Source organism: Pelobates fuscus, chromosome 13 (assembly GCF_036172605.1).
Source record: "Pelobates fuscus isolate aPelFus1 chromosome 13, aPelFus1.pri, whole genome shotgun sequence".
Taxonomy (NCBI): domain Eukaryota; kingdom Metazoa; phylum Chordata; class Amphibia; order Anura; family Pelobatidae; genus Pelobates; species Pelobates fuscus.
The window spans coordinates 22,584,224-22,704,043 of NC_086329.1; the positions used below are offsets into that span (position 1 = coordinate 22,584,224).

A 119,820-nucleotide genomic window follows, 5' to 3' on the forward strand; every position below is an offset into this window, starting at 1 on the left:
GCATGTAGTTATAGATATCACCGACAGAGGGCACTGCAGCACCACTTTCAACCATGCCATTCTTGAGGTCTAAGACTTGGCTCATAAGAGACCTTTCTGGCCTCCTGAGACAGCAGTGGGGTGGGAGGTGATGTTTGTGTGGAAAAAAAAAAAAAAAAAGCAACTTGAGTTTTTAAGTAGCACTTGAATTGCTGCAATGAATTCTGAAGTACCTGCAGTGATAACCAGGCAGAGGAGACACTCTTCGCTTGCAAAGCATACAGGAGCATCAGGGGTGGTAAAATAGGCCAGGGTCCACATTCCCCAATCTACAGTCTGAGCAAAGCAACAGAAGGAAAGTTTCACATCCCCACAGCCTGTCTGGATACACTGGAGAGGGACCTGCGGGAAATGCTGGAAACAGTAAGTGATCGATCAACATCCATAGAGTGAATTTCTTTTTTACAGTTTGTGTTTTAGAAGTTCAGAAATAATAGCTTTAATTTAAATAATGGGAATTTAATTTAAGAACAGAAGAGATACAGTTCTTACAAAATTAACAATATAATATAATTATATATACAGTTCCAGCATAAGCTAAGTTGTGTTGTGTACATAGGAGTTTTCTAGAGTTAGAACAGTCCGTAAGACATACAGATAAGGACATTTCAAGTTTATAGTTAATAAAAGTGTAAAATCTCAATTTTAGGCAAGATATAAATATATTTACGTGGCCATGAATGTTTTCTTCTGCAGACTGCATACATAACTACTAAATATTTTCTGGAGTTCTACAGGGCTTCTGGTTATCGGATTAATTTGGCTTGAACTCTGCAATAAAATTGGCAAGTGGAAATCCATGCCAACTTCAAATGAAGCCTGTAGCGCTGCTTAGACTTGGCACGGAACCCTGCAGTTATTACGTTTATTCTATACTTAATATTAAAGAAAATAGCTCTGCATAAACCGAAGATAGAACTCTGCAGAAACTTCTCATAGAACCCTACAGCTCTCTATACACCAACCACTGGAGCCAACAGTTCTCCGTCCACTGAACTCTGTAAATGGATTCTGCAGTTCTCAAAACAATAAACCTTGTCCTATTCCATAAACGTTACACTGAGATGAAGTGTACTTAATTAACTAAACTTTTCAAGATCTCATGCACACTAATATATAGCCTCTGCATTTATCAATGTTGATCTCAAATGGTTCAAATCACAGTATAATCGATGTAGTTTACCGAGAATAACACAAAATTGTAATGAAATGAAAACTGAATTTTAAAATGTAGGCAAAAGGTGTTGATTTGGCAAAAATTCTCAAAACACATTTATGTTCATAGCTGTGATATCTTTCTGTACATTTTGCAATTTGTGTTTGGTTCACTACTGCTCAGTGTTTAATGAATACAAACTTAATGTGATCACGATGGGAAAATTGCAAAACTGTTTGTTTTTTTATGTTTTAGGGCTTTTTGTTACTTCCAAGTCCTCGATTTAATTTTGTTGTAATAGTGCAGTCATAAGAGAAACCATCATTATAATTTATTTATTTAGATTTTCTGTAATGTTAAATGTTATAGTTTGCTTATTTAGCGCAATAAATGGATGATTTAGTCTGTATATGTTTCTTGTTTTATCATTGACTGTTCTAATCATAAAACAGCCGCATTTTAAATAATACCATAAACAAGCAGATTTCAAGTTCAATGCTGACCAATAAATAAATTAATACCATAAAAAATACACACTAAACTTAATCTGTTAACACAATAAAAATCTGGATTTTTTTTAGTTAATATAAACTAAGTCTAACATTTTAGTAGTTAATTTGTGAAAAATAGAGGCTGAAAAAATGTTTTGTTGAAGCTGTGTTGTCACAAGGAAGGCATAAAAATACTAAGTATTTTTACAGTCTAATCAGTCAAATATAAGTTGCTAATTTCAAATACACTCAATGGGTTGTACTGAACTGCATTTTGAGTGTAGTTCCCCATCACCTCTATGGAGAGCTTCCTAATGTGAATTGTAATTACCAACACTCAAATCCAGGTTTGGTGAAATTATATGAGTTTCCAGTTTTAATAGCTGCATTCTGTGGAAAGACAGTTAGTGATAACCATTAGTATACAGTGTCATACTCCCAAACCAGGGGGATCCTACACTGTAATCAAAAGGTTTGCCTGTACATTGGGTCTGTATTCAGCTGCACGTACATATGTAAACCAGCTGTAAACCATGTAAATTATAACTTAAGAAGGAAATTTATCAAATATTGAAACATAGAATGTGACGGCAGATAGGAACCATTCGGCCCATTTTTGCCCAATTTTCTAAATACTTTCATTAGTCCCTGGCCTCATCTTAAATCCAGGATAGCCTTATGCCTCATGGCAAAAACAGCTGCTGTTCTGGGGCAAATAACTATAAAAAGGTCCAATCACTAAGGAAACCAATAGAATGTATCTGAACATTTAGCAGTTTGCACCAATGATTACTGCTCCGAAGAACTTGGAATCTATATTGTGTTGGACAACTCATTATCAAATATTTTTTTGTGATTTACAGGAGCTCTGTAAACTTAGTTGTCTTAACCAGTAATACTTGGTGGCCAGTGCATCACCCTTTGATGATCCAGTCCATTTGTACGTCCATCCAAGACATGTGAAGCTGGCGTTACTCTCTTTCTGCCTGCAATGCCCGTAGAGATGCCCTGGTGGTGCTGGTTCCTCTTTTCCTTGCTGCTTTTTCCACCAATCTCTGCAACCTCATGCCCCAATGGCTGTGAATGCACAGACGACATGAGCTACAAGATCACATGTACAGATCTGCAAGTTTTGCCGGAGCTCCCCCCCAACACCGAAACTCTGTGAGTAATCCCCAGAAATAGTGTCATATCAACCTTGCTCTCTTATTCCACAGTATTTAGCAAGACGTATTAATTACTGGTTATCACTGCTGCATGTATACGTTTATAACACAGAAATATAAGATGGATTGTCATTAATTAGGTTGCATTATCTAACAGAGGATGATCCACATTCACAATGCCAGTGTTTGTGTTTTTGCCCCAAAAAATAATGAATTTTGCAGAATAGTTAAATGAATTGCAAATATTTTTTCAAAAAGTCCAAGCCGGAAAGAGAGATCAGTTGGGACGTTTTTTCCATCTTGACCATTTTGGCAAAAAATGTAGCATTTATTTATAAATTCACCACAATGCACTGTTTAAAGAATAAACCCTATTGCTGAAGAGTGATGTGCGATACCGACCTGTTTGGCTGCAGTAGGGTTAATTACTGCTATAATTTTTTTTTGGCTAGATGGAGACATATCCTAACTAGAGCCACAGAGGTTGCATAGTTCTGTAACTCTTAGAAAAGATTTGTCTCAGAAACTGCTTTTATCCATGTTAACTGCTGCTCATTAACCCACCTGCCGGCTGACAGCTCACACCCAGGTTTTAAAGGAAATGTGTGGTTTCAATGAGAAATATCTCTGCAGTCAGGAGGGTGGGTATTGTTGTTTTTTTTTTTTTGTGCTATAAGGTATGTTAGGTGAGTTTGCTTTCCATACGAATTACCATTTAACAGGGCACAGGACTACTTTTCAGCCGTAACCTGCATGGTTAATTTACAGTAATATGCTATCTCAGGTATTACTCCTCTGGTAGACTAACACAACGGTGACTGGTCACAACAGGCTTAATTCATGTCAATTGGAAAACCACGGGGATTGTAGATGTTACAATTATGAGAATAACAAAGGTGGCCATCCAAACGAACCCCAGTATCCTCGTTCCTTCTCCAACTTTAATTTTCTTCATAACATCGTATAACGACTTTCACAGCCGTATAACTTACATCACTGTCCCCATTACTACGTTGATTGGCACTTCTCATAGCTGTATACTACATATAACTGTCCTCATCATTCCATACACTGATACTTCTCATAACTGTAAACCTCATATAAATGTCCTCATTATTTCATACAATAATACTTCTCATCAATGTCCCCATCACTGTGTACAATGGCATCTTCTTCTACTCCTCACTAACAGCACAACATGGTGTCTATCAAAGGTTTGTATGTCATGGCTCCTTTTGATTGACATAGCTACATTCCTCCTTCTGACATTTCCCCACCTAAAATGGTACCTTGTCACAGCTATTTGCCTCCTGTCACGGTTCCCATGACTGCTTTTTATGGTACCTTTCGCAGCTATTTAACTCCTGTCAGTTACTTGTGTATCTTACCTACTATTTGTATTATTATTTTGGCAACATCAAAAACAAGAATGGTTAGAGAAGGGGTGCATGTAACATAACTTTTAGTAGCAGTGCAATAAACATCGAAATATACCAGCTCGAAGTAACTTGTGAAACACTTACCAAGTTATTCACTAGAATGAGAATTCAGAGTGAATTTCAAATCTAAAGGATTAGTCCAACCACCATAACCACTAGAGCCCAGTGCAGTGGTTATGATGGTAGAAGTATCCTGGTGCCATTCCCAGGTAATGGGGCAAACTATTTTACTGCTCAGGAGCCAAATATTTTATAGAACTAACAGCAGTGGGGTTAAACTCTGTATGCGCAGCGTTTCATAGCAAAAAGCTTTACATACAGACTCCAGGCACCATGACCATTTTAAATCACTTAGGTCATGGTGCTTGAAGTTAACCTTTTATAGTCAAAATAAGCAAACTGGAAAGATTCTGAGCTATGATTTACATGTGACTGCTCTAGTCTTAAATCTGAAATTCACTTTGAATTATTTCTTTAGTAAATAACAGTTTATACCTTTATAAAGTAAGAATTGTGCCAAAATATATCTTGGATATAACTCTAACAATCAGGAAGGATCTATAGAATAAACTGTAGGGCTAAACATTTGTCCTACAGGTCTCTTTTGAAACGTAATAACCAAACCCATCTAGCATCGAATGAAAGGAAGGAGTATTCACATTGTGGTCCCATCAATCCGAGGAAAACCTATGTTTATCAGATTGATAATCCATAATTTTTTCATAAACTCTAGTTTGTGCTATAGGATCACGTAAAGTATAAAAATATGATCTCGATAAATAAATGAATGAAGTAAGCATATGGTATATGATTTTTGTTTGGTGGAGAATTGCAGGCAAACAGAAATCAAAGGTGATAGCATGCGATAAACAGTATATGGTAAGGTAACTGCAGTCATTTCTTTGTTTTATTAAGGCTTTTATTAAGTTTGAACAGTGTAGCCTCTTATTTTTCGTTTTGCAAAAAGTGTAGATTTCAATCAAAATTGAAACTTTAATTAATTAATCTGGTTACACCCTGTAGCGGGCCTGCTAGCAACCGGGCTGGTTGTCCCTGCTCAGCCATGTCCTTCCCTAAAAGTAAGTCAGTTAGAATACAGAGAGACCCATTTCCCACCCAGTAACCGGACGACACACAGTCCTGGAGGTACTACAACAACAACAACTTTATTGGTCACACTCAGCTATATTTTTCCCCATCACACAGAAAGACAATGTCCCCTCCCAGGGGTCGTATAACGGATCCGGAATCCCAGTCCCTTTGTCCTCAGTTCCCTCCACTTAGTGTCCCCTCCCAGGGTTCTCCTGTCGGAAACGGAACTCCAATCCCTTTGTCCGATGTTCCCACCACCCATCCTTAGGGTTCCCGCCTCCGAGGACAGGGGCCTTTATCCCATGAGCCTCTGTACCTGGGAGCCCCAGCGCGGTAAAGCTCCTCCTGGACTTCCAGTTACAGACAGCCGGCTAAACCACCATTGTCCCCCAAGAGTGTCCCCACCAATCTCAGGGACCCCCAGAACGGTAACCGCCACGAACAGCCTCCGTTCGCAGGGTACCTGGGTGTAACCAGACAAGGGAAGCGTCTCCTTTCGGGACACAAATGCTTCCCCTGGTTGCCGCCCATCTATACCAACGGCAGCCACATAGGGGAGCACTCTTTAATTACTTCCCTTGCAGTTTCATACTTATGTTGCAAGTTGTCATCATTCTAATTGATTGTTGCGATCATTCCAAGGGGCACTGGGGAGGACCTCGTTCAGGAACAGAATGAGGTGGGCAGCAATTCGCTAAAGCCACATTCTAAATGAGTTGTAGGGGTGGTCCCCATTCGGGAGGTGAATGCATTCCCTTCGTGTAGAACATTCATAAGAAAAATACACCAAATATAATATAGCAATTCACGAACAGGCAGAGGTCCCGCCACACACCCCATTGGCTTTCAAGCAGGCAACAGGTTATGTTACTTCCTGGTTTCATTAGCTCAATGCAGCTGACCTCAAGAGGTAGCAATTGCCCAGAGCACCTGACTAACAATATATGTCTTGGTGTTACGCTACTAGGGGTGATTTGGTTTGGAACTCAACTGCAGCTTGTAATCTCCCTAATTACAATAGTGAAGAAATGGAGAATCCTTAAGTATCAATACTGTAGCTTTAAGAAAAGAGAGAATCACTAGTAACTTGATTCAACCGAAGTTTTAATAAGTGTTAAACCTTTATGAATTGCATTTAGGCAATAATCCAATAAGAAGAAGTGCAAGTAATCAACCACAAAGTTCATTATTAAGTATTTCTTCAGAGATGCATTAAGTAACATTAGTTCATGAGAATAATCTTCAATAGGAACAATAATCAAGTAGCTAAGAATATTTGCAAAGCAAGAACAGTTCATAGTGAATAAGCATGATGGGAGTTGTCCTTCATGAGATTAGTAACTTGAAGCACTGAATGTAATTGCAAAGCAAGAAACAGTTCATAGTGAATAAGCATGATGGGAGTTGTCCTTCATGAGATTAGTAACTTGAAGCACTGAATGTAATTGCAAAGCAAGAAACAGTTCATAGTGAATAAGCATGATGGGAGTTGTCCTTCATGAGATTAGTAACTTGTAGCAATGAAGATTTGAGTAAGCAAGCATTAGTTCATTAATACATGATATTGCAGACAAATAGCCGAAAGATATACTTAAGGTTAATATGGGTAGTCCTCCAATAGTCCAAAGATATGGTCCACTTGTAAAGTAGCAAAGTATCCGTTCTCCAGTAATCCTTTATGGCATGCAGCAATCCTTGCATTTGCTCAAAGGCTGGAACGGCTTGTCTGAGCTTGTGGAGAGGCAAGTCCGGTGGAAGTAGATCCCAATAGCTGAGCCTGTGGAGCCCGCGGTCTCGCGGAGGCAGCTCACACAATCAATCACCAAACACCCTCCCTCTGGCCCAGTCTCCCTAAATACCGTCAGAGCTGTGTCAGAGGGGGGCGGGTCCGGCTCCTCACAGCTGAGTGCCGAACCCGGAAGTGTTACTCCATGACAGGACGCCTGTCAGGATCGGGTCAGGGATCCAACACGCAGAGTACAAAGAGTAGCAGATACGTATACCGGTCCTTAGAATGGCCGGACTTAACGTATAACTACGATAGAATGGTCAGAGACAAGCCGAGGTCAAGGGAACGAGAAGACAGGTAAGCGAGAGACAAGCCGGGTCAAGGATAACAGAAAGACAGGAGAGTAAATACCAAAGCCGGGTCGGAACCAAAAGACAAGAGAATAACAAAGCACTGTGTGACTAGGCGGACTAGAACCACGACAGGGCAATGAGTAAATGAGATAGCCACTGTTAAGTATGCTGGTTAGGGAGAGAAGACACGCCTCCGGCGAGTCCTGATTCGTCTCCACTGATTTGAGTGACAGGATGTTCCGGGTTGGCGTCATGACGTCGGCCTCTGAGCCTCCTGCTATAAAAGGAAGTGGATCCCTCGCGGCCGGCGTTAGCAAGACCGGGTGAACCGCGAGGAACCGAGGAGACATGCCGTCCGGACGGATAAACTTCTAAGTCTCTACCTCTCTTAGAGGTAGAGGCTTCAGGTACCCTGACAACGCCCCACCTAAGGAGCACTCTCCGGGTGCTATTACCTCGGTTTATGAGGGTACCTCCTGTGAAAGGCAGTAATCAACTTTGATGCATGTATGTCAGAGGAATTCTCCCATGTGTTATTTTCTTCTCCATAACCCTTCCATTTAATAAGGTATTGTAAGTTACCTCTATGAAGTCTGGAGTCAAGAAATTTCTCTATTTCATATTCCAATTCTCCTTGTACTTCAATTGGGTCAGGCTTCCACAATTGTTCCCTATGGAAGGGATCTGGGAGAAAAGACTTTAGGAGTGAAACATGAAAAACAGGATGCAATTTAAGTGATGGGGGAAGTTTAAATTTTACAGCATTTTCATTAACAATGGATTAAATTTGAAAAGGTCCAAGAAAAAGAGGACTTAGTTTCTTAGAAGGACGGTTAGTAGAAATATTTTTTGAAGATAGCCAAACAGTGTCACCAAATTTTATATTTAGGAGGAGCTCGCCTTTTAATATCATAATTCTTTTTATATAACGACATAGAACTTTCGAGGTTTTTCTTAAATTGCTTGAACAATGAAGACATTTCCATATTTTGAGAAGAAACCATTGGATTAGAAGTTGTCTTGGGAACTTCAGGGAATAAGGAGGGATGGAATCCATAATTTGAAAAGAATGGCGTCATTTTGGTGCTTGTATGTATGGAATTATTATAGGCAAATTCAGCCATGGGTAACCAATTACTCCAGTCATCTTGTAAATACGTACAATAACAACGAAGGTATTGTTCCAGACATTGATTGACTCGTTCTGTTTGGCCATTTGTTTGCGGATGGTATGCTGAAGAAAGTTTACGTTGGATTTGAAGTGAAGAACACATTTCCTTCCAAAAACGTGAAGTAAATTGAGAACCTCTGTCTGAGAATATTTCTTCAGGAAATCCATGTAATTTGATTATATTGTCAATGAAAACTTTGGAAAGTTCAGAGGATAAGGGTAACTTTGTCAAAGGAATGATATATGACATTTTTGTGAAACGGTCTACGACAACAAGCATGGTGGTGTATTTCTGAGAAGGAGGGAGTTCCACCATAAAGTCCATGGAAATAGACTGCCAAGGTCTTTCAGGTACTGGCAATCCAGTCAATAATCCATAAGGAAGATGACGTTCCACTTTGTACCTTTGACATACTGGACAAGACTTAGCATAGGATTTAATGGCTTTGTCTTGACGAGGCCACCAATATTGTCTAGTAGAGAGTTCAGGTGTCTTTTTTATTCCAGGATGTCCAGCAAGGGGAGAATTATGAATTCATTTTAAGAGGTTCTTTCGGAGTTTTGGAGGAATGTAAATTCTATTTTTGAAATAAAAGATTCCATCTTTTTTGAACAATTTAGGAGTAGAAGGTAGTTCAAGTTCCTTGTAAGATAATTGTTTCAGTTCATCCAATATAGTAGTTGTAAGTCCAATAATTTTATCGTTCGATAATATTGAAAAGGTTTTCTTTTCTGAAGCAGGATTAAATGGAATTCTGGAAAGAACATCAGCTTTTTTGTTACGTGATCCAGGTCTTAATTGTTCTTGACTTAAATGAAGTGTAGGAATCTGTGGGAGACAATTATCCTTACAATATTCTGAGTCAAAGGTGAGAGAGAAGGGAGTCCAACGAATGAAGGGGTTATGAGTTTGTAACCAGTTGATTCCTAAGATGATTAGAAAAAGAGGAGATTTTATTATATCAAAAACAAGAAATTCTGAATGGTTATTATTGACAATTGTCCTGATAGGAATTGTTTCATTTTTTATAGGACCAGAGGGAATTAAAGATCCATCAATAACTCTGATGGAGACAAAAGATGCTTTTTTCATAAAAGGAATTTTATTGGTTTGCAACAAACGAAGAATCTATGAATATCCCTGTAGCTCCAGAATCAATAACAGCTTCAGTCTTGATTCTTTCTTTGTCCCATTGTAAAATTAAAGGTACAGCAAACTGATGAGAACAGGAAGAGGGAAGAGTTTTCAGAATTGAGGTATTAATTTTAAGCCTTCCTTCCTTAGCGCATTTTAGAAAAGGACATTCTTGTAAAAGATGTTCCTTAGAAGCACAGTACATACAGAGATTTACATTTCTTCTTCTTGTTTTTTCTTCAATAGATAAAGGTCCCCTGAAACCCAACTTCCATAGCTTCACTTGGTTGCAAGGGTTTATTAGACATGCGTAAAGGTGGATTGGGTTTTTTCCAAAATGAATTAGAGAGAGCCTTTTCAGCTTTTCGTTCTCTGATTCTTCTATCTATACTGATAGAGAGTTGAATTAATGTATCAAGCGTTGGGGAAAGAATGGTTCTAGATAATTAATCTTTAATTGTTTCAGACAATCTTAAACTGAACTGATTACGTAGAGCTATCTCATTCCATTGAGTTTCTGAAGCCCATCTTTTAAATTCAGCTATATAATCCTCCACAGGACGATTTCTTTGTTGTAATAATCTAATAGTAATTTCAGCAGTAGTTTGTTTATTAGGGTCCTCATATAGTAGTGACATTGCTTCAACAAAATTATCCAAAGAATCCAAAATAGGATCTTCATTTTCCATAAATATATGCGCCCAGGACATGGGTTCACCCCTTAAATAGGAAATCATTGAACAGACTTTAATCCTGTCTGTGGGGTACGCCCTAGGTTTAAGAGTAAACAACAATTTGCATGAATTCAAAAATTCTCTATATTTAGAGCGATCTCCATAAAATTTTTCAGGATTGCAGACAGCAGGGTCACTTGAAGAATGTGTAACTTTATTTTGCATTTCTCTGATATAAGAAAGAAGTCTCTCATTAGCAATTTGCAAATCCTGCATGCCTTGTGTGAGTATTTCAACTCTATGGGTTAATGAGGTAATTTGGGAATTCACTTCTGCTGGTTCCATTTTTTAGGCTTGGTGATTCTGTTACGCTACTAGGGGTGATTTGGTTTGGAACTCAACTGCAGTTTGTAATCTCCCTAATTACAATAGTGAAGAAATGGAGAATCCTTAAGTTTCAATACTGTAGCTTTAAGAAAAGAGAAAATCACTGGTAACTTGATTCAACCAAAGTTTTAATACGTGTTAAACTTAAACGAATTGCATTTAGGCAATAATCTAATAAGAAGAAGTGCAAGTAATCAACAACACAAAGTTCATTATTAAGTATTTCTTCAGAGATGCATTAAGTAACATTAGTTCATGAGAATAATCTTCAATAGGAACAATAATCAAGTAGCTAAGAATATTTGCAAAGCAAGAACAGTTCATAGTGAATAAGCATGATGGGAGTTGTCCTTCATGAGATTAGTAACTTAAAGCACTGAATGTAATTGCAAAGCAAGAAACAGTTCGTAGTGAATAAGCATGATGGGAGTTATCCTTCATGAGATTAGTAACTTGAAGCAATGAAGGTTTGAGTAAGCAAGCATTAGTCCATTAATAAATGATATTGCAGACAATTAGCTGAAAGATATACTTAAGGTTAATATGGGTAGTCCTCCAATAGTTCAGAGATATGGTCCACTTGTAAAGTAGCAAAGTATCCGTTCTCCTGTAATCCTTTATGGCATGTAGCAATCCTTGCATTTGCTCAAAGGCTGGGACGGCTTGTCTGAGCTTGTGAAGAGGTAAGTCTGGTGGAAGTAGCTCTCAGTAGCTGAGCCTGTGGAGCCCGCGGTCTCGCGGAGGCAGCTCACACATTAGCAGGGGCGGACTGACCCGCGCGGAACAGGAGTTTCTGTTTCCTGTACCCGGCCGGACTGACAGGAAGGTGCACGAGTGTGCACCTTCCTATCACTCCGGCCGGGCACCGCGGACCGAAGAGCAGCTCGGCCACGCTACAGGGGAGGGGGTAAGAACAAAGAGGGAGGGGGGGGTAAGAACAAAGAGGGGGGGGTAAGAACAAAGAGGGAGGGGAGGGGGGTAAGAACAAAGAGGGAGGGGGTAAGAACAAAGAGGGAGGGGGTGTAAGAAGAAAGAGGGGGTTAAGAAGAAAGAGGGGGTAAGAAGAGAAAGGGAGGGGGGTAAGAAGAGAAAGGGAGTGGGGTAAGAAGAGAAAGGGAGGGGGTAAGAAGAGAAAGGGAGGGGGGTAAGAAGAGAAAGGAAAGGGGGGGTAAGAAGAGGGGAGAGTAAGAAGAGGGGGTAAGAAGAGGGGGGAGGGGAGTAAGAAGAGGGGGGAGTAAGAAGAGGGAGGAGTAAGAAGAGGTGGGAGTAAGAAGGGGGAGTAAGAAGAGGGGGAGGGGGGAGTAAGAAGAGGGGGAGAGTAAGAAGGGGGGTAAGAAGAGAGTGATGGGGGAGTAAGAAGAGGGGGGAGTAAGAAGGGGGGTAAGAAGAGGGGGAGGGGGTAAGAAGAGGGGGAGGGGGGGTAAGAGGAGGGCAATTGCCCCCTCCCCTGTCCGCAGGCACCGTGCGGGCAGCCGGCAGGGGAGGGAGGAAGAGAGGACCCGGGAGCTCAGCCTTCAGCTCCTCTGGGTCCTTCTTGCGCGAGCACAGATCGTTGCCGCGGTTACCACGGCAACGTTACGGCTCTTGCGAGAGTAAACTCTAGCCCTGGAGCTACGGGCTAGAGTTCACTCTCAACACTGTGACCACCAACACTGCCCCCACACACCATACACATTCACACACTGCCCCCCATACACCCACACACACCATACACATTTACACACATTGCCTCACACACACACACATACACTGCCCACCCATACACACACAGCCCCCCATACTAACATTGCCACACACATACACAGCCCCCTCATACACACATTGCCCCACACACCCTACACATTCACACACTACACCCCCTCACACACACAACCTTTCACACACACTGCACCCCTTACACATTGCACCACTGCTCCTATACCCTACTACAGCCTCATATCCCAGCAGACCCCAGATAAGTTGTCAAACTGTTCTTAAACGGTTTGACTACTTACTCTGAAAGGGGGGCCCGGCCCTCCTGGCACCATAACGACTACACAGAGCAGTAGTGGTTATTGTGCATGGATTATTTCTTTAAATAATCAACAAGTGCCCCAGTAGCCAGCAAGCCAGCCAGCCCACAGGCTGGCCAGTAGCCAGCCAGCCAGCCCACAGGCCACCAGTTAGGCTTACAGCCAGCAAGCCCACAGCCTGCCAACCGCAGCCAGCAAGCCACAGCCTGCCAGCCAGCAAGTCACAGCCAGCAAGCCACAGCCTGCCAGCCACAGCCAGCAAGCCAACAGCCTGCCAGCCGCAGCCAGCAAGCCCACAGCCTGCCGGCAGTAGCCAGCAAGCCCACAGCCTGCCAGCAAGCCCACAGCCTGCCAGCCGCAGCCAGTAAGCCCACAGCCTTCCAGCAAGCCCACAGACTGCCACCCAGCAACAGTAATTAAGGTAAGAGGAGCCAACTTGGCCTAGGTATCAGCGAGCTATGTTGTGTTGCTATATTGTGAATAGGAACCAGAGTGTTGGAGAGACCCCCCCTCCAGGCCCCTTTAGACTCTATTGTAGTCTCTAATGGGACCTGGAGGAAATTATTTCTAACACACTCTCTAAAGGACACTGAGATAGCCTCTGCTAGAATGCTCCCCCCCTCCATGGCCCATTAGCCCTCAATTGTAGTCTCTACTGTGGCCTGGAGGCGACTGTTTCCATCAGGGACACTGAGATGGCCTCTGTTAGAAAGACCCCCTTCCAAGCCTATTAGACTCCATTGTAGTCTCTTATAGGGCCTGGAGGGGATTCTTTCTAACACACTCTCTAAAGGACACTGAGATAGCCTCTGCTATAAAGACCCCCCTCCATGGCCCATTAGCCCTCAATTGTAGTCTCTACTGGGGCCTCGAAGGGATTATTGCACTTTTGTTCCTTGTGTCTAAAGATTGTGTAGGGTGTGGCTGGAGGCGGGACATGGGTGGCGCTTGCTGCGGAGTATGGGTGGGGCCTGTAAGGGGGCCCTTGATTTATTTTGCCCGGGGGCCCTGAGGGTTCTCAGTCCGCCCCTGCACATTAGCTCACACAATCAATCACCAAGCACCCTCTCTCTGTCCCAGTCTCCCTAAATACCGTCAGGGCCGTGTCAGAGGGGGGCGGGATCCGGCTCCTCACCGCTGTGTGCCGAACCCGGAAGTGTTACTCCATGACAATTGGAAAGACTGTGATTGAACAGCCACAGAAAGTCTGGGCAGGGTTAGAAGGGGGAACCTTGTAAAGGCAGCAGACAAGAGAACTGCAGGTTTTACAAGCCGATTTTAGATATACTCTAATGAAAATTAAATGCATGCAAGCTTTCATTGGGGTTTTATCTACTAAACATTAATTTTTAAAAAATATTTTGTATTTGGGCAGTGTGGTGTCCCTTTAATGTAGTTGTTTGGGGAGTGTAGTCAGTCCCTGCAGGCTTTTTGCGATAAACACTGCAACACACTGCATGGAGACATCAAATGATCCCCATATTGATTCAATGCATCTATATGAGGAGATGCTGATTAGCCTGAGTGGTGTTTGACTCTACACCCCCACCCCCCCTCTCCCTCCCCCAGCCTCCTTGGCCGAGATCATCAGAATTGATGCTCTAAGCCAAAGCATTGTGATTGGCTGAGATCGTCACTTCTGATGATGTCAGCCAAGGTGATGGAGCAGGGTGGTGAAGCCAAACGCCACCCCAAATGGACGCCGGCCAATCAGCATCGGTAAAACCAGCGTCAGTGGACCTGAGCAGTGCTGGAAATAAGGTACGTTTATACTGTATTTAAGGGAGGTGGATTAGTGCTAATTGTGTTTTTAACACTATAAGGCCAGGAATACACGTTTGTGTTCCTTTAATAAATATGTGTTTCTGAGATCCGAAAAATATATTTAAATATAGATATTTACACAGATGTATTTACGCCCATCGTGAATCAGGTAGGGTTATTCACTAAACTGTGAATTGCTGAGAATTGGAATTCAAAGTTAATTTCAAAATTTAGGGCCACAATAGACTAAAACTAAATCGAAAAATTTTCCAGGTCGATTCTGTTTTCAGTTAGTCTATTTGGAATTTTGAATTCACTTTAAATATCCAGCAATTCTCAATTTAGTGGATAACGCTGTGTGAGTTTTCCTCTTGGATCCATGTCAGACGTTCTTACCTTCTTCCATTTGCAGCTGTCAGTCAGCATAGAGCGAGGAGGAAAAACAGAAAACTATCTATCACCTATCTGTTTAATTTTGGCATTTTTTTTTACACAATTTATTAAATGTATTATTTTTTTTTTCATCTGTTGCTTTCTTTTGCCAATGCAACGGATCGCATTGAATTTTTCCACTACTTTCAATCTGCGCGTCTTCTGAAATGGAAATTTCTGCGAAAATGTTCGGTATTTACTATGGAGATATCGTCACTTTTTAGATCGCTATAATAAATACAATTCAAATGACAGAAAGTAACCACTACTTTTATAGTTATGAAAAAAGACTAAAGTCCATCAAATTCAACCTGTTGATTCGAAAGAAGGCAAAAAAAAAAAAAACAATTGTTGCAATTTCCAATTAAGCCACACAAGGGTGAAAAATAAATCCTTCCTGACTCCATAATGGCAAACAGATTTCTCCTTGGATCAACAATGTAACTATGCCAACACAATTCAAATAATCATAGAATTTAACCGTCCAGAACACTTTGATAAATATCCCAGAATGTTGCTGATTCTTATTCTCCACTGCCATTGCAATGTGTATTCTGACTGTGCCTGCACTTAGCAGGACGGTGACATAGATAGCTACATCTTTAATATAAATTTAAAAGAAAAGCACAAGTTCTAATTGATTTTCAATGTTGTATTCAGTGGTGCAATTTCATAGAACTGACGGTTCCCATATCCCAGTCACGTACCTCTTACTACTCTAGCCCCCGTCTCATGACATACTACCCGTCATAGTTGTTGACGTCACACTACACCTTGTTTTATCTCCTGCAGTCCTGTTACGATAGGGGTCACAACCTAGCACCTTCTGTCACTGCCTCCTCACTCCGTAACATGTTTACTGTCACAGTCATGTGCATCCTGTCTCTGTCTACATCCCTCTTAGATGGCTTCATACATTCTGTCATTGTCGCACTCACTTCCTAACATGTCACCTTGTCACCTGTAACAGGTAGGTCCATCCTGACACCATACTCTTTCATAATGTTGAACCTGTCGCAGCCATGTCCTTTCTGTCAATGCCCCTTCCCTGACTTGGTTCCTGTTAGAGCTATGCATGATTTTCTTGGCACTTAGTTGTGGGTTTTGCGAACTGAAACAATTCCAGTGTTTGTGCTACTGGAGATCTAGCTGGCAACTCTCTGCTTTTCAGAGACTTGGATGAGGTTAACAGCTGGAAGATCTGTTCTGTTGGATTCTATGAATCCAGAAGGGACAGTGCAGGAATGTGTAGTTATTGTATGATCTCACATTGCTTCTTCGGGCCTCACAAGATGCTACAGTCTCTCTTCTCCCTGTACAGGAGTCTACTTCTTCTTTCCCTCTTCGTTGTTACCACTCTTCCCATTCCTCTTCTTCTCAGGAGCATCCCGTCTCCTTTACAGGTGTAGTCTGTTTCCCCATAGGTTCTGTACAGGTGACTATGCCCACACTCTGCCCCTTGCCGGACTCTTTTTCTGTCCAGCCTGGCTCTGGCAGGCTGCCCATTCTGCTCTCTCTGTATAGTAGACTACCTCCTCCTGTCAAGGCACATGTCTTTTTTGCCTTTATACAGGAGGTATTCCTTTTTACCCTCCTAAGGGCAGGATTCACCCCTTTAATTTCTCTGATTACTCAAGCCTGTTTTCCACGACCCTCAGGGGGTCCCCAAAACGCTTTATTGGCAGGACAAGATAAATATATACAGTATTATGCTCTGTATTATGGTACATTGGGGATGTGCCTCTCAGGCAGGTTTCTACCTGTCAAACTCTCTCTGCAGAATAAACTTTTTTCAAACCCCCTGTCTTTGCACTTATCCCCATCACCCCTCATCATTTTGTGCAGGAGTTTCTCCCCATCTCTATGCAGGGTTCTCTACAAGACCCTTTTAGCACCAAGAAATGTCCTTCTCTCCACTCTGTGTGCAGGAATCCCACTCGTCCTCTCTTTGTGCAGGAGATGCCCTTATTTAGGATCTCCCTCTCCCACTCTTTTGTATGCATGAGTCTTGTTTTTCCCAGTTTCTCCAGTATTTCCCAGTCTGCATATATCTCTGCCTCCCATTTTGCAGGGGGGAGGGGATTTACATCTTGAATGCACTTGGTAAGGAGTGTAACTGTTTGTTGTAAATGATGGGATAACCCTAATAGAATACAACTCTTAGCAAATATACATAAATAATGAATAAGTAAAAACTAATTTGCCTAAAAAATTATATTTGTGGGGGGCGGGGCCTGAAGCTCATGTCGACTGGACATGTGTTGGGTAAGCTCCAAGCATGTTCCTCAATTTAAGCCGATCATCCGTCCTGCACAGCACTGAGCGAGCACAGAGATATCTTGCAGCCCCATTCCCCACTGGCTCCCAGCACTTATCAGAGGTTACCTATGCTGCTGTACTTACGTGAAATCTGACTGCAAGATGGCGGTTGCGCCTTCACCACAGAATCACAAGCTCCCACAGTCTGAGAGAACAACTCATGACTGGGCTGCACAATACCTGAGGCGCTTGAAGAGGATCTTTGAGAACTTCTGGGTGTCTTTGGAGGAAAGCCACTTGTACCTCAGGAAGGTTAATGGAGGAGTGAGAGCAGGGAGGGGAGAGGGCCTACCTCGGGCAAAAAACCTTCACCAGAAAAAGTTCCTGCTACTACTAGCCCACCTGGGTCAACGGCCAACAGGAGTGAGACCCCAGTGCATCATCCACATATACAGAAGGTTACCCGCACTCAACGGCCCTACAACACCTGGGTCTTCTGTTATCCCCCTATGGGGAAGGACTTGGACTTTGAGAGCCCCAAAATCTGTGGTTTACTGATGCGTGCCGGGGTAATGGCTGGAGAGTCGCCCTAACCCGTACCTCCGATATGGCTACCTCCAACGACCTTCACATGCCTACCACAGTGAGCTTGACATGTCAGGGAAGTGGCCAAAACTTCACTTTTCCCACTTGGGCAATTTGCCAGTTCTTCTGTGGGGTCCCCTCTGGTGGTTGCCATTCTGACCCTCTAACTTAATTTATCAAATCATTGTTACATGTTAAACCAAGCTAGTTTTCCTTACTTTTGTTTATATATTCTTAGACCATCATATTGTTTTCAGCCTAATATAACATGATGCAGCTGTGATAGTGGGGATCCAGTGGCTACTATACTATGTTTTCCATGTGCCTACTTATGCCTTGCTAACTACGTACCTAGCTTTTGTTTATTAAGTGGACACATCCATTTAGCTTGAGTTCCAATATTATAACATCAATGAAAAATGTGCAGCATTACCAAATGCCATGCTATGTTGTTGATATGTGTATACATGCTGTTGTGGCATTATATGTGTGTTTGTCAATCCTTTGCACAATCAAAATAAATAATTATTTAAAAAAAATAAAAAATTATATTTGTATTTGTACCAACAACACATAGTACAGTGTATGCACTAGAAATAAATACAAATTAGGGGAATCTGTATGGAAGTAACTCATATTGTACATCACGGCAGTGCAGAATATGTTAGGGTCTTGAAAATAAGAATTAGAACATCATATCGAAGTAAAATCTCAATATAGAAACAAGTTAACCTGTGTCTTATAGACAGGGCCGCCATCAGAAATTGTGGGGCCCCTAACACAGCTCAAGGTCTGGGCCCCCGGGTGCCCGCCTCCAAGCCCCGCCTCCAAATCATGCCCACAGGAATACACACACACAGACACAAAAGGACACAGACACACACAGAAAGATACACACATACTAACAGACACTATAGATGTCACGAACATCAAATTTTCCGTTCGCGAATTTCCGCAAATGTTCGCGAACGGGCGAACCGGGCGAACCGCCATAGACTTCAATAGGCAGGCGAATTTTAAACCCACAGGGACTCTTTCTGGCCACAATAGTGATGGAAAGCTTCCGAATTAATCTAAAATGGATGCTGTCCCGGAGGTGGGAGGGTCTGGGAGGGAGGGTCTGCTGCTGATTGGCTGGAATGTGTCTGCTGACTGTGAGGTACAGGGTCAAAGTTTACTCAATGATGACGAATAAGTGGCGGACCGAACATCGCATATGTTCGCCCGCCGTGGCGAACGCGAACAAGCTATGTTCGCCCGGGAACTATTCGCCAGCGAACAGACACAAATACTGAAACAGACATACACACATATAGACACATACACAAGCATAAGGAGATGGAGATACAGAAACACACACACACACATACTGACATACAGACACACACACTGACGTACATACAGACGAACACACATACAGACAAACAGACATACATACTGACATACATACATACATAATGGCATATATACACATACATACAGACACACACACACACACACACACACAGATAGATATATACATACACAGATACATACAGACATACTGACATACACACACACAGACATACATGCATACTGACACACATACTGATAGATATATACATACATACATACTGACATACACACACACACACACACACACACACACAGAGAGACATACATAGATATCAGTCTCAGGGTACAGCCTAAGTGTACGCATGGGACCAGTGGTCTGTTTGCTACTGGTAAGAACTAATTAAAGAAACACTATAGCGTCAGGAATTCGAATATGTATTCCCAATGCTATAGTGCTTTAGTCATAGGAAAGCTAGTGCGCATGCATAGGCAATAGCCGTGCTGCACCATTCAGATGGTCTCTATGAGAACGGCATCGGTTTCAGCTGCTGGGTAAAACAGGGGTCACATGGCACCCAGATTACTTTATTGAGATGAAGTGGTCTGAGTGCCTATAGTGTTCCTTTAATCCCTTAAAATGGACACTTCAAGCGCCATAACCACTACAGCTTACTGAAGAGCTGGGTAGATATTCAGTTGGCTTTACAAAAACCTAGCACCAAAAACACACCCCATTTACCTGTGACATATTTGTCATTTAAGGGATTAAATTACCTGCAGCATTCCTACATGATCTCAGTTAGCTACTTGTTTCTGTATAGTAATTGTGAGAAAGGCCTCTTGAAATAAAGCTTCTCATACCAGTGCACGTCGGTGTTTACGTAGCAGTAGTGAGCCAAGCACATGGTGAAAACACTATAGAGCATCTACAATTGTGATACTATGAGTCGTGCTATGTTCCAGATGGATGGGTTTGTTGGGGTGCAGAGTAAAATGACCGTTTGTCTACATGTCATTTTATCCACTGGTTAAGCATAAACATTTATCATTTTTAAGCTTTTAAGTACATTTCAGAGTGCATTCAGAGAGTTCAACACAATAATATAAGGGGAAGACAGTAATAAAGCATTTTAAAGTTAAAATGAAAGCGTGACCCAACAAAAAAAAGCTTTACACTAACTAATACAGCTAAAATGAACAAAAATGTTGACTATATTTGTAGGAGTCCATGTATATGCTGGGATGTATTATATTCTAATCAGTTCTAAAAGGTGGGTAAGATTGACTATTTAAATATACAAACAATATAGCCCCTCTTGGACGAGTAATTGTTTCTACTGCTTTAGATAGTTTTCTAATCTTTTAGTAAGCTTGTATCAGGGCTCTCCGGTTCCTGTATGTCCCACTTGTCATTTTGCAACTACTCGATTGTTAGTCCACCTATTGCACAGAGCCACAGAATAAATAAAAATAATAATCTTAGGGCACATGCTTCAGGATTAGTGAATTATAAGGCAGTACCATTTCTTTTCCAATAGATGGCAGTAGACTGTTGGTGCTTTGCAGTAAAATATTGCCACTTTTCCACCTTACCAGTAGCCTGGGGGTAATTTAAAACCATAAAACATTATAATTTCAGACAGATTAGTAGATTTTGTATACTGCAAACCCATGAATTTAGGGTAGCAACAGTAAGCACAAAAACTGTTTTAATTTCCTATTCTACCCATGTGTTTTTTTTTTGTTTTTTTTTTGGTGTGTTATTGTTTCCAATAAGCAGCAAGCAGGTATCTCTGCCTGATATATCGCTCTGTCTAATGGAGTTTATAATTCCTCTGGGAGAATTTGGTCATGACTCAAATTATATATTTTAGAAGTAAGCTTTAACTAATCAAACTATTTCCTCCACGGGTTTCTATTATTTTGAATGTGAGGAAATAACTGTGGCTGGGGCCCTTGCCCAGTCGGAGAAGGTGCTGTTTAAACTTGGGGGTGTTTATTTGAGTCTGTCAGAGCTCCCCTGATTTCCCTGCACGGCTGGCTGATCTCTGCTCCTCTGCAGGCCTCAATCCTGAATAAGAGCATTGTCCGATACAAGAGCAGACTTCCCTTCTCTGAACGATGGGTCAGGAAGCATCTTTGTGTGCAGACATATGGTATAGCTTTCCTCACGTTTTTCCACATTGCTTCCTGTAAATCTTTTTGTTATTAAGTTACCTTTTTTATTTTCTAAATTGCCATTTCTAACAATTTCTTCTTCTTCTGTACTATCAATATCCTTACTTTTTTCGTCATCTGATGAGTGGGACAATCATCATGAAAAGGGAATGTACATGTCAAAGGAACGTACACCAAGTGTTTTTCTTTTTGTACTCAGTCATAATGGATCTATTTCTCAAAAAAAACTAAATGAATTAAATCTTTAAATAAGCTTTGTTTTATTTAGAGGGAAAACAAACTTTAAAATTGTGACAAAATATATTATATTTGTTAAAGTCGGGGGCGGAGCCGGGCTTACAAGCGGAGCAGACGTGCCAAGCCTGAGCTCCACAGAGTTTATCTGTTTTAGGGGTGATATCTCCCCATAAACAACAAGCGACTTACATGAAAAGGCATTCTCTGAGCTGGGGGACAAATACTGACCACGCCGACCTTCAAATCAAGTTCATACCCCACCGGAGACTGGGGCTCTCAGTTGCGGACTACTAGGCAGGGGAGACGCGGCCGATCTCCTCGCTCCTCAGACCCCGGAGCAGCTCTGCGGCACTCGCACTCCTACCCCCCCCCCCCATGACCAGCGGGGGATATCCTGGTCACCTCTAGACGTCCAGGTACTGACTACCGTACAGGCAGAGGGCCCCACACGGCAAACGGCCAAAGCACGGTCCACACCACACACCCAAGATGGCGTCTGCTCCACCATCAGACAAGCACAACCAACATGCGCCCCAGAGGCCATGCAGCATCGGCACAGAACTCACCCTAAGGCGCCTGGATGCAATCTTCCAAAACTTCTGTCGGAGGCTCAGGGAACGCACCCAAGCTACTGTGGCAGAGCAGCAGAGGGTTGCAGACAGCGGCAAACCGCCAAAAAAGAAAGCACCTCCTTCGGGCGATACCGCTACACAAGCTCCAAACCCTAGAGGCTCCTACACCAAGCGCCCATCGTTGCCGCGACTAACCACTCACCGACGACGGCGAAGCACAGCCAGACGCATTGCTAACCCCACAGGCAGGGCAGTCCGGATCCCGAAGCAGGCCCTGATCCCAGCACAAGGGGCACCAGCGATCGCACGGACCGGGGAAGATAAGCACAGCCTGACTCGCAGCACTAAGGCTCACTGGGACTCCCCAGAGGTCGCCCTGCTCTTACAGACACCCCTTCCAGCTATCAGACCTCTGCCCAAGCGGGGTACCGGCTGACACGGCTACACCATCAACGCACCAGCCCTCCTCAACGAGATGCAGGCAGGTCGGACGACTGGCGCACAAGCCCTACATACTCACACTACGGGACTCTCTCCGGCAGAAAACATTGATCTGACTTTACCTAGTACGCACCCCTAAAATGTATTTGTGCAGCATTTTATTATGTGTAAATTGTTTAGCACTCACAATATTCTTCCCACACTCGCACTGTGCATTGCAGTACGCATAGGCCATGATCCTAATTAGCCTGCTGCCTGCCTGGCAACTTACATGTTCAACTCTTACGTCTGTTCCTTCCCCTTCTTGCTTTATGTGCATAATCTGTGATGCCCAGACTAGTTTAAACACTGTTAAATTTCTTAACGTGCAACACAACTCTCACAACCTGAAAGTTTAAGCTACCAATATTTGCCTTGTAAAGTTACAGAATGTTCTACCTAGCTTGACTCCTCTTGTTTTCAAAAAAACAAATGTGCTGATAATGATTGCCATGATTATTGATAACCTTGTTTTATTCCTTCAGCCTGTATTTGCTGTTGTGGCAATATAAGCTTGTTTTGTTATTCTAAGCACAATAAAAATAAAGAATTTAAAAAAAAATATTTGTTAAAGTCATAACCATTTGTTTGAAATGGATTTTTTTTGTTGTTGTAAAGGTCGAGCATACATATATCCTAACATGTCAGATTATGGCCGCCTACACAGTGGCTTATGGAGGCAATATAAGATAGGACTTCGATATGTTGATCAGTAACTTTGGTGGGCATCTAAAGGAATTTGAAAACATGCATTAGAATGGAGCATAAACAAGAGTCATGCGTAGATCGTTTTTCCAAGAACAGAGGTAAAAACATAATTTGTGACATCTACGTGCGTGCATGCCAATGATTAAGGTAACCGTCCCTTGCAGGGGAGGCAAAGCTGAGATATTAGCAAACAGTAGCTCTAGCAAACATAATGTAATATTAGATATAACGAACCATGTCTGTAACGTGTAGCAAAGTATAATCAGTAGGTATTTCTCAATGGAAAATCCTGACAGTATTATTTTAAGCTAACCTGTCATCCTGTCATCATCTCCCTTAACTCCCCTCCCATCTCCAGGGTAACTCTTCACATACCAAGGTCTCATAGGGGGCATGTTTAGGGGTCAGTAAAATTAAGCCATATCTTGAGTTAGGCAATAAAAGTGCTAGGACGGTGAAAAAGAGAGGGAAGCCAAAAAATAAAATGGGGTGAGTGTGTGTGTGTGTGTGTGTGTGTGTGTGTGTGGGTGGGAGGGGGGGGTGGGGGGGGGGAGAGGTATAGAAGGAAAGGAAGGGGAGTGTGGATGACTAACGCCCGGTCCACCATGCCCCAGGGATCCCGTCCCAGGGTCATCCTTTCTTGTCCTGGTTGGCTCCAGCACAAGGGTTTTAGGTTGTGGCCAGAAGAACTTAATGTCTCCAGAAGTCAAGTGACATCTCAGAGTATACTTATCCCTTGTGGCCTTCAGATCCTCTAATTTTCTCGTGTCTTCTACCTCGTCTGCCCAGTGCCTGGGTGGGGGTGTGCATGGGGATCAGAACATGGGGATCACCATTTTTGCCCCATCAAGTAGTCTGTGCACCGCTGATCTCTTATATCCAGGTGTCGGCATTGTGGTATGGTTCAGAATGAAGGTTGCTGGCTCCATCTGTGGTTGTTCATCTGTCAAGTCACCAATCACTCTTCTGACCATTTCCCAAAACGGTGCTATCAAGGTGCATTCCTACCAGATATGGGCAAATGTCCCTACTGCCGTTCCACAGTGCCAGCATTGATTCGTTCTGACGGGTCCCTGGAGGTTCGTTGGTGACAGGTACCATTGGTTGAATACTTTTGTAGGAGCTTTCCAGCAGACGTGCTGATGCTAGTGTCTTTTGTATGTGAGCAAACATTTTGTCCCACTCAGCTTCGGTGAAAGATTGTCCGAAGTCTTCCTGCCACTGTCTGATGATTGGTGGTGCCAGCAGCTATCTTCCTGTGGTCTGCATATTATAGACCAATGATATTCCCCTAGAAGTCATCACAGCTTGTGTGCATAAGACCTTAAAGCCTGAGTCATAACCATTTGTACAGAAGATACAGTGGTTCATAATCTTTAATAAAAATAGGTGAAATATGTTAGTAAACACCTATCCTATGCTTCACTTTTTCCAGTGCCACTGTAATTCACCACATTTGGAGTGATAATATGAAGTTAAAGAGAAACTATAGGCACCCAGATTACTTAATTTCAATTAAGTGGTTTGGTTGCCTTTCTCCTGCCATTGTACCCCTTTGAAGATAAACACTGCATTTTTGGAGAAACCACAGGTTTTCTTTTTATCTCCCAGGGATAATAATCCCACCTCAGTGGTTGTCTCTCATGCAGACAATAAATGGGGTCCTGATTAGTAATAGTAACCAAGTAAAAACAGGCTATTTGATGTTCAATGTCCTTACGCTTTGCATGAGGATGTCCAACGTCATCTATATGCAATGCAGGCAGCTTTAATATGAGTGTGCCTGCATTGAAAACTAGAACTGCAGAAGAATCTACTATATTTATGGTGTCAAGGGGAGACCTGGGGGGCTTGATGGTGGTTTTAATAATATAGGGTCAGGAATGTTTGTGTTCCTGACCCTAAGGTGTTCCTTTAAGAGTTTAAAAAGGAAAGAAGTCACTTTCATTTAAAGGGAAAGAAAAAATATCCTATAGTGTTCCTTTAACACAAATTGGTGGGGTTTATAAGTCTGAATGGTGGACTACATCTAAGCTCTTCCTTAAAAAAGTCCAGATGACAAAACCTGTCGGGCACATATGGACCCTCCATAGCTCTCTATTTGGGACATCCTTATCTAGAACTCACTCCTTTATTACCCCTTGGGATCCAGAACCTTGGTGCATTCGGGAGCTGACTCAGAACATCTTGGAGTCCCTTTGTGGCAGGTCTTTTGACCTATTGATGTACCTTTCTGGCCACCGTTAGTGGCGGACCACTTGTGAGTGCATTAATCACCTTATCTTTTATCTTTGTATCTAACAGCTGCTTTAAGTATATCATTAAGTATACATAGTTTCCATTATGTGTGTTACGTAAAGGATAAAAAACTGCTACCACCACCAAAATCCATGCTGTGTACTCCAAAATGTTGCCCTTATTTTAGACTGAAATGCGTTATTCAAAGTAGGAATTTGAGGGTTTTTTTTTTTTTTTAGTGGGCGGGGTGTGGGGACGTGAAAAACACTAGGGAATAAAATATTTGTGTTCCTAATGCTATAGTGTTCCTTTAAAGGGATACACTGCAATGATTTTAAGTGGCCATGCAGAGCTGGATTTTACATGTCAAGTGCATTTAGACACAGTATTGTAAGGCCCCCTGCTTCCCAGCGATTCAAGTGACTATAATGGATTAACTGGACACTGCAGGCATAAAAACATCAACAACAACAAAAAAACATATATTGGTATTAGATAACTATATAGCTCTGTCACAGGCTGTGACTTTTTTTTTATTTTTTTAACTACCCCCCTCACGTTATGAACCCTCACTGTCCAGGCAACGTGTTCTTTTTCAACAGGTCCCCCTTTTTTGACCTATATATTTCTGATTTTCGCCTCCATTTGGGTCTTTATTCCACTTGCAGCTATCTTCTAATGCAAAAGGGTAATAAGCGCTCTCTTCTCAAGGGTGAGCAGCAGTTCACCAACAAGGTGATCCCTCTACCTTGTGATAAATGGACAGATAAAATAGAAAGGTGAACAGCGCTAAAGATCAGAAATTGTACATACGTTTAGTAGAAATACTGGCCAGCGGAGTAACTTTAAAAAAAGGAGAAACAAAGATACAAATAATGGTACAGTATGTATGAACGATATAATTCCACAAGAACAAAGGTGTTATATTCACACTCACACTTTGAGGAGCTATATCAGCTCGGTGTTAAGAGCTTGGACGGAATAATCCCCGTCTATGGATTTCTTGAGGTTCCAGATCGTTGGTGAGTTTATAGGTGTAAGTATTCGTTATATGAAAAACAAGAGTAAAATACGCCACATGGTCTAGTACGTAAATATAAAATATTGTAGTAAGAGTAGATGATCCTACTTACATATACTAGAGCAACGACCTGCTCTAGTTTGGAGAATTTCAGGTGGAATAATCCCCACCTCGGGATATAGTGGACCCAGGTATAGCAGCAAAGCAGTATTAAATAGGAAGGAGGACAAAAAAAAATGACTGTATGGTTTAAAAATTATATATACTTTAATACAATAAGTAAAAAGTGAATAATATACTATAAAACCAGTCCTGTATAAAAGTCCAAAATTCTTCCTCACTTGACGCGTTTCGCCGAAGCTTTCTCAAAAGTGAAAACATTTCTTCTAATGTCTGGCAGATATTTTGGGTCTCTCCCTTTGTCTGCTCTTCATTGCTGTTTGCGCGTACTTAGTCCACAATGCACATCGATTAGTCACAGGGTGAGACGAGCATGCTCAGAGTCTCGATGTTTGACACCAAGGGATGTGAAGGACAGGTGAGCATTATGAAATAAGTGAACTTGACAAAGGAAGTGGAGATTGCCTTGGGAAGACAGCCACAAGAGGTGTGTTTAGCTCTGCATTCAAAACACAAAAAAAAACTTACCCATTAAACAGCAATGTTTTCAATTGCAGGCCTAAAACTCCTGGGGCACTACAGCCAGACCAATTTATTGACTTAATACGCACGCATTTGCTGCCTCCTGATTGTTTGACCTTTAGTGGTCTGCATCAAAATTGCTGTTAATAAATATTGCCCTTAATGTTACACAAGCTTTAACCTTATTATTCTGGAGTTATTTGGGGCTGTGTTTTTTTTCCGTTCTTTAATGGTTATACGCTGTGTTTTGTGGAGTAGTATCCCTATGTTTCCACACAGATTGGCTGCGTCTATGTAATTTTTACCTGGATGCAATGCTTTGTTTTCATAGCTGGAATACTGGCAGAGGGAAGAAAAAAAAAAAAAAAAAAAAAAGATATTTTTTTTTTCTTGTTACAAATGCATTTTTTGCTTGTCTTGCAATAACAGCACAATTTTAAAGACATTGGCAGGCATCTGAAACTGCTGCTCATTTTGCACTGGTTATTTTCCAGAGTAGCGTGTGTTGGAAATGATAATTTGATATTTAACCGTTATGTCTCTGCAAATGTTCAATGAATTTACTTTGACTCCTCTAAAAGACCTAATTCTTCTATGCCATATCAAGCTGTGTGGATTCGCCATTAAAGCATGTCTATTTTAATATAAATATATATTTAAATTCCTCTTTGACATTGTGTCTCTTGGTTTTTCTTGGCATATCAGATTAGTAGGTTGTTGCTGCCTCTGCCCTGTTTCACATTCCTTTCCTCTTTTGGTTTTTCCTTCCTTCCCTCACTGTGAGGACCCCGTCCCCTACAGAATTTGCCTGTGCTTGTTTCGGCACGCACAACCGCCATTTCTTTACACCTTTTTTTTTTTTTTTCTTCCCTTCTGTCTGGCATCATGTCTGATGCCGCGGCCACCGTTTTGACAAAGGACAATAGTAGTAGCCGCGGTTGTGCCTGATGCATGCCCACCATTTTGGACATGGGCAAACTTTCCCACTTCTTTTCGGTCCTCTCATTGTTTGTTTCAACAAGGGATTGTCAGGAATACAGATGGACCCAACACGCAGAGTGTAGTAATAGAATATATAATGTATACCGGACCTTAGAGTGGCCAGGATAACGTATACAAGGACAGAGAGTAGTCAGGGACAAGCAATGTCAGGGAAGTCACAAATCAGGAATAGTGAAAAAACACAATAGCCAAGTCAAAAGAGAATAGAAGATAGAATAGTCAATCAAAGCCAAAGTCAGAGCTAGGAATACACAACAACAATAATGCACTATTGGGAACAAACATGAACCACAACAGGGTAATGACTTATTCCCAAAGGGGCTTTTTGTATTGTGGTGATGTATCTACTATCACTCTTGCACGATGGGTGAAATGGAACATCTGGTGGGATTTATACTACTGTATTCAGGCTGCATTCAATGAGAGGTGCCATTGCTTTCAAAGCTTTTTCTAGAAGACCCCCTGAAGGCTGTGGATTGGTCTCAGGAATCCATATTCAGGGAGCTTTACTTAAGATTTTAAGTCTTTGGTTATTTACATGTGCAGAGGACTAACCGCCAAAGGAGGCAACTGACAATCAGACCCTTCTGCTGCCTCCTGAGCAAAAAGGACATGAACTCTGAGTCTCAGAGTCCGTTGTCTAAAGGTGTTAACCCCTTTTCAAATTCTGGGGCTGGAGAGGAGCACCATCCCAGTAGCGCTGCGCTGCTGCCCCCAAAGCACCCCTGGCAAAGTGCGGAGCTTACCAAACCAGAGAATAGGCTAATACTAGCTTAAGACTTACCACCTCATTTATAAGTCCCCCTCATGTTACAGGACGCTAGCCTGCCTTTAAAAGTTGCTGTACGACTGGTTCATTTCTTTCATAATTATATATTGCACAATGCTTAGCTCCAGTGATTTTTCTCATCTTCTGTGTGCATAACATGTTTTATGTGATGGGCTATAATTACTAAAGCCTGGAACTTGTCCCTGTTATAACCCTCTCAGTTGTTCTCACATTCTAAGATATGTCTAGGTGACTCTGTGGTTAATACTTCTTGTATTTTTCAAAATCCATCTCTCCTTCTATGTTTTACAACTTATACTTTGGTTTGGTTGAGTTGGACCATGTACCGGCTAACATTTATCTAACAAAAAGAGATGACTATCTACCAGTACTTAGTGTAGCATGGACCGATTGTCTTTAATGCATAGTATGCAGATGTTAAATTATAAGGTTAAAATGTGCTTGTAGCGATACTACCCCTGCTATTTTGTTGTCATAGTCTGAATAAACTTTATACTTATATCTTAATGAAATATGCTAGCGAGCAACTCAAGTAGACATGTGAGCACTAAGCTCCGGGAGAAATTCCGCTAAAAAAGCACAGAACAGGCAGATTAGGAAGCCCCACTTACCTCCTACATCTGTCCGAACATAATGGGACGCAAATCAAAAAAACTACGAAGTGAGACGACGCCGACTTCTTAAAATATCGGCGATTTGTTCAGGGTAACGCTGCAGCCGCGGCCTGTCAAGATGGCGCCCACACGGGAAGCCTCTGACTTCTCCTCAGATGACAGTGAGGGTGAGTCCGCCGAGGCACCAGCAAATGGAGGGAGCATCAGGACGGAGAGTACTCCACCTCCTGAACAGATGCCGGCGAACAAAGCAGATATCATTAACCTGTTCAAGGAGCTTAGAGCCCAATCAGCAGCTGATGTTGCCTTAATCAGGGAAGATTTGGGCGCCATGACAGCCTGCATACAGGCCATAGAGGTAAATGGAGCGGCTACAGCAGATAAAATTGAGGCCCTGCAGAGGGAAATTACCCAACTAAAGCAGGCAAGCACTACTTTGGAAAACAAAGTGGTGGCACTGGAAGATTCTAAACGCCAGCGAAACCTCAAGATTGGGGGGATACCAGAGGAAGTGCAAGATCCTACAGTACCTATGCAGATTAGTGGCCTCCCTTCTTTTACCAGCTAAAGCAAAATCTATTTTGCTGGAGTTGCATTTCCAAGTACCTAAGCCTTCAAGAGCCCCAGCTGAGGTCCCACGGGACTTACGTATTCATTTTCAATCGCTCCGGGGCAAGATGCTGGTCCAAGAAGCAGCCCGTGAAGCAAACACCTACGAGTTCCAGGGCTCTGATCTATCCTTCTATAACAACCTCTAAAGCAACTGTAACTTAGTGACACTCCATGAAAGAAGTAACTCGGCTCCTGAGGGCCAAGGGTATACAGTATTGCTAGGGACCCGGGTGAAGAATTTCTGTCAGTCAGGAAGGCAAAAGAGTGCACATCGTACAAGCAAGTGACTCTGAGACGTTTTTTCAGGCTTTGGGCATATCTCAGGAGGGCACTACAAGCAATACCTCTGCAGCACCGACACCAGGGACTACATCCAGGCTCTGGGACGTTAAAAAAATTCAACCATTCTTCCCAAGAGCGAGCCGTGTTGCAGGCTCACCTAAGCCGACAACCAGAACTTTGCAAGAGCTCAGACGTCTCGCAAGTGCATTATGAATAGGAATGCATGTTGTAGGCTTCTGTTTCTTATGCTATCGTTTTACGTTATCGCTTTATGATTGTTCCCATTTCTACTATTCCTTTAAAGCTGGCCCATCAGCCAATATATTACTAACATATATCATTGGAAATGTATCTCCCAATTTGCTCACACCCACCTAAAAAATTTTTTCCAACAAGCAAATGCACATTTTTCCTACTACCATTATGCAACCATACGCTAATAATTATTTGTATGATATTACAGAATATATGCTCTACCTAAGCGTTTATATTCACCTGTTCTATGTCGTAGTGTATGCAAATGTTGTATTTAAAATGTAGCTAAATGAATCGAGATGACAAATGTTTACATTGCTATGCTACAATTAAAAAAATTATAAATAAATAAAATCATTTTTTTAAATGGTTCAGTTCTCATGGATATTACACAATTGCAAACACAATACGAGGGGATGGAGGGGTTGGAGTAGACAGGAGAGACTCCAAAGGTAAATTTGACCAAACTTTTATTGTAATAACAGAAATGAAAAACAGAATAAAAACTTTTAACAGATTGGACTGTCACATATTATTACAGCACTTTACCAATATATATCAAATTTTCATAAAGATTCTCTTGTATGCTTGCATGTTTACGGAGTCCCTTTTTTAGAGATGTTAGTGCAGAATTCCTTCCAATGTGAAAACAGTCCGGTTTTAATGCGTTTCGCTGGGCGACCAGCTTTTTCAATGTTACTTAGTATCTTTCAAAATTGCCTTGAAACTTAAGACTGCCTGATTGGTTACAGCAGTTATTCTCATTCATTTCGATTTTCCTACCAACTGTCTATTTATCAAAAGTAGAAATGTGTTTGTTTTATGTCTGATTATTATTTTACATTTAGTTCGACTAGAGAATGTTTTTCAACAGATTCATAAGCGCACTTTTATTGAGGTAATACAAATATTTTTTCCTGAGGCTTGGTTATCTATGAGTATATTCTATATGGGAAGACCTGTTATTGACTAGGGATGTACATTAAATCAGATTGTAGTTTTGGAGACTTTCTGACCCCAAGATGCAACTAATTTACGCAATTCTGTGATCCTTGGACATATTTTTGTAACTCGAACCATCTTTTTCTTATATATAGACACACGTATTCTTCCAAGTTGATGCATAACATTTCCAGTTGACTGGAACTTCGTTACTATTGCCCTGATGGTCGAAATGGCAATTTTCAATTCAATTTTGCTTTTGCTATTTTTTGATAGCCACTTCCTATTTTGTGAACCTGAACAACCTTTTGTGCCAAATCACTATATCCCTTGGTCTTACCTATTGTGACAAATGACGAAGGGAATTTGGCCTATGTGTTACCTCATATTTATTACACTGGGAAACAGGAAGTCATGGTTGAGCAATTTCCTGTTCCTAGTCACCCAGGTGTAATAAAAATTGAACATATCAATGGGAAAATACTTTAAATATATTTTTCTCATATGAATTCAAAAGGGTGTCAATAATTGTGCCACACATATATTTAACAAAATATGTTTTTTGGGGGGGGATAAACCTGTGTTGTGTTTGCAATTATTTGATATCCGTGAGAGCAAAACAAAACACAAAAAGGTTAAACAATAAAGACAATTTGTCACAGACTCCTTCGCTTTCATTTACCAAAGGTGTCAATACTAGTGGAGGGTACTGTATGTATAGGTTTATGGCACTGAAAAAGACATTACCGTGCACCCAGACACACACTCCCAGACACAAATTAACACACACAAACACAGATATACCTCTCAGATGTGGATACACCATCCCAAAGATACAAATTGCCAGACAGACACACACAAGGATACTCATTGCCAGATACACACACAGACACACACAGGGATATACAAGGCATGACAAATAGACACAGATATAAATACACAATGCCAGAAATACAGACACACATACATATACACACAAACCAACAGACACATAAGAATTTAAGTTTAATTTGTTAATAGCAACTCTTCTCTTTGTCTAATTTTTGTCAGGAACATGACTTTCCTAGTATCCATAGGGCTGGGCCAGCAGGGCAGGAGACAAATGAAGGCAGTCTGTGCAGCTCGGTAAGTGGCCTGAGTCATCATAGATCCACAGCATGCCCAAAGTTCCAACTATACACTCCTAATTGCACTCCGTTCTAATACAGCTATTTTATTAGCTTGGCTATTCTAGTCCACAATTTGCTCGTCAATTCCGGCTTAGTGGATAAGTCTGCATTATAACTATCTCAACATGTGACACTTGAGAAATATATAATAAGCAATACTTAAATAGATATAGAAATACTCCAGATCTCCAGAATGCTCTCCCAATTTCATATAAATCAGGAAAAGCATGAGAAACAAAAGCCAGAGAAATATAGTGCATTCCGTAGGGAGACGACCAATTAAAAGAAGGAAATAAAAAAAAGATTGAAAGCAAAGCTAATGCTAGTGTATATTACTTCCATATACACCAGCTGTACACACAGCTGCTTTGTGAAACATGGAGAATCTCTTGGTCTTTGTAAATCACAGACGCTCAGGATACAGCAAGGGAAACGTGACGTAGTTATACTAAAAACCTACTTACCTTTGGCATTCCATCTGACTATGCTCACTCCCTCAATGTTTCTGTGCATGTGTGCGTGATTCTTGCCCAGCCAGACAGGTGTCTTTTGGAAGATTATTTAAACTCAATTCAGTGCGCCCATTCGTGATTCCTTAAATGCACTCTAAGGGTCAGTGATATGTCTTTTATCCCTCTCTGTCAGGGTAGGACTTGTAGGCTTCCGGACCCTTCACTATGGTCACTATGGCTCTCTTCAGGTATGATTTGACGTTACCGACAGACGTCAGATTCCCCATGATCTTTGTTTGAGGAAATTCTTGCAAGAATGTTAAATGGACACACTAAGCAAAGCTTGGCCAGATTCCTCATTAGGCATAGGAAGCATTGCCGACACATGCCTGTTCTCTAGACAGGGATAGGCAACCTTCGGCACTGCAGATGGTTTGGACTACACCTCCCATGATGCTTTGCCAGCATTATAGCTGTAAGAGCATTGTGGGAGATGTAGTCCACAACATCTGCAGTGCCAAAGGTTGCCTACCCCTGCTCTAGGGGATGCCTGTTTTCAGCACTACTAATGTGCTTTCTTGGAGCTTATGCAGTTTGGTGAAAGAAGATAAAAGTACCAGGACCCTTGGCCAGCACCCTCTGTAGTCCAATCAGCCCCACAAGCTCGATAGCAGAGATGCTGGGACAGTTATACAGGATGTTAATCGCAGTGCTGTCCCAGCTCCTTTGGAGTCTGGGTGTGAAATGCTGGGCAGGAGTAAATGGGGGTGGAAGGGGACATTTTCCATCAGCCCACTAACCGCCTCTCACACAGAAAAATGCTTTGCAGGAAAAGTAGGGATAATACTGAGTGATGCACACTGTATCACAGCTCCTGCAGTGCTATTATCAGTAGTTTGCAAATAACCATTCAAACTCCAATTGCCTGTACCATTTATCCCCCGCCCCTTTTTCCCTAACTCTAAATGTAACTTCTTCCAAAACCTAAACATTTTTTTTCCTTAGTCCCAAATTTAAAGGGACAATATAGGCACCCATACCACTTCATCTGATTGAAGAGGTCTGGGTGCAGGGGGCAGGAAGCAGCTTTGTATGCCTAACACTATAGATTTCCTCTGAGCACTCAAAGCATAAACGCACCATGCATCTCATTACTACATTTAACTCCATTCTAACCCTAAACCTAATAACCATAAATTCCCTTTATTCAACAACTATAACCTCTCTCAAGCTTTAAATCTTTTCCAAACAAACCACCCTATATAATCTAACTATGATATTAACCCCTATATAACCCCCTCCCCCACCATTTACACTAACCACTCCTAACATTATTTGTAACCCTGTATGCATTTACGTAGCTGCATACACTCACTATACTCCCATATTCAAACACAATACATTACGATACATTACAAGCCTTTTATTTGTTGGTGAAGGCTGGATTTAGGATTCTGTATCTACAGGCACTTGAAATATAAATTGTTAAGTAAAAGAATAAAGTAAACTAGACAAATACGCATGCAATTAAATTAAACTAGGGTTGGGGGGAGAGGGGAAAGGGGACTTGGGAGGGGAATTTTTAGGGAAATCAATAAGATATTGTGAAATACTGATGATGACAAGATTACCATGGCCCGAAATGGAAAAGCACTAGCAATCTGTACAGGTCAGGTACATGTCTGAAATGAAAAGAAAAAAGAAAAAAAAAAGAAATATAAATTGTGCCCTGGCTGTTGCTGCCAGTCTATGGACATCACCACTTTCGGAAGTGATATGAAAAATCATGTCTGTCTTCAGCACCCACTTCAAACCGTCTATTCTCCAGGCAAATTTATAATGTGGAATTCACTACCAGCTTTTATTTTCCATTCTTCACAACTAAAAGGAAATAGGCTGATTATCCTTATTCTACAAAGATGTGCAAATGTGTAACACCCTAACAGAAGGCCTTAGACGAGTTGGCAGAACGGTTGGCTCTCTCTTACCCCCGACTCTATTCTTGCGTAAACTTATGCTCCGTCGTCAATTTGAATAAGTAATTGGAAATACCTGCCTTATAAAATCTACAACTGAAACGCAACTGCAATTATCCCTCATTTATAATTGTATCACATATGTCATATTTTAACTTTGTCATGTTGTAATAGGACCTATTTCAAAATGCATATGAAAAAAGAGACATCTTAATGTAATCTTCCTGGAAATACATGGAGAATTATTCAATAAACCAGGAATTGTGGAGAAATGACAAGGGAATTGGGAATATTAGGTTAAATCAGCTGAGCTGGAGTAAAAGCTGACTTGGAGATTGTTTATAAAATGTGTAGTTCCCCTAGTCATATGTCCACAATTCCAGGTTGTTAAATAGCAATAAAATAAGGGGGGCAGAGCCTGACAGAGCCTGACAAATTGTGCAAAATGTCTACTCTCTTTACTCTGCATTATTATGACAGCGCTCGTTCTGGTTGTTGTGGCAAGACGACCTTTTGTATACCTGATTGGGCACCAAAAATAAAGATTTAAAAAAAACAAACAAAAAAAACCTTAATAAATAAAATAATACATATAATACAGTATCATCTAGTGTTACTTTTACCAAGAGACTCAATGTATATCTAGTGATGTCGCGAACATAAAATCTTCTGTTCGCGAATGGCGAACGCGAACTTCCGCAAATGTTCGCGAACAGGCGAACCCGGCAAACCGCCATAGACTTCAATAGGCAGGCGAATTTTAAAACCCACAGGGACTCTTTCTGGCCACAATAGTGATGGAAAAGTTGTTTCAAGGGGACTAACACCTGGACTGTGGCATGCCGGAGGGGGATCCATGGCAAAACTCCCATGGAAAATTACATAGTTGATGCAGAGTCTGGTTTTAATCCATAAGGGGCATAAATCACCTAACATTCCTAAATTGTTTGGAATAACGTGCTTTAAAACATCAGGTATGATGTTGTATCGATCCGGTAGTGTAAGGGTTACGCCCGCTTCACAGTGACAGACCAAACTCCCCGTTTAACGAAAACAACCGCAAACAGTCCATTTGCACAACCGCAAACTCCCCATTTGCACAAGGTTGGATACCAAGCTAGCCATGTCCCGTTCCTTGTCCTCACTGATGTCATTGAAGGTCACCCAGCCACGTACAACACCAAGGGTCCCCGAAACGTGACAACAAGCCCCTTGTATTTTTTTTTATTTTTTTTTTAAATGTACACTACTGTTACACCAGATATGAGTTGCACTGGTGTGACACTGTGCCCTGGCAAGCCCTGAAATGCACATGTCTGAAGGAAACTGACTACTATTATTTCACAGTCAAATTTCTAGGTTTTTTTTTTTAAATGTACACTACTGTTACACCAGTGATTGGCCCACTTCATACCTACGCCCCCAAAACGTTCGTGTGTGGGGGTGCTGGAATGACGTGGGCCAATGGGAGCCTGAATCAACTTTTGGCTCCCACTGCCCCTTTAAGAGCGAGCTCGTGACTCGAGCCGTGCTCCTAGTGCCAGGCGGGCCACGTGACCGATCACTGCGGTCAGTGCACGTGGCTAAGTCAGAAGAGGAGATCAAGCCGCATGTGGCTCGTGTGGAGGCAGGAGTGATCCAGCCACGCGCGGCTCAAGCTTAGGAGCCAGGTCGGTCCCAGGATAAGGTAAATACAGCCACAACCACTTATCCCAATCACACAACTTTCCTAACGTCCTATCCCATTAAAAGCATATTACCGCGTATTTAATAAAACAGATAGACCCCCTACTTCATCCAGGTTACCGATCGATGGTTCGATATTCTGAGCCCTCTCTGATTTACTGTACACGACTATTCGATATTCCCACAAATTTTATATAGCATTTTATGTTTGTTTGAGACCACCTTTAAAATATTGGATATCGCTAAAAATCATGATCACTATATACTTTCTCTACAAACCTCTAAAACGAACCAAACTACTCATCCATCCGCTATACCACTTTATCCCACCTAGAACTAGTGCCCAGTTAAAATACTTGACTCTTACTTACCCACACTCAGTCATGCCACACACATTTCACCACTACTCTCACTGAATCCCTCTGACTACGGCTAAATTCATCTTCTACATCAGAACACTACTCCTATGATTGGGTTGTATCCATGTCTCGGGTCTTTCATTTAGAATAGGGGCAGCTTCGGTCTCCTTCAACACTGACACTCCAGTGCATATTATTAAAAGATTGGGACGATGGAAATCCTCAGTCTACAACCGATATATTCCTCATCCCGAGAAAGAAATGAGGAAAGCTTTTAAAAGTTTGGCTTTGTACATTTGATGCAATAAGTGTGTTTTTCTTTAATACCTTTTCACACTCTTTGCATGAACCCGATTTACATATATTACTAATATGTTTCTGAACATATATATTATATTATTCACTCACTCACTCTGGGCCGGACTAAGACATCATGCTGCCTAGGTCCAACGATAAATGACTATGGAGGATAATGTATAATAAACACAGGTTACTGGCTATGGAGGGGATAATGTATAATAAACACAGGTTACTGGCTATGGGAGGGATAATGTATAATAAACACAGGTTACTGGCTATGGGAGGATAATGTATAATAAACACAGGTTACTGGCTATGGGGGAGATAATGTATAATAAGCACAGGTTACTGGCTATGGGGGATAATGTATAATAAACACAGGTTACTGGCTATGGGAGGGATAATGTATAATAAACACAGGTTACTGGCTATGGGGGGATAATGTATAATAAACACAGGTTACTGGTTGTGGGGGGATAATGTATAATAAACACGGGTTACTGGCTATGGGAGGGAAAATGTATAATAAACACAGGTTACTGGCTATGGGGGAGGATAATGTATAATAAACACAGGTTACTGGCTATGGGGGGATAATGTATAATAAACACAGGTTACTGGCTATGGGGGGATAATGTATAATAAACACAGGTTACTGGTTGTGGGGGGATAATGTATAATAAACACGGGTTACTGGCTATGGGAGGGATAATGTATAATAAACACAGGTTACTGGCTATGGGGGAGGATAATGTATAATAAACACAGGTTACTGGCTATGGGAGGATAATGTATAATAAACACAGGTTACTGGCTATGGGGGATAATGTATAATAAACACAGGTTACTGGCTATGGGGGATAATGTATAATAAACACAGGTTACTGGCTATGGGGGGATAATGTATAATAAACACAGGTTACTGGCTATGGAGAATAATGTATAATAAACACAAACACACACAAAAAAAAAATAATGCAGCTTCAGAATTAATCTAAATTGTATGCTGTCTAGGAGGTGGGAGGGTCTGGGAGGGAGGGTCTGCTGCTGATTGGCTGGAATGTGTCTGCTGACTGTGAGGTACAGGGTCAAAGTTTACTCAATGATGACAAATAGGGGGCGGACCGAACATCGCATAGTGATGTTCGGGACATCACTATGTATATCCCATACAGAGAAGTACTGGCATTAATACCACAGAGTGGCACAACCACAGAGGTCCTCCTACCATACAGATGAGACCGTCCAGTCCTCCTCCCAGGGTGTTGCTAGTTGGTGTAGCATTCTTACAGATCCCAGTTGCTTCCCGAAATCACATGCCGATAGCTCCGCCTCCTCGGCTGAAATGACTGATGCAAGGGTGTGTCATTTTTGCGTCACAAGGTCAATTCTAGCTAAGCCGTGCTATATTTAAGCTATTTAAACGCATTTTAGCTTTTAATCAGTGCCCTGTCATGGTTACCAAAAACTGGTAACGAAAGAGTGCATGTTTTTGTTTTTCTATTTGGCATTTTTGACTATTCTTAATTCTGGTATCCTTGACATATTGGCCTGTCTACTCATTTCTGTATCCCTGACCTTGGCTTGTTACTAATCATTTTATGTTTATGTTAAGTCTGACCACTCTAAGGCCCGGTAATACATATGGCTTGTTTCTAATCATTTTATATTTATGTTAAGTCCGACCACTCTAAGGCCCGGTAATACATATATTACAACTGAATTTACCATACATATAGTTTTACTTAGTGTTAATTTTGGCGGAAAATGTTGTTTTAGTTATAGTCTTTTGACTAAAAAGCTATTTTAATATTAGTCGTGTTTTAGTAATCTGAATTGTTTTAGGTTTAGTCGACTAATGAGTCCTACTTAAAGCCTCTGTTTAATTTAAATTTTTAGTTGAAAAAATTAACACTGGTTTTACTAAGACACTGTATGTTGCGTCATTGTATATTCTGACATCCACCAATTTCTGATCTTCGTTGGATCATGGACTGTAGCAGGTAAGACTGTTACCGAGCAGATCAAACATTGTCTTACATTTTATGTGCATGTGCGTTATGGCCAAGGCCTAGTATTTTAAATACAAAATGAATTAATTAATACAATGTTTTTGTTCCATGCTGATATTTTCAGACCCAATATCATATGCCATCTTCCGAGTCTTTGATTAATAACTTCTGAGTTACGCCCACACCTCTGAACACATTTATGTCTGATCCCATCCTGTTTAAATTCTGGAATCTGTGTAATATTTTACAGTAATAATATCAAAGAATGATTATTCATTTAATGGCGACTTTGCTATAATAATATATTACAGCTGTCTGGTGCTAAATGAAGATGGCTGCTGACTGCGTTTATTTGTATATATCATAAGGTTGAAGCTACAAACATCAAAAGACATGGCACACAGACACTACTGTAATTATGTCTCTCATGTTGGGGTTATGTTTCTTTTTAATGCTTAATGGGCTACACAGGTGCTGTCATTTTGCATACAGCCAGACCCCATTCTTCGTTTACACCAATACCTCTCCTATTTACTTTAGCTGAACTGGGATATATGTGTTCACGCAGTTGGAATTTCCTTGCTGTGTTTACTCAGATTCTCAGCTTTCTTTTTTTCGTAAAACTAAAAAGCTAAGGTTTGTGTAATTGTCATAATTAGATGCTGTTCTGTCTGTCTTTGATGTGCTCATCCATAGCCCTGTTTGGCCTTCTATACATATAGCACATTGAATTCAACAATAATACGGAACTCCTGTATATCAGACCCTGTAACCACATCTGCTAACAAAGGGTGGTGATGGTTGAGAGTCTGTTCACCATGCAGGATGGTGTATGATGCCTTAGGTGTCCGTGTGCAATACGGAGTGTAGACTACAGAGTAGTCTATAGACTACTCTGAACGACTCGGGCGGTCAGCAGAGTTGGTCAGAGTAGTCTATAAGAATGCACGAGGCAGCGTATAATGGTACGTGATGACTTAGTAGGCCTTGTGTCCTCTAAAATTGCATTTGTTGCCAAGGAGGCTGTGTGCCATGTAGAAGGGTACACAATGGCTAAGTTTCATATATAATGGTATATGATGGCTGAGGAAGCTATATGTCAAAAAGAACGCTATATGATGCCTTAGGGGGCTGTGTGTCTTATAAAATGGAACATGGTGGTTGAGGAGGATGTAGCCCATATATAATGGTATATTGTGGCTGAAAAGGTTTTGTGTTGTTTAGTATGGTATATTACGGTTAAAAGGGGCTGTGTGTCTATGTTATATGGTATACGACGGTTGAGGGGTTGTTTGCTATATAGAATGGTATACAATGGCTGAGAGGCCTGTGTGCCATGTAGACTGAGGAGTTTTTATTATATAGAATGATACATTTTGTTTATGTGTGATGTAGAAAATCTTGTAATATCAGAGAAAGCAATGTTATACATAGAAAGAGTTGTGATAAGTGTGTGTGGTAAAAAAAAACCCTACTAAGAATGTTGTAGAATATGAGGGCAAAATGCATTCACGATGGAACTTGAGATCTAGGTTAAGATACGTGAGGCTCAGAGCAGCCACTACAAGTATCTCAGTTTTTAATACTGTATTTTATGGATTGTGACCAAACAGTAAGCTATCACTGTAAAATGTAAAAAATGGTCAGCATACTTCATAATTGATACAAATTAAATTATGGCGCACACATATAAAAATACACTTATAATCTTATAAGGCTACTTAATTCACCTATATAAGAAGACAAAAAAATGGGGTTTCAGTTCCACCATATGGCCATATTGTGTTTTTCTTAGCATACTTCATAATGGCATTATCCCAGCAGTCGGTTTAACCTTCAATAAGAGAAGGATTAAGACCCTGCCGGTGTTCTTGCTCTAAGTAAAGCTGATGTTTTGGCTTTCATCCTTGTGTGCCGGGACCATTGTTTATTTTCTATATCTGGAAAAGAGACCTGGCCATCCTCAGGTCCGGAGCACCCTGGAAAGCTGGAGAGTGCTGTATCTATTAACTTTGTTCAACAGAACCTTGGACAGGATACTACTTTGACCCCCTTCATCCTTCACATAAGAATATTGGTTGGCCAAGTAAATTCATGGTTATGGGTCTAACTTCTGGGACCTAGGCTGCCACCCAAAGTAGCCTTATTGCTAATACTGCACTGATATCTGGAAAAGAGACCTGGCCATCCTCAGGTCCGGAGCACCCTGGAAGCCTGGAGAGTGCTGTATCTATTAACTTTGTTCAACAGAACCTTGGACAGGATACTACTTTGACCCCCTTCATCCTTCACATAAGAATATTGGTTGGCCAAGTAAATTCATGGTTATGGGTCTAACTTCTGGGACCTAGGCTGCCACCCAAAGTAGCCTTATTGCTAATACTGCACTGACTTCATTATTAAAGGACCACTATAGGCACCCAGACCACTTAAGCTTAATGAAGTGGTCTGGGTGTCTGGTCCATCTAGGATTAACCCCTTTTCAGAGAAACTGCTATGTTTACCTATGGGTTAATACAGCCTCTAGTGGCTGTTTCATTGACAGCCGCAAGAGGCGCTTCCGCGCTTCTCACTGTGATTTTCACAGTGAGAAGACGCCAGCGTCCATAGGAAAGCATTGAGAATGCTTTCCTATGAGACTGGCTGAATGCGAGCGCAGAAGAGGAAGGAGATTCCCCAGCACCGAGGGAGCCCGGCGCTGGAGAAAGGTAAGGGATTATCCCCTTCCTCCCACTTCAGCGCCACGGGAGTGGGTCCCTGAGGGTAGGGGCACCCTCAGGGCACTATAGTGCCAGGAAAACCAGTATGTTTTCCTGGCACTATAGTGGTCCTTTAAGGGAAATACAGGTTACATGAAAAAAACATTTGAACTAGGATAGACTTGGCGATAAGTCATGTGAGTCAAATAAAAAATATAGGAGCACAGGGAGCAATATAATGGGTGATCAGTTTGGAGCATGAGCACAGATTCTACATAACTCTATGAGATATCTTTAAGCATTTAAGTTTTGTTTGTCATTGAGAAATTTAAATATACCGGTAGTAGATCTGTTATTTTACTTGATCTGTGTCTTTGCAGAAAGCTGGTGGAGACGTACATCACGAATATACCCCCAGGGGCTTTTGCCAACCTGCCTAACATATCCAGAATGTAAGTTACATTGTGCAATGGTTCTGCGTTCTAATTTTACATAGAGTACCATAATCAAAGAATGTGTATAAAGCACTTATATGGCTGCCTTCATCTTGCTAAAGTACCAATGTTACCGCTCTAATCAATCTGACTCATTAAGCTTATAATAGACATACAATTTGTACATCACAGTGATAAAACCAAAGTGCCCATCAAGACATTAATTATGTCCCTCGTTTGAACGTGAACAAACATCATTGCTCAAATATTTTTATCTTTACATTTTAAAGAGATAGAATTCTAGAACTAAGGTTCAGAAACAATTCAGAACATGTTGGCCAGTGGGAGCAGGACAAAGTCATACCTGCTGTGTAGGTTATGGCGCGCAACAAAGAATCCTAGTCTATTACACAGGTCAGAGGTCTGGTATCCAGCAGGCACATAAAGTAGGAATCGGGGGAAAGGAGTGCAGAAAGCGGATCAAGAGGAATGCCTCCTACTGGCTGGACTCACAGGGACATAATAATTTCCTAGCATCATCTGGCTCTTACTGTGGGGTAGTATAGGGAGTACCTAAGCACACTGATTCAACTATTTTTAGAGTTGAACGACAGTCACTACGGAACTCTGAGTGGGTATGTGTTCTTTCAGAGTGTGCCAGTAATCTGTGCTGTGAGATTTTTCCAAACATTTCCGCTGGATGTCGTGAAGCACTGCTGGTGATAGAATTGAATGTATAGTTACCGGTAATATTCTAACTGCACAGTTGGACATTAAAGCTTATGTATTTATAAGGAAGCAATCTTGATTTAAAAAGATATGAATGTTTTAAACCTAAACACAGTTGTAAAGATATAACTTGTAAAATAAAATGCTTCGTTCCCCCTTAGGCATTCAAAATAAGCTGAGCAGACAGTGATATAATCATAATGGCTTAATTAACGTAAACGATTATGAATGGCAATAGAAAGTATAGGATTTTAATAAGTCTCTAACTTGTCTTTTTCTTCTCCAGATCTATATCACTAGACACTGAGCTGCAGAGACTCGAAGCAGGCTCTTTCAGTGGACTTAGCAGCATCATCCAAATGTAAGTAGCATCATTTTCCCTACTGAAATGGTAGGCCTATATCTTTATGGCATACTAATGATTTGCTTGTGCATTGGGTATATAGTTTTATTGGTTTGAATATAGTTACACAGTAATATAGGCTGTAATAAAAGTAAATCTATATTACTGCAGTTCATCCAAAAGAATTTAAGTGATTTTAAGTTCCAATTTTGCCACAAAAAGGAAAATAAAAACCTCCTTGAGTCTAAAATGCCAGCCATGTATCTCCTTGGATCAACAAGTTGTTACTCAAAATACTAAATATTATATTCTTGAGTAATCAGATTTAAAGGTGTGAAAAAAGCTTCCAGCCCTTGTTTAAAAAGAATCTGGGGGGCGGGGCCTGATCCTCAAGCTGGCCAGACGTGCTTTCTATCAGCTCCGGCCAGCACAAGGCCTAAATGGACTAAAACTAAACAAAAAGCGAGCAAAGCGAGCAAAACTAGCATGAAAACAAGCACAGACGATACCTTCGACAAGCACAACAAAACCTGAAAGTTTTACCCTCCTGAAAACTGGCCTTCCGGGACCGCGGGTCCGTTGGCTGGGAGAGGCGGCCGATCTCCCGCCTAGGACTGCATATCCCGCAGTGCACCAACCGAAGCCCCGTTACCCCCCCCCTTTGGACCGGTGGGGGAGATCCCGGTCCCCACTGGGAATACCGATCACGCTACTGCGACCACATCTATCCCTCATGAGCCTGAGACCACGTGGCGGGATAAAGATGGCCGACACGCCGTCTGACCCAGTGAGCCAAGACAACCCCGAGAGCTCAGACTGGGCCAAAAACTTTGCAGACAGATTCGAAAAACTGTGCCAGGAATTCTGGACACGCATAGCAAGCCGCTCATGCACTCCCACCTCACCCGTCCAAACCCAGGGACAACCACAGAAGACTGCTGCCTCCACTCGACTCAAGCCTACAAAGTCCACATTACCCGGCGGTACCTCAACGCCAAAATCGGGCAGGCGGAGGAAGAGAAAGCGGACAGCACACCGCACACAGAAACGCCACAATGACGGCAGCCTTCACACACCTGGACCTCAATCCAACCGGGGACAAACCCCAAGGGACAGCCCACATCCTTGGAATACAGGGACTCAGCGTGCAAAGCAGGATACAGGCAGCAGACCCGGAGACCAAGTCTGGGTAGCAGGCCATGACCGGACCAGAGGGCAAGGTACACTGGGCTGTGCTGAAGCCAGGGACAGGTGGGACACCGTTATGTGGGACTTGAGCAACAAAATTCTGCCGGGTCCACCGCAGTGCCAGAAGGGCATAGGATAAGACGTGCAAAACCTCGAGCCTGTGCCTGGAGATCCCTCTCTCCTTCCTTCAACGGGCCCTTGACCTTACCTGAGGCATATGTTTGCATACATCTGCTCTCTGCATAACAGCACTCCAGTTAGCACCAGTGATAATGTCTCTCCTGTTTCATATACTTACCTAACTATTACTATGTTTGAAAGATCATGCCTCTAGATAGCATGTTTAGCTTGTATGTTTTATATAAAGACAGGCATAATAACACGAAGATAAAGCCTAGAGTTAACATGAATCCTGTCAGTTTTACTGCACTACACCGGCTGATCTGTTAGAACCGCTGAAATATTCTTCATACCCAAACGCAGTCTTACTAGATATGTAGGGCAAGCCACAGCTATTTTACTAAACATGAGCCGTTTAACCCAATGCCCCTACGACTTGTTCAGCAACTGTTATACTTAACCTGCCATATTATGTATACTTATGCAGAGTAGTTTAACCAACTATTAATCTATATAAAAATTGTGCAGTAGATTCCACATGCCAACCAACTGTTAAATGTCTGTTTGTATGCTTGTCAAAGCTGTTGGGGCATGACGAGCCCACTTGTTATATTTTCATGCACGCTAAAAATAAAGAAAAAAAAAAAAAAAAAAAGAATCTGAAAATATTGGGAGGAAAAAATCTAAAAAAAAAAAAAAAAAAAAAAATAGAATCTAGTAAAATATTGTGCTTTCTGTAGATTTGTTGGCACTTCCAAAATATATGATTGATTATTAAGTGTATAGACTGGGAAAGGAACACATCTGCACCATATGTAATAGGTACTCTGGTCCAGCCCCTCATCTGTATCCTACTGGATCTCATTAAAATTGCCTAATTGTTTACCATTAAACAGGCAGTGGTCCTCAAGATAAAATGCCCTGAGACTCCTGAAGGGCTCTTCTATGGAGAATGTAAGCATTGTGTATTCACAAACCCATGCATTGCAAACAAATGCCCATTCAATATCCACATGGAAACGCAACAAAGTGACAACATGCTTATATGCTGATGTTATGCGGTAGTAGTAGACTCAATGGGTCTTATACCTAATTATTGTAATAAATAAACAGGGTAAAGCGGTTCCATTGACAATCCATTGACAATTCCCAGTCCCAGTCGGAATGGGATTTACTTAATTGTTAGAACTCAAACAATGTCTTGGCCTTTTAAGATTTGGTTCTGAATTAATGAATGCAAAAAACGAAAACAAAAATGTGCATTTTAACCCCTTAGTGACCAGGCCGTTTTTCAAAATTCTTGCAGTTAGGACCAAGGATCTTTTTACATTTCTGTGGTGTTTGTGTTTAGCAGTAAATTTCCTCTTACTCATTTACTGTACCCACACATATTAAATACTGTTTTTCTCGCCATTAAATGGTCTTTCTAAAGATATCATTATTTTCATCATATCATATAATTTACTATTAAAAAAATTAAAAAATATGATGACATTTTTTTTTTAAATATACTTTTTCGAACTTTGACCCCCAAAATCTGCTACGCATCTACAACTGCCAAAAAACACCCGTGCTAAATAGTTTCTACATTTTGTCCTGAGTTTAGAAATGTCCAATGTTAGCATTTTCTTAGCTTTTTTTGGAAAGTTATAGGGCTATAAGCACAAGTAGCACTTTGCTATTTCCAAACCAATTTTGTTTCAAAATTAACGCAAGTTACATGGTAACACTGATATCTGTCAGGAATCCCCGAATAACACTTCACATGTATATATTTTTTAAAAGAAGAAAACCTAAGGTATTAAACTTGGGGTATTTTGAATCTTTTCATGCAGCCATTTTACCACCAATCTATGCCAAATAAAAAAATAAAATAATAATTGGTTGTTTTTTTTGAGACACAAAGCAATTTAAGAATAAATGCAGTGAGAACTTTAAGGGTTACTGCCAAAGAACACCCCAATATGTGTTCAGCATCATCTCCTGAGTACAGGGATACCACCCATGTATAGGTGTGTCGGGTTCTCTGGAGGCTAGAACACCTTATTTGGAGGGTGCGCATTCCAGTTTTCCAACTTGGAATTTTCACAGTCATCATGCACCCATGTCCCATTTGGGACATATTTGAAGCCAGACAATATAATTTACCACCATCGAACCATATATTTTTGAAAAGTAGACACCCTAGGGTATTTCAAATGTTGGTATTTTAACACTTTCCATGCACTAATTCTATTACCAGTCTCTGTCAAACATTTGGGTAGTCATTTTTTTGTGTTAGTTTTCACACAAATTCTACTTTAGGCATGGATTACCAGCTCCTATTAGGTGTTACTGCCAAAGAACACCCCAATATGTGTTCAGCAACATCTCCTGAGTACAGCTATACCACCCATGTATAGGTGTAGGGTTCTCTGGGGGCTAAAAGACCTTATTTGGAGGGTGCGCGTTCCAGTTTTCCAACTTGGAATTTTCACAGTTAGTCATCATGCACCCATGTCCCATTTGGGACATTTTTGAAGCCGGACAATATCATTTACCCCCATCAAGACATATATTTTTGAAAAGAAGACACCCTAGGGTATTTCAAATGGTGGTATTTTAACACTTTCCATGCACTAATTCTACCACCAGCCTTTGTCAAACTTTTGGATAGTCCTTTTTTTTGTGTTATTTTTCTCTCACATTGTACTTTAGGCATGGATTTTTAGTTCTGTTTATGTGTTACTGACAAAGAAACCCCCAATATGTGTTCAGCAACATCTCCCAAGTACAACAGTGCCCCCACTGTACAGGTTTTATGGGCTTTTGCAAACTTACAGGGGTCAAATGTAGGGCTTTTCCATGTTTGCACATTGAAATTTGCCAGATTGGTTTGCTGGGCCTATGTTGCCTTTAAGACCATATAGCAGCCCAGGAATTATTATTATTATTATGATATTTATAGAACGCCGTCAAATTTTGCAGCGCTTTACAATGGGTGGACGAACAGACATGTAGTTGTAACCAGACAAGTTGGACACACAGGAACAGAGGGGTTAGGGCCCTGCTCAATGAGCTTACATGCAAAAAATGACACAAAAAGGTAAGGATAGTATTAGACTAGTGACAGTTGCAGAAGAGGAATCAGTCGGGAGCTATTAACAGTATAATTGATATGCTTTTATGAAGAAGTGGGTTTTTAACGAAGGAAGGTGGAGACTGGGTGAGCATCTAACGGAGGAGGGAAGCGAGTTCCACAGGTACGGTGCAGCCCTCGAGAAATCTTGAAGGCGAGCATCAGAGGTGGGAGTACAGACGGAAGATAGACGTAAGTCTTCAGAAGATCGTAAAGGCCTAGACGGGACATACTTGTGTATAAGGGAGGATATATAGGTGGGAGCAGCATTATGTAAAGATATGAAAGCAAAATTAACCCTATCATGGCATACCATTTGTAAGAGTAGACAACCCAGGGTATTCAAAATGGGGTATGTCCATTCTTTTGAAGTAGCCACTTAGTCAGAAACGCTGGCCAAAGTTAGCATTTTTCTTAGTTTTTTGCATTTTTTTACACTAAAACTGCACTTTTACTGGTGATTTCATCGTCGGAATACGTTTTACTGATTTAGAACACTCATATTTGTGATCAACAAAGTCTTCCGAGTATAACAATACCCCCCATGTACAGGTTGTATGGTGTTTTGGAAAGTTACGGGGGCCAATATAGGGCTTGCCCGATTTAGTTTGCCAGATTTGTTTGCTGGACCTTTTGTTGCCTTTTGAGACCATATGGTAGCCCAGGAATGTGAAATAACCCCATCATGGCATACCATTTTCAAATGTAGACAACCCAGGGTATGCCAAATGGGGTATTTCCAGTCTTTTGTTGTAGCCACTTAGTCACAAACACTGGCCAAAGTTAGTGGTTTTATTGGTTTTTGTATAAATGTTTTGGTTTTTAAAAAAAGTTTATATATATATATATATATATATATATATATATAAAATGTGCGCGTGTATATATTATACATATATATATACACACACAAACATACACATATATATACACACACAAACATACACATATATAGATATACACACACATAATACCTGTCTGTGTGTGTGTGTGTGTGTATATATACACGCGCAAGTATTATGTATATATATATATATATATATATATATATATAGATATAGAGAGAGAGAGAGAGAGAGAGAGAGAGAGAGAGAGAGAGAGAGAGAGAGAGAGAGAGAGAGAGAGAGAGAGAGAGAGAGAGAGAGAGAGAGAGAGAGAGAGAGAGAGAGAGAGAGAGAGAGAGAGAGAGAGAGAGAGAGAGAGAGAGAGAGAGAGAATTCAAAAGATGGTCCGCAATCCAGGCTCCGTTTAAAAAATAACTTTTATTCTTACATCAATGTAAAAGATTCTGTGCCATGTGACCTTTTGGCACATAATCTTTTACTTTGATGTAAGAATAAAAGTTATTTTTTAAACGGAACCTGGAGTGCGGACCATCTTTTGAATTCTCTGGATATCTGTGACCTGGATCCAGCACCCAGCATGTAAGCTATACACACCTTTGAAGGATGTAGTGCAAGGAACTTTGAGATATATATATATCTATCAATTCAGGCAGTGCCCCTGCTGGCAGTACTGTGGACACCTCTGGGGGCCATGTGACTGCTCTTTTAGAGCGATCACATGGCCCCTGGGGGTCCTAAATTGGAGAGGGGGGACTCTCTGGGCTCAGTCCAGAGAGTTCCCCCAAAGAAGAAGACCGATCGCCGGTGGGGGAACGCGACGATCGGCAAGTACATGGGGAAGGGAGGTTAAAGGGTTAATTTAAAAAAATTAAAAATAATTTATATTCTTATTTTTACAACTATTACTGAGTACCTCTACCCCTAGATGCACTCGGTAACGGTAAGAGCATCTGAAACCTGCGGATGGCTTCAGATGCTCTCCCTACACTGCCGGGGCCACGTGCGGCAAACCCGGAAGTGATCGGGACACTGGCTTGGCTGGGAGACATGGGGACACTGAGACACTTGGGGACATTGTGTCCCTAGTGTTTCAGTGTCCCCATGTGTGTCTGTTTCCCCAAGTGTCTGTGTCCCCATGTCTTCCAGCATCCCCTAGTGTCTCAGTGTCCCCATGTGTGTCTGTGTTCCCATGTGTGTCTGTGTCCCCGTGACTCCAAGTGTCTCAGCGTCCCCAGGGGTCTCCCTGTGTCCCCATGTCTCACAGTGTCCCCTAGTGTCTCAGTGTCCCCATGTCTCCCTGCAGCCTTTACCCCATCCCTCAATTCGCTGAGCTGTAGGCTGTCTCTGCAGGCTGGGAGCAGCGTCTGGACTCTCTGTGCTGTGTAGCTGGTCCCCCGCGGGTCAGTGAGGAGAGTGATTCAGGTATATGCTGTAACTTCCTATCCCTGCATCTCTCTACACACACAGCGAACCCTACTGGCTGGTGTAATCTCTGTTTATACCGAGAAAAAATACCGGCATTTGTATTGCAGGTATTACTGCAATATCGTCACCGGCCAGGCAGCCTCAAATAAATACAGGGCCGAGGGCAACCCTAAGAGTAGTGTGTAAAAAAAAAAAATTTTTTAATTTTTTAAATCAATGGGCCTATTCCATGGGCCTGCAGCTCCATCAGAACTTCTGTTAATCCAGCCCTGTATATTTGTATGGTGCTATCATATCCCCTCTGAACTGACCCTGTATATATTTGTAAAGTGCTATCATATCTCCTCTGAACTGACCCTGTATATATATATATGCATAGCTGTCAGGTCCACTGCTCGCGGCGACCTTGCTTACCTCCATTGGCGGATCCAGGGGGGGGCAACGGGGCAATTGCCCCCCCCGAGATTCTCCCCTGCCGGCTAGTGCAGGGCTGACATTGCCCAAGTGCCAGCCCTGCATTGTGCCTGCAGACCGGGAGGGAGATCAGTGATCAGTGATCTCCCTCCCCGGTCCGCAGGCACATTACTGACAGCCGACCGGCAGGGGAGGGAGAGAGGACCCGGGAGCTGTTACCAGCAGCTCCTCCGGGTCCTCCTCTCGCGAGATTTGGAGCGTTGCCGTGGTAACCGCGGCAACGCTCCAAATCTCGCGAGAGTGAACTCTAGCCCTGGAGCGCGGGCTAGAGTTCACTGGAACCACTGGACCACCAGGGATTCCCCACTGGGACCACCAGGGATCCAGAAATGTCCCCCCTCCTCCTCAATAAAGGTAAGAAGGGAGGGGGGACATAATATATTTTATTAAATACATTTATTTTTTTATTTTTTTTATTAAAAAGCCTCCCTTCCCTCCTCCCCTCCCCCATACACACTGCCCCCATACACACTGCCCCCATACACACACTGACCCCATACACACTGCCCCACATACACTGCCCCCATACACACTGCCCCCATACACACTGCCCAACATACACTGCCCCCATACACACACTGACCCCATACACACACTGACCCCATACACACACTACACACACTGACCCCATACACACACTGACCCCATACACACACTACACACACTGTCCCCATACACACACTACACACACTGTCCCCATATACACACTGTCCCCATATACACACACTGTCCCCATATAAACACTGACCCCATACACACACTACACACACTGACCCCATACACACACTACACACACTGACCCCATACACACACTGACCCCATACACACACCATACACACACTACACACACTGACCCCATACACACACTGACCCCATACACACACTACACACACTGACCCCATACATACACACACTGACCCCATACACACAAACACTGCCCCCATACACACAAACACTGCCCCCATACACACAAACACTGCCCCATACACACAAACACTGCCCCCATACACACACTGTCCCCATACACACACTGTCCCCATACACACACTGTCCCCATACACACACTGTCCCTATATACACACTGTCCCCATATACACACTGTCTCCATACACACTACACACACTGACCCCATACACACACTACACACATTGACCCCATACACACACTACACACACTGACCCCACACACACTGCCCCCATACATACACACACTGCCCCCATACACACAAACACTGCCCCCATACACACAAACACTGCCCCCATACACACAAACACTGCCCCCATACACACAAACACTGCCCCCATATACACACTGTCCCCATACACACACTGTCCCCATACACACACTGCCCCACACACACACTGCCCCACAAACACACTTCCCCCTTACACACACTGACCCACAAACACTGCCCCACATACAAACACTACACACACTGACCCCATACACACACTGCCCCCACAAACACTGCCTCCATACACACACTGCCCCACAAACACTGTCCCCATACAACACTGTCCCACAAACACTGCCCCATACACATACTGCCCCGCACACACTGCACACCTATACACACACAGTGCCCTACACACCCTGCTGCCCCCCCATACACACATTGCCCCAAACACACACACACGACCCCCCCTTACACACAGTGCCCCCCATACACACACTGCCCCACACAAACATACAGTGCCCCCCCATACACACACTGCCCCACACAGACATACAGTGCCCCCATACACACACACTGCCACCCTTACGCACTCACACTCACTTCACCGCTCACACACTTCACCCCTAACACACACCACTTCTCCTATGCCCTATATCCCAGCAGACCCCAGGTAAGTTGTCAAACTGTTCTTAAACGGTATGACTACTTACTCCGGGGTGGGATCCTGGCACTACTGGCACCATAACTACTACACTGAGCTGTAGTGGTTATTGTGCTAGGATTATTTTTTTTAAATAATCTACAAGTGCCCCTCCCGAGATCAGGCTCTGGATCCGCCACTGCTTACCTCATCACAGCGGCGTCATCTGGTCCCTGTCTCCAGACCGGCAGTGTGTCTGACGCTGCATGCTCTAGAGCAACTTCCTTATATGTGTGCTGCACACAGTCATGTGACCCGGCACACAGTGATGACCTCAAAGACCACAAGGGAGGGAAGAAACTTCTCCCACGTGTTGTGGTTAACACTAATTGGAGGTTAGCCAATCAGACACACCCTGTGTGTACATAAGCTAACCTCTCCCTTGCCTCAGTGCCCTGTTGTGGTCTTTGGTTTACCATTGAGTGTTACACTTGTTATTTGGATTTCCTGGTTACTGATATTTGGCTTTGTCTCTCGTTATTCCGTCTCTCTGTTTCCCTTGACCTCGGCTCGTGTTTTGACTATACTATATTTTTGCATAACCCGACCATTCTAAGCATCTTGCAATTCTCTCTGCTCTGTCCGGTCTGCGTGTAAGGGTTCCCTAGTGAACGTTACAATAGTGCTACCATATCCCCTCTGGAGACAGCAGTGAATATACAGTACACAACTTATTGTGGTTCATAATAAAATATGATATGCTTGTCCTTACCAATATGACCCCCTAACATAATGTGGGCATCACTTTTTGGCTCCCAAACCAGGAGTTGGGAATCACTTGCCTTGAGCCACGTATCTATTATTATGGAGCTGTTTTATTGGCATTCCAAATACCTTATAGCTGCCCCAAAACCTTCACAATTTTAACTGCTAATGGCTGCAAAATAAGTATTTCCAACAGTGAGCTCCTTCATCTTTTCTTCAAATATATGTCCATTTATTGCTGAATATTGACATATCTTATTACTGGAACCGGCAAATCAGCTGTACTCCACAGGTCCCTGCGGATGGTAAAACTGGTCATTACTGATTAAATAGCTAACGTCTTAGTGTCTCCTGTCACAACAGCATACAGTAACATATCTGTAGATATCTTAGTTAGTAAACAAGCTGTATAAAGGACCAGCTTTCAGCAAACTCTCTCTGTGTGCTGCCTATTGAGGCCAGGCCAATAAACACAATCAATGTAAGTCCTAAACTCTGGGACATGTTAAATTCTTCTAAAGGAGAGAAGTCTAATTATTCACGAATCTTCCACTCACATTAAGTGCCTTAATGCTCCATGATTACAGTGACCTCCTTTACCTTTCCATGCATGTGGGTGAGTGGGTAAAGAAGAGAGGTGTATAGTGATCATTAGGCATTTCAGGGCTGTTATAATGAGAGCATACCTCCCAAGTGTCCCTATTTATGAGGGCCAGTCACTATTTTGGGCCCAAATCACCCTGTCCCTCTCTTCTATCCGAATGTCCCTTTTGTCTGGGAGCTCCATATTGAAAAAGTGTCTCGGTGTATCAGAGCTCCACTGCAATAATACTAACAATAACGTGTCTTTAAACCAGGGCATGACAAATTTGCTTTCAATCAAGAAGCCAGCTAAAATAATTGGGAGAAAGGTTCTTTTCAGCGTCAAAAATAAAATTCTTAAGGGGACCCTACAGTCACCAGAAACACTACAGCTTAATTTAGAAACTCTGGTATCTATAACCTGTCCCTGTAGGTTTTTCAATGCAAGCTCTGCTTTTTCAGAGAAAAGCCATTGTTTACCTTGCTGCCTAGTAACACCTCTAGTGGCAGTCACTAAAGTGTCTCCTATCTCAGTGCTGCACAATATGAAGCACCTACATTCAGTGTGGAGGCTGAACGTTCTCCATAGAGATGCATTGTTTTAATGCTTCACTATGAGGAGATATTGAATGGTAATTAATAATCTCAGTTATGGAGGTGGGCCAGCTGTGGTGAGACTGGCACGGCGTTGGAAAACAGTTGAGTAAAAACACTATTGCAATCAGAGGGGGGCTGGTGACCTAAACATACACATTCACTGACAGACACCTGGACTGACACAGACAGACGGACACACACAGACAGACAGTGGGCTGCCGCTGGTCAAGACTCCTCTCCTCCACCTGTCTGGATATCACATGCTGCTCACTCAGGTAGGAAGTGAAGGGATCTGCAATTACTTCCTCCCGGCGCTGAAATCACGCAGGGGAACGATTGTGCAGACGGTAGAGTCTGTGAAATGTGGGCGGGCGCAATTGTGAAATGTGGGCGGGCGGTCGGGTCTGAGAAATGTGGGCGGGCGGTCAGGTCTGAGAAATGGGGGAGGGTGGTCGGGTCTGAGAAATGGGGGCGGTTGGGTCTGAGAAATGGGAGTGGGTGGTCGGTCGGGCCTGAGAAATGGGAAATGGCTGTGCGGCCTCAGCGCTGGGAGAAAGTAATTACAGTTGACTTCCTCCCAGTACACCGGCGCACAGAGCGCTACATGGGGATTGAGATAGGAGGAGGGAACGGGCTGACCAATCCCAGGCGCCAGGGCAAAATTCTTAGTCGCCATGTCGACCTGGCGCCTGGGATTATACCACAAAAGGAGAACTGATATACGAGTGCATTAGTCTAATAGGTTCTGGCCGAGGTGCTTGTCCATTACATATTTTGCATCATAGAAGAAATGGACCTTGTGAACACAGTACCTGCAGAAAGGGACCTATGTAAACATGTCCCATCTTACAAAATGTATCAGGGGTGCTGATTTCAGATATATTCCACTTCCGAATGATTTCAGGTTCTCATCTTGTGACCCACACAGCCAAGAATTAATGGTAGAAAACAGACTGGGTGGCTACCAACAGGTCTTCCAGCGCAATGTTTCTCAACTCTCTGCTAACTAATCACCTTTAAAAACCATCTGTTCCAAGACAGGCGCACCACATATCAACCTTTAAATCACAAGGACCCCAAATATCATCTGCTATTAAATGTTATTCCCAAAACTTTACTGATCCCCCGGCCACATTTGCAAGTATCCGTTTGGACACACTTACCAGATGTTGAGAAAAAAAAATTGCAGAACAGAGCACTAATTTTGGGGACAGTCATGGTAAAATGGGTCACTGGAGCCACCGAATTCTTCTCAAACTAACTTTTCTTGTCATTTGCATATTCTGGTGTTTGTGAGAACTGAAAACAGAAAATGAGTTGTATATTTGTGTTTTCTTTGCCTTAAATAGCTGATGCTGGACTAAATCTCACTAACGTGGCGTGAAGTGAATAAATATTTTACTGCAGGTTACTTTCACCTGATGTTGCACTGGTGTTCTTGTCTTTTAATCCCTTCATTGATCAAGCAATTTGCTAAGAAATGTGTTGCTAAGTCCATTGGCAGAACACTGCTACACATTTACTCTAATTGCCAGAATGTGTTATTCTAACGAGCTGCACTGTGAAAACTTTGTGTAAGGATAGAATATAAAAATAAATATGTGGCTGAGGGGTTATGTTTAACAGGCACTAACCTGGCGGCTCGTGGGGCAATTAAAGAAACCCAAGATCCGCTAACACATCTCAACTTCCATCCTGGATCACCTTACGGAAAATCTTCTGTATAATAACAGCTGAGTAGGCCGGACGCCTGTTCCTTGTAATCCGTGCAAACACTCGTCTGTGAGCTCCCAGAATTATCAAGTAAAATCTGCTGGTGTCGGCAGGTCTATAAATGGCGCTGTAACAAACAGCCATTAGTCATGAAAAAAACTTAACAATAAGACGCACAGATCTTGCAGTGGCAGTATATATCCTCTCTATAATATCCACTACAGCTCATAAACATAGACTCCGTGACTTCGCCTATTGGTCCAGATAATCCCTTCTTATAATTTCCTGTTGCGCCATTTAATCTCCATATAACTCCTCCAATTATTCCTTATAACTCAATTTACTAATCCACATAACTCCTAGTTAGTGTAACATCACTTACTCCATATAAAAAAAAAACCTCTACAACTCCATCTATTACACACAGTCAATATATCCTCTCTATATATCGCTGCATATTGCTACACATAATTCATCTTATTGCTCCATACAATCCTAGTACAACTACTTTAAATACTGTATATAACACCTCGAATTGCTTCATATACCGTAACCCCCTTATATTATAATAGATCAAATCGCTCTTGTAATATATAGTGTGTTCTTAGTCCATACCAATGGCTTTTTTTTTTTTTAATACCAGCACCTCTGACAAAATTAAAGATGATATAGTTGAACATGGGGTTTCTTCATATTGGAGTGCAAAGTGACAGCATATAGAATATAGACTCAAGAGTCTAAATACAATATTGGGAGCCTGTTTATTCTCAAGCCATTTTTTATTGCATTGTTTTGTGTTCCGCCCTCAATTTTCATTCAACAACCAGAATTATCTGTCCAGCTTGAGAAGGGGTCAGCCAGCATCGGAATTTTAGTTACGCCCAATGACATCATCTGATCGGGGATTAATGCAGATATTCTTGATCTATAAACACATATGGACTGGGTTATGAATATTGTCAGCACAACGCCCCAAGTTAACCCCTTTAACCTCAAACGGCACAAGATTAGTTTGTTTGGGTATGACACTGTGCAGATTCCTCTCGTTATGCCATTCAGCTAAAACAGTCCAGGGATAATTTAATAAACCAGAAATGCTAATATATGCTAAAAAAAAAAAAAGGACTCAAAGCCTTGAAGCTTTATAATTCACGCATTTCTATATCTGTTTTTGATCCGAGAGAAGGCAAAAAGAGCAACTATTTGTGTGAATTAATCTCAAGTTGTGACACACAAGAGAAAATAAATTCCTTATTGACCTCAAACTAGACGTAGATCGTCAAGATCCTGTCATCCTTTTTTGTTTTTAGTAGTTATAACACAGTGTTGGTTTCTTTATCAATCAATAGTAATAAATATGCTTTGCTATATAAAATTCTAATATATCCTCCCCCCTAAAAAAATGCACGCCCGATATGAGTATTAGCCAATTACTGACTGCTAGGAGAAATTATAGGTGCACGGTGCCAAAAAGGAAAAACAGTCAGAGAGATTTTCAAGTTAGAATAATTTGGCCCCAAATTTACAATTCTCTTGTAAATTCTCAACAATTCCCATTTTAGTGAGTAAACAACTTTATCACTTATTTTCAAAACACAGACAACATGTTTGAAATACAGAAAAGCTTTATGTCGGGTGGCGGGGCCTGACTGCAATGGTGACTGGACGTGTTTTCTCAGAGCTCTTCCAGTCTCCAACTAATTTGTCCAGTCGCCAGCACTTTTAACTCTTGAAACTCGAGCAACTTAAACTGCCTGTGCACCCTGGATTGAATGACCAGCCTGGGGTTGACTCTGGAGTCGTCTGTGGTGGCCCAACAAAAAAACCTCATCGCCAGTACGCCAGGCCTGGCGGGTGTTGGGAAAGGGAGATGCGGCCGATCTCCCGGGCTAACACGCGCTGACCCGCATCAAAAATGAAGGGCCAGCTCCGTTACCGTCCCTCCCCAAATCCCCCCATGGACCGGCGGGGGTGATCCCAGTCCCCAAAATAGGGGCCTCCCATCTTCACAGAAGACAGGTGGTGCTACCACGATTTCACTGTCCTCTCAAGCCGACACATCACAAATGGCAGAGACCGCATGTTCCAAGCCATTACTGTGTGACCCAACACACAAAACTATATTAACACAAACAACATATACCGGACTTTAGAATGGCCAGAATAAGCCCAGGTCGGGGATATAGAATGAAACAATACGAATAAACTAGCCAAGGGTCAGGATACTAGAAGTAGGGATAGTAAAAAACAATAGCCAAAGTCAAAAACCAGAAAATATACCAAGAACGAGCTCTCTGACAACCAACAAGTGGAAACCACGACCTGGCTCTTAGAAAAGGCATTACATGGTTTAAATATGCCTCTCAGTGCTGTGATTGGTAAGTACATGGCCTTTGACCCCAAAACGTGCGTTGATAACGTGATGTCTCACGCACGCCGGCGCCATCTTTAATGTGGGCAGTGCGCCCTTTAACAGTAAGAACGGGACCGCAGCAGCCGTCGTCCCTTAGAACGCAGCACCAGCCAGGACCCGTCTTCTGGGAGGATCAAGAGGCACTCCTCCGCAATCCAGGTAAGTAAAGTGTTCCCTTATCGGCCGTGCCGATCAGGGACTTACTTTTATCTGAAGTATTGGCGCGGCCGCACTGATCAGCCGCGACCCCGTCAATATACAGACCCCCCTGCGTCGTGACACTTCCAGCCCGCTGCATAGTGCCACCGCGTGGGAGCGCGTTACCAAGAGAAGGCATAGGCTGAGAAACACACGAGACTCTGTTTGATCTCCCCTTTGGGCTAATCTAGTTTGCTTATGGAGAAATGCAGCATGAATATATATATATATATATATAAGTTTTTTGCTTTTATGAGCATATATTATATTACAGTTTTTCTGTGTAGTGCTCCGGAATCCTCCATCTCTGTCTCTGAGGGCCCTCTGTGGTGGAACCATTGTTAATAACTAAGCACGTTATCTCCTGTTTATTTCAATAACTCCTTGCTATACCACACTGCCTTGATTAACCATACTGTAAGTTGCACGCTCAGATGTTTTTAATGCTTTTCTCTGTCTGCAGTACTACAGTAGTCTGCCTACCATTAATAATGCTCTGTCAACGACCTTTTCAAGCATAGATATATATGAGCTAACGCATACTTATCAAGCAGTCCATGTAAAGTAACCTAATGTTCCTATCCTGCTTCCTACCCTTTTGACGCTCAGTTACTTTACCAACACTCCTCTAACGAGTATATTATCCACCACGTCTTGCATGTCTAGATTGTCTTTAACTTCTGTGTCCTACGACTTGACGTGCACGCAGAAACTGTCTCTTACTACACCTTAAAAGTGTGTCTGTACTCTAATGCGATATATGTGAAATACTGTGATATTATTTATTTATTTATTATTGCCATTTATATAGCGCCAACAGATTCCGTAGCGCTTTACAATATTATGAGAGGGGGATTTAACTATAAATAGGACAATTACAAATAAACTTACAGGAACAATAGGTTGAAGAGGACCCTGCTCAAACGAGCTTACATTCTATAGGAGGTGGGGTGTAAAACACATTAGGACAGGAATTTACAATCAAATAAGGTGGGCTGCCCTTTAGGAGAGGGCAAGAGACAGGTATGTGAGGTAAGGGTTAGTCTTGGAGGCCATAAGCTTTCCTAAAGAGATGGGTTTTAAGGCACTTCTTAAAAGATGCAAGACTAGGGGAGAGTCTGATGGCGGTAGGCAGGCTATTCCACAGGAAGGGAGCCGCCCGTGAGAAGTCCTGCAAGCGCGAGTTGGCCGTACGAGTGCGGACAACGGACAGCAGGTGGTCATGGGCAGAACGGAGAGACCGAGAAGGGACATACCTATGGATCTGTGAGGAGATATAAGAGGGGCTAGAGTTGTTCAGTGCTTTATAGGTGTGAGTTAGTACCTTGAATTGACTCCTATAGCATACAGGAAGCCAATGTAAGGACTGGCAGAGGGGTGAGGTGTGAGAGAAACGACTAGAGAGGAAAATCAATCTAGCAGCAGCATTCATTACGGACTGTAAGGGTGCAGTACGGCTATTGGGAAGACCAATCAAGAGAGGGTTACAATAATCCATGCGGGAAATTACTAGAGCATGGACAAGCTCCTTGGTAGTATCTGGTGCAAGAAAGGGGCGGATGCGGGCTATGTTTTTAAGATGGAATCTACAGGATTTGGCAACATGCTGGATGTGAGGCTCAAAGGTGAGACCAGAGTCAAGTATGACGCCAAGACAGCGCGCATGCAAGGATGGACTAATGTTGGTACCACAAACTTGGAGGGAGAGCGAAAGATGAGGATCAGTATTAGGAGGAGGAAAGACAAGGAGCTCAGTTTTGGAGATATTGAGTTTCAGAAAGCGGGAGGACATCCAGTCAGAGATGGAAGAAAGGCAAGCATTGACACGTTGCAGGACGGCAGGGGAGAGGTCCGGGGAGGAGAGATATAGCTGGGTGTCATCAGCGTACAGGTGGTAGTGAAATCCAAAAGAGGTAATAAGTTTGCCAAGAGAGGCAGTATAAAGAGAAAATAGAAGGGGACCAAGGACGGAGCCTTGGGGAACGCCAACTGAGACAGGGCAAGGGGAGGAGGTATCATTAGAAAAGGAGACACTGAATGAGCGTTGGGAGAGATAAGAGGAAAACCATGAGAGGACAGAGTCACAGAGACCAAGTGATTGAAGAGTTTGAAGAAGGAGAGCATGATCAACGGTGTCAAAGGCCGCTGAGAGGTCAAGAAGAATTAGTATGGAGTAGTGGCCTTTGGATTTAGCTGCGATTAGGTCGTTAGTAACTTTGATAAGGGCAGTCTCTGTAGAGTGGAGAGGGCGGAAGCCAGATTGAAGGGGGTCAAGGCTTATTGCGCTTAAATATGCTGTTGTGGCATTGTAAGATGTTTTGTTACCTTTATAAAGAATAAAGAATTTTAAAAAATTAAAAAAGAAAAGCTTTATGTCGGAAAATAAAAATGATGTGCAGCAGAATGTAAAGCGTAAATAGGAAAATAAAACATACAAAATGCTTAGGCAAAGATAGAAAACGAAAGACCATATTTAAATGGTGAGTGTAATTAAAACCAAGACAATTGTGATTTAACCCCTTAAGGACCAAACTTCTGGAACAAAAGGGAATCATGACATGTCACACATGTCATGTGTCCTTAAGGGGTTAAAGGGACACTTCAGGCACCATAACAACTTCATAAAACTATAGCTGTTTTGGTGCCAGGAGGTCCCTGGCGCTGGCTCACCATAAGAGATTTAACCATTTTCGAATGGTTTAGCCCCAAAGTCTGTGTTCCAGCGCTGAATCTCCCTTTCTTTCTGTCCTTGTATTTTCTCAAAATCAGGAAACTGGAAGGCTCTTGCAGAATCGGGCAATGGGCAGCCAGTTTTATGAATGGGGAGTCACTGATTGGCTGGGAGCATGGCTGGGAGCATCAACTAACCACAAGCCTTCTGGTTTCGCAATTTTGAAAAAACATAATGACAGAGAGGCAGGGATATCCAGACTTTGGGGTTAAACGGTTTACATTGAATAGCCTGCAGGGACATTCAGTAGACACCAGAACCACTACATAAAGCTGTAGTGTTTCTGGTAACTATAGTGTCCCTTCAACATCTGATTGAAAGTGAAACCATTTTGTTTTCATGCAGGCTGTGTCAGTCACAGGCAGGGGAGCTGTGGCTAGGGATGCACAGACAAAAACAAAAATTATTTAACTCCTAAATGGCTGAGAATTGACTAGTGCGACTAAAGGGGCATGATCTATACACCAAAACTGCTTCATTAAGTTGTTTTGATGCGTAAAGTGTCCCTTTAAGGTATAAAAGAATTCATGATTATGGTTAATGAAACATGTTTCTATGCCAGATCCATGTTTTGATAATATAGCAGGACTGAACACTAGAACATTAGCTGAGAACAAGTTTGTTGCACAGAATTTGGTGAAGCATGTAAGATTCTCCTGTATTGTGAATTTGATTGGTTAGTACATACAGCAGACAGCTCATTTGTCTGTAGTTTTGATTTTAGTACTCTTCTTTTTACATTCATTTAAGAGTCGAATTGTTTTATCTGTGTTTTTATTGACTGTTTTTTTTTAAACAGAGAAATCCGAAATGTAATGAATCTAAACTATATAGATCCTGATGCCTTTCAAGACCTTCCGTTACTGAAATACCTGTGAGTATAACAGCAAAATATGCATTAAAAATATGACTGGCTATCTAACTCCATATATTTTGTCCCACTCCAACCAAGCAAGATTTCACTGAGCCCTCATGTGAGGCAAGGTGAACAGTTAAAGGGACACTATAGTCACCAGAACAACTACAGCTATGTATTTGTTCTGGTGGGTATAATCATTCCCGTCTGGCTAATGCCAGAAGGGAATGTTTCTGGCAAAAAGCCACTCTTTAGGTGGTTCCTAGAGGTGCTTCCTGGGGCAGTGCTCCTCAGACCTGACCCTATAGTGTTCCTTTAAAGTAGAGCTACCATCCTCAAAATGTGTGTGTAAAAAAAGTAATCTTGTTGGTATTTTTTAGATTTAATTTATACATTATGATACAAATAGTCATGTCTAAAGTACAGGATATATTTAAATAAAGATTACTTCCTTTGCCTCCAAGATGGGAACCAAAATGGACAAGTTTAAGGAACACTATAGTGTCTGGGACACAAACATGTATTCCTGACTCTAGAGTGTCCCAGACCACTTCTGCCAATTGGAGTGGTCTGGGTGCCAACTCCATCACCCTTAACCATGCAAGTGTAATTATTGCAGTTTTTATAAACTGCAATAATTACCTTGCAGGGTTAAGTCCTCCTCTAGTGGTTGTCCATCAGACAGCCACTAGTGGGACTTCTGGGTTCTTAAAACATGAAAGGTGTTTTAAACTACGCTTGGCGTCATGCACGAGGACCTCCAGCGTCGCCAGAATCCCTATAGTAAAACATTGTATAATGCTTTCCTATGGGGAGGTCTATTGCGCGCACGCCGCCATTGCCGCGCATGTGCATTAGGCCTCCCCCGCAAGCTGACATTGGCAGGGGGAGCATGGGCGGAGCCTGACCCAGTGCCGAGGGACATCAGCGCTGTATTTAGGTAAGTCACTGAAGGGGTTTTAACCCCTTCAGCAACATGGGAACATGGCGGGGAGAGGGGCACTGCAGGATTCTGCAGTACCAGTAAAAACGGGTTAGTTTTCCTGGCACCGGAGAGTCCCTTTAACCTGTTGTACAGGTCCCTGGTCCGCCTCCCTGTTAGAGCAGCGAAAAGGTGAAGAAAAATCCCATGCTCGCCACAACTGTCCTCACTTCTGTGGCTGAGATGATTAATCTTGATGATTACAGCCAATCCAATGCTTTCCCATAGGAAAGCAATGGGAGGCTATTGGGCATGCGCTGCAAAATGCTGCACTGCACCAATCAGCATCTCCCCATAGAGATGCATTGAATAAATGCATTTCTATGGGAAGGTTCAGCTCCTTCATGCAGAGCGTGGACATGCTGAATGCCAGTGCGGCACACTGTGCAAAACTGACACAGAAAGCATCAAGCTGTAGTTGTTCTGGTGACTATAATGTCCCTTTAACAAAACCCCAGAAAAACAATTTGTTCCATAGGAAAGTGTATGTTTTATAGACACAATGCCAAATAGAATGAACTGAACAATGTGATAACTGATACATTTTCTAACGAGACTGACTTACTGCTTGCATTGGCAATAGGACCTTAGCCATGCTAGTTCTTTATTTTATAAATACAGAAGTCGACAACGGCATATGTGTTGCAACCAGTAACGTTTAAATTAACATCTCAAACAATTCCAATAATTGAAAAATAGAAAGTACGGGCTACAGGCTGCATTTAGTACCTGGACGTTTGTACAAAGAGGGCTTTGTATTAACTATAGTGATATCACTTTGTAATATTTATGACTGTTCCATCTGACAGGAAATCCTTCTCTTATTCTCATTCCTTCAGAGGGATTTTAAACACCGGACTCGCCATTTTTCCAGATTTAACCAAGATTCACTCTGCTGATATGAATGTATTTGTGTGAGTAATATAAGCTTTTATGAATGGAAGCGGAAAGCAAGTCAATGTATAAAACATCACTGGATTTATCAAACACCGCTAGTGAGTTTTGGCAGCTCAAAGAGTGTGACTCGTACCAATGGTAGAAAAATTGCGGTAGGAAGTGTTTCAAATTAACCCATGGGTGTTTATTTATTGAACGGGGGATTGTGGAGACAAAGAAATAGCAAATTGTATACAAAAAAAAAAAGGATTATAGAATTTTTATAGAACAATTCCTAATATATACAGGATCGTCAAATAAATGCATCTACAAAAAATATCTGAAATATACATTTTTAATACGTACAAAATAAACTGGAATATATATATTGAAATAAAAGGTATTTTTTTTTTTTTCTCGTGTATGACCCTATACAGACATATTTATGCAACAAACAGATACAGAGGACACAATAGGATTATGCTTTGTGTTGATTTATCACAAATGTGTGCTGCCTGTTTTAGGATTAAGTAAACATGAAGTTCATTTACTAAATGGTAAAAAGTTGACAATCTACTTCAACAATTTTGCTATTTGTCCTACATTTAGCAAGTTGGATGCCAACTCAGTAATGCTTGATGTTTAGTGAGCAAATCCTATGTTTAATTTGCTGTCACCAGCTCACAACTAAATGTCATTCTCTATTTGCAGGGAAATTGCTGATAACCCTTACATTAGTACAGTGCCGGCTAATGCGTTTCTTGGACTGGGCCAAGGCTTCCTCACCCTGTGAGTACAAACGGGGCTCTTCCTGAAATTGCAATTTAGAACAATGTAACTTGTATTCCCATATATTTCGATAACACACATGTCTAGCCCCATCCAAACCTCTCCATCTACTGAAGCCATATCTTCTCTAAAGTCACATTCCCTCAATTCAGATTCCTAGCCGTTCTCCAACTGCACTCCTCCAAATAATTTTCTCTGACCATATTTCTCCAACTTAGATCATACTACAAACATAATACACCTTCGACTCAGCCTCATACCTCCAAAGCATCTTGCCACATTCACATTCTACAAATAATAACCTCCAAGACTATTTCAATCCCTAAAAATACAAAAAACAGAACCAAAGGAAAAAAAAAAACACTGTTCAGGTTAATTAACAAGGTTGTCTCATGTAACAGTTGTGCAAGAAAGGGGAGATGTGATATCCTATTCCCACCCTTCCCTCCATAAGCCTGATTACACCATAAGTACAACAAGGGAACCAGACTATGTAACTGAAATCTGTAGAACGAATGGAGATGAGCACTTATGGAACCTATACTGTACATCAACAAGTGAGGCAAAATGCCATCTGTGATCCGTCGGCCCCCATAGGGTAGATATATGTTGTCTCCTACTTTGTTGTGTAAATGAAAACCAGTATTTCTCTATGATTTTTTTATTTTTATTTTAAAGCAAACTCTACAACAATGGTTTCACCCAGCTGAAGGGATACACATTCAATGGAACCAAACTCGATGAAATGTAAGTAACAGAGCCAGTGTGAGAAAAAAATACACATTGCAGGTGAATGAGAAAAACTACAGAGTGTGCGTGAATGAGAGCAATTACGTAAAATAAGTAACCAGAATCAACCAAGTAAGTTAGATTAACTATATTTCTTCTATATGAAAATATAAGAACTCTGAGAATGGACAAACTCAGTAGCTTTCCCTTTGGTAAACCCCGCTCAGGTCTCAAAAATAGTTTTTGCTCGCTTGTGCCATTCCAGAGAGAACCAGGTCCAAGGCATATCAGACTAATCCCACCCTTAAGGGCAGTATAGAACCGAAATGTCACCAATTTCTCTCTGCACGTGAGATACAACAACCCCGGACGATCGTTTTGGACTTCTTTGAGCCTCGTCATACCCCTCTAGGTACAGTGAGCACGGAATCCACATCTGGATTACCCTTTTGAATTTGGAGCGAACCAAGTTAATGCATTGCAACAAAAACAGGGAAAATTAGACCTCTGAGAACAAACAAAAGCTTAGAGGAACTCAGTAGTGTGCCCTTCGGTAAACCCCTGCTCGAGTCTCAAATCTCACTTAGCATAATATCTAAGCTATATTCAACTTCTTAATCCATGCATATCTTTGCATTTATACGCCATTCACTAATATTTTTATTATATTCCACATCGCACTCACCTTTGTATCTCTGTTAAATTCCACACCATATTCACCCTTATGTTTCTACTATATTCCACAACTCATGCAACCTCGAATACTCGCACATTCCACAACTGTCTCCTCTCCATATTTCTATATATTGCTATATTCCATCCTTTACCTGATCGCATATCTCTTGTATATTCCACAAATCACTCCCCATCATATTTCTGAATTCCAGACCTCATTTACCCTCATTTCTGTACTGCAAGGTCTGGTAGTGGATTAGATTACCAACGTTGTGCGGTAAAGCGTTAATGGAGAGATTATCTATTTGATGGTTTTGGGACAGTTACGGTTTGCCTTCGTGTTTCTCTCACCTCGCCCTGTGAGTATAAGATATCACTTTTCCAACTCGAGTCTGTAGCTAATACCTATGTTAAACCTTCCTGCACGTTGCTCAACTTTAAACAAACAGCTACTGACTTCACTCTTTGGAAAATTCCTGAGCAAGTGCAGACAACAAGGAGTTACATAGACAGACAACTAGAGATATCAAAATTTACAGCAAATGACACATACAGAGACAGACAAAGGCAAAGAGGACATACGAAGAGGCAGCGCATCCAGAGACAGACAGAACATATAGTCAGTACATACAAACACATGGGGCTAGGGTTGGCACCTTTCTTAGAAAAAAATACTGGCCAAGCTAATTTGCATGATTAATTATGTATGCATGCCATCACAGGACATAAATAACAAGGAATGACATAAGAAAATGTTCTGTAAAATCACAAAAAAAACTACTTACAGTTTGATTCTGATGTATAGAGGGGTTGCTTTGCAGTTTAGAGAGAAGCCTCTGATTGGAGCATTCCCCAGTACAAAATGAAAGTCTTCACCTGGGTAAGAGGGGGTGGCTTTCAAAGGCTACAGACAGCAGAAAAACAATACAAGCATGTTTTTTTGTTTGTGAAGCTATATCTACTAAATATCTGTGTCTCTCCATGTCCAAACTCAAATCTGTCTCTTCTCCTGTTACCCTCATTTGTGTCTCCATGTCCACCTCAGTGACTACCTGTTTCCCAGTGTCTCATGTCTCACAGAGTCTAATGTCTCAGTGTCCCATGTATCTCAATGTCCCATGTCTCACAGAGTCCCATGTGTCATAATGTCCCATGTCTCATAGAGTCCCATGTCTCACAATGTCCCATGTCTCTAAGTTTCCCATGTCTAACAGTGTCTCACAGAGACCCATATGTCAGTGTCCCATGTCTCAGTATCCCTTGTCTCTCAATGTCCCATGTTTCTCAATGTCCCATGTCTCTCAATGTCCCATGTCTCATGGTGTCTCTCAGTGTTCCATGTCCCATGTCTCACAGTGTCTCACAGAGTCCCGTGTCTCACAGAGTCCACGTCTCTCAATGTCCTATGTCTTGCAGTGTCCCAAATTGTCTCAATGTCACATGTCTCACAGAGTCTCACAGCGTCTCTCAATGTCCCATGTCTCACAGTGTCTCAGAGTCCCATGTCTCAGTGTCTCAATATCCCATGTCTCACAGTGTCTCAATGTCCCATATCTCACAGTGTCTCTCAGTGTTCCATGTCTCACAGTGTCTCAATATCCCATGTCTCATAGAGTCTCAATGTCCCATGTTGTACAGTGTCTCAATGTCCCATGTCTCTCAGTGTCTCTCAATGTCCTCCTCCCTCCACCCATGTCTCTCAGTGTCTCTCAGAGTTCCATGTCTCTCAGTGTCTCTTAGTGTCCTCCCCCATGTCTCTCAGTGTCTCAGTGTCTCTCAGAGTCCCATGTCTCTCAGTGTCTCTCAGTGTCCTCACCCGCCCATGTCTCTCAGTGTCTCTCAGTGTCCTCCCCCCATGTCTCTCAGTGTCCGTGTCTCTCAGAGTCCCATGTCTCTCAGTGTCCTCCCCCATGTCTCTCAGTGTCTCTCAGAGTCCCATATCTCTCAGTGTCTCTCAGTGTCCTCCCCCATGTTTCTTAGTGTCTCTCAGTGTCCCCTCCCATGTCTCTCAGTGTCTCTGTGTCCCCCACCGTGTCTCTCAGAGTCCCATGTCTATCAGTGTCCTCCCCCCACCCCCATGTCTCTCAGTGTCTCTCAGAGTCCCATGTCTCTCAGTGTCTTCCCCCCATGTCTCTCAGAGTCCCACGTCTCTCAGTGTCCTCCCCCCATGTCTCTCAGTGTCTCAGTGTCTCTCAGAGTCCAATGTCTCTCAGTGTCTCTCAGAGTCCCATGTCTCTCAGTGTCTCTCAGAGTCCCATGTCTCTCAGTGTCATGCCTTAATTCTGGTATCCTCTTACTTCCGGGTTCCACGGAGCTTAGCCACACCCCCTTATGACACGGTCTCCTTACTTAATGCGACCGCACCAGCTGATAGACGCTGGATTATTGAACTACGTACCGCACTCACGAACCGGCTACAAACTTGTCTGTGAAAGCCATCGGTTACCGGACCGGACGACTACTCACGTCCCCTTCACCTCTCCTCATCCTCGACGAAAGCCTGAACTCTCTACACACATATCATTGGATATAAACCGCCTCTGAGGAGAACTAGGGAACCTGTTTTCTCTTTACCGGAAGCTAAGTAACATTAACCTCTGTGATAAGAGTTACATATCTAAAGCCTTTATTGCCTGTTACCAAAGTCTCATTATCAAACAACCCAGCTACAGCTATCTTCAACCTATCCACTATTCGAGTTTAGCTGCACCTGTCTTGCTTCAGATAAATGCTAATGCAACAAACTATTGTAATTGCTTATCACCTAACTTGTTAACTCAACAAACAGACTCTAAATGATTCAGAACCTGCTAATTGCAACCGTTTATTATTTAAAGCTACAGTGCCTGTAATTCTGGACTTAAGCAACCGTTTATTATTTAAAGCTACAGTGCCTGTAATTCTGGACTTAAGCAACCGTTTATTATTTAAAGCTACAGTGCCTGTAATTCTGGACTTAAAGTCACAATATCTTCTAATTGTTCTAATAAATATTCAAGCTCTAAGAAATCTGCAGTTGTGTTCCTTCATAACAAATGTTAAACGTGACAGAATAATCCAGCCCTTGTAATGGGTCCAGCAGATTTCGATTCTACGATAACTACGCTGAATCAACGAGTCGATACACTAGCTCAAGGTGTGCAAGACCTGCAAGTTACTAATGAAAGAATTCTCACTTATGTCAGAGACTTACAAACTCATACTCCTCATACTGTTCTGCACTCAGCTAGCGATCCTGCTGTATGTAACCCTGAAAAGTTCTCTGGAGATCGTTCTAAATATAGGGAGTTCCTTAATTCTTGCAAATTATTAATTGCTTTAAAACCTAGATCTTATCCTACAGAAAGAACTAAAGTTTGTTCGGTTATCTCCTTTCTAAGAGGTGAACCTATGTCATGGGCCCATTCCTTTTTGGAAAGCGATGACCCCATCTTAGACTCACTGGATGAATTTTTTGAAGCCATGTCTCTTCTCTATGAAGATCCTAACAAACAAGCTACAGCTGATTTAACAATCAGAACCCTACAGCAAAAACATAGACCCGTTGAAGATTACATTGCTGAATTTAAAAGATGGGCAATTGAAACGCAATGGAATGACATCACATTGCGCAACCAGTTTCGAATTGGCTTATCTGAAGCTGTAAAAGATGAACTATCCAGAACAGAACTCCCTACTACTTTGAACGCTCTGATTCACCTATCAATCAGCATTGACAGAAGACTTAGAGAAAGAAAGGCCGAAAAAGCCCTCTCAAGTTCAAAAGAAAGAAAACCTTTCACTCCTTCAAAGACTCCTGAAAAAACATCCTTACCAAGCGAACCTATGGAAATAGGGGTAATAAGAAGTCCTCTCACTCCTGAAGAGAAGAACCGAAGACGTCTATTAAACCTCTGCATGTATTGTGCCTCTCAAGATCACTTGGTCCCTGATTGTCCCTTGTTGAAACGGACAAAGGGCGGTAGGCAAGCCTATGCCTCTACTATCCTAAGTGCACTCCCCTCTACACCAACCACTCAATTCACTCCTATAATTCTCATACTACAGTGGGATAAGGAAAGAATTATGACTGAGGCCATCATTGATTCTGGTGCAAATGGGGTGTTCATCGATTCAACCTTTGTAACAAAGAATAAAATTCCTTGTGTTCGTAAAAGCACTTCTGTTCCTGTTAGAGTGATTGACGGCTCCTTCATCTCCTCGGGACCGATTCTTCATGAAACCATCCCTCTAAAAGTAACCACCAATCATATTCATACTGAATATCTAATATTTGATGTTATTCCATCACCCCTTTATCCCGTTATAATAGGGATCAACTGGTTAAGGAACCACAACCCTCAAATTTCTTGGTCTCCCTTCTCTCTCACCTTTAACTCCAATTATTGTAAGGAAACATGCTTACAACAAATTTCAATCTTTCAGATCTTCAAAGAACCAACTATACCTTCTTGTTATTCAGACTTTTCAGACGTATTCAGTAAAAAGGAAGCTGAAACGCTCCCACCTCATCGTTCCTACGATTGTCCTATAGACCTCATACCTGGTGCCCCAGTACCTTTCGGGCACATCTACCCTCTCTCTGAGTCTGAATTACAAATTCTCAAAGAATACCTGGATGAAAACCTACGGAAAGGGTTCATTAGACCCTCCAGTTCACCTGCTGCCTCAAGTATGTTTTTTGTGAGAAATAAGGACCAGACTATACGTCCCATCATTGATTACAGAGCTTTAAATAAAATAACAGTTAAAAATCGTTATCCTCTTCCCCTGATCAATGAACTGGTTGAACGATTAAAAACTGCTACCATCTACACTAAGCTTGACCTTCGCGGGGCATATAACCTCATCAGAATAAAGGCTAACGATGAATGGAAAACTGCTTTCCGAACAAGATATGGCCTCTACGAGTATCTGGAGATGCCTTTTGGCCTCTGCAACGCCCCTGCAACTTTTCAACATTTTATAAATGACATCTTTAGAGATCTATTAGACGTCTGTGTTATCATTTATTTAGATGACATTCTCATATACTCCAACACTCCTGACGAACACAGAAAACATGTCAGATGGGTGTTATCCAGACTCAGAACTCACAAACTATTCGCTAAACCCGAAAAATTTATTTTTCACGTCAATGAAATAACCTTTTTAGGTTACGTTATTTCCCCTCATTCAATAAGCATGGATAATTCAAAAATCGATTGTATCATCAATTGGCCTGTTCCCTCTACAGTAAAAGAATTGCAGCGGTTTCTAGGGTTCGCCAACTTCTACAGAAAATTTATTAAAAACTACTCGGAGGTAGCTCATCCACTCAATCAACTTAACAGTAAAAAACATTCCTTCAATTGGAACGAGAAGGCTCAAACTGCCTTCGATGAATTAAAGAGAAAGTTTACAACAGCTCCTGTTCTTCAACTTCCAAACCCCTCATATCTTTATGTCCTTGAAACGGATGCTTTGGAAACTGCAATTGGAGCTGTCCTCTCTCAACATAAAACTCCTCAAGAACCTCTTCATCCAGTCGCCTTCTTCTCACGCTCATTATCTCCTGTCGAAAAGAATTATCCTATAGGGGAAAAATAATTATTAAGTATCAAAGTAGCTTTAGAAACTTGGAGACACCTTCTTGAGGGTGCTCAAACCCCTTTAATTGTGTATACTGACCATAAAAACCTTGAATATCTTCACTCCAACAAGACTCTTTCTGCTCGACAAGTAAGATGGAATCTCTTCTTTTCCCAGTTCAATTTCCAAATCGTCTTTAGACCTGGGTCTAGGAACAAAAAGGCAGATGCCCTTTCCAGGGTCCATAAAGACATTGAATTGGAACCTCCTCCACATACAGTCGTTGAAATCTTATCTTCCCTTATTGACGACATTAAAGACCTCAGTGAAGATGCTCTTGAACTTCCTAAATCAGTTAAATTATCTAAGAAAGACGGTCTCTACTATTTTAATGACCGGATTTACGTACCTCCCTCTTTCAGAACTAAAATACTCGAATTTATTCATGATTCTCCTCTGGCAGGTCATCCAGGTATAAAAAAGACCCTTGAATTGTCTAAGAGATACTATTGGTGGCCTCGCCAAGACAAAACCATTGAATCTTATGTCAAATCTTGTTCTACCTGCCAAAGATCCAAACATGAACATCATCACCCATTCGGTCAATTATTGAATCTACCGATTCCTGAAAGGCCTTGGCAATCCATTTCTATGGACTTCTTGGTGGAACTACCCCCTTCTCAACATCATACCACCATTTTAGTGGTAGTGGACCGCTTCACGAAAATGTCTCATTATATTCCTTTAACCCCTTAAGGACACATGACATGTGTGACATGTCATGATTCCCTTTTATTCCAGAAGTTTGGTCCTTAAGGGGTTAAAGAAGTTACCCTCATCCTCTGAACTCTCAAAAATATTCCTCGACAATATAGTGAAACTTCATGGACTGCCAGACGAAATCATTTCAGACCAAGGAACTCAGTTTATCTCCAAATTTTGGAACGCATTATGTGCTTCTCTTCATATCCAACGTAAACTGTCATCCGCATACCATCCTCAAACTGATGGACAAACTGAAAGAGTTAACCAATGCTTAGAGGAATATCTACGATGTTATTGTTCTCACTTACAAGATGATTGGATAACATGGTTACCCATGGCAGAATTTGCATACAACAACTCTTTTCATACCAGTAGCAAAATGACTCCATTTTTTTCCAATTATGTATTTCATCCCTTCTCATTTCCTGCTCAGACAGTTTCTTCATCTAACCCCTCCGTTTCGAATCAAATCTCTCACATGTCCTCTTTATTCAAGAAATTACATGAAAATCTGGAATTGGCGTCATCCAATCAAAAGAAGTTTTTTGATACAAAAAGACAACCTCCTCCCGCTTATGTAATTGGTGATCTTGTCTGGCTTTCCTCAAAAAACATCTCCACAACCCGTCCATCAAAGAAGTTAAGCTCCCTTTTTCTTGGTCCTTTTCCAATAATATCGATTATCAACCGTAATGTTGTAAAATTGAAGCTTCCACCTACTTTGAAACTCCATCCTGTTTTCCATGTGTCCTTGCTTAAACCTCATCATCCTGACCCTTTCCATAGAAATGTCACTACTTCTCCTGATCCTGTATTAGTCCAGGGTGAAGAAGAATACGAAATTCAAAAAATTCTGGATTCAAGGATTCATCGTGGCTCTTTACAATACCTCATTAGATGGAAAGGATACGGAATTGATGAAGATACTTGGGAAAACTCCTCTGTCATTCATGCTGACAAATTAATTTCCGCTTTCCACGAACGCTACCCTTCTAAACCATGTTAATAGCACCCAGAGGTTGCTCATTACGGAGAGGGTACTGTCATGCCTTAATTCTGGTATCCTCTTACTTCCGGGTTCCACGGAGCTTAGCCACACCCCCTTATGACACGGTCTCCTTACTTAATGCGACCGCACCAGCTGATAGACAATGGATTATTGAACTACGTACCGCACTCACGAACCGGCTACAAACTTGTCTGTGAAAGCCATCGGTTACTGGACCGGACTGGAAGACTACTCACGTCCCCTTCACCTCTCCTCATCCTCGACGAAAGCCTGAACTCTCTACACACATATCATTGGATATAAACCGCCTCTGAGGAGAACTAGGGAACCTGTTTTCTCTTTACCGGAAGCTAAGTAACATTAACCTCTGTGATAAGAGTTACATATCTAAAGCCTTTATTGCCTGTTACCAAAGTCTCATTATCAAACAACCCAGCTATCTTCAACCTATCCACTATTCAAGTTTAGCTGCACCTGTCTTGCTTCAGATAAATGCTAATGGAACAAACTATTGTAATTGCTTATCACCTAACTTGTTAACTCAACAAACAGACTCTAAATGATTCAGAACCTGCTAATTGCAACCGTTTATTATTTAAAGCTACAGTGCCTGTAATTCTGGACTTAAGCAACCGTTTATTATTTAAAGCTACAGTGCCTGTAATTCTGGACTTAAGCAACCGTTTATTATTTAAAGCTACAGTGCCTGTAATTCTGGACTTAAAGTCACAATATCTTCTAATTGTTCTAATAAATATTCAAGCTCTAAGAAATCTGCAGTTGTGTTCCCCCTCCACCCCCATGTCTCTCAGTATCTCAGTGTCTCTCAGAGTCCCATGTCTCTCCGTGTCCTCCTCCCCCCATGTCTCTCAGTGTCTCTCAGAGTCCCATGTCTCTCAGTGTCCTCCCCCCCATGTCTCTCAGTGTCCCTCCCATGTCTCTCAGTGTCTCTCAGAGTCCCATGTCTCTCAGAGTCCCATGTCTTTCAGTGTCTCCCAGTGTCCTACCCCTCATGTCTCTCATTGTCTCTCAGAGTCCCATGTCTCTCAGTGTCCTCCCCCCATGTCTCTCAGTACCCCCCCCATGTCTCTCAGTGTCTCTCAGAGTCCCATGTCTCACAGTGTCTCTCAGTGCCCCCCCTCCCATGTCTCTCAGTGTCCTCCCCCCCATGTCTTTCAGTGTCTCTCAGGGTCCCATGTCTCTTAGTGCCCCCCCCATCAGGGCCGTCTTTAACGCGGGGCAAACGGGGCAGCTGCCCCGGGCCCAGTTGCTCCTGGGGGGCCCAGAGCAGCTGCCCCGTGGGCCCCGCGATTTGCGCAGCCCCCCTTGGACCCGGCGGTGCGACTGCACAGAGCCGCACCGGCCCGCACGCTGAGGAGGCTCCCCGGGTGGCTCATGCACTAAGGGCCACCCGGAGAGCATGTGTGAGCAGGGGCCCGGTCTGGCGCTGTGACGCTTAAACAGCGCGACCGGGCCACTTCCTGTACTGGCTGGGAGGAAGTGACGTCACTTCCTCCCGACGGAGAGCACAGCCGTGCGGGAGGAGAATGGCACGGAGGGGAGTTCCAGAGGAGAACTCCCATCTGCCTCAGCCTGCCACTGGACCCCAGGGAAACCACCCTCCAGGAAAAGGTAAGAACCTGGAGGGTGGCTAAATGTATGCTTGTGTGTAAGTATGTCTGTGTGTGTCAGTATGTCTGTCTGTGTATGTATGTATGTGTGTGTGTATGTCAGTAGGCCTGTGTGTGTCAGTATGTCTGTCTATGTGTATGTCAGTATGCCTGTGTGTGTGTGTCAATACTTCTGTCAGTGTATGTGTCTGTGTGTGTGTCAGTATATCTGTCAGTGTATGTGTCTGTGTGTGTATGTCGGTCGGTATGTGTCTGTGTGTCTGTGTGTCAGTATATCTGTCAGTGTATGTATCTGTGTGTGTATGTATGTCTGTCTGTGTGTGTGTCAATACATCTGTCAGTGTATGTGGCTGTGTGTGTCAGTATATCTGTCAGTGTATGTGTCCGTGTGTGTGTGTGTGTGTGTCAATACGTCTGTCAGTGTATGTGTCTGTATATCTGTCAGTGTATGTGCCTGTGTGTGTATGTATGTATGTCTGTGTGTGTGTCAGTATGTCTGCCAGTATATATTTGTGTGTCAGTGTATGTGTGTGTCAGTATGTATCTGTGAATGTTTTAATGTCTGTCTGTGTGTATGTGCCAGCATGTCTGTCTATGTGTATGTCAGTATGCCTGTGTGTGTGTCGGTATGCCTGTGTGTGTGTGTCAGTATGCCTGTGTGTGTGTCAATACGTCTGTCAGTGTATGTGCCTGTGTGTGTCAGTATATCTGTCTGTATGTCTGCCAGTGTATGTGTCTGTGTGTGTATGTATGTCTGTGTGTGTGTGTCAGTATGTCTGCCAGTATATATTTGTGTGTCAGTGTGTATCTGTGAATGTTTTAATGTCTGTCTGTGTCTGTATGTGCCAGTACGTCTGTCAGTGTGATTGCGCATTGGGCGTAATTGGGGGGGAGGGATAGGAGGGGCAGGGTCCAGGGGGCCCAAGGAAATGCATTGCCCAGGGTCCTAATCATATTATAGACGGCCCTGCCCCCCATGTCTCTCAGAGTCACATGTCTCTCAGTGCCCCCCTCCCATGTCTCTCAGTGTCTCTCAGGGACCCATGTCTCTCAGTGCCCCCTCCCCCCCATGTCTCTCATTGTCTCTCAGAGTCCCATGTCTCTCAGTGTCTCTCAGTGCCCCCCCTCCCATGTCTCTCAGAGTCCCATGTCATTCAGTGTCTCACAGTGTCTCCCCACCATGTCTCTCAGTGTCTCTCAGAGTCCTATGTCTCTCAGTGTCTCTCAGTGTCCTCCCCCCATGTCTCTCAGTGTCTCTCAGTGTCCTCCCCCCATGTCTCTCAGTGTCTCTCAGAGTCCCATGTCTCTCAGTGTCCTCCCCCCCATGTCTCTCAGTGTCTCTCAGTGCCCCCCCTCCTCCCATGTCTCTCAGTGTCTCTCAGGGTCCCATGTCTCTCAGTGCCCCCCGCATGCCTCTCCGTGTCTCTCAGAGTCCCATGTCTCTCAGTGTCTCTCAGTGCCCCCCCTCCCATGTCTCTCAGAGTCCCATGTCATTCAGTGTCTCACAGTGTCTCCCCACCATGTCTCTCAGAGTCCTATGTCTCTCAGTGTCTCTCAGTGTCCTCCCCCCATGTCTCTCATTGTCTCTCAGAGTCCCATGTCTCTCAGTGTCTCTCAGTGTCCTCCCCCCATGTCTCTCATTGTCTCTCAGAGTCCCATGTCTCTCAGTGTCTCCCCCCCCTCTTCAGAACATCTTCGGTTTTGATTTTCATTTAAATGTTACATATAAGAGAATAAAAAACAGTTGGACTGAGAGATAGCTTAAGGAGGAATGTTATTTCTGCCCCTAAATTTTATTTTATTTTTTCAGGGGTGGGGTGAACAACAACACTGTCTACTTTGCTTTTGTATTTTGCTGATCCCTATACCTCCAAATAAATAAATTTAAAAAGTACAAATGTTTATCATGCATTCCATATATAACCAAATGTGCACCATTGTATTGGAAATGAGAACAATGGTAATTGGGCTTTGAAATTAAGCAAAATCCAGGATTCCTTGCTATTTAAACCCTTTACACACAAATAAAACGAATTTTTTGCATGTTTCTGCCAACTCCGTCAGTTACGAGAACCAGTTGAACGGTTTCTATATACAAGTCTTATTCCTTCCAAGACAAGGTCTGGAGCCTCAGCGAGACCCCAAGAATTGTGGTTGTATTTTCCTATTAGAAGGCTATTTACATTTTTGCAGATTTTAGATTCTAGAGAAGCAGATCTAGGAATGAGAGGAAGTATAGGCTGTGCCGTTCCTTGCTGGGAACAGTTTTAGATCTGAACTGCCAGGTTACAATATTTTTAATTTCCTTCTTCTCACGCTAAATCACTTCTTACTCCTGCATCACAGAGTCTGCCAGGTTAGACCTTCATATTCCAACTTTTAACCTGAAAAAAAAATCACAGCTAAATTCTAGACACTTTTCCGTTTAGTTGCCTACACATTCTGCTGTGCGTAAATCTACTTGAAGAAAGGCAGCAAGTTCTGATGACTAATTAAATGCTCGTCCCAAACATCAGGCCTTGGAATGGATTTTTAACTTTCCATTTATTTTAGACCGAATTAGGAGAAGCCAAAGGGAGCACCCAGTTTGCTTTTCACCAAGAATCTCCCACTATGTGATCCAACATCATAACCTTCAGGCTTCTCATGGCCCAAGAGCTGACTTTTTATTATCGCTCTCTCGGTTTCAGAGACCTTCGCAAAAATGTTCTCCTGGATGGACTCCATGAAGATGTATTCCTGGGTGTTGTGAATGGCCCCAACGTGCTGTAAGTAATAAACATAGAATATAAGGATAAAAACTCTACGGAGTATTCACTAAATGGAGAAATCTTTAATTGTGTAAACAATTAGTGAGCATAATAAATAGTGACCTTCAGGGACACTCACCACTGCTCGATCTGAAAAAAAGTATTGATTGAAATCTTCGTTAACGCGGCTCTGGCAAAACGAAGGTCTTTCCGTAATTTGCAAAGACCCCCAATGGTGACTACCCACAAAATCTAGGCAAACACAGCTAAGCTTTGACTGCTATACAGAGTTTAGTGAATAAGTCTACTTATACAAACTGATTTTTAACCACATATTCATGAGTGTGTTATAGTTCTAAAGTTCTGAGATACACACGTCACCTTCCTATAACTTACAATCTTAGATTAATGTGAAAATCCATTATATCATTATAGAGTGCATTATTGTAAGTTTTACCTCTGGGAAGCTCTGTGATACACTCATGCACAACACACTTGAGCTTTTGTTGTGGAGCTCTGATATATTTTTATATACTACAAATTGCTGTGAGTTTTATTGCTGTGATCAATACAAACATTATCAGCTTCTAAAAAAAAAAAGGATTAGCAAGGAAAGAAAATACTGGTTCTAAAAGGCCCACTTGGGATGTACGCAAAGGAACGTACTACTTTATTTGCTAATGCTAAAACATAAAACGATAATTCATATAGTTATACCATTCTAATTCAGAAACGCAGGCGCCAGCAGTGAGCAAGATTGATGTGATTCAAGTAAATTTTAATGATCCTGAATATTTTGACAATGGAAAATTTAGAAACCCATATGAAAAGAGACTTTGAAGCTGTTGGGTAATTGAAGGAGTACACCGATTTTTTCCTGTGTGTCTGTTAAAATATTACTTATGTCATTGAAGTTAGACGAGTCTTCAAACATCTGGGTATCATTTACTTCTAATAATTTTTGTACAGAACGTGCCTTTGTCCAATCTGCTGCTGTATGAGCCTGCAGTGTAATTAAATGTACATAAAAACTCACCAGTCTCTGAGGAATGTCTCACTGGCTGTCATCAAAGATGTACATGTTAAGTGCCTGTCAGCACAGAAGTCTAATGTGCCCCCACAAAATAGGTAAACAGATCAGATCAGACGAGTGTTTGAGATGTGCGCGCAGGCATCTCTTCTGGGGAAGGGGAAGAATGCTTCCATGAGTTGCCGTTTATAAGAACTTCAGATTTTGCAAGCTCTTTTAAGATATACCCCAAAAGAATACATGCACGAAAAATGCATGCATGTATTCCCTGGGGGTATATCTACTAAACAGTAATTTGTAATTCTTTGCCCGTTTCGGCAGACAAGTGTCCCAATGTTAAAACCAGCAGCACACAGGAGCAGACACGTCTCCTACATATTTGATTATTCTTACCCAAAGCAGGTTATCTAATAATTTGGTGGCCTAAACGAATCCTCGTACACGCTCTAAGGTAGTGCCTCAAAAATGGCTCATCCTATCAGCCTAACACCTGAACCTTTTGTCATCTGTCAGAATCAAGTCTTGCCACACACGTTGGCTTAGTTGATTGTTGGCTTGGTTGAGCCCTTCCAAAAACAGAGCCTTGGTTTCAATAACAGAGGTTGATTGAAATGGAACTTGCTATTAAGACAAGCATTTTATATAGGAACTTTTGCAAAACACAGGTGCTCCACGATGTGACTTATAAGTGCTTAAATTGTAAGAAGCCTGTTTGAAGAAGAAAGGCAGTGACCCAAGTAAGTGATGCAGCTTGTAGCATTCATTTCTCCTGTGTTCATTTTTAAAAATGTAGGTCAGGACCCACCGATATTGGGGTACTTGGTGAAAAGTGACGGGCTGAAACACCGTGGCCATATAGGATGACCAAATTCCCCCCCTTTTTTTTTAATGATATAGATGTTTATATAAACCATGAAATATTGAAAGAAATTCTTAAAAAAAATTGTTTTTCATAGAACTACTTGTAAATAGAATGATTGTGTGTTTCCCCCAGAGACGTTTCACAAACAGCAATTACTGCACTTCCCGCTAGGGGTCTGGAGCATCTAAAGCATCTCCTGGCGAAGAATACCTGGTCCTTAAAGAAGCTGCCCCCCATCAAGACATTTCTGCATCTGATCAAGGCAAATCTGTCTTACCCCAGCCACTGCTGTGCCTTTACAAACTGGACCAAAAAGAAAACGTGAGTGGGAGACGCACATAAACAATGGTTGATGTATAAATGTAACAGATCGTAACGAGGCGCTAATCTTGCCTTTTTCCAAGTTTGGAGAGATTTTAAAGAGAAATGCTTTCTGCTTCAGTTTTAATCACATATAAAATATTAACTTGCAATGATTACACTCCACTGGTTTTTCCGTCGATGCACTGTGTGCGAGTAGACAAAGGACTGATCTGAGGCTGAGCCGTTTGATTTGCTCATTGCAAACAGCTGAACGTCTGTAACTTTTGACAATAAACTTGATTTTCAATGGGGGTTGAATAATTTTGATTACAACTGTATTTGCATTTGGGTATTTTAAGCACGTTTTCATATTTTATTGGACATTTATCGTTTGGGTATTGTTTGCCTTATTCCCCCACCATGCAAACTAAAATTGTGCATAGAGACAGGTAATAGTTTAAATTGTTTCATGTTCTCTCTTTTATACTTAGATACCTGGAATCTGTGATCTGCAATCAAAGCGGCCTACACAGCAATCAAAGGAAGCGATCACTGGCCACATTTGTAGGCCCCTACTACCAAGATTATGTGGACAATTACCCTGACCAGACAGAAGATGCCAAATACAACTATTTTCACAGCAACAGCCACTATTCAGTGTTTTTTGAGGATCAAGGAGAAGAGGACGTGGGCTTTGGACAGGAAATAAAGCACGCACAAGGGGAGAGCACACCTGCATTTGAAAATCACTATGACTATATCCTCTGTGGAGTCAGTGAAGAGTTGGTGTGCAGTCCAGAACCAGACGAGTTTAACCCGTGCGAAGACATTATGGGCTACAATTTTCTACGGGTTGTCGTTTGGTTTGTCAACCTCTTGGCCATTCTAGGCAACACATTTGTCCTCTTTATTCTGCTCACCAGTCATTATAAGTTGACTGTCCCACGCTTTCTCATGTGTAACCTGGCTTTTGCGGACTTCTGTATGGGCATTTACCTGCTCCTAATTGCTTCAGTAGATCTCTACACCCGTTCCGAGTATTACAACCATGCAATTAACTGGCAGACGGGGCCTGGCTGTAATGCAGCTGGGTTTTTCACAGTGTTTGCAAGCGAGTTATCAGTTTACACATTAACCATGATCACATTAGAACGCTGGTATGCCATTACGTTTGCCATGCGCCTGGATCGTAAAATCCGCCTAAGGCATGCTTCATTTATCATGCTAGCTGGTTGGGGGTTCTGTTTTTTAATAGCACTTCTACCATTGGTTGGAATCAGCAGTTATATTAAGGTCAGCATTTGTTTACCAATGGACACAGAGACAGCATTTTCCCAGACCTATGTGATCTTCATACTGTTGCTGAACATCATAGCCTTCATCATCATCTGTGCCTGCTACATCAAAATCTACATCACTGTGCGGAATCCACAGTACCAATCTGGGGACAAGGACACAAAGATTGCTAAACGTATGGCAGTCCTGATCTTCACTGACTTTATATGCATGGCACCCATTTCTTTCTACGCATTGTCTGCCATCATGAACAAACCACTTATCACAGTCTCGAATTCTAAAATATTGCTGGTGCTGTTCTACCCATTCAATTCATGCGCTAACCCTTTCTTGTATGCCATTTTCACCAAGGCGTTTCGTAGGGATGTCTTCATCTTACTTAGCAAGTTTGGGATCTGTGAACATCAGGCACAATTTTACCGCGGACAAACTGTCTCGGCCAAAAACAGCAGTGCGTCTTATGGTCATCGAGGTAGTGGTGCTACTGGCCAAAGTGTGGGATGCGTTCCTGAGTTCTGTAAGCAAGAGCAGCCTTTGAGGAGCACACAAAACACAATTTTGCTGGAGGACTGCAGACTTACTGTCTTGTAACACAGCGAGAGTTCTGGCAAAAATTTTTTTTTAAAAATGGTCTCCCAGTAATAATTTGATCTGGGTAATAGTTGTTCAGTGGACATCCTTGTCTTGTAACAGTTTGTGAATTAATGCTGATAAGATGGTGTAAATGTTGTGGTTTTGAAGGTTCTTTCCTGGTAATAACCTACATCCAGGGATTCAGAACATTAATAATGCAATGTTTTGTTATTTGTGTTCTAACATTCAGGTATTTTCTCAGAACTTGTATTTATAAAACGTCAGATAAGTACATCTTTAGGGTACAATATATACCTTTTTTTCTAATGCGACTGAACATTATAAAAGGGATAGGTGGTTCTCCTTAGAATGGGGTTTCAGAGTCTCACAGTGCACTCAGTGTCATTTGCATCTCATGTGTTGGATGTGTAGAGATCAAAGACAAAACATAATAAACACTCTCTTTGTTAGGCTTGAATTCAACTGGAGTATATGGTTTGTATAAGCAGCAAAAGCATGGGATTTTCTGTAACTCTCTATTACATACTTTCCCACATCACTTTACTAAAAAATAAACTTGTTTTGATTTCTTAAAACGTCTTCTGGTTTCCTCCACCCACCAATACTATATATATAGATTATTTGAAGCCTTAATGAGCTAAATCCGTTCATGATTAAGATCCTCCAGGCACATATTCAGAACAACTTGTTTTTACACAATACAAAAGTTATTTATATTTAACCCCTTAAGGACCAAACTTCTGGAATAAAAGGGAATCATGACATGTCACACATGTCATGTGTCCTTAAGGGGTTAAAGAGCAACTCTGGGGAAAATTTCTAAAAGCCAAATAATCACGGGTAAACCAAAGGAATGTTCCTGTTGATTTCTCCATGCATTTCCCAATTGTTTTTTTTTTGTTTTTTATGAATAAAAATTAGGTGACAAACTACATTGATAGAATGGAATCTTATTTTTTTGTTTATGGGTTCTTTATCCTGAAATACTGCATACAGTATATCTGTATATGTTGCAAGTGTGAACATTCTAGATAGAAGAGTTAGATATTTGTCTCAAGCATGCCACGCAAATCTATTTGGGAGTTAAGTAGGACAGGCTTACATTCCCTACTATAGTCAGACCAGATCTCTCCAAAGAACACAGCTAAAGATTGAACTCTCCTTTTAATTGTCACACTCTGTAGAGCAGTGGTTCCCAAACCAGTGCTCGTGGTCCACCAACAATCCAGGATGTATGTATTGCCCTTTCTTATTCCAATGGAGATACTGACAAACCCTGGATTGTTTGTGGGCTATGAAGACTGGTTTTGGTACCACTGCTATACACTATAAACCAACCAATACACCGTAACAGAAACTAGTTAGTAAGTTTACACTAGCATCTTGAAGGATTCTTGTGGTTTAAGAACATGCAACCCCCATAAAGTTTAAAATAGGTCAAATCAAGGACAATAAACAAATGGATAAACTGACATCTATGGTGCACCATACCACAAATATCAAAATGTGTGAAAACCTTGAGTTGAGACAATGAGTGAATGAAGTGTTTTATGGTCCTACTGCTTCTAAGACTTGTTCCTAATATAGCTTCTTATTTTTGTCTGAATTGTGAGGTTCAAAAATCCATTATTTTTTTTTATTTTATTTTTTTACATGAAACATAGTTTGTGACTATCTTGAACCTTCTTGTTTCTCTCATACCTTTGTTAAATTTTGAGTAAGGTGTAAATAAAGAATAAAAAAAAAAAATTAAAAGGCTTGAGCTCTCCCTTAACATCTGTTAACATCTGTACTTTAACTTTAATAACATAACCTACATGTTGTACATTCTGCTTTATTACAGGACCACCGCATATGGTTAGTGAAATTAAAAACTTCACAAATTCCCTTTCATGATAAATTCTGGCGTACTTGTTGCTGCACCTTCAACCTGCCCTGGCTCAGTCTTGATACCAGTATCTGATAAGAGTTCATTAGATTCCTTTTGGGCAGTGTGTATTCTGCGGGGAGGGGCACAGACGCAGGTGCTTGTGATACAGCGATACCTTGTTATTCTGAGTGCTGCCAGTATTATGGGTTAGTGAGGTGTGAGTACTTTAGTAACGTCATAATGGGAGTTCAGAGCCTCGTTAAGTGTTCAGCAGATCAGTCAGCTGTAAAGGCTGGAAACCGGCCTCCTTGCTCACAGAGAGCCAGGGGTTTGAAAGGAAAATTATTTTTTTAACTTATCAAGCAGACACTCTCTATAAAACTCACAGGAACTCAAGCCCCAAAAATCAGGAAGAAAAAAAAAATTAGACAATGAAAATAAAATGTCAATTCTATCCCTTTATTAACACTACACTCACTATTCTTGTTTTTGGAATTCAGGTTCTTATGTAGACCTCAGTGATGCAAAGCATGTGCGGGGTCTGATTTACATCCCAGGTTGCTGTCCGTAGAGCAAGGTCAGTTCCGTCCACTCCCATCCAAATAAAATCAGAAAAGATGGCACAACTAAGTAACAGGCAAAGCCATCTCTGAAGTGACAGAATGTGCTGAATACATATAGCAATTGGTAATATCTATTAGGTGCACATTTTTTTTTATTAATGTGTGACTTTGTGCAGTGCACCAACAAGTGCTGTCATAGATCTCCCAACATGTTAGAAGACATAGGAAACAATTACTCTCTGATCTTGGACAATTAAATACAGACATTCCTTTATGTGCAAGGACATTGGTTTACCCAACTTATACTGATTTAGTAAAAAATACTTTTTATAGTGCCAGTGTTCTGTACAATGGCATGAGCACTTCCCTCTTTATACTGCTAATACCTTAGGACTCTATCAAATGTTCTGTACTCTGCCCTTGGATTTTTACGTCCAAGATGCATTATCTTGCACTTATCCACGTTAGATGCCAGTTTACCACAACTCTGACCATTTTTCTAGTTTACCTAAATCATTTGCCATTTGGCTTATCCCTCCTGGAACATCAACCCTGTTACATATCTTAGTATCATCCGCAAAAAGACACACCTCACCATCAAGACCTTCTGCAATATCACTAATAAAAATATTAAAGAGAATGGGTCCAAGTACAGATCCCTGAGGTACCCCACTGGTGACAAGACCATGCGTCAAATATACTCCATTGACTACAACCCTCTGTTGCCAGTCACTCAGCTTCTGCCTTACCCATTCAACAATATTGGAATCCAAACCTACAGATTGCAGTTTATTGATAAGCCTTCTATGCACAACAGTGTCAAAAGCCTTACTGAAATCTAGGTAAGCAATGTCTACTGCACCACCCTGATTTATTATTTTAGTTACCCAATCAAAAAAAAAAAAAATAAGATTAGTTTGGCATGATCTTTCTGAGGCAGGGCCACCACCAGAAATTTTGAGGCCCCTTACAAAGCACAAGGTCTGAGCCCCCCACATCCCCCCCCCCCCCCTTCAGCCAGCCAGCCAGCCAGCCGGCCGGCCTCCACTCCCCCCCCCCCCCTGCAATGAATGCAGTGTGTGTGTCAGTGCAATGAATGCACTGTGTGTGTGTTAGTGCAATGAATGCAGAGTGTGTGTGTTAGTGTAGTGAATGCAGAGTGTGTGTGTTAGTGTAGTGAATGCAGGGTATGTGTCAGTAGTGAATGCAGGGTGTGTGTCAGTGTAGTGAATGCAGGGTGTGTGTCAGTGCAGTGAATGCAGGGTGTGTGTGTCAGTGCAGTGAATGCAGGGTGTGTGTGTCAGTGCAGTGAATGCAGGGTGTGTGTGTCAGTGCAGTGAATGCAGGGTGTGTGTGTCAGTGCAGTGAATGCAGGGTGTGTGTGTCAGTGCAGTGAATGCAGGGTGTGTGTGTGTGTGTCAGTGCAGTGAATGCAGGGTGTGTGTGTGTGTGTCAGTGCAGTGAATGCAGGGTGTGTGTGTGTGTCAGTGCAGTGAATGCAGGGTGTGTGTCAGTGCAGTGAATGCAGGGTGTGTGTCAGTGCAGTGAATGCAGGGTGTGTGTCAGTGCAAAGAATGCAGTGTGTCAGTGCAATGAATGCAGTGTGTCAGTGCAATGAATGCAGTGTGTCAGTGCAATGAATGCAGTGTGTGTCAGTGCAATGAATGCAGTGTGTGTGTCAGTGCAATGAATGCAGTGTGTGTGTCAGTGCAATGAATGCAGTGTGTGTGTCAGTGCAATGAATGCAGTGTGTGTGTCAGTGCAATGAATGCAGTGTGTGTGTCAGTGCAATGAATGCAGTGTGTGTGTCAGTGCAATGAATGCAGTGTGTGTGTGTCAGTGCAATTAATGCAGTGTGTGTGTGTGTGTGTGTTAGTGCAATGAATGCAGTGTGTGTTAGTGCAATGAATGCAGAGTGTGTGTGTGTGTGTGTGTGTGTGTCAGTGTAGTGAATGCAGGGTGTGTGTCAGTGTGGTGAATGCAGGGTGTGTGTCAGTGTGGTGAATGCAGGGTGTGTGTCAGTGTGGTGAATGCAGGGTGTGTGTCAGTGTAGTGAATGCAGGGTGTGTGTCAGTGCAGTGAATGCAGGGTGTGTGTCAGTGCAGTGAATGCAGAGCGTGTGTCAGTGCAGTGAATGCAGAGCGTGTGTCAGTGCAGTGAATGCAGAGCGTGTGTCAGTGCAGTGAATGCAGTGTGTGTGTCAGTGCAGTGAATGCAGGGCGTGTGTCAATGCAGTGAATGCAGGGCATGTGTCAGTGCAATGAATGCAGTGTGTGTGTGTGTGTGTGTGTGTGTGTGTCAGTGCAATGAATGCAGTGTGTGTGTCAGTGCAATGAATGCAGTGTGTATGTGTTAGTGCAATGAATGCAGAGTGTGTGTGTTAGTGTAATGAATGCAGAGTGTGTGTGTGTGTGTTAGTGTAGTGAATGCAGGGTGTCAGTGTAGTGAATGCAGGGTGTGTGTGTCAGTGTGTGTGTGTCAGTGCAATGAATGCAGTGTGTGTGTCAGTGCAATGAATGCAGTGTGTGTGTCAGTGCAATGAATGCAGTGTGTGTGTCAGTGCAATGAATGCAGTGTGTGTGTCAGTGCAATGAATGCAGAGTGTGTGTGTCAGTGCAATGAATGCAGAGTGTGTGTGTCAGTGCAATGAATGCAGAGTGTGTGTGTGTGTGTGTGTTAGTGCAATGAATGCAGAGTGTGTGTGTTAGTGTAGTGAATGCAGGGTGTGTGTAAGTGCAGTGAATGCAGAGTGTGTGTGTTAGTGTAATGCATGCAGAGTGTGTGTCAATGTAGTGAATGCAGGGTGTGTTAGTGTAATGAATGCAGAGAGTGTGTGTGTGTGTGTGTGCTAGTGTAGTGAATGCAGAGTGCGTGTTAGTGTGTGTGTGTGTGATGAATGCAGAGTGTGTGTTAGTGTAATGAATGCAGAGTGTGTTAGTGTAATGAATGCAGAGTGTGTGTTTACTAGTGTATGCATGTAATGTAATAATGTAAATGTAATCTGTTATTCCCCCCTCCCTGTTTCTTACCTGGTTCAGGGAGGGGGGGAGTTTCCATGATCCCTGGTGGTCCGGTGCCATGGTGGGGCCCCCCGGCTCCCTATACTTGGAGAGGGGGCCCAGCGGACTGCAGCTGTACTTTACAGCATTTCCCTCTCTATAACTCCTGCGAGATGTGGTGTGCGCGCCGCGAGGAGCGTTTCCATGGTAACCCATGGCAACGCTCTAACGGCCGCACGTCTCGCGGGAGTTAGAGTGAGGGAAATGCTGTAAAGTACAGCTGCAGTCCGCTGGGCCCCCTCTGCAAGTATAGGGAGCCGAGAGCCCGCGGCTGCACCTCTATATAGCGATCATCGCTATATATAGGTGCAGAGAGTAATTGTGGGGCCCTGGACTGCCAAAGCTGTCCGGGCCCCTCAGCCCGTGACAACCGTTATGGTTGCCACCCCCTGATGGCGGCCCTGCCCTGAAGTAAACCCATGTTGTCTCTGATTTTGAAATCCATGTGTTTTTTAGATGTTCAACAATCCTATCCTTTAACATGGTTTCCATTACTTTCCCCACGACTGAAGTAAGGCTTACTGGCCTATAGTTGCCAGACTCCTCCCCACTACCTTTCTTGTGAATGGGTACAACATTCACTAATTTCCAATCTTCTGGTACTACTCCTGTTAGCAATGATTGGTTAACTAAATCTGTTAATGGTTTTGCTAGTACACCACTAAGCTCTTTTAATAACTTTGGGTGTGTATACAAGGAAAAGGTAAAGGATGCTTGACAATCCCAAAGTCAATGTAAAAATATTAGCCCACAGCAATGTCTGTTTGACTCTTCTCTGCTTATGAAAATGGCAGAGGTAGTAAAAGAGAAAACAAAATATGGATCTTATACTAATAAAGTATCCAATTTTATAAGGTTCAATACCTGCTGGTACAATGAAAGACAGATGTAAACAAGACAGAATGAGGTACCTCAGTAATCACTCTCTTTAAACATTATAGGGCCTTCTTTATCTTGGAGTAAGCTTTCTTTTCAATAGTGATTAATAAGATGAGTCTAGATAATGTCCATCTTTGTTTGCCAACAGGGAATGAAGAACATTTTCCCACAACACATTATAAAATGATCACTTCTGCTGAACCAGTCTGTTCCTGTCAACCTGAAAGAATGGTTTGTTTTGGACTCAGTGATACAGGAGTATGAAGAGGCATTCCTTTGGAGAAAATAACCCATGTTTAACTGCTTTGATAACACAAAAGACCTCATTCTAAGGATTTGCCACGGACAAGACCAAGCTCTTACTTAATTTACAGCAGTGATTTCTTGAAGTGCTTTTATACTCGTTACTGCCGACCAGTATAGATCACTTGAGTATTTTAATTTTGGTTTTGTTTGAAGAGATTCCAAATTTGGGGAAAAGCTTTGTGAAGAAGAGGGGCTTGAAGAAAGAAGTTTCTCTTAGTTAGGCTGGACAAAAAAATAAAATAAAAAATAGACCTCTTTGGGAAACATCCCATACAATTAATTCAACAGATTTTGTGCAGAACATTTTTCAACAGGGAAATGTTCTCTTGCAAACCGCCAAAAAACAGATCATAGAATAGGTCTATTGTCTTCTACAGGTTAACATGTACAGGATGGTAATATTAGGATAACATCTGACCTCGACAATTATAGTTCTAGAAAGGGAAGATAAAAATTTCCATTTTCCTAAATTAAGTTAAGAAGTTATGCCAAGCACCATTACCACTTTGGTGTTATGAAGTATGTATGTGCTGCATTTCCGTCAGAAAAGCTTCTTATTTAGAGATATTTAATTTCTCGGCCATAGCCACAGCAATACGGTTAAGCTCCATCCACCACTCTGGAATGGACAGAACCAATGAAACTATGAATACTACTCCCAGTCCAGAGAGACCGCAGTTATTTTTCTGGCCACACTACGTATGGGTACAAAAGGTTTTACCTATATCTTTTAAGTCTTACTTGGAATTTTGCAGGTTCTTTGACTGAGAGGAGTTCAGCCTCTCTTCTCTGGAGACTGGAGGAGACAGCTCGTTTACAAAGGCGAACACCTTGCAGTAGCAGCATGTTAAGGATTAAATCTGCGGTTTCTGTGACGGTGCAAGAACCACTGATGAGTATGTGGGGAAGCTGGGGACTTCCTTTCTATTAGCACCTGGAGGCGCTGGGGTTATTAATGCAGCCTCTGGCATTCTCCCGTCAGACTGTTTACAGGTTATGGCAACATGTGCACATTTCTGGTACCAGATTTAAAAGTCTGTCTTCTCTCTGCCCGACAAGGCTGATGGTGCAATTATCTGCCTTAAGCTACAACAACGTCTTCTGTTCTCTGAAGTAAAGTCTGTGCCTTAAAGGACCACTATAGGCACCCAGACCACTTCAGCTTAATGAAGTGGTCTGGGTGCCAGGTCCATCTAGGATTAACCATTTCTGCTGTAAACATAGTTTCAGAGAAACCGCTATGTTTACCTATGGGTTAATCCAGGCTCTAGTGGCTGTCTCATTGACAGCCGCTAGAGGCGCTTCTCACTGTGATTTTCACAGTGAGAAGACGCCAGTGTCCATAGTAAAGCATTGAGAATGCTTTCCTGTGGACAGGCTGAATGCGCGTGCAGTCCTTGCCGCATTCAGCCGATGACGTGGAAAGGAGGCGGAGAGACCCCACCGCCGAGGGAGCCCGGCGGTGGAGAGAAGGTATGTGTTTAACCCCTTCCTCACCCTATAGTGCCAGGAAAACTAGTATGTTTTCCTGGCACTATAGTGGTCCTTTAACCCCTTAAGGACACATGACATGTGTGACATGTCATGATACCCTTTTATTCCAGAAGTTTGGTCCTTAAGGGGTTAAAGTACTTTTACCAGCAGGTGGTGTCAGGAGAATTTTCATAGAATTTCAACTTCATCCTACACTACAGAGATTTTTTTTCTTATCAAACCTATTTTTTTTTTCCCCTGTAAGAAGATAATTGTTTAGGTCCAAAGTTGGGAGATATGCCAAGATTTCAATTAGTTTGTTTCTGGCCCCAAAGGAAAGCCAGTTTGAGACCTATCTTTAGATCAGATTACATAGTGAGTGCAAGAAGGTTCATGATTGAATAGGTCTTCTGAACAAATGAGGCCATTGGTGGGGTGGGTGTAGATGTGATATACAATATAAAATCATTAAAATCTTGTGTGCACATTTCATGCAGGCCTATTGGAAACATAGAAACCCATGCAAGTGTTAAATGGCTGTCTATCAAAGTCTAACTCGGGCAGAAAGACTGCCCAAACTAAGCCTTTCACTCATGGTATCAATAACACATAAAATATAAACTTAAAAGGTAATGCTACCTGCCCTGTATGTCCAGCGACAGTGGGAGGTAAGGGTGTTGTCCTTTACAGGAGTCGAAGGGGAGGAGTCTGGAAGACAGACAGCACTTTGGTATTAAACCTTTTCAATAGTACCTGCCCTGTGAATGATAAGGGTAACATCTCAATTGTTATTGCTGCTTAGATACGGGAGTTAAGAAAATTAAAATGCACACGATTGTTGATTACTTAAAACTATAAGTTGTATCTCAGACTTTCAAATGTATAGCCTTAATGTTCCACATGTCATGTTCGAGTAGTGGTTCCCAACTTTTTTTATTTGAGTACCTCTTGGCAGCCCATTTCCATAAATTGTATCCCTCCCATCAACAAGAGGTTCGTAATTAATATAGTTGCATTTATTTCAAATGTATAAATTTCTTAGCCACCGACACGCACACCGTCACACAGATGCAAACCCCGACACATGCATGCAGATTTAGAGACACACATTGATATAAATACAGACACAAAACATGCAGATACATACAATGACACACCCTGACATACATTAACAGATGCAGATGTGTAAAGGGATCTGTGTGTGCGAGGGGTGTGCTCTGTGTAGATGATTGTGAATAATTGGGGGGGGGGGGCATTTTTATTACCCAGCTTTTATTTGTGGGGAAAAAAAAAAAAAAAAAATCTGAATGCTGCACCTTTGCAACACCACACTCCACAAAAGGATATTAATTGTATGCACAAAGCTCAGCCACTGATCTTAACTCTATATTGCACTAAAAGGAGAGAACGCCCAGGGAGCAATATATTAAGGATATTACGACAGGTTTATATTTTCTCTGACAGTCTGCAGCCAGGTTGTGAATTAAAAAGCTGCTCACCCAGTGCTGTTGGGGCTGAGACTATGTGCATACATTAGACAAGGATCACCTTTTCTCCCTGGCTTATATAGTGTAGCATTCTGCAAAAAAAAAAAGCTATAAAATATTTGAGCATGCAAATAACCCCACAGCCTACCAGTAAGATCAAAACCTATCAAATTTATTAAAGTGACACTCCAGTACCCAAATACAAAACAAGTCAGCCTTTGAATGTCCTCCCCTTCTAACCCTTCCCAGACTGTTGCTGTCCAATCAGACCTCCCCCAATGCAGCTGAATGCCTTTGCATGGCAGGTGCTCTGGGCAATTGTTTACTCTTGTGTTTAGCTCCACTGAGCTAACCAAACCAGTTACAGGATTGGATGTCTGTTTGAAAGCCAGGGCACTAACTGGGTTACTTTATAAAAAAAAGTGCCAATTTCTAGAGAAAGCTGCACTTTTTGCAAAATGAAAAAGTACACTTCACGCAAAGTTTTTCAGAAAGCTAAAGTGCTTTAGGGGTCTGGAATTTATGTTAAATCTTTGAAGGCATTAAAGCAAATTAAAATAAATATTTACCCAGTCAGACATTCTGTGACCGTAAGCCATCAATGCTCAACTTTCAAATACAATTAAAGAAAATGCAGAATTTTGGCTTGACACCATTATATATAAAAAACAAAAAAACAAAACAAAACACACTGAAGACACACTTTCTAAAATAACTTTAATTAAAAGGTATTTGCAAAGTTAAAATATTAAAACTTATAGATCAAATAAGTCTTCTAAAATCCGATTCTAAGCATGTCATTTGAAAAACAATTCCGTAAAGAAAAAAAAAATGAAAACAAAATAAACGCATCCTTAATCTGCAATTGTACAGAATTTTACAAACATAATAAATAGTTTTGCCCCCCCTCCTGCACAACTGTATGTACAACAGCAGTTCAAAGGTTCCTTCAGTGCAAGGATATGCAGCCTCTGACACTCCTAACAGCAGTCGACTAGCTCTGATAGTCTGCCACGCATGGCATAGCGTACAGCAGCCGAAGTGCCAGACATTACCTACCCCTGTGTCAGCCCATAAAAAGGAACAGGAACAGACATTTAAATGAGAACAGCTCTACATAATTTAAAACAAAAACAATCCAGCTCCATCCCCTAAAATTATTTGTCAAAAGAAAAATGCATGACACAGATTGGCAAAAAAAGTCTTTGGGCATATATAGGGCAAAGTCTGAGCTGCATGAGACCATTAGAAATTGGTGTTCTGCACAAATACAAAAACAGGAACAGGACACATTGTAATTTGGAATACAGGAGCGTTCATGGACTACAAAAACACAATGATGGAAACCAACTATTTAAGGCACATTGAGGTACCTTTGGTCCCATTTAACAGCCCAGTGGCTCATTTTGCAAACCATTTAAGGAAAATACAGAAAGGAGAAAAACTAAATTGAAATGAAAACAAAACACAGCAACTCTTCCCCTCCCCACATCCCTTAAAGGACAGAACTTAATTAAAATTGTAAACATTTGGCAAAATGTAATTTCATATAGATGGGGGATTTATTTAAAATAGCTATCCCACGGAAGCAGTTTTTCTTGACCGTTCCCTTGAAAGCACATTGTGAGGAGGCGGCAAGGTGATTTAAGTTGTATCTTCTGGGAAGGAATGGAAAAATGGACGCATTTAGTAAAGTGACAACTCCGCTTCTTAAGAGTGAATCCAATGTCTTGCTAGGACTTGCCTTAAAGTTTAAAGACATCTTCCAGTTTTAAGTAAACCTTGGCAAAACCAGAAAAAAAATAAAAAGCTAGCCATATATTCCAAACACCTCAAAAGAATGTTATGCTGCAGCAATCAATTTTTCTACCAAAATGTGTCGGTGTACCCTGCAAGCTTCCAGTGTCTATTTAGGCACTAGACAGAAGGCCGTTCGAACATCGTTCGTTTGCAATCAGACTGGTTTAGAAACAGTTTAGTAACCAGTAATCACCGTTCGCACAGAAAAATAAAGGAGACTGCAGAATGAGTTCCCGCAAATTTGTAATATTTCACAAATATCAATTTTAAATATGGGGGCAACATAAAACTGTCCTCTCAATGTGATATTAAAGTGGGCCCCCGAAAGTCAAGATTTTTTTTTTATTTTTTTAGTGCAAAAGTTAAGATTTATTCAAAATATTAGCAATTCGTTGGATGCTGGAACAAATGACCAGATTTAGAATTGTAGAATCACACTACATTAGTTTGTAAGCATGTGGCACCTGTCCCCCCTTACCCGACCACAGAACATGTGTAAGAAGAATTCTAAATATCCGGTGCAGTTGTTAAAAACAAAACAAAAACAGGAGGTGCTCGCCTGCAAGTACAGAAAGCACACGCAGAATGAGCAATACACGCTTTCAACTGGAAGCCAGGAGGACATTGAGGTGAAAGGACTGTGTCTGGAACTGCAGCACACCAGACAAAAAAAAAAAAAACAGTAGCAATAGGTCTGCAGTTTCTAATGCAGCCAATGCAAGGTTAGTACAATCTCTGCAATAAGCCAGAAACACTCAAAAAGTTAAAAAAAAAAAAAAAGGAGAAAAATTTAAAAGAGTTGCACATTAATTTAAAATGGTCGCTGCAGGGGTCAGCTTTGTCCAGTCAAGACCAAGTTAACGTTACACCTAAAGCAGCAGCTTAGAAGCTAGCGGCACGTGTCCTTTGAATCGCTCCAGTACATGGTTTCTAGTGGAGTATTTGGGCACTTTTCAGTCTCTTGTATTAAGTTCCAGGAAAGATGAAATGTCTCCAGTAGTCAGGGCTGATATTTTGACAATGAATCACTGAATCACCTTCCGCCCATGGAAACCTTGACTGAGTGAAGGGGTCAGATGCCTCACCACTCGGCATCTCCAATGGCTTTGGAGAAGACAAAATCTCGTCCGTTCAGGTTCATGATCCCATCTTTGAGATGAAATTTCCACTTGTTTTTACTCCGGTGGATCTATACATGTATTTAAATAGAAAAACAAATGCAAATTAGAATAAGCATACCGCAGGGCGTTGAGAATGAACAGTTTGAGTCTTTCAATAAATCTGTTAAACACATGCTTTAAAAAAAAAAAAAAAAAAAAAAGTTGTTCTAAAAGTGCCATCTTCAATATTAAATGTGAGGTTTGTTGGATCTCAACTCAAATATCAAGCCACACTCTTAACTCCAAAATGTTTTTACTGTAAGACAGCTATCACAGACTTCGAGAAAAAAAAGTAATTATAATAATTCTATAAAGGCCTTTTGCAGGTAGAGCCAATGGTTGAGTTACCGAAAACTGTTTGTCAAAAAGTCCCAAAACTCTAGAATGGTCACCTGGTGACCAGCAACCAACCGAGAGGTTTACAGACCCTTCCCTCTCTTGCTTATGTTCTCTTCAGTACTAACTGAAGGGCTACATGTTTTCTATTTTTGACCCATACCTAAATTCAGACACATCAATTAAAATCATTTAATCATAGCTGCCTAGGATTTGTAATGCATCACAGAAACAGGAAGGAGATGTAATCCAGTGTTAGGGCTGTAGTAAGCAATGGTCTGGTCACCACATTTCTTAATGCATTATCTATAGAAATGGGTTGTTAAGCATCCGCAAGAACAAGGTATCTCCTGTATTAATAGAAACCTGACGGGGGCGGGGCCTGACCGCAGAGCTGTGAAGACGCTTATCTCAGCAGCTCCCGCTAAACTTGGCAACTAAAGCTGAATTTCACTGCCACACCGGCACACAATCGTGATTATAAGGCCACCATTCAAGAGTTGATATCGGAGTGAGGAGAACGATACCTCTCAAGCGAAGAACCGAGCTAAACTCACGGTGAGGCCTACAAGCATGGCAGGCGCAGGGGAGACGGCCGCTCCCCAGCTGCAACACCACGCCGGGTATCTGGCGGCGGGCCCTCGCTTCCCCCCCTCTGGACCGGCGGGGGTCATCCCGGTCCACCAGCTAATGGTAAACGCTCACCTCTGGGACACTTATAAGAGCAACTCCGACCAAGCGACCCCACGAGGCCAAGCCAAGATGGCTGCCGGCAGTGCCGCGAATCTACCGGCACAGACAGCCGAAGAATGGACAGTGGCCTTCCAGGCTAAATTTGAGGCGGTATGCCAGAAATTTTGGGAGAGATTGGGAGAGAGGAACCCATCACCTGCCCTGAAACCAGCTACATTGGCACAGCGACAACACACACCCTCTCACACACGGCTGCAGCACCCGATTATGGCAAATACACCACGGGAGCAATCAACCGGCAACATGACAAAGCGGAGGGAGAGACAGAGGGGCATTAACCGCCCGAAGCAGACAAGCAAAGCCAAAGCAACGGCGTCAACGCCACCTGAGAGGACAGCACCCCGAGACACTGCCTCTCTGCACATGCAGCGCAAACGGAGGATCATCCGCCGTAAACGGATACCTCCACGACCCTCTAATTACCCAAGGCGAGGGAAGGACCAAATGACACAGCATAGCGCTACTACAGCTAAGCCAGTGAAAAAGGGGAACAGCTACCGAGCCAGGGTGCACAGATCAGCCACAACCCTCTGCCTATCTACTCCATGCGCCAAACAAACGCAGAAGCCCAAAGGATTTATCGGTGAGATGCTGATGCTGACACTTACCTCTCAGGACACTGCCCCAGTCCCTGCCTCGCAGGAATATTGCACACAACACCAACGGATTGTCATTGCAGGCATAGGCTGAACCCAGACAGCAAAGCAGACTTTCCCACATTGTAATACTACAGTGTCGGGGACGGTTCCTGTATCACTACATGTTAAGTTTACACTGTTAACTGTTTGGAACAATTGCCTTTTAACCTACTTCTTAAACCTGATTTACTTTGATCAGTTACTTTGATTTGTTTCAATTGTAAAAGTTTGCAATGTGATGTGGTAGGTGTTCTAAGCTCTCTGCCTATTCTAACTGAGCTATCTAGGCATACAAATATGCCTGGCGTTCTGCTGCCCCCTGGTGGATAACCTTAATAGAGCTTACAGTAACTTAATATTGATAATGAACCTAATCTAAGTTTGACCGTCAAAATACAGCTATTTTGTATTACACATGTATACCCAACACCATTGACGTTTTAGCCCTGTTGAACGACAGTTATCTTGCTACATTTTATTTACCTTCACGCTAATGACATCTGTTTTAACCAAGCTTGTTATAATTATAAAAATGTGCAGTCTCTCATGCCACTGTTATACCAATGTATATCTTACAAGACGCTGTTGTGGCGTTTGTTGATTCCTTGTACTCACCTGCACAGCAAAATAAAGAATTTAAAAAAAAAAAAAAAAAAAAAAAAAAGAAACCTGAAGTGGGTAGGAAGGTTTAATAAAAAGTCGTTCCCTCCCTCTAAACGTCCAGCTCCTGCAGTTATAGGCCGCCCTGAAGTATAGGCAACATGCTATCTAGTATAGGCAACATGCTATCACACCTGTGAGAATTGGGTCTAGGGCAGGGGTGCCCAAAAAGGTAGACCCCCCCAAAAGTTTTAAAACTACAACTTCAATGAGGCTTTGTTATTCTGAAAACGGGTGGGAGAGGAGGACATACTTCACACAGTTTTAAGCAAGCCAAGTTGCTTTAGGTGTCCTGAATGTCCCTTTAATAGCAGTGACATTTTTTTACAGGTTCATTTTTAAATTCAAGATAAAAGGCACATGAACTTGTATATTTAACACTAAGCAACCCCTGCCATCTAGTGGAAGGAAATGGGAATTACAGAATGATTCAGACACTAGTTATTGTGTTTTTGTCCACAAGTAAGCATGCAGATTTGGAAAGCACATGCACTCCAAATAGGCTACATTAGAAGACATTTTGAAATATATGTTCTGTTGAACATACAGCAAAGCAAACTATATTGCTACACCTATAGAGAGCAGATTGTTAGCCGAGGTTGGAAACTCTGAATGCATATGACGACATTAAAGTCCAGGTGCTCCCTTGTGGAAAGAGGTTGGCAGCAGCCCTGCACATGTGTAGTCTATCCCCAGGTTATAAACATTAGAAATGAAAAGTGTGATCAATCTTTTGTTCATAGGGTCTCTGATAACCTATGAACAAATAAGCATAAAGACGGACATCACAGAGTATTTAGACAAGGAACCAGTTCCCTTTTATTGTGCTTGTTACAGCTGCAGCGATTGGCAATAAGGATTGCTGCAGCTGAAAGCCCCTCTTCTCAATGACAGAGTGGTCTAGTACAAAATACTAGTAGGGCATGTAAACTCCATACAAATTCAAGCTGCTTTTGACGGGTGATTTTTCTAGGTAAGACAGCTGAACAAAGCTAATTACGGTAAAAGCACAATCGGAAAGGTTTAGGTTGTACAAGGTCAAAGCTCTGCTTATATTCGCTTGTGCAGTAGCTTCCTTCATATATTTTTAAGAACTTTATTCAGGCAACAGCATTAAAGGGGTTACTTCAGGCTATTTAGAGCATTATATGAAGTTGCATTGATGAGCAGTGGCACCTAATTAAGTGTATAGTCCTTTCACTTTTTCTTCCTGTCCAATATTTAGTCAGCCAAGTAAAGTGGCAGCAAATCAATGCAAAAAAAAAAAAGCACCAAGTTATTCAGTTCAAACATCAATATGGGGAAGAAACATGATTTAACTCCGAACTTGAGTTTGAATAGGTCAGAGACAGCTGATCACAGCTACAGGTTAATAAGTCCGGTCACAAAGCATAAACAATCTCAAACTGGTCCCACTAACATGGCTATGAGTTTACTCCAGTGGCCTCTGCAGTCATGTTCTCAATCCAATAGAGAACCTTTAGAATTCTGTGAAGCTCCCACTTAATGTACTGCTAACAAATCCACAGATAAAACAAAATGCTGTCATGGCAACATGGTCTAGAATCTTTAAGGAGTTATTTCAGGACCTTGCTGAATTTGAGTCGTGAAGAATCCAGGCTGTTGAGGCCAATATGAGTGCACAATTCTGTATTTGAAAAATGTACCTATTAAGAGGGGTCACATAACATCTAAGATCTGCTCAGAGCACGTCTTAGACCGTCTTTTTTTCAGAAAATACCTTTGACCTTACATTTGGCAGACTTATTGAAGGAACCCAAATAACCAGTTCCTGATTAGTATGTGATATACCCAACCAAGACATTTACAAAACCATTACAGAAGCTCTCTAGTGTGCTGTACCCTGCATTCCGCTATTTACCAAGCAGCCAGTGAGGATGTTACAGTAAGGTGCAAGATTTAGATTTCCCACAATCAAAATGTAGAATTTGTGAGATCTGCCAAAGGTCACACTCCCCAAATAGAGAAACTACTTGCTACTTTCTTAAATATAGGGGGGGGGGGGGTGTATTTGGGGGGGACAGAGGGGAAGGGAAAATAGGAGGCAATGATGCTTTCTGTCCACCCAACTGCAATTTAAATCTTTTCTGGGTGCATTATGATCTAGATTGCAGGGAGGAAGGTGGGAAACCACAAACACAGATTGTTTAAGTGATTTTGTCTCCGCAACGGGACAGATCCTCCATTGTTAGAATTAGGTGTTCCATGCATTGCAGCAATGGAGTAAAATCTAAAGAGATGGCCTTGCAAAACCGATTTATTGCTCAATCCTGTAGATGGAGATGATTAATTACCATGAGAGGCCTATGAGCCAACACTTCATTTACCTTATCGTACTGGCAGACAACAACATTTTCTGTGTCAAACAATTCCTGGCCCTCTTCATCACTCACATCATCTCCACTATTGAGTGGTTCCTGAAATAAAGGGCGCATGATTATATACAAAACATGGAACCAACAGGAAACTCAACGCTATTCCACAAGGATAACTAGAAACATACAATAAAACAAACTGTGCAGACACTCCTGATCTAGAAAATTCAGTGTCAATATGTGCTAATCTACAAGAGTTCGATAGTGTCGCATGAGGCTTTACTAATGCATAACAAATGGAGAAACAGTGGTGTATAGGCAGTAAGGTATGTGAATGTTATTTGGCATGATCACCTGACACCCGGAGTATCAAACATAAACCTAAATAAAGAGGCTTTGCCTTTGCAAGACATGCATGGGAGATGGTTTACCAGGTATGCAGTCAAAAGTAAAGATTACCTCTTCCACCTGGCCATCTTCACCATCTTTTTCCTTGTCCTCTTCCTCCTCATCATAATCATCTTCGTCCTCGTCTTCATCTTCTTCAGAAGAGGTATCACCTGCTCCATCTACCTGCAAGACCAGTGGCGCCTGCTGTTGTCCTTGCTGCGCTTGCTGCTGTTGCTGCTGACTTGCCATGGTAAGATGGGCCTGGGCAGAGGCCTGTGTAGCCGACATGGTGGTAGGGATGACAGACGGTTTGTTGCCCGTAAATAATATCTGCTGGGGTTGTATGATCACTCCTGTTTGCTGTGAGAGACCCCCAGGGAGAGGAGCTAAAACCTTAAAGAAAAAAGATTAAATGCTTTTCAGTCATTATGCTGAGGAAAAAAAAAAACAAAAAAAAAAAACACAACAGCATTTGTATTAGACAGTCAACTTTTCCATCTTAAGATGCTTTCCAAATATCTTCAGCAGAGCAAACAACGCACAGAGTACAGCTAATTACCCAGAGTCCTCAATTGTGACATGGAGTGTAAGATTCCAGGAATGTTTTCCATAAGCTCGGCTACCCTGTTCTAATCAGTCAAATAGTGGCAGACGTCAAACAGAATACTCATGGACAACAGTGTTTCTTCTGCCAGTGCAAGGCATTACCAAAGCCCCCTTTTCTCCTCATTCCTTGTATTCCCAACACTTCCGTCCTGGAGTGGCTGCCTAGGTCCCCGGGCACCCTCAGAATGGAGTTTAAAAAGGTATTTCATTTTCTTCCTCACCAGTCTTGCCTCCATGGCAGAGATCAATCTTGAACTCAGCCAATCCAACACTATTGCTCATGCGCAGCAAATTGCCTTGCTGCGCCAATCAGCATCTACCCATTGAGATACACATCTGTGGGAAGCATCCAGGGTTTCCATGCAGAACGTTAAAAAAAAAAGTAAAAGACAGGAGGCACCTCTAGTAGGCCCGTGACTACAACTAGTGGTGTATCTAGGCACCAATGTAAACATAGCTTTCACAGTGCATTGACAGACTATAGACACCAGAACTACTACATTACGCTGCAGTGGTTCTGGTGACTAGCATCTCTAACACGAACAAACTGAATTTCACTTCTATCATGGAAACGAGTTAATTTGACCTAACTCACGACTGATTCTAGATGTGCTGGACATTACGCTTTAAGCCTTAGTGCAAATTTAAAAATAAAATTACAAAAAAAAAAAGTATTTTTATTACAAATGCAGAAAGAAAAGTCCTGCACTCAACTCCCATCACTACTGGGCGGCTGCAATGACTACAGTACACATCAGCCCCAAATTATAGTAAAAACCAAAGAAAAACTAGTTGCCTGCGCTCTCTCCTTTATCCCTATGTATTTTTAAAACAAATGGAGGCCTTTTAGTTACCTCCAATGGCCATGAGAGGATGAGCCCACCTGCCAACATCAAGGCAGATCCCCCTAGGTGGGTCCCAACTCTAACCATTCACCTTGCTTCCTTGAGCCTCTGGCAAAAAATCTCTAATGAGACAGAAAGGGATATTTTTTATATACACCCCTATACATTATTAACCCTTAATAGGGAACACATGGGATGGGTGGCTGCATTGCAACAAGGCTGAGTAATACAAAACTGTTTTTTACTTTATTTTTATTACAAGATTGAGGGGGTTTGGTGACACCTATATTTTACTAGGGACAAGGACACTAAAGTGTTGGAATACAGGTTAGTACTCCTGTCTTAGTGTTCCTTTAACATAGTATACTGACGTGCAAATAATGTATGTGTTGTCACAGGTAGACCCATCATCAATTCACGTGGGCGTTGTACAAATAACAGCTCATCCCTGGTGTTACGTAAAATTAGAACTGCACCACATAAAAAATTAATGTGGAATTGATCAAAACAAACCACAAGCCTACAAAAGCCAGTTCGAATACACAGTTTATGAAATTGACAGTATATATAGAGATAGTTACCACAAGTTTGTTTCTACCACACACCGGAGCAGCTTTGAGCTGAAGAGACAGTTGTGCATGCAAATGCAATCAGTGGCAATGCTGCATGCACTACCGAGCAGGGAGTTTAGTTAGCCTATACATGTGATAGTTTAGCGAGCACAATGTACACATTAAAATGCATGTTCTTTAAGGGATACCAGGATATGACAGGTGAACATCACCTGCAAACTGTTGAACAGTCTTGTACCAGAGGTTCTTGCACTCTGTACATTGTATTTAAAAATATATTTTGGAGAGATTAGCTGAACATTTGCAGCTATGCAAGCATTTTTAAAATTTGTTTTAAAGAGACTCTGGAGAAGCATATTCTTTGACCATTACCTGCTGGATTACTGGGGCCTGCACCCCACCTTGCTGCATTTGGGGGATGACTTGTTGTTGCAGGACCATTTGCTGCTGAGGCTGAATGATGTACTGTGCTCCATTAGCTGCCCGGACCACTTGTAAGAGTTGACCTGTCAGATAAATAAGTAAATGAATAAGTACATGATATCCTCCTTTAGAGAAACTGTATATTGGATTTAAAATTCAAGGAAATACGAGTAAATAGTGATTTTTACACGTGAAGAAGCATCTTCACAGGTTGTTATAATCTTTAATGTTTGCAAAAATAGTATTTCATATTTAGATTAACTTTTCAGATTAGTTGAACAGCACAGAATTGATTTGTTATACACCTTTAAAAGACATTGTTAATGATGGAGTTTTTGCAAGATGACCACTCAAACAGGTTAATCAATCATGTTGAATAGCTTAAAACAATGGGACTAAGGCCTGTTGGATGTTTTTTTTATAGAATTGTTGCAGTGAAAAGGTGCATGTTATCTCTGCAGACACAAGCCTAATTAACATGGATTAAAGTAATTGGTTTACTAAAAGTGTAAACCTCACATGAATATACAGACTAGCATGCTACATAACAAATCATCATTTGATTCTGAATACGTTTTGGACAGAACAGATCTTAAAATGAAAACTAGTACATATATTTTTCTTAAAGGGAAAATTTAAAAAAAAACAAAAAAAAAAAAGATGATTATTTCAATAGTTTTTTTTTCCCCACGCACAGTGCATTGAGGTTTTTCCGATCCAGCATTTGGCTTCACATAAATGCAACACAGAACACATTTTAGGGAAAGTCTGGAGAAACCTATGCGTGTAAATAACTAAACTTTGATCCTCAAATGTTCCACCCAAGTGTTAGTGTGTTTGCAGCAGCAGAGTTATTTGCTCTAATTAACAGATAGAAAATCGGACAGGGGGTACCTTCCACCTTAACCCATGCAACAAGCTTAAGTAGATATGGTGCATTATCCGTCAATTGACCCTAGCAAGAAAACTCTGGAATTACCCAAATGGGGCATTACATTTCAAAGTCTATATTATCAAATATTATGCTGGGAACAAGCAGGGCATTTTCTATTTCAGAGCAACTATCACAAGCATTTGACTCCAGAAACGGCCCCCAGGTACCTGCTGTGGAATGTCAAGCATTGGCATAGTTGTGCTTTATCCTGAAAGGAGGGCACCCCATGTATTTCAGATTCTGTGTATGGCTGCTTTCTATGGAAGTTGAGTTTGAGGAATTTTAGAAGCCACTATTGTAATTGTATGGGAGTTTTATAAAAAATACACTAGCGTAATTCCATTATTGCATTGCTGTTAAGTGCTTTGATTTTAACTCCCTCAGTCAGTACATTCGCTGCTTTACATGCTTTGTGCTTAGAATAAAAAGCACTTTTTATTTATTTATTTTTAAAAGCACTTATTTATAGGTGGCACATATGAAAAAAAGCTTTATAAAAAGCCTATGGAATACTTTTACCAAGTAAAAATAAAGCAGGAGTTTTATCATTGAAGAGTCTGCATTTCTGCGAGTCAAGATTTTGCGGTTATACACTTAAAGAACTAAAACCAGAAACCTTCATAAGCACTTTAAACAAATTTAAACCAGTTCTTATCTGAATTCAAAACCCGTTGTAAGTGATATCCTAGGCTATTCTTTTTTCCATATATAGACTTTATTTTGCCAACAGCATGAACAAGCATACATTTGTCAGTGTTGGTTACATCAGGTTTACATGTCAGTGCGATATCAGCAATGTTGCCATTTGAATATTACATTTTACACAACATTGAACAGTTATTACATGCTCATTACAAACAAAGATTGGTTAACTATTTGCTCCTGAACTAGTTTAGCTTCATACCTAGGCTCGGACTTTGTGCATTCGGTATTGTGTTGGCAGAATTGTGGGGGGGGGGGGGGGGGGGGGGGGGGGGAAGGTAAGTTAAACTTGGAGTGGAGACAGAGTCCCCAGCCTTGCTACCCTGTGCCTGCACGGTCTGGTTAGCGTTCTCATAATCATTCTTAGTCTTTCTTTGGGTGCTATAACATTAGTTAGACGGGTCTGGGTTGTGACCGGTAATGCCTGAAGCCTGGGGTGCTCTACTAGTTATGGGAAATCATGGCTTGAGGTTCCAGCTTGCCCAGTCTTTATCGTATCTATTTCCCTGATCCCGGATCCTGCTGGCCATGCGTTCATAGAAGCTTATAACATCCATTCTCTCTGCGAGTGCCACTATGGTGGGTACTACTTTGCTTTTCTAGTTTTGGGCTATTAGAATTTTTGCTGCTGTAAGTATGTTTATTAGTACTTTCTTGTGGGGGTGCAGTGAGAGCCCAGGTATCATATGTAATAGGTAATGTTCTGGTCTCAACTGAATCAGGAGGCCGGTAGTATTCACAATAAGTCCTTGTATCTGTTTCCAGAATGTTCCTAAAGCCTGACAATCCCAAAACATGTGTAGCATGGTACCCGCTCCCCCTCACAGCGCCAGCAGAGCCCAGAGGAACCCGTGCAGATACGTGCTAGTTTGTGTGGTACTAGGTACCATCTCATGGCTATTTTGCAGTATGCCTCCCATAGCGAGAGGCTCTTGGAGGCATTTTTCGTGTTTGTCAGTGCCTCATACCATTGTGCCAAAGTCAGTTGGTAGCCTAGCTCTCCCTCCCATTGTGTCATATAGGATCTGACTTCACCTGCTTGACCTTCCAGAAGGGCATTGTAGCACATGGACAGGGGTTTCCCTAGTTTAGTGGAGAGGACCTGAGTGGGTAGTAGGTCTTTGGGCATCTCGTTTGTTCTGCACGTATGGGGTAGCAATATGTTTTGTTCTTTGTTTCGCTGGTGATCGGGGAACGTTTCACCTCCCTCCAGTAGGTCCTTTATTTTGTATATGCCCCTTGCTATCCAGCTCGTTATGGGTAGGTCTGGGGAGAAAATGGTCATGGCCTCTAGCGGCGCTTCTCTGAAGAGCAGGTGCGGGTCCACAATCAGGTGGCTCCAAGTCCGCCATGAGCTCAGCAGGAAACGGGAGCAGCGTGACAGGTACGCTCCCTCAGGCTTGACGGGGGCACTGGACCACAATATGCAGGACGTGTTGTGTGGGTGCAGGTAGGCATCCTCCAGTGTTAGCCACAGAGGCTTGTGAGAATTATCCTTGAGTCTCAGGATGTGTACGCCCTGTGCTAGAGATGTGGCCCTATAGTACGTTTTGATATCTGGAAGGCCCAGGCCCCCTTTGGCGAAGGGGAAGCCTAGGTTGCGCTGGGCTACTCTTGGGGGCTTTCGTGTCCAGACGTGTGCGTTAATAACCAATTGCATTAATTTGATTAGTTTGTTGGGGAGTGATATTGGGATCGTGCGAAAGAGGTATAAGATATGAGGCAGAGCCATCATTTTAATTGTATTAACTCGGCCCAACCAGGAGATCTCTAGGTTCTCCCATTTTTCCAGGGTTGTTTGCATTTTGTGTATGACAGGGTAGTGGTTCTCTTTAGGTATGGTTTGGTGGTTTTTTGTCAGTTTGATCCCCAGATACGTGAGGGATGATTTGCGCCAGTCGAAGGTGTATTCGGAGGTTAGTTGCGTTTGTGTTTGGTGTGGCAGATTGATCGGTAATGCTTGTGTCTTGGCGGTGTTTTTATAAAATGAAATCTCCCCGTACTCTGAGTAGTTCTAACAGTGCTGGGATGGAGCTGACGGGATGTGTTATGAACATGAGTATGTCGTCGGCAAATAAAGCCAACTTCTGTGTCCCACCCAGGGTTGATAGGCCTCGGATCAGTGTACTCTCTTTTATGAGTCGTGTTAGAGGTTCGAGGCATAGAATAAAGATAAGTGGTGATAATGGACAGCCCTGGCGTATGCCATTATGTATGGTGAAGGGCGCTGACAGAAAGCCAGTGCTAAAGACCCTTGCCGATGGACACTGATAGAGGGCCATGATACTTGTTAGAAAGGCCTGTGGGAGACCCATTTTAGCCAAAGTTTGTGCCATATATCGCCAGTGCAAGCGGTCGAACGGCTTTTCGGCGTCCAACGCCAGCACCAGGCCGCCCTGTGGAGAGGAGTGGTTTGCCCAGTCAATAAGATTTAGGAAGTGGCGGGTGTTGTCCCCCACCTGCCTGCCTGGCACAAACCCCGCCTGTTTAGCGGAGATAAGCGTGGGAAAGAGTGCTTTGATCCTTGTAGCCAACATTTTGGCGTACAATTTAGTGTCCGAGTTGAGGAGCGATATTGGTCTCAGGTTGGCGCAGTGTGTGGGGGGTTTATTAGGTTTTGGCAAAGTGACAATAAAAGCTTCTAGCATTTCTCGGGGCATTTTGCCAGATTACTTAATATCATTGAATAGTCTTAAGAAGTGAGGGGCTAATAGGTCCGTGAATTTAATGTAATAATTCGAGAGGCCATCTGGGCCCGGAGATTTGCGCTTGGGGAGTGATTTAATGGCCGCCCTTAGTTCTTCGTCAGTAAAGGGACTGGTTAGGTATATCTTGGGATATACAGGGGAGGGTGACTTTGTTCAAAAAGGAGTCTATTCCTGCCTTAGAGGGTTGGGGGGTCCCTGGGTCCGTGTGGAGTTGGTAAAGTGATGTGTAGTATTCCGCTTATGAGTTCACTATGTCCTGGGGGTTGTAGAGTTTGTCCCCATGTTTGGAAACAATGTAGGGGATCTTGGTCTGAAGGTACTTTTGTTTCAAGCAGCCAGCTAGAAGCTTGCCAGCTTTGTTCTCAAGCGTGTAGTGAGTTTGTTTCAAATATCGCATATGTTTCTCTGTGGTTTGTAGTTGCAAGTCTCGCAGTTTGGTCCTGAGTGCTTGTAGGCGTTTGTCTGGATGGGTTTGATTTATGGTCAGCCTCAGTGTCAGCTATGTCTTGAGTGAGTTCGGTCTGCTCCGTATGCGCTGCTCTTGGTGTTTGCTCCCAACTTTATAAATTCCCCCCTCATAACTACCTTGTGGGCTACCCATTGTGTAGCGAGTGTGGTTTCGCAGTGTGCATGAATTGCAAAGTATGCGTCTAGGGTATCGCGTATGTGCTCGAAGTGGTGAGGGTTCTCCAGGAGGGTCTCGTTGAGACGCCAGGCTCCTCACCCTCTCGCCGCGTGTGGTATTTTCATTGTTATTATCAGGGGGGCATGGTTGGACCATGTGATGGGGCCTATGTGCATGTCAATGGCATGCGGTAGTGTGCTTTTGTTGAAGAGGCATAGATCTATTCTGGAGTATGTCATATGGACAGGGGAGTAAAATGTATAGTCCCTTGCGCCCAGAAAGCGGTTGCGCCATACATCGTAGTAATCCGAAGAGTTTAATAGATTCGCCAAGTGTCGCCCCATAGACAATGATGGCTGTTTTGTACAATGGTGTGCCCTGACTGGTATTGACCGAATTTGCGGAACGCCTTAGTGAGAAAATCCTTCTGTGTGTCGTTTGGGGCGTACAGGGAGGCAATCGTCATTTGGAGGCCATTTAGGGAACCTACCAATATGAGCAGCCTGTCGTCTTTACTGATGTATTGTTTGGTGGGTGTAAAAACCCAGTCCCTGTAAAAATAAAGTGAGACCCCTTTTGATTTTGTGCTGGACATGGCATGGTAGGCCTGGGGGAAGTGTTTGACCCTGAGGATTGGTGGTTTGCGTATACTAAAGAGAGTCTCGTGTAGACATACTATAGCCGCCTTGGATTTGGCCATTTCCTGGGCTTCCAGCCTGCGTTTGTGTGGGCTATTGAGACCCTTAACGTTCATGGAGAGAATTTTTAAAGTGTTATCCATTTGGTGCGGGTAGTGGCATGCTAAATCTTGAGAAGCGTGTTTGACTTGATGGTGGCATAGCTCGGCTCAGGGGGGATATGGTAGGGAAAATAGGGAGTAATACCGGGGATAACAGACAACCATTTCTTAAAACTAAAGTATGTAACACAGCGCCCTCAAAGCGATCGGCGCCTTCTCCGGTTGAGGCGCAGGCCAGCACACCGTGCCTATGCCTACGCTCATCCTTGGGGTGCGCTCGGTGGTAGGAGCGAGGTATGGATGACTTACATGCTAGGTATGGTTACACAGCCCTCATGATTATCATTGCTATGTTCACATATACATTGCATCATAATAGCATTATAACATTAGAGCAGTAGAACATTCCCAGGATCCCTTCCTTCCGCCATCATTATACTTATTCAGTTTCAACACGTGGCCCGATACTAATCGGCCATGTACAGTTTCCCCATGTTATGTGTGTCGGATAGCATATCTCATAGTTACGTGGGGTTAGGTGGTACGAGTAATTTCGTCGGGTATCCCCATCTATATGGAATGTTGTGGTTCCGCAGCGTTTTCGTCACCGTGATGAAATCTCTTCTCCGGGCCATTGTTAAGGCAGACAGGTCCGCATATATATTGTTAGAAGTGTATGGTTCAGGCAGCTTGTCAATTTTGCGTGACGCTGTTAGCAGAGCGTTCTTGGAGGTGAAATAATGAAACCTAGCAACCACGTCTCGAGGTGTATCTTGTGCCAACCTCGGTGGTCGTGGCAGTCGGTGGGCTCGGTCTAGGAGCCACACTCCATCTGCTATGTCAGGCTGTAATGTTGCGCAGAGCCCTTTGATAAATGTGGGGAGTTCTTCTGTGCCCACGTGTTCAGGTATCCCGCGGAATCTAACATTATTCCTGCGGGACCGGTCTTCTAAATCAGCCAACTTACGTTTGAGCTGAGTTTGTTCTTCTGCCAATTGCTGCACTGTGTTTCCCAGCGCATTCTGCTTGGTGTATATATATGTCTTCTGTGCGGGCTTCTAGCTGGTTAGTGCGTTCTCCCAGGTCAGAAATCTCCCTTTTAATCTCACTGGTCGCCCTCTAGAGGTCAGATTGCAGGGTGACTCTAAAGTCTTGCAGCATAAGGTACAGCCGTTTCTTCGTTACCGGAGCGTCAGTGTATGGGCTGGGGTCCCCTTCAGGGTCGGGCTCGCTATCGGCAAGCTGCGAGCAGGCGTGCCCGTCGTCGCCATCTTGTGTAGGCCGCATGCGGTCTTTTCTAGCGGGACGGATCTGGTCCGTCAATTGTTTGTTTGGCAGGCGCCATCATAGAGGTTGTGTTCCCAGGCTTGGCAGTCGCTGGAGGGCTGTGTGTGATGAGAGTAGTGAGCTGTGAAGTCATCCAAAGCACGGAGCTCTCACTCCATGCGACCGCTCGGTTCGGCAGTTAGCCACGCCCCCTCCTAGGCTATTCTTTATGCTAAATCTCATGTGACAATGAGATTGTAAGACAAACCATTATACAAAGGACACATTGGCTCAGATGCCCTGCTGAATATTGAGTGGGACATCTTAAAAATCCCATCCAGGATCAGACAGCAGGTCTGTGTGTGTTTTCATTTTACAAGTGTCCAGCTGTTCACAACAGCATAAGCAGACAGCCATCCCTCAATATCAATGGGTCAGTCTGTACTTATTATGGCAGCAATCTGATGGGTGCTGCCCCACGTGTCTACGGGTGTGCCACCACTGGTAATAGGATACGAAAATCACTTAAAGCACTTACCTGAATTAGTGATGAGCTGCTGAACAGGAGTCACACCTGCTGGTAAAGCCAAGGTGGCGGCTGCCGCTGCTGAACTCTAAAAGAAACAGTTAAAATATATATAAAATCACAGACTGTGCTGCTGACTCCACAACACTCCTGGCTGCTTACAGATGTGAATAAACATGACTGAGCTTGGTATGGTCAGCCTACTTGTTTGCAATTGGAGTTTTACTTAATTTTGTGAATAATCTCATGACAAAACTTAAGCAAAACAGATAGCACATGTAAGTCAGACAGGGTTGTGTGTGTTTTTCTTACGTACCAAGCCTTGCTGGGTCATATGATGGATCAGCTTGGATTCTGGAAGTAGAACTTGCTGCTGGGGGGCTGAATAGAGAATGGATTTTAGAACACCTAAAAAACACAGTTCACCATAAAATCCCACTACAACACCTAGCCTGGTATCAACAAATAGCAAATAGTTACCACCAATCGTACCTTGATGTGAAGCAGGGATAAGAACTTGTTGTGCCTGCGTCTGGTGGGCGGCCGCCTGTTGCTGTTGATGCACATGGTGATGTTGAGCATGCTGCTGCTGTTGCTGAGCTTGCAGGAGAAGCTGTTGCTCTTCGGAGTGAAACCCATCCACTGCTTTTGATTGCATTAACTTGCTCTCCCACAGCTGCAAACAACAGTTCCGTTAACACAGAACAGGACAACCAACAACAACAACAACGCTGGACACAGTACAGTATCTACTTACAGTCTTGAGCTCTATAAGGACTTGCTCATCGACCCCTTCATCCAGAAAGAGTTCTCGTACATCGTTAATGACATCTTCAATGACAGATCTGTACAATTTAGGCTGCAAGAGAGAATAGTGTCCCAATTCTATGTATCAAATAATATAAGAACAATTCATTACAATGGATCTATTTCAGTGCACATTATATTCTAGGGGGTATTGCAGACCTCTATACACTTAATGTTTACAAATAATTATTTGCCAGAAATAACAGAATTTGAAAAATTCAAGCTTAACTTAACAATTCCAGCCTGGGTATTGCTGGATTTCAGTTCTTTTCAATTCAGAGTTTAGTGAATTAATTACAAAGTCTAGATGAGTGAATAACCACAAAACTAAGAATGTTTGCCTTGCACCCCATTCTAAAACAGTTAAGTTACTGCACAGCCTTCCTTTAAAAGAAATGGCTTAGCTCACCTACAATGTATCACGCAAGTTGTAGTACATCAGTTTATCCTTTCCATATCTTAAGGCTGACTATCAGGACAGGGAAACCAATTCAATCAACTATAAAGCTTTCTGATTCCAGCAAAAATGGCGAAAACGTTTAACCGGTCAAGTATCACTAAAAGGATGACCCAATAAGTAGTTAGGTTTTCAAATTACACTAGTTCTGAAGCTCAAAGTTGAGAAACTGCAGTTCCTATTAACAGACCGTTAACAGTCTAAAGTGTTAGTTAATCCTGGTTGCCTAAGCCCAGTCTGCAGACATGTTTAACTAAATACCTAGAAATAAGATAACCTGGTTTCTGGCTTAGATTAGAATTCAATACTCAGATGTCTCTTCCATCCACACCTGTCCAACAACAGAGACAGCCAACAGCAAAAAAACTTTTATACAGGAATGTGATAAATTAAATCCAGAGATTAGGCTTTTCAAATCACCAAACAAATCGACACGAAATGGTTGCAAAATGGTTCCTTAAGGGATGAAAACTGGTTGGATTACATCAGACATTCATATGTTGTGACGTGCATTGCATGATATCAATTTTTCCACGTCTGCAAACATCCGTGTAGTTTGGAACCCTTTAAAAGACTGTCTAAAATACTGTAATGTCTTCATTGATTAGAACTTCAAAATAGAGTTAAAGGAACACTCAAGTCACCAGAACCACTATAGTTTAATGTAGCGGTTCCGGTGTCTATAGAATGTCCCTGCAGCCTTAGCATCAAACACTTTATATTGCTGGCTAGATACACCTCTAGAGGGGGTTACTCAGATGGCCACTAGAGGTGCCTACTGTGTGTGCGCCGCACTGGCATTCAACATCTCCATTCTCTACATTGGATTAACAGAAATAATCAAAATCAACATCAGCCACAGAGGCTGAGCGAGTTGTGGCGAGGGAGAAAGTGAGTAAAATCACCTTAAAAGGACCAATATAGGCTCAATGAAGTGGTCTGGGTGTCAGGTCCCTCTAGTTTTAACCCTGCGGCTGTAAACATAGCAGTTTCAGAGAAACTGCTATGTTTACACTGAGGGTTAATCCAGCCTCTAGTGGCTGTCTCCCTGACAGCCGCTAGAGGCACTTCCGTGATTCTCACTGAAAAATCACAGTAAGAAGACTATGGACGTCCATAGGAAAGCATCGAGTAATGCTTTCCTATGGGCGTTTTGAATGCGCGCGCTGCTCTTGCAGCACATTCGGCGCCAACGTTAGCAGGAGTGTTCCCCAGCGCTGAGGGAGCCCGGCTCTGGAGAAAGGTAAGTGGCTGGAGGGGTTTTAACCCCTTCAGCCCAACGGGAGGGAGGGGTCACGAGGGTGGGGGACCTAATGACCCTATAGTGCCTGGAAAACCAGTTTGTTTTCCTGGCACTATAGTGGTCTCCTTTAAATATCCGGAGAGACTGGGTGCCAAGAACCTAATGGTGCATTCCAGAATTACATTTTTTCGGACACTATAGCGTTCTTTTAATAATCCATAATAAAATAGAGCAACTTGAAAATACCAAGCTGAACAAAGAAGTCCACAGTAATGGCCACTATCAGTCAACCGCAGTCCTGGGACTGGTTACTAGTATACATACACCAATGTCACCTTATTAGTACAGCAGTTGCTAGGATCGTATGCCAAAAGAACATCTTACACAGTGCCTAGACCTATCGCAGCAGACAGTAAGATGACCTGCCAAGGTGCTACTTAGGGAGAATTATAACCATCATAAATCTATATAGACAGTTACATGGTGATAAGCAAAGACTAGGGATAAACAAGCCTACAGCTCTAATACTGCAATACGCTGTACAGCTATAATGCCCATTTGCTATACCTACAGCTGATTTTGAACTAGGAGTTCCAATTATTATTTCTAAAGTGCCAACACATGCCACAGCGCTGTACAATGATATGACCCTCTGCTAGAGATAAGTGGTCTGAAAAACCCACAAGTTATATAAAATTATGCAATCCTTTGTTATAGATGCATAAAAAAAATATAGACAAAGTCAATTGCTATCTTCTCTATATTTTAAGCTAAACCTGGTATTCTTGTGGATTACATCTTCCATGCTGCTCAGTGAGCCAAAACTCTACAACAAGGGACAGCAATAATCTTTAATTGGGAATATTGGGTCTGGTAGGATTTTAAAGTTATTAATATTTACTAAACTTTATGCAAACAAGCAGAGATCAAACACTATAATCCTGTCTTTGAGGATGACAACCGACACTCAAACATCACGCTAACAGAATTTAAATAAGCCTTCAAGCTACCAAGGAATTACACCATGAGGATTATATACTAAATAAATAATTCAAGATTAATTTCAAATCGAAGATCAAAATAGCCAGACTTGGAAAAACAGCAGGCCCACAATTTGAAATTGCAACCAAACCTGCATATGTTCTTGCCCCCACGTACAAAAGATATATACACAATACAACACATGAAAATTCGAATTCTAACTCTATAGAGCATTCTAGATCTATTCCATTATATACTTTACTGCCACAGTGGTGCAGCAGATGTATTACACAGCATACAGTAATGGATAAACAGGAAGAGCAGAACTGTGTCCCTCCCCCCCTATACAAGAGACCAGGCATGACAGCAATGAAGCTGAGCCTCTCCCTGCACTGCTCCCCCTCCCAGTGCCTGCTCCTATTTAAAGCCTCATAAAAGGGGGAGGTGGGGTGACACTGGGGGTGACGTCAGCAGCCAAGCACCTTCCCCTCCTTGCTGACTGTATATATGGCTGGATGCAGTCAGGGGGAGCCATGTTTGGGCAGTGAGCTGCCTGCTGCCCCACAAGGAGGCTGTTAGGAGGGAGTTAAAAGACACAACACGTGCTTAACCCAGCATTTCAGCAGGTTTTTGGATTATTATATATATTTTTAATTTTATTATGATAAAAAAATAAAAATTCTGAGGCACCCCAGCCTTAGAAATAGAATAGAATATATAAGCAGCAGCCTGCAATGGTCTCTCTGGGGACATGAAACTCCAATTTCTTTGGGGTACACAGCTCACATGGTGAACCTCCTAAACCAGACTGTACAGGTCCCTGGGAGAGGGGCAGTGACCTTCAATACCACAGATGTATCTCTCCTACTCAGGATCAGTGAATACCCCTTCATCACTCACTGACACAAACATTCTCAGATGGAATGGGGTGAACCCGCCAACATTCTACCCGCTCCCCAACACACAAGCCCACACTCCAACATTCTACCCGCTCCCCAACACACAAGCCCACACTCCAACATTCTACCCGCTCCCCAACACACAAGCCCACACTCCAACATTCTTTGTCTCAAGCCACCACTCGTTATCTGCCCCAGGGGTGGGCATGGGGTCCTTACCACGGGGTTGGCATTAGCCGAAGACGCCATATCCAACAGTTTAGTGATTAGGAAGGGGGTATATATATCCCTGTCCTAAATACCCCTCTTTCCCAATCGACAAACAAAGGGAAGAAAGCCTTACCAGCAACCCACACCTCCCCCTCACTCTCAATGTAGGGGGGCAACAGATAATACAAAAAGGGCAATAAAGGAACTCACACAGGAGGTGGGGGGTTTACATATGGGGAGGAGCAACAGGGCACTTAAATGCAGGAGGGGGCAATAAATGACCCGCACAGGGAATTTACATGGGGGGTAATAAAATACACATATGGAGGGGGTGGGGGCAATTAAAGGGATTACTATATGCACAAACTGAGATTACATGGGGGGAGGGGTTAAATTACCCCTTGGGGTATTATACAGGGAGGATAAATTAGAGGGGTATTATATGGGGGTATAAAAGGGATTACTCCCTGCCCACACAGCGGGTATTCAGAAAGGAATATACCAGAGCTCCCCTTCCCGCCCAGTGAGAGGGGGTGATAGGGGGGATGGGGCAGTTATAAGGACTCCCCCCACATATGGGGATTAGGGCAATAAAATAACAGCCCCCTCCGTCTTCACACAGGGGGTATCACAATAAGGGGGGCTGATAGAGGCAGTAGGGGCGATATAAAGCCCCCTATATTACAGGGGGGTCACAGATCAGAGATTGCCCCCCTGGGGTGAAGAGAGAGGAGAGGAGGTGCCCCAGGCGGGGTGGGAGGGAGGGTGAAGGGGGAATAGAGGGGTACTCAGGCCAGGTTTCGGAGGGCCGTCTCAGCCGTCTGCTCCAAGCCGTCTCTCTCCTTTATATACCGACACCGAGCTGCGAAGACACAGAGTCACGGGGGCGGGAAGCCGCGCGAGAGCTGGACGTCAGGGGAGGGGGCGGGGTCTGAGCGCGGAGCATCTCGGGATGTGTAGTTTTTAGTGGGAGGGGTTTTAACCTTGTGCATGCCGGACCGAGGGGGAAGCTCCACCTTCAACTCCGCCTGTGCCAGAAAGAGTGGAGAGTCAACCTATCCCTTAACCCCATCAATGCCAGGCAGAGACCAGGCCCAGCCTTTAACCCCATCCATGCCAGGCCCAGCCTTTAACCCCATCCATGCCAGGCTGAGAATAGGCCCGCCCTTTAACCCCCTCCATGCAAGGCTGAGAATAGGCCCGCCCTTTAACCCCCTCCATGCCAGGCTGAGAATAGGCCCGCCCTTTAACCCCCTCCATGCCAGGCTGAGAATAGGCCCGCCCTTTAACCCCCTCCATGCCAGGCTGAGAATAGGCCCGCCCTTTAACCCCCTCCATGCCAGGCTGAGAATAGGCCCGCCCTTTAACCCCCTCCATGCCAGGCTGAGAATAGGCCCGCCCTTTAACCCCCTCCATGCCAGACCGACCAGCTTCAGCCTTTAACCCCATCCATGCCAGACCCACCAGCTTCCGCCTTTAACCCCATCCATGCCAGACCCACCAGCTTCCGCCTTTAACCCCATCCATGCCAGACCGACCAGCTTCCGCCTTTAACCCCATCCATGCCAGACCGACCAGCTTCCGCCTTTAACCCCATCCATGCCAGACCGACCAGCTTCCGCCTTTAACCCCATCCATGCCAGACCGACCAGCTTCCGCCTTTAACCCCATCCATGCCAGACCGACCAGGTTCCGCCTTTAACCCCATCCATGCCAGACCGACCAGGTTCCGCCTTTAACCCCATCCATGCCAGACCGACCAGGTTCCGCCTTTAACCCCATCCATGCCAGACAGACCAGGTTCCGCCTTTAACCCCATCCATGCCAGACCAGGTTCCGCCTTTAACCCCATCCATGCCAGACCAGGTTCCGCCTTTAACCCCATCCATGCCAGACCAGGTTCCGCCTTTAACCCCATCCATGCCAGACCAGGTTCCGCCTTTAACCCCATCCATGCCAGACCAGGTTCCGCCTTTAACCCCATCCATGCCAGACCAGGTTCCGCCTTTAGCCCCATCCATGCCAGACCAGGTTCCGCCTTTAGCCCTATCCATGCCAGACCAGGTTCCGCCTTTAACCCTATCCATGCCAAACCAGGTTCCGCCTTTAAACCTATCCATGCCAAACCAGGTTCCGCCTTTAAACCTATCCATGCCAAACCAGGTTCAGCCTTTAAACCTATCCATGCCAAACCAGGTTCAGCCTTTAAACCTATCCATGCCAAACCAGGTTCAGCCTTTAACCCTATCCATGCCAGACCAGGTTCAGCCTTTAACCCTATACCTAGGGTTTTTTGCAGAAAGAGGAGCTCAGACTAACCCCATCCACGCCAGACAGAAATGCCACCCTTTAACCCTACCCATAAGTCCAGCCCTTTACCATAGACACAAATAAAACTAAAGAATTGTGCAGGGTATAACATGCAGCATCCAATCAATAACTGCAGCTTCATGGCCCAATGTAACTCCCATCCCTGCAACAAAGCAACTTAAATTGAACACTGCAGTTTGATGTTATTGACTGAGATTCAGAAGACATTTTACATGATTTCTTCCGCCTTACTACATGTTAATTTACTATAACAATGTTACCATTTTTACCTATAGTTTATTACTGTAACATTTTGTACATGTAGTTATTAACCTGACTGATCGAGGAATTGCTTACTTGCCAACCAAATCCTAAATTAACATAGAAACAGATTGGGACAGCAGATAACCATTTGGCCCATCTAATCTGCCCAGAAAAAAAAAATAAAAAATCTTCAAACTTTAAATTACCATCGCTGTTCCTTAGGCCCTAATTTAACTTCCACCCTTATAACAAAGCAACTTCCTTTCTTCTCAGTTCTATCCACCCAGCTTCCTTCTAACTGCATAACATGCTCTATCAGCTGTTTGAAGCCACAGTCAATCACCTCCCCATTCCTTTTACATGTTATCAGTTACTGCAATCACACTATAGATTCGCTCTGCCGCCATCACATACAAATGCATCTGCTGCCTCTTGTCTCATCTCCCCAGTTTACCTTTATATTGTAAGCTCACAGGCAGAGCCTTTTATATTGTATGGTGTGTTACCCCAACTTGAACAACGCTGCAGGATATGTTGGCCCTTTATAAAAGCTAGTAATAAACATGTTTCAAAATAACCCTCTCTGGGTGTTATACTTGAGGCAATATACATCGCCTACACAGATACGCAATCTTCAGTGGAATGATACGGGCAGCAGAAAAAAATAAAGTCTTAAATCTTCAAACTTTAATTACTGGAAAACAGTGTAAAACCATATAAAATACATAGTGACAAAGGATATTAAAGACACTCACAAACATATAGCCAACAAAGGTGGCTAAAAAGGCACATCAACGGGGCCCAAAGACCAACTCAAAAGGCAAGGGTAATGTCCCAGAAATGCCTCTCCGCTCAAGGTCCAGATTCCAGGCAGAAGGAGTGGTTCCGTCCCAAACTGCAATAAAAGAACTCTATGTCTGACCTGTGTAGTCTATATCAGACTTTCTCAATGCAAGCTTGTATAATGAAGGCCTAAAAAAAATCCCGCCTTTTAAAGACTTCCAATCAGCCTCAAATTACTGCCAGCTGTGTTAATTGGCTGAGATAAGCTCCCACCAGAAATATGGCCGTCAGGATCCCATACTGGTGACCATTTCTGGCCGCACAGTTATGATCACATAGAAACCACTGAAATCCAGGCCAGAATGTCATTACCATACACATGCTAGAATCAAGATAGACTTAGGGGAAGGTCAGCCTATCCATGCGACACTGCATAGTGGCAGTTAGCCAATGACAAAAGGTGTGTCCCATGTCACAGATGTCAAAATATGTCTTTTTCTTTAACAAACTGGCCACTAGCCTTACAGTATCCTTTCTCTGGTGTATACAAGATAGTATTTACAAAAGAAAAAAAAAAAAAAAACAAGAGCCCAGGTAGCCTCAGGTGACAATAGTAGTCACTGCAGGAAAAAAGAAAATCATACGATAACACCCTTGGATCCCACATACAAGGTTAAAGGGTCAATAGTAGTCACTGCAGGAAAAAAGAAAATCATACGATAACACCCTTGGATCCCACATACAAGGTTAAAGGGTCAATAGTAGTCACTGCAGGAAAAAAGAAAATCATACGATAACACCCTTGGATCCCACATACAAGGTTAAAGGGACACCTGAGGCTACCTGGGCTCTTGTTTTTATTTTTTTTTTTTCTTTTGTAAATACTATCTTGTATACACCAGAGAAAAGATACTGTAAGGCTAGTGGCCAGTTTGTTAAAGAAAAAAACATATTTTGACATCTGTGACATGGGACACACCTTTCATCATTGGCTAACTGCCACTATGCTTCAATACACTCCTATGCTTCAATACACAATAAATAAAACTCACTGTTTAGTAGATATACCCCAAATGAAAACTTGCATGTATTAATTATGCTTTTTTTTCCATTGGAGTTCTATATAAAATCAGCTTGCAAAACTGACAGATTTGGCTTTCAAGCAGACAACGGGACCTGTTAATTCCTGGTTTGTTTAGTGCAGTGGAGCTAAACTCAAGAGGCAGCAATTGCCCAGAGCAACTGACTTTTAAAGGAACTGAAACACCCCAAAGTGCAGATATCCAGGAGCTAGATGATGACATATGATTACAGTATCACTATAAATGAAAATAGAGTAGGTATGACCTTAAATGCAAAGTCTTATGTTATAAAACAGATACACAGTAATAAACCCAACTTGTAATGAGATTGTTAATAATTCGTGTATATCACAGTGGGATCACAATATAATAATAATCAAGGATAGTTCAGCGTTGGGATAATAGAATAACTCAATTAGTAGTCCAGATAAGTGTAATTTGTCCACCTGACTTTTAAAGAGCTGCATTGGGAA

General features: G+C 42.4%; 2 protein-coding genes across 3 annotated transcripts; one reads left to right on the forward strand and one right to left on the reverse strand.

Moving 5' to 3' along the window:
- Positions 1-202: 202 nt before the first annotated feature.
- On the forward strand, positions 203-83,244 carry TSHR (thyroid stimulating hormone receptor). Its single transcript, XM_063440487.1, has 11 exons — positions 203-402; positions 2,550-2,850; positions 42,826-42,897; positions 43,895-43,969; positions 62,737-62,811; positions 64,615-64,689; positions 65,363-65,440; positions 66,119-66,187; positions 78,511-78,588; positions 80,595-80,783; positions 81,257-83,244. Exons 2-11 carry the CDS (start codon positions 2,678-2,680, stop codon positions 82,650-82,652), a joined length of 2,280 nt encoding a protein of 759 aa, XP_063296557.1. The 5' UTR covers positions 203-402; positions 2,550-2,677; the 3' UTR covers positions 82,653-83,244.
- A 9,751-nt stretch (positions 83,245-92,995) lies between these two features.
- GTF2A1 (general transcription factor IIA subunit 1) lies at positions 92,996-115,758 on the reverse strand. 2 transcript variants are annotated; one of them, XM_063440490.1, is made up of 9 exons: positions 114,918-115,758; positions 111,069-111,170; positions 110,804-110,987; positions 110,628-110,692; positions 110,324-110,399; positions 102,761-102,894; positions 100,435-100,758; positions 99,988-100,077; positions 92,996-95,281 (listed from the first exon to the last, which is right to left on the reverse strand). In XM_063440490.1, the coding sequence occupies exons 1-9, from the start codon at positions 114,945-114,947 to the stop codon at positions 95,174-95,176; spliced, it is 1,113 nt and encodes a 370-aa protein (XP_063296560.1). In that variant the 5' UTR covers positions 114,948-115,758; the 3' UTR covers positions 92,996-95,173. The 2 variants fall into 2 exon arrangements, with proteins under 2 accessions (XP_063296560.1, XP_063296561.1); XM_063440491.1 differs by lacking the exon at positions 114,918-115,758 and adding an exon at positions 113,595-113,614.
- Positions 115,759-119,820: the final 4,062 nt, after the last annotated feature.

Coding starts and splice junctions, on each gene's coding strand:
- GTF2A1 (XM_063440490.1), bottom strand. CDS start 114,947: ATGGCGTCTTCGGCTAATGCCAACCCCGTG. Junction 110,693..110,803: donor TATCCCTGCTTCACATCAAG/GTACGATTGGTG, acceptor TTCTCTATTCAG/CCCCCCAGCAGCAAGTTCTA. Junction 95,282..99,987: donor TTGTCTGCCAGTACGATAAG/GTAAATGAAGTG, acceptor ATACATGTATAG/ATCCACCGGAGTAAAAACAA.
- TSHR (XM_063440487.1), top strand. CDS start 2,678: ATGCCCGTAGAGATGCCCTGGTGGTGCTGGTTCCTCTTTTCCTTGCTG. Junction 2,851..42,825: donor CCCCCCAACACCGAAACTCT/GTGAGTAATCCC, acceptor GTGTCTTTGCAG/AAAGCTGGTGGAGACGTACA. Junction 65,441..66,118: donor GGCCAAGGCTTCCTCACCCT/GTGAGTACAAAC, acceptor TTTATTTTAAAG/CAAACTCTACAACAATGGTT.